Source organism: Phocoena phocoena, chromosome 4, assembly GCF_963924675.1.
Source record: "Phocoena phocoena chromosome 4, mPhoPho1.1, whole genome shotgun sequence".
NCBI classification, from domain to species: Eukaryota; Metazoa; Chordata; class Mammalia; order Artiodactyla; family Phocoenidae; genus Phocoena; species Phocoena phocoena.
This window is the reverse complement of record NC_089222.1, coordinates 21,121,253-21,242,862: the sequence shown is the minus strand read 5'-3', so window position 1 is coordinate 21,242,862 and position 121,610 is coordinate 21,121,253. Positions and strand designations below refer to the sequence as shown.

Genomic DNA, 121,610 nt, shown 5'->3' with positions numbered 1-121,610 from the left:
TCTCAGTTCCCTGGCCAGGGATCAAACCTGTGTCCCCCACACTGGAAGGTGGATTCTTAACCACAGGACCACCAGGGAAGTTCCTCTTATTTCTTAAGTTACGGTCTTTTGGGTCCCAGCCCAGAATGTGGGAGTTTTGCTAGAGTCCTCCAACATTGGCATTCTTGGACCCCACGTTCATCTCCCTAGCCCTGCAAGGCTGTCCAAAGTGCTGTTTAGATGCCTGACCTCCTGTTGCGGAATCAGTAAACATTCCCAGGATTGCTAGTAATCCATACGCCTGGATTACTACTCTGGTTTCTGTTTCCTCCTGCACCTTGGCATAGAAATTCATCACTGCCTCTTTTGCTTTCTGGTGCCTTCAAGAAGATATGTTTTATATTTTGACCAATTTTTCACTTGTTGGCAAGAGATTTGTCAGCATTACCTTGTCCACCTTTACTCCTTTCTCTACTAGCTCTTCATCCACTTTCATATGGCTTCTTCCTCGTTTCACTGAGACCGAGTTTATTAATTTTTTCACCAGCATCCTTGATGTTGCCAAATCAAATGGACACTTTTCAGTTCTCATGCTTCTCATCTTCTCAGCAGCAATTTGACATAGTTAACTATTCCTGTTTTGTAATACTTTGTACACCTTAAGATTTTCCACTGTCTGAAAACATTCCTCAGTCTGTTTTTCTAACACTTTCTCTTCTATACAATCCGTTTTTCCTTTGTACATTTCTTACAAAAATTTTTTAACAAATGCATAAATGTGATCATAAATGCTTTCTTTTTAAAAATTGAAATCTTGTTTTTTTTTCTTGAATTTTGTTTGGTTATCCCCACCCCACTGTCAGCCTCATTCTCTATCCCCGTTAGGTAGCTCATGCCACCTGTTTCTAACCTTTCATATTTCTCTCCATGCTTGTATAATCGTATACAGAAAAAGATATATACACACACACATTATACAAGGTGTCTATTTTTCTTTTTTTTTTTTACACAATTGGACTATATTATGCCCACTTTTCTGCAACTTGCTTTTATTTTGGTTTACTGTATTTTTTTTTTTTTTTTTTTTTGCGGTACGTGGGCCTCTCACCGCTGTGGCCTCTCCCGTTGCGGAGCACAGGCTCCGGATGCGCAGGCCCAGCGGCCATGGATCACGGGCCCAGCTGCTCTGCGGCATGCGGGATCTTCCCAGACCGGGCACGAACCCGCGTCCCCTGCATCGGCAGGCGGACTCTCAACCACTGCACCACCAGGGAAGCCCTACTGTAAGTATTTTTATTCAAAAATACTTTAAGGAAATCTCTCCAGTTCATTCTTCTAAATGGCTGAATTGTAGTTAATGGTGTATAATAATTTATTCAATCATTTCTCTGTAGGTAAGCATTCACAATTTCCAGTTTTCTCCCCCCACTATGCACAATGCTGCAGTAAACATCCTTGTAAAAATATCCTTATACTGAAGGCTTTGTTTTTATGGGATAGATTCCCAAAGAGAAGGGTGTGTGAGAGGTGTGTGTGTGTGTGAGTTGTGTTTTTAAAAACTTTATAAGTACGCTTTAAAATCTTTACTGAAATTTAAGCATTCATACAGAACATAACATACAGACAGAAAGGTAAAAATCATATTGGTATATAGCTTCATTAATTTTCACAAAGTGAATACATCTTTGTAAACGGCATTCACATCGAAAATAGAAAATTACCTCTATCCCAGAAATTTCTCTCGTGCTCCTAGTTACTAACTACCCCCTAAAGTGAGCATTATGTGGACTTCTAAGACTATATATTAGTTTCTGCCTGTTTTTGAGCTTTATATAAATGGAACTTTCAATTTAATAAATTGCTTTCCTAAGAACTTACTTATTTTCATCACCAAAGTGTGAAGGGGTACCCTTTCTTCCATATCTCAGTCAGTAATATGTCATTGCTCTTTTAAATATTTTTTGCTGTTTTCATTGTTAAAATAATACCCCCAGCTATAAATTAATTTGAGCATTTAAAAGATATATTTGTTGGCTATTTGGATTTCCTTTTCTGTAAATAGGCTATTAACATCCTTTATCCATTTTACAATTAGCCTGACTTTTCTTATCAATTTTTAAAAGCTCTTTATATATATGTTGGACTTTGTCATCTACATTATAAGTGTCTTCCCCATATCTGTTGTTTGTTTATTGACTTTGCTTATGGTATCTCTTACCATACAACTTTTAAACTTCTAGATAATCAGATAGGTTGTTGTTTGATAGCTTCAGGATTTTCTTACTTAATGAAGATCTCCCTTGCCTAAATGCTGTAGCCCTTCAGGGTTTAACCGTCCCTTCTTTTTTTCTCTTTCTACAACCTTCCTAGGTGATGTTATTCATTTCCATTGCATGAAACCTCTTGTATATGTTAATGATGCTCACAGGTAGATCTCCATCCCAGACCTCTCCTCTGAGCTGCAGTAATACAAATCTCACTGCCCGCCATCTGTGAGGGGCGTGTTAGGTCCTGGGGGATACAGCACTATGCTGTCCCTGCCCTCAGAGCTTGTTAGAGGATATATTGTGTGAAATGGAAGGGATGACTGGGATACTTACTGATCTACTGCACATTTTGTACTGCTTCGAGGGAAAGACTACAGTCAAAGGACTACATATCTATTAGAAAATGAAGACAACAGAAAAATAAGTAAAAGAAATGAAAAGGTAATTCTTGGAAAAGGAAGCCTGAATGGCCAATAAACATGTAAGACACTCAACTAGTAATCAGAGAAAATTCAAAAGATACACCATTTTATTTATTTATTTAGGCCACATCCCACAGATTTCAGGATCTTAGTTCCCTGACCGGGGATTGAACCCGCACCCTCGGCAGTGAAAGCGTGGAGTCCTAACCACTGAACCACCAGGGAATTCCCATGACATACCATTTTAAAAAAAACGATTGGATTGGCAAAACTCTGAAATCCTGACTGTATCAAGCTTTGAAGATTCGAGGTAAAGAATTCTGCTCGTCAGGGCTTCCCTGGTGGCACAGTGGTTGAAAGTCTGCCTGCCGATGCAGGGGACGTGGGTTCGTGCCCCGGTCCGGGAAGATCCCACATGCCACGGAGCGGCTGGGCTCGTGAGCCATGGCCGCTGAGCCTGCACGTCCGGCAACGGGAGAGGCTACAGCAGTGAGAGGCCCACGTACCACAAAAAAAAAAAAAAAAGCTGCTGGCCAAAGTTTATAATGGTACAACCACCTTTGAGAGCAATTTGGCAAATCTTTAATATGATTTGCACTACTCTTTCATTCAGCGATTCTACTTCTTAGCATACCTAAAGCAGTGCTTCTCAATCCTTGATGTACATACAAATCACCATGGGATCTTATTAAAACCCAGATTCTCATTCGGTAGGCTGGAAAGATCTGAGATTCTTAATTCCTAACAAACTCCTAGGTGATGTCATTGCTGCTGGTCCAGGGACACACTTTAAACAGCAAAGCCCTAGAGAAACTGGAGCATATTCTCAAGGGACACACAGAGACACAAAGATGTTCATTAGAGCTTTGATGGTATAATGATCATCTGAAAACTACTGAGGCGAGTGGATGGCTAAATTCATATGGTTGAATGCAAGAGTTAAAAGGAACTGGAGTTACATGTACCAACCTAGATCAATCTCAAAATCAATATTGAATGGAAAAACAAGTTGCAGGAAGGATTCATAGAATATAACATTTAAAATTTTAAGTAATACTGTATTTTTTTAGGGATATATACCTACACAGTTAATACAGACTTGCATGGGAATGGTAAACATCAAGTTCACGATAGTGATTACTTTGGCAAGGGAGGGGTATGGGAATAGCAAGGGTATATGGCTCTTCAGTTGTATTTTAATGCCTTACTTATTAAACTGGATGATAGGTAAACCCAGTTAAATAATACAAGTGTTTGTTTTATTATTTTCTATTTTTTCTACATTTAAAATATCTCATTAAGCAAAACAACAAAACAAATAGCCTTATTTTTTAGGTTGGAGAAACAGAGGCTCAAGAACTTAACCTTTGGTGCCGAACTTCAAACCCAGGCTGTACACCTTCCTCGTGACCCTGCTGGGTTTTTTGTTTGTTTGTTTGGCTGCACCGCAAGGCTTGTGGGATCTTAATTCCCTGACCAGGGATTGAACCTGGGCCCTTGGCAGTGAAAGCGCTGAGTCTTAACCACTGGACTGCCAGGGAATTCCCCCAAGCTGCTTTAAATTAACAAAAGAAAAAACATGGGTTCACCAAGTCAAAGGCAAACTACATTCTCAAGGTTTGGTCTCCAAAAGACTGAATCAAACTGTATCCCCATGTGTTTGCTGAGGAACATAATAACACACTGCAAAGTACAGCTCTGACTGCTGATAGCTAGAGTTCAAAACAAAGTGCCTAAAAATAATTGCTTTGCTTTTGGACATGGCACAAAACATTTTTTGTACCAGATAAAATATGGCCATTAAAAGTCGCCCTTTAGGGGCTTCCCTGGTGGTGCAGCGGTTAAGAATCCGCCTGCCAATGCAGGAGACATGGGTTCGAGCCCTGGTCCGGGAAGATCCCACATGCCGCGGAGCAACTAAGCCCGTGCGCCACAACTACTGAGCCTGTGCTCTAGAGCCCACGAGCCACAACTGAGCCTGTATGCCGCAACTGCTGAAGACCGCACGCCTAGAGCCCATGCTCCACAATGAGAAGCCACTGCGATGAGAAGCCCGCGCACTGCAACGAAGACCCAACACAGCCATTAAATAAATAAATAAATAAATAAATAACGTCCTTTATTCAAGGGAAATGAAAACGACCACACCCAAACACTTGAAAGCAAACCCCCAAATGAGTTTAAGCCTCAGAAGAGTCCCTCTTAGTTCATTCATGTCCTAATCTTCCAGTGGCAGTGAAGGAAGGCTGGGGGGTGGCATGGGGAGAGCAGGGGGATGATTTCTATACATGTGGTATGCTAACCTTCCAGTCGTAAGACTTCAACTAAATGTCAGAGTAGGTAACTCACAGGCTAATTTTAATATGCTCTGCTACCACACATGTTGCCTGCCAGGGCCCTGCTTGTCTGAGCCACGTTCCCTCGCTGCTGTCCTGCCCCTCAGTTCCTCGTGCCTCATGTTAGAGCGTGGCTGTGCCTCTGTTCTGCCCCAAATCTTAGAAATACGTGAGCGGCAGGAAGAAGGTAGTACAGCACGTGGGTTTTAGCGTCAGAAAAACCTGGGTCTAAATCCTGCCTGTTCCAGTACAGAACAGCTCACTAAGCTTGAGACGATGTCTCCAGGCCAGTGCTGTCCAGTCAGACTTGGTATGATGGTGGAAATGCTCTGTATCTGCACTGTCCAGTGTGGTGGCTGCTAGCTCGTGTGACTGCTGAGGACCCGACATGTGGCTGGTGTGGTAGAGGAATTTTTAATTGTTTCATTTTAGTTAATTTAACTTAAATAGCTACATGACTAATGGCTACCCTAGTGGACAGAGCAAGTCTAGAAAATGGAGAATTCTCCCTCTTATGGAGGATCCCCATGTGATAATGGACATGAAATATCCCGATAAAAGGCTCTACTATTAAACCATGTCCTGCTCTAAAAGACCTTCAGAAACGAGTACTGACACAATCTGGACCACTTCCCATACTGAGGCGGCATCTCTGTGAATCTGCCTGGGTGGGTGTGCTTCAGTCACAAAGCGCTAACACTGGTGCTAGCTACCTCCACACAGGTGTGCAACTCTTTCTAAACACTGCCTGGCAATGCAACTAATGCTGTCTGGTGTAAAGAAGTTTGCTTCTTCCTTTTTTTTTTGTCCTGATCATGCTGATTAAACAACTGGATTTTCAGAAACCTATTTTTTTTTTCAGAAACCTATTTTTAATTAAGTTCTTACGTGACACTCTTTGACATCTCCTTAACATTGTTTCCAGATAGAAAATGTTTCAGTTAAACTAATAATATCATTGTATACCAACTGCTTTAAACTAGACAATCTATCTACACAGGTTAAAAATATACAAAGACATCCATTTTAAGAAACAAATCAAGCAGCACCAATTTCATTTTATAGCATTTATTATAGTAAAAGTTGCTCTTGTAAAACACTAGTGATTTTTGGTCCGTATCTTATTTTCCATTTGATGTTAAAACATTTTACATTATTTACAAAATAAATTGCAATATTTATGATACATTTTTTTTTCTTGACCTTTGGAACATTACAGTTTCAGGTAACTAAAAAATAAAAACATGGCGACTAGATGTACTGAAAAGTACATACTGAACGTATTTAATAACCACAGTAATTTAAAAGTCCTGATCTTTACTTCTTAAGATTCATTAACATGAAGTCATTCAGGAATCTCTGGGATTTCTCTATTATCCACAATGAGAGTATGAATAATCCCTTCTTTCCGCTTCCCACTACTGACAGCCTTTATGTAACAGTCATGGTTCCCAATACTGAAGTGAGTTTCAGTCCCGTCATCTACAAACTCACCCTGGGCAAACAAAAGAAGGAGGAATTAGTGTTCCGGAAACATTTATCTTTGTCTAGAGCATTAACATCACCCAAAAAGGGAGGTATAATGAAGTACATATTAGTTCAATGTTAAACTTTGCAAGATTAAAGTTAGAAGCTTGTATTTAGATGCTTTTACGTCTCTTTTATGAAGGTTTCTTATTTGTACCCCCTACAATCTTTAAGAATCTTAAGTTTCAGAGAAAAAAAAAAGTGTACCTAATGGCTATGTGTCTATAACATATACTATGTAGACAATGTAGACCATTTTCAAAAGTAAAAATAATAAACCTGATAGCAAACATTTATTAGTGATTTATTCTATACAAAGAATGGTTTACATGCATTATTTTATCGCATCCTCACAATAACCTGATTGGAGTACGATTACTATCCACATTTGATATGTGAGGAAACTGAGGCACAGAGGGGTTAAATTACCTGGTGAAGGCCCCAGTCAGTAAGGGATGGAGTGTTCTTAACCACTCTGAACATCTGATTCCCCAGTGTATAAGGTGGCTTACAATAAATACATAAAAAATAACATAAAACCAAACACTACTGAGTCTAGACTTGCTCTGTCCAGTACAGTAGCCACTGGCCACATGTGGCAACTGAGCATGTAATGAGGTGGGTCTAAAATGAGATACTCTGTTAAGGGTAAAATATACACTGGATTTGGAAGACTTAGTATGAAACAAAGAATGTAAAATGACTCAGTAGAAACTTTTTATATTTATTACATGTTAAATGATAATATTTTTGATATACTGATTTAAGTCAAATTTTTATTAAGATGAACTTCACTGTAAAAATTCTGAAATCTGGCTACTAGAAAAGTTATATATGAAGCTCATATCTGTGGCTCATATTTCTTTTTTTTTTTTTTTTTTAAAGTTAAGACTTTATTTATTTTTGGCTGTGTTGGGTCTTCGTTGCTTCGTGTGGGCTTTCTCTAGTTGTGAGCAGTGGCTACCCTTCGTTGCAGTGCGCGGGCTTCTCATTGCCGTGGCTTCTCATTGTGGAGCATGGGCTCTAGGAGCACGGGCTTCAGTAGTTGTGGCTCGCAGGCTCTAAGAGCGCAGGCTCGGTAGTTGTGGCACACGGGTTTAGTTGCTCCGTGGCATGTGGGATCTTCCCAGACCAGGGCTCAAACCCGTGTCTCCCGCATTGGCAGGCGGATTCTCAACCACTGCGCCACCAGGGAAGCCCCTGTGGCTCATATTTCTATTGAAGAGCACTGATCTAGAGTAAAAAGACAGGGGCCAAGTGGTACGGAGAAGGAAGGAAGAACAGGAGGCTTAGAGGATAAAAGTGAATTATGCAAGGAAGCACCATCAGACTCACAACTTGGCTATGAGCTTCCTGGCAGCCAAAGCAGACAGAGCAAGGCCCCGTAGCTAACATTATCTAACCAAAGAAAGCACAGGAGGCATCAGAGAGGGAAGCTTTTTCTTCGCTCTGGGAAGAATCTGGCCAACACGGAGGTGTACTGACCACAAGGACTGGGGGTGCTGGCCCTGGAGTCTAGTGTGTTCTTTTTACCCCTTTTCACATTGAGCTTTGAAAAAATCCCTCAGGTCATACTTCTGTAAAAATCAATTTAGAGGGCAGAGGAAGGGTTGAATAATACAATCCTTGTCAGTAGCTTCTTGGTAATTTGACAGATACATGGTCTTGGTCACGATGCTTTGAGATGAAAAGGAAATGGAGAAAATAAGCTGTAACTCACAGGCAGCAAGAGCTGGTGTGCATAGTGCTGGGGAAGACTGCCCAGCAAACTAGGTCGTAGTTACAATGAGGAGGCAACTGGGGGAGACAGAGCTATTGTCCAAACACTTGTGCTTTCCTGTCAATTACTGAGGAACAAAGACATTGTGGATGGACATTATTTTCAACTCCCTACTTATTTACAACCACATTCTTAAGTCTCTCCTTACATTTGCACTGGAGAATTCCTGGAGGGTGGAAGGAATGTGATCCCAAACTGCAGACTCTCCATCTAGGGAATTCCAGGGTAGGAAAGAGAGAATAGGAAGGACTAGTAGATGTGGCATCGGGCACACAGTAGGCATGGAAACTTAAGCTGGTCCAAAAGGAGACATAAAATACTGAAGAGCTCTCCAAGCCTCTCTGCATAAAAGTCTCGATGGGTAGGTTTAACCCAGAGGGTGGATCAAACTCTGGAGGATCAATTTTGAGTGAGCCCTGGTTACATTTCCCTTCAAGAATTAAAACTAGGATTAATAAAGAGAAAAGCATTAATCGTTGTAACCTTTGATTTCTGGCTTGGGCACTTCCTTAGAAGCAGATTGGCTATAAGACCCAGCTAGTCTGCTGAATACATTCATCCCAGACCTTCCCTCCAAGCACATCTCCTCACCTTCCCAGACCTTACAACAGAGAAGGGAGATAACAGCAGCAACCACAACTTGCAACTAGCTAAACTGTGCCAGGGGAAGAGAGCTTCTCACGATCTCTAGCCCTGGTGTTCACGTCTGAAGCCATGAAAGGGGACACCAGGGCTGGTATACCACCTGCTTGCCAGCTGACCCCAGAACACATGGGAATTTCCACCCAAAGATTTCAGCTCCTGCTTCCACACTCCCAGCTGTCCAGGACCACCTCCTCTGCTTCACTTCCTCCCCTGCTGTACATACCACTATTATTTCCTTCCCACTTGAGATGCACTCCTATATTCATCCCACCACAGCCCTAACAGTGCAAGCAGCAAAAGCCCAACACACTGGGGTTTGGATGGGGACTTCATTGTGCTCGGCTTCAATGGGTGGGGTAGCCTCTTAGCACTGCTACTCTACAAATTCCACTTGTCTTCTGGGGTTCGTGACAGTGCCCTTTCCTACCTGCCTTCGTGTCACCTGACATTGTGTGCATCGTTTCTTTTTCACAGTCTTTGCTTTTAGAAAAGTACTATCTGCTTTTTGAGTGTATGGTGTAAAGCCTTCCTATTCAGAGTGTGACCTGTGGACCAGCAGCTCTGGCAACAACTGAGGACGTGTTAGAATATGCACTTTAACAAGATCCCAACTGATTCTATGCATGCAAGTTTGAGAAGCAGTGGTATAAAGCAACTCTTTAACCTGGATAAACACAGGAGGACTCAACCTTTGGGGAGGACTTTTCTTTCTTTCTTTTTTTTTTTTACAAACCCTTTTGTCGAGGACTTTCAATAAGTTTGCAGCAAGGGAGCTGCTCTGCTAGGTACGAAACCCAGACCCGAAAGGAGATCATCTTTGAATGGTTTAGCACCAGGGTCCTCATGAAACGGGCGTGATGGGCGAGGGGGCGCCACCTTTCTAGCCGCGCGCCCGTGTCCCAGGACGAAGGACTCTCCGCACCGGACCCCGGTCCCGACGTGCAGCAGGTTAGAGGCTGGTCCAGGAGAGGAAAGGTAGGGTATGAGCTTGGTGCCACACATAAGTTGTTACCAAACTCTCACTGCCCCAGGCACTGCCCAGGAAAGTTCTTCAGATTTTGGAGTCAGTATTACTTCATCTCTTTTTTGTTTTTAACCAAGAGGACCTTCATTACTTATAAAATCTCCAGTTAGGAAACACAGCAACATTTCAATGGTCACTCACACACATGGTGAGAGTAATCAAAAGGTCAACTTACTGCTGTCTCCATTTTTTTACCATTGCACCATACATCCATAGTGTCTTTTTCTGTAAAAGTAACAGATGAAAAAAAAATTATAATCTGTGATTTAAAGTTAACACTTTATGATTTTAAGGAGAGTCTGTTACACTGGATTTTGAAAACTCCATTAATTCCATTCATGGCTTTGAAATTCTTCCAAATTTGAAGAAACTGTGTTTATCTTTTGTTCGCAGACGAAATAAAAATGAAAGCAATCTTTTAAGAAAAAATCATGATCCCAATACAAATTAATGAAGACTTGTTAAAGAAAATCTTTAAAGGAGGATGCAGACAAATGAATGCGAAGAGGGACCTTTCCACACAGAGTATCTTTTTTTTCATATCATCTGAAATGTTTTAATAAAATTTTAAGGTCTGGTTGTGAATCAAAGAAGGGTTTACACACTCCCAGGATTACAATATATACAAATATATTGTAATATATTACAATATATTTAGGATACCAATATATTTTAGCAAATTAAAGAGTGCTTTTGGCCTTTAAAAAACATACGTACTTTAAGTAATGCAATATTTGACCTTATCCCTTTTTTATTTTTTGGATTATAGCAAGTATTGCTTTTCTTTTTTTTTATTGGAGTATAGTTGATTTACAATGTTGTGTTAGTTTCAGGTGTACAGCACAGTGATTCATTTACACACACACACACTTTTTCAGATTCTTTTCCCTTATAGGTTATTACAGAATATCGAGTAGAGTTCCCTGTGCTATTCAGTAGGACCTTGTCATTTATCTATTTCATATATAGTAGTGTGTATTTGCTAATCCCAGACTCCTAATTTATCCCTCCTAGAATGTCCTTTAACATCAGTGACTAGATGATTCCTCCTGCCTCTCACTAACCCGACTGGATGATGGCACAAAGAGACTGCCAAAAAAGGCTACCTTGCTGTTCATACAGGATAGATAGCAATTTAGCCTTAAATTTCATACTGGATAGCACAATAATCTCTATTCATTTTGTTATGGTTTCACTTTGAGGAAAATTACTGGATCATAAGAAAAAAATATAGGCATAGTACTTGACAGACTGTTCAGATCACAGTGCTGACATGATAGAGCAAAATGCTGCCACGATACACTTGGGCATTAGCTAAGCGGCCGCAGCTCACTCCAGGGAGGTGTGTACATGTGTGCGCGTGTCACAAACGCATATGCATTTTGGGGAAGGATCCCTAGAGCCACTTGTGAATGTCAATGTCCCAGGGAGTGGCAGGTGGGAGGACTGCACTCATTAAGCAGCCAGAAGACGAGCTTTGGGTGTTATAACGAAGACTAGAGAGAAGCGGGACCTGTGTGTGCATACGGAGCCCAGGGGTCAAAACCTGCCTGGGCCCCAATGTTCACTGCAGCACTATTTACAATTGCCAGGTCATGGAAGCAATGGATAAAGAAGATGTGGTGCATATATACAATGGAATATTACTCAGCCATAAAAAGGAATGAAATTGGGTCATTTGAAGAGACATGGATGAACTGTCATACAGAGTGAAGTAAGTCAGAAAGAGAAAAACAAGTATCGTATTTTAATGCATATATGTGGAATCTAGAAAAATGGTACAGATGAACTGGTTTGCAAGACAGAAATAGAGACACAGATGTAGAGAACAAACTTATGGCCATCAAGGGGAGAAAGGAGGGGTGGTGGTGGGATGAATTGGGAGATTGGGATTGACACATATACACTAATATGTATAAAATAGATAACTAATAAGAACCTGCTGTATAAAAAATTAATTAAATTTAAAAATTCAATTCAAAAAAAAAATTACATGCTTTCTTCTGGTAATTGTTTGCATTTAAATTTCAAATCATTAAAAAGTACTATTCACGGGCTTCCCTGGTGGCGCAGTGGTTGAGAATCTGACTCCTAATGCAGGGGACATGGGTTCGAGCCCTGGTCTGGGAGGATCCCACATGCTGCAGAGCAACTAGGCCCATGAGCCACAACTACTGAGCCTGCGCATCTGGAGCCTGTGCTCTGCAACAAGAGAGGCCGCGATAGTGAGAGGCCCGCACACCGCCATGAAGAGTGGCCCCCGCTTGCCACAACTAGAGAACGCTCTCGCACAGAAACGAAGACCCAACACAGCAAAAACAATAAATTAATAAACTCCTACCCCCAACATCTTCTTAAAAAGAAAAAAAAGGTACTATTCATATTTAAAAAAAAAAAAAAAAAACCAAACCCGCCTGGGTGTCAAGGCTGGATGCCTTGACACTGACAAGCCGTCTACTCCAGGAACACGGTCTCTTCTCCCTGCACCTCGAGATGTGAGCCTCACTTAGAGAGTGGAGAAAGGACTTTGAACTGGGCTAGAAGGAAAGAGAAGAGCAGAGGGGCCCAGGAGGTATGGGAGGGGAAGCCCAATGGCAGCCTGAGTGGGGAGCATCTACGGCCACAGTTGTGGGGAAAACCAGCTCAGCCACCTGGATCAGAGCACAGGGTGCTCAAATAAACCATGACGGTGGTGACAATCGGAATTTTATTTAGTGGGCCAACTGAATGTGTACATGTACTCAGATTTTCTATAATAGCTGTTATTAACATGCCTCTGAAGAACATTGCTAATCCAGAAGCCATAAAAGAAAAGGGGTAAGTAAATCTGACTACATGAAAGTAAAAAAGATTTCTGCATGATTAAAAAAACACATGCATACGTATAAGCAAAGTCATATAATAAATGACAGACTGGGAAAAATACTTGAAGCTCACAATACAAAGAGCTAATTTTAGTAATAGAAGGACTCCTAGCAATCAAGGAGAGAAAGACCAACAACCCAAGAGAAAACAGGTCAAAGGACACGTACAGGCATTATCAGAAAAGAAACACAAAAGGACCTTAAACACATGAAAAGAGGCTCAACCTCACCCAATTCTGAAAGAGGCAAATAAAAAACATGCTGAAATACCATTTTTCACCTAAAAGTGAAGTAGCTGGTGAGCCACTACATTTCTAAACACAACACTGTAAAATTCTGGAATATAAAGATGAGCCCCCAAAAGCTTCCAGAAAGAAAAAACTAATGAGATTCAGACTGGCATAGAACTTCTCATTCAAAACAATGGAGAATAGAAGACAATGGAACAAGGCTTTCAAAATTTCTCAGGGGAAAAAAAAAACATTTTAAAGCTAGAACTCTGTACTCCACAAAAGTATCAACTTCGTATAAGGTTCATATAATATTTAGCTCCTAGACACCCTTTATTAGGAAATCACTTAAGGATATTTTCCAGTAAACAAAGGTAAAACTGGCAGCTGTGGGATTCAATAACTGATGGAACTAAAGCCAGGGTTCCATGAAAGCAAGCCCAGGACAGCCACTGGGCAGCAGGCCTGGGAAGCAACTATCTAGTTTTGAACAGGAAGTCAACAGACGCCCAAGAATACTGTCATTAAGCATGAGAAGTTTTCAAAGCAATAGATAATAGGAGTAAAAAATGCAAACAGACATTAGGAACATGAGCAAAGAAGATATATTTCCCTTTCCAACAAGAAAAGAGAAAAGCCACCAGAAGAGCCCAGAAAAACAAATGACTTAAAAAAAAAAAAAAAAAAAACAAGGTCCAATTGTGAAGTAAACAAAAAATGAGGTATAATTTTGAGAAACTGGTAGATTATAGAACAGAAAACTCACTTGACCTTGACACTGAAAACAACTTCCTTTGAGTGGCACAGGGGGTGTGACAATAATATAGAGAAAGAATGTAACCATGGCCCACTCCAAAAATATTTACAAAATCACAATAATATAAATGTTATTTATTGATTTTTAATTTTAGAATCAACCTATAGAAAAAACACAGGAGAACACAGTTATGGCTACAGAACAGAATAAAAATATTAACTACTCTGATGATGTCAAAGAAAAGGTAGAGAAGACAGAAGTTGAAGGTGGTAAAGGTGGGAGAGGAGCAGCGGGGGAAGTATATGTTCACAGCCTCATCTTACTCAACAGGGGATGAAGTAAATTTGAAAGCTGATGATGAAGATGGTGGTAGTGGTAGCAGAGGCATGAGTTTTTTACAGTCTCCAAATTTCCCCTGCTAAAACAGACAGGGCAACAGAACAGAACCAAAGACCCGATGGACAGTATCTACACCACAAACTCTACAGTACCAATAGGTGGGGGAACCACCGGCAACTCCAAGACCGTAGCTGTAGTATCAGCAACCATGCAGAAGGAAGCAGAGGGAAGCAGCAGAGCCTCTGGTGGACCTAAGAATCCCCAGACAGCAGTCCCGGTTCTAACTGGAGCATTCGGAGTGGGGATGTGTGAAGAGCAGCTGAACTATAAGGGGTTTTACATCCTGACAGTGGATGGGGTGTGGGAGCAGCGGGAGGGGTCTGAAAGGGCTACAGCAGTCTGGGCCCCAGGAACCCTCAAACCAAGCCGCCGAAGCTCCCTTCCAGTACAAACCCCACACAGAGGTGGGAAGACAATCCAAACTGAGCACCCAGGGAAATGAGAGTAAAAGAGAAAATCTAGAAAAAACAGGGTAAGGAAACAGCAGCCATCTCAGAAAATGTGCCCCAATGATTAACATCATCCAAAAATGACAGAAAAGGGAACTCAAGAACCTGAAGTTTAAAAAGCTACACAAAACCACACTCCCTTCTATAAATTCAGAAAAACTAAGATCATATAAGAATTATCAAAGAGAGGTACTGAGCTCTAGATCCACACAAAATTCTAAGAAAAAAGAACAGACTGCCATCATTATAGATAATAGAAGTATCAGAAAGACATGCTTACATGAAAGGTAAAGCTGTAAAATACTATTTCAAAACGAGCTGAAAGAAATTAAGAAAATCATACAAGATATGAAAGTGACTAAACAATGATTAGAGAAACTGAGAAATGAAGTATAGAACTCAGTAAAAATTAGAAATAAAAATAATTTCATAAATGAGGACTCAACTAAAAGGAACACAAAACAAACATAATAAATAATTCCTTAATAGAAACAGAAAATGAAGAGGAGGAAAATTTTTTAAATCAAAAGAAATAAAGATGACAGTACAAGTCACAGGCTGGAAGAAAATAACTGTAAAACGTATCCGATAAAGAACGTGTATCTAAATATCTTTGTTACATTTTTAGAATTATTGACTGACAAGAAGTATTTAAATGGCAACCTAGACATAGTCTTTTAAATATAACTGAAGCCAAAATGGTTGAAAAAATTAATCTGCTTTTTTCTCATGATACGTAAATCTCATAAGGCACTAAAGTTATGGTTCCAACTTTTTTTAACTCGTTATCTAAAATATACTAAGAACTCTTAAAACTCAACAGTAGGAAAACAAACCACATCAATATTTCTTTTTTTAAACCCAAGTTTATAATCCTTGAATCCATCACTATAAAATCTGGCTCTCATGGGCAAAAGCTCTATAGAAACAGCTCCCCAAAGAAGATACACAGATGGCAAATAAGCATATGAAAAGATGCTCAACACCACATATTATTAGGGACTTGCAAGTTAAAAGTGAGATATCACTACACACTTATTAGAATGACCAAAATCCAAAACACTGGCAACACTGCTGGCAAAGATGTGTAGTAACAGGAACTCTCACTCATTGCTGGGAGGAACACAAAATGGTACAGCCATTTTGGAAGACAATTCGGTGGTTTCCTATCCTCTTCAAGAAAAATTGACCCAATTTCTTTAATAAATAAACCATACACGAGTTTTTGGTTTCCTTTTTTTCCAACTATGTGCATTTATTACCTGATAAACATTTTTCATTCTTAAAAAAAAATTTTAAGGTATTTTCTAGCATTCAACTAGACTATACACTTTTTTTTTTTAAATAAATTTATTTATTTTTGGCTGTGTTGGGTCTTCGTTGCTGCATGTGGGCTTTCTCTAGCTGCGGCGAGCAGGGGCTACTCTTTGTTGCAGTGCACGGGCTTCTCATTGTGGTGGCTTCTCTTGTTGAGGGGCACGGGCTCTAAGTGCAAGGGCTTCAGTAGTTGTGGCACGTGGGCTCAGTAGTTGTGGCTCGCGGGCTCTAGAGCACAGGCTCAGTAGTTGTGGCACGTGGGCTTAGTTGCTCCGTGGCATGTGGGATCTTCCCAGACCAGGGCTCAAACCCGTGTCCCCTGCCTTGGCAGGCGGATTCTTAACCACTGCACCACCAGGGAAGCCCTGGACTATATACTCTTAAAAGACACAGACAAAGTCTCTTCATTTATGGATCCTCAAGGCCTGGTACACAAACTGCCCTTTAAGAGGTTCTCAATATTACCTAATAAATGAATCAATGAATTAATGAGATGATCTACATAGTCTTAACTTAGTGATATGAGAAGCAGGAAATACTAAGAGTAACCAGAAGAGTGAAAAGGTAGTAAATATTTGTCTTGCAAGTTTTGTAGGCCCAAAAGAAACTGAGAACACAGATGGCAATCTGTAATAGCAGAACTTAGCTCAAAGAGCAATGGCTTACTTTTTATTTTTTAATCTACTTTATCTGGACTGATGATTTTGATCTGTTGCAGTCCTAAACCTATTGCTATCTAGAGAAAAATTCCCTTTTTACTGATGAATCTTTAATTTCCAACTGCCTTTAGACGTAGTTTTAAAGAGAAATATCAAATAATAACAAATGTCTATATCAATATTTCTTTTCTTAAACCCAAGTTTATAATCCTCGAATCCATCACTATAAAATCTGGCTCTCATATTTTCCATCTAAATCAGTCGATTTAATGAATACTTCATTTCCACAGGACACGTGAGAAATATAACTGCACTTAACATTCTCTCCTATTCAAAGCTCCCATAAAAGGTCTGGACAGTTAGAGGAACTAATTAAATGGCCACCATAAAAAGCCAACAAATTCTGCAGAAACGGCTCTCACTTACCCAGCACAACTCTAAAGTCCTCACCATCCAAATGTAATACCCAAGTATTGGTGGTTTTTGATCTGTTCTCCATATACTTCTTGAGACTTTTCCCATTAATTTCCAGAGTATATTCATAAGCGAAACCACTGACAGCATCTATATTTATGGTTGCTTTCATCTTTGAAGCTCCAACACAGAAGGTTTCTTTGCCCACTAATTTGAACATCCATTCTTTTCTTATCTCTTCCTAAGTAATAAAATATAAAAGTTGAAAACACATAAATGGAAGAAAATTTAATATTTTCACGATACAAAGGTTTTAGAAAATAAAGTCATTTTAAGTTTAAATATTAGATGTTATAGTCTATGAATTGCACAACTATTATTAGTTTACTTTGTATGGCAAAATGATACAGGCCAATATATAAAGATAACCACTGTAAGAGAAAAGCCTTGCATTCACATATGAAGAATCTACATTAGCAAAATCAAGCTTCCCTGTACACCATATTTTACGAAGTAACAGTTTTTCCTACCTTCCCATCTACATATACCACTCGTTTGCCTGATGTGGTCCCATGTTCGAATTCAATCTTATGGACTCCATCACTTAAAGCAACATCCCAAACAGCTACGAGATCTGTCATTTTTTCCAGGCTGTAAGGAGGGCTAAGGGAATAAAATTAAGCAATTATAATAGGCCAAAACAGTAACAGAATAACCAATTAATCCTTCCAAGGTGAAAATATCAGATTTCAAAAAGCCCTGAAATTATAAAATATTAAAGTGATATTAGCTAAGAAAGCCTACTTACAGTACATGTAACTATCTTCTCCCTCTTATGCATTCTTCTTTTAAGATGAAATTACTATATATGGGTATATAGTCAGATAATTCCAAAGTCACCTTAATATAATAGGATTAAGAATCAGTCAGTTTATCCACGACAGTATTCTAAGCTAGGCCACAGAATAATGCTTGGAAAGGTCAGTAAAAAGTTTCTACTTCTCCCTCCCGTCACTTAAAAAGCACAGTATTTAATTTTGGTTTTACTTTTTCAGATCCAATCACTCTAAAGCAAGAATTCTCAAAACATTTTATACTTAAACCAATAACTAGGGATTAATTTTAACAAAAAAGGTTCTAATTTATAATACTAAGACTGAGGAAAAAAGAAGTCGTGGAAGAAATGTTCTATAATAGATATAGAAATGTTATGGAAGATAGTAATCTTGTCATTATTATAGGAAATCTTATTAAAAATATAAAGGATTCTGTTTTGTCAAGTTTCTGGCACAATTTAATATAAAATATATATTATATGTGTGTCCTATGTGAATAACCTGTTATGTATAATGAATATGTAACATATAAGTACTATTTTGATACTGATATAGATCTTTAGCTTTGAGAGAAGTAACATTTATTACAGCAATAATGATCATAGCTAACAGTTATTTAGTACTTACTGTGTGTCAATCACTGTGCTAAGAGCTTTATATATATTAACTCAAAGAATCCTCACCATGAGGTGGGTACTATCATTATCTCTATTTATAGATGAGGAAACTGAGGCTCAGAGAGGCCAAGGGCTCGTTTAAGGTCACAATGACAGTAAGTGGCAGATGGGATGTAAACTTAGGACTCTGGCTCCAGAGTCTGTCTCTTAACTACATCCTACTCTTCATTCACTCTAATCTCCTTTGTAGGGTCTAAGTCAAAGACAGTAAATGGATTTTATATCATTTTGAAGTGACTGCCAAGAATTTTGTGCTGAGATGGATTTGGAGACCTTACATCCAGGTCCTATGGGAAAGGATGCCACATTAGTGCTGGTTACCTCCATGCCAGGTGTGTACCACCCTTGCTCAAAATCACAGAAAAGCAAAACTATGTGTTCTGCAATATTACAAAATGTGTCCTTTAAAAAGTAGCCTGGATAAATACCTCTCCTGAATGATTAAAACCTTCTTGAAATTTTCATAAGCTAGTTTTATTGCAATGCAAGACATTTACCTTTCGTCATCTTCAAAGATAGGACTGTCATCTCCAGATGCCATGGTTGGCAAAACAGTCTTTAATCCAATTAGCAGCCAGGAAAGAGAAAAGGAGAATTGCAGCAAAGAAAGACTGAGAGCAACAAAGACGACATCTGCAAAGAGTTTTTCTAACCCTGCAATCCATTTCTTAAATTGCACGCAGTTTCTGATGAAACGGCGTTTACATACAATAGAATTGCAGTATCTAATTTTCAGGGAAAGAAGTTAAATCACGCAAATTAGCCAATCATATTTTTACCTGTTATGGATTTATAATTTCCTAAAACCGGAGAATAAACTCTAGTTTATGCCACTGAACTACGGAAGCCAGGGAAGCCCCCTGAACTGTATATTTTAAAATGGCAAATTTTATGTCATATATATTTTATCACAACTTAAAAAATTAATACTGTAATATATAAAAAGCCCATTGAATTATACCCTTTAAATGGGTGAAATGTATGGTATATGTGTTAAGCTTGCAAGAAGCATCCAGGGATATGCCAGTTTGCTTCCTAAGAGCAAACGTAATTTGCCCACTTACTCAAGCCCACTTAATTTACTAGTGCCAATAATGAATCCATAAAAGTTACGTAGTTTGCTCAGGTCACTAGAAGAGCCCAAGCCAAAACTAAAGTCCAGAACTCCTGTGTAATTAACTAAACAGTATCTGGGCTGTAATGCTAAAATCAGAAGCACACATAATACACACATAGGAAACCCCCCACATTTTAATATTTGGGATTAACAGTTGTACCCCTGCCAAACCTACTGCAAAATAATTTTTTTTTTTTTTTTTTTTTTATGCGTTACGCGGGCCTCTCACTGTCGTGGCCTCTCCCGTTGCGGAGGACAGGCTCCGGACGCGCAGGCTCAGCGGCCATGGCTCACGGGCCCAGCCGCTCCGCGGCATGTGGGATCTTCCCAGACCGGGGCACGAACCCGTGTCCCCTGCATCGGCAGGCGGACTCTCAACCACTGCGCCACCAGGGAAGCCCCTGCAAAATAATTTCAACTATTTTTTGCTCCCAAGATCTACTCCAGTCTAGCCTTTTCTGTATAGATGTCCAAGGGTGCTCACTCCTTGTAAAAAACGGGAGATTGACAATCGTTTTGGTCTGGAAACAGCCAGAAGCCACAAATTGTTTTTTAAAAGATATTAAGGGCTTCCCTAGTGGCGCAGTGGTTAAGAATCCGCCTGCCAATGCAGGGGACACGGGTTCGAGCCCTGGTCCGGGAAGATCCCACATGCCGCGGAGCAACTAAGCCCGTACGCCACAACTACTGAGCCTGCGCTCTAAAGCCCGTGAGCCACAACTACTGAGCCCAAGTGCTGCAACTACTGAAGCCCGTGCTCCTAGAGCCCGTGCTCTGCAACAAGAGAAACCACCGCAATGAGAAGCCTGCGCACCGCAACGAAGAGTAGCCCCCGCTCCCCGCAACTAGAGAAAGCCCGCGCGCAGCAACGAAGACCCAACGTAGCCATAAATAAATTAATTAAAAAAATTTAAAGATATTAAAGACCTTAGCATCCATAAAAGCGATCCAACAGGCAAAGAAAAGCTAAGCATTTTGGAATGAAAGCTAAAGATTCAAAACACACTGTACCTAGAATAAATCCTTCTTTTTTTTAGCACCTTATATATTTGTGGATTTTTCTAGTCTTAAAAATATTTCTTAGGGGAACTTCCCTGGTGGTCCAGTGGTTAAGGCTTTGCCTTCCAATGCAGGGGGTGCGGGATCCATCCTTGATCGGGGAGCTAAGATCCTGCATGCCTCATGGCCAAAAAACCAAAACATGAAACAGAAGCAATACTGTAACAAATTCAATAAAGACTTCAAAAATGGTCCACATCAAAAAAAATCTTTAAAAAAAATTCTTAGGATATCTCCTATGAAAGCGGAGGGTATCCTGCAACTATCAAAGCAAAGAGAATACATAGCAATAGAGTAAGCCAACAGCATAATATAAACTTAAATAAGCATCCTTTGTAAATCAGAGTAGATTTTGGGATATCATTCAAAATTTGCTCTACAACTTTTAGAGACTCTAGAAAGTTCAGTAATTCAGCGAACTTGAAAGAACTGCCCAATTTTCCATTATAAGGAACTTCAAATATTATCACACTAACATAAGGCATGGTACCATATTAATTATAATTATATTTCATATAAAGTATAAAAGACAACACAGCAAATTAGAAAGGTTAGAAATCAAGATCACAGAAAAAAACTTTTTCCCTCAACTATCAACATTCACTTATACATTCAACATTTATTTATAGAGTATCAGTTTAAGGTGTTGAAGAAGTTTTGGAAATAGTGGTGACGGTTGCACAACATCATGAATGTACTTTATGCCACTGAACTGTACATTTTAAAATGGCAAATTTTATGTCATATATATTTTACCACAACTTAAAAAATTAATACTGTAATACACAAAAAACCCGTTGAATTATACCCTTTAAATGGGGGAATTGTATGCTATATTAATTATATCTCAACAAAACTGTTTTAAAAAAAACCCAGGGCTTCCCAGGTGGCGCAGTGGTTGAGAATCTGACTGCTAATGCAGGGGACAGGGGTTCGAGCCCTGGTCTGGGAAGATCCCACATGCCGCGGAGCAACTAGGCCCGTGAGCCACAACTACTGAGCCTGCGCGTCTGGAGTCTGTGCTTCGCAACAAGAGAGGCCGCGATACTGAAGAGGTCCGCGCACCGCGATGAAGAGGGGCCCCCGCTTGCTGCAACTAGAGAAAGCCCTCGCACAGAAATGAAGACCCAACACAGCCAAAAATAAATATAAAAATTAATAAATAAATAAAAGATTACTATATATAAAAAAAAAAATCCCAGGTGCCCTGCCAGTAGTGTTTCTTGGAATATGATTACACCTATAACCAAGAGATGATCACAGCTGTCCATGTCCCCGATTTCTACCTTACTCATATGAATAATGAGAAATATCTGTCTCACACAGATCTCTAAGCTACAAATTGGACTTAATAAACACATGTCATATTCTAAATTCATCCACCATACATACATTTAATTATCACGACCATGTGACCAAACTGGAAAATGATTATTACAAAGAAAAATCCCCTGTGTTTCAACACAAAGTTTTAAGGATGTAAATAAAAAGGATGGAGAAACAAATTCCATTTATTTTCACTGATAAGGGCAATGTCACTCACTCACTTGAAACTTTACATGTCTTCAAAGGAAGCTTTCTGAGTATCTGGTGACATACCCATCAGCATAATCCTTTAAAATCCCTTCCCTAGCAACCCAGCATCCATGTATCAGAGAGTATGACTTAAATATAAAACAGTTTCCACTGTTCATCTAACCCCAGCTTGAATTTTGCTTTAACTTAGGTTTAGTCGTATTGGAGACTGTAATGGTTTATCCAAGCTAAACCTAAGTCAGTTTTAAAAATTACTAAGGTACTCACAGTTCCTTTTCAGCAAAGCTCTAGGTAAGGCCAGCTACAAGGCAGGTCAAACTTAAAGAGGTGTTGACACCGTCCGGCGGATCCCTTGTGAAGCACTGGGATCTCCAGCAAAGTCTGTCAGAAAGCTCCCTAAGCCAGGTGTTCCCAAATGCGAGGCACAAAAACGGAAATAACTTTTCCGAGGTGCATTTTTGCAACGTATACTACAAGCCTTACGAGGGATTCTCTCTAAACAAATAATCGTGCTCAAAAAACCAGACGGAACAGTGCTCAACGAATTGCTTTTTGTAATAGCTAAGAACTGAAAACTACCTGTATGTTCACCATCAGAGAGATAATCCATTATGTAAATCACAGTCCTGTCACTCAGCGAGCGTCAAGCCCCGGCCAGGCGCGGTCAACCTGGCCCCAACACAGCCTAGTGCGGCCAATGAAAAGGATGGAGAAAAACATCGAAAGCCGCGCGCAGACGCGTGGGATGTGTTAGTAAGACAAAGAAGCCGAGCTGCGGCACTTTATGATCCAGGTTCAGCAAAACTGCAGCTCGCTCATGCTTGCAGGGAAAAGGGGACTGGAAGGAAATACACTTTAATGTTAACCCGAGTGTCTCCCGGGAGAGGGGGTTCGGCTCCTGCGCTTCCTTGCTTGTGCTTTTCTGCTCCACTTTTCCGACGGCGACAAGTATGAATTTATACTCGGGGAGAGGCCGGAGCCGCGGGTCGCGGGGTCTGGCCGGGTAGGGGGGCCCCGCCGCCCACCCCGGTCCCTGCCCCGCCCCGCCCCGCCCGCGGCCCGGCCGCCGGGAGACACCAGGAGCCCCCTCCCCGCCCCCCGTGCGGGCCCGGGCCTCACCGCAGGGTCGCCAGGCCGCGGAGACACCGCCCACCGCTCGGCGCGCCCGCCGCCGCCGCCGCCGCCGCCGCCCGGAGATGGCGGCCGCTAGCGCCGCGGCGGGGTCGCCTGGGGCTGCGGTCAAGGGCTCCCGGGGCGGCCGGGCCGCCCCACCTGAAGCGCGGGGCTCACCTGGGCGCTGTGGGCCGCGGCGGGGCTCTGGGCCCAGAGGCCGGTGGGTTCCGCCGACTCGGCCACTTAGGCCGCGTGGCCTCGTCCCGTCGCCGAGAACCAGACGCAGCCTCCGCGGAAGCGAGAGCTCGGCAGGCGCGAGTCCCGAGCGCGCCGACTCTCTGTCGCGCTTCAGGTCCCCAGGGGTGCCCCGCGCAGGCCGCCTTCCTCCTCCCCGCGCGGCGACCCAACCCCGCCCGCGACGACCCAACCCCGCCCGCTGCTCCCGCCGCCGGCTTTGCGTTCTCACCCCCTCCCTAGGCTCCTCGGTAAGAGCCAGCGGATAGCCGGCGCTGGTCGGACGCCGGGGAAAACCAGGTGGGCCAAACCCTACCTGCTCTGTAGCCGCGGGGCAGGTAAATCCGATCGTGGCATTCGCTCCTTGAAACCCTGTAAGGCTGCTGGCTATTTCTTTAAACATCAGACAGCATCACTGCAGGGAAGGAGGACCGTGGGTGAGTGGGCCATCTGAGAAGAGCAGTGAGTGGTCCCTGTGGAGAGTGGGTCCCAGCAACAAAATAGAGACATGTGAAGTGATTCTCCGGGGGTCCTGGGGCTCTGAAGATTTGGAGGTACAGGGACATCTAGGCCCCATTGTGTAATTTCTTCCTGCAGCTTGATGTTAACGTTAAAAAGGATTGTTTCACCTCTGGGATTGGTAGTGAGGGTGCTGAGCAAGTATGTGAGAGAAGGGGAGTTGAGAAACAATAAAGAACAATCTATTGATTAGGTCAACCTCTCTGCAGAGTAGTAGACTGGATCTCAGAAAGCACTGATTTCTTGTTTGCCACCCTGTATTGAAAGCTCCCTGAAGACAAAGACTTTTCATATTTGTATTTTTTTCTGCACTAATGTCCTGAAAAGAGAGTTTTCAATAAATGATTGTTAAAAGAATGAATTAGGGGGCAAAGGTAAAAGGCCTCAGAGTGGTGATTTCCAGAGATGAGACAAGGCTAGCTAAAAATACCTCCCTAATTCCTTTCTCCCAATCCTTAGTTCTGAGAAACAGCTGTGAGTTGTTGGGCTAGGACCAGGAAACCCTGGTTGGGCAGCAGCTCTAAAGTATTGTTTAATGAAGAGTCATATTTTCTTGTAAAACTTTGGGAATCAGAATATCTTTTACAAGACCAATGATGTGTAATTCATCGAATGCCTGCTTTGTGCCTTGTGTATCATCGCCTGTAGTTCTCACAACAGTCCAGTGATTATACTTAAACCCATTTTGCAGAGAGACCCAAAGCCCTTCAGAAGTTGTGGAGCCAGGCCTGTGGGATTTGAAAAGTTCATATTAACAAGGCCTGTTATTAGAAAAGTATTAATTGCATGAACAGAAATATAGGTCCTGTCTTAGAGGCCTGAGGAGCCCCTCTTCCCAGGGGCCCCAGAATGTAGTGGGGGTCAGCCCACTCGTGAAGTGTACCCAAGTCTGTCCCCAGAATAGGCGAGGCAGTCTGATTTCTCCGCTGGCTTCTTCTGTGCCACTGTTTCCTCCTTGGGTATAGGTTCTGGGATACCTGGAATTAAGGAACACACCAGTTTGGGCTGTATTTTCTACCTACTTATTCGCTGGGTCCAGGACACTGGAGATAGGAATAGTCGCTTGTTATCAAACAGGATTGTCATGGAAAGAAAGAAAGTCTGAACAAAATACTGTGAAAGGTATTGAACTGAGTGTGAAACGTACTCATCTGGCTGATCCTGCTTTTGACTTTATTTCCACTCTCAGAGTGTCTTCTTGTTACCCAAGAAGTACCTAAATGTTGCTCTAACCTCTTAAGCTGCCTCTCACCAACCTGCCCATGGACGTCAGTGATTTATCTTAAGACAGCAGCTAAAAATGCTTTCATTCACAATAGTCCATGTTTTCGTCGGGCCTCCATTGGAAAAGGAAATTGTTAATGGATTGACTGATTTTCTGAACTTACTACTTAAACAGCATGAATGGACATCAAAATAAAAGGGAAGGGGCTTCCCTGGTGGCACAGTGGTTGAGAGTCCGCCTGCCGATGCAGGGGACATGGGTTCGTGCCCCGGTCCGGGAAGATCCCACATGCCGCGGGGCGGCTGGGCCCGTGAGCCATGGCCGCTGAGCCTGCGCCTCCAGAGCCTGTGCTCCGCAACAGGAGAGGCCACAACAGTGAGAGGCCCGCATACCGCAAAAAAACAAAACAAAAAAAAAAAAAGGGAAAAGTTGCATAATCTGATACCTACAGGTTTAAAACTTTCCATGCACCCTTCCAGTGTTGGTCCAGCGTGACTGTTGTCTGTGTGTTAAAGGAAGAGGCACCAGTGCTTTTCAAACGAGCCCGGGGTCCAGGACTCTGGCCTTAGAGGATTGTATGTCAGCACCAGTGCCAGGAACCACAGCCTCCTGTTGCCAGCCAGGCTGCTGCTGCTGCTTGGGTCTCTCTCCTTCAGCCCATGGAGGCTCTGGCTCTATCTACACAAAACACAGAAAGTGGAGAAGCAGCGAACCAAGGTGAGTTTGTAGAACTTCAAACCAGAAAAGTTTGACAATTTCAGGAGAAAAGAGGTTTTGGTCTGAGTCATCTGGAGAGTGGGGTTTGTAGATACACCCTTAATTAGAGCAAAGAGCCAAAGGAAGGCACTTTTTAAGTGCCTAAGGATCATTCCAAGGCACATGTTCCAATTGCTTAAGACTACAAATCTATATCTAGTTTATTTTGAGAAATTTTAAAAATATGGAAAAGTACAGAGAAAAATACCCATATTCCCACCACCCAGAATTGACCATCGTTAAATGTTGGCTCAATAAAAAAAATCCCAGTAGAAGATAAAACCCTATCTGACTTTCACCCGCAGCACCATTACTTTCTTCTCCTCCCCAAAGGCCAGCGTTCTCATGGATTTGGTGCATTTGCTTCCAAGTCCACCTTCTATAGTTATATAGAAATTATATACATGAGTACATGTTTTAGGGCATGATATAGTTCTGCCTTAAAAAAGTATTTACATGGTACCATGCATGGCAACTGGGAATTTGTGTGAGAGCGGGACGGGATTATAGGAAGCCACCCTTTGGAATTCCTATTGTTGCCAGAGCTGATCCTGGTCTCTGCTCACAACCCTTCAACCCCCCACCTTTAGCACGAGTTCACCTAAATCTTTAAGTTAAAGGGTCCAGAGATAAGAAAGGAATCTATAAACAAAAAAAAACAGATGGAACCAGCTGGGACCAAGATGGTGATGAATCTGACCTACAACAGACCCTGAGTCTCATTATATGTTGATTTAACTACCTTAGCATATTAAATGACACACCCTACCAGCCACCAAAGCTGGACATTATACAACAAAAACGATCAAAACAGGTGGTATGCCACTCCTTTGGAAAAAGCCCTGCCTCTTCCCTGGTAGACTTATGCATATGCCTCCCTATCATTAGCCTCACTCCTCCTCCCTTTGTCAGTACTGTTTTTTTTTTTTTTTTTGGCCTCTCCCGTTGCAGAGCACAGGCTCTGGACCCGCAGGCTCAGCGCCCACGGCTCTCGGGCCTAGCCGCTCCGCGGCATGTGGGATCTTCCCTGACCGGGGCACGAACCCATGTCCCCTGCATCGGCAGGCGGACTCCCAACCACTGCGCCACCAGGGAAGACCTACAGTACTCTTTAACATTAAATCCCTCTTGCCAGGTGGGTGAGAAGATGATCTGTGAACTTAGTTCCCTGCTTCTCTATTCTTTGGCCGCTGAATAAAGCCTGTGCTGTGTTCATCTCAGCTTCCGTTTCATTATTCACTCGAACCCAAACGGAAAAAGAACCCTCCCCTGACAAGGCAGAGGGCCTTGGCCGGGCTATGGCCTGAGTAGGGTCCATACAACTTAATTCAGTAACAGTATCACTATCATCATCACATTTATTCACTATTTATTGACAATCTGTTATATGGCAGGCAGCGTGTGAGGGGATATGACAACGAGAAGCACTGATGGCTTTTCCCCACCCGTGAAGTTTACATTCTAGTGGAGAAGACAGTCACAAAAATTAGCAAACGGATGCAACGAGGTAGGTTGCCTCCACGATGGCTCCCAGAGCTTCCTACTTCCTAGTATTCACATCCTTGTATAGCCCTTGTCCAAGTGTTAGCAAGGTTGGTTTGTGCAATCAGTAGCATACAGCAGAAGTGATGCTATATCACATCCAAGATCAGGTTATAAAAAAGACTTCAGCTTCTGTCTTAGGTGCTCACACATTCTCTTCATCACTTCTTCTGTGGGAAGCTGCTATGTATGTGGACACTCAGGCAGCCTGTGGAGAGGTCCACTTGACAAGGAATGAACTGAGGCCAGCCAGCAACCACATGAGTGAGCTTGGAAATGGATCCTTCTGTCCACTTGAACCTTGAGATGACTCTAGCCCCGGCCAACCCATTGAGTGCACCATCACGAAAGAGTCTGTCCAGACCATGCAGTTAGCCTACTCCTGTATTCCTGACCCACAGAAACTTCCAGGTAATAAATGTTTGGCTTAAGCTGCTATGAGTAGGGGTAATTTGTTATGCATCAATAGATAACTAATACAGAGACAGATGAAATAATTGCAAGTTGGAATAAGTGCCTACACCAATCTTACGGTAGAGCAGATGCCCATTGGGAGAAGTGGTTCTTGGAGCCTGAATGCTGGTTTCAGATCCTGGATCCTGGCTCAGCCACATACTAGCAGTGTGACCGTAGCAAGTCATTTCTCTAAACTTCTATTTTCTAATTTGATCATTTGTAAAACAAAGATAATAATAACGGTACTTACATTAAAGTTGTGAAGCGTCAACAAGTTAGAAAATGAAAGTACTTAGCCCAGAGCCTGACACATTTTAAGGGCTCAATTCATTTAACTGTTGTTATGCTGTATGGATTCTTAAGCATTTGTTATTAATATATTTGCCTGAGCTGTTTGCTTATTGTCTTTCATACTGGAAAATGGCTACTGAAGGTGAATGCTGCTGTATAAATCTGACTCAGATTTAACAATGTAATTCAACACTGTATCGAGCACCTACTATGTGCCAGGGACTAAGCTAGGTACTGGAAAAAGATTAGTGAGGTATGATCCATGTCCCCATGGATCATACCTCCCCAGGGGAGGCAGAGGAAATGTATTAGTGTAATAAAGGATTCTAAGTCTAAAAGACTTGTGAGTCGAAGAATCTGCAAGAATTCTTCACCAAATGCCATTCATATTTGCTATACTTCTTATTGTGGGGAGGCACCGGATAGTTTTATACTCAGGAGAAAATTTGAGAATCAATTTAGAAAATAGATCTGTTTTAATTGCTAATGTAGGCTATAAATTACACTGCGGGGGACTTCCCTGATGGTCCAGTGGCTAAGACTCTGCGCTTCCAATCAGGGAGCCCGGGTTTGATCCCTGGTCAGGGAACTAGATCCCACATGCCGCAACTAAGAGTTCACAAGCCGCAACTAAAATATCCCTCATGCTGCAACAAAGATCATGCACACGGCAACAAAGATCCCACGTGTTGCAACTAAGACCCGATGCAGCCATATTAATACATACATACATAAAACCTTAAAAAAATTATACTGGGAAGTCAAAACACAGAGGAAAGCAGTACGACGAAATGAAGACAGGCTTTGGATCTCAGCTTAAATGCCACTTCCTCAAGGAGGTCTCCTGTATGTAACTCTATTCTCTTCCTTCATAACAATTATTATAATTATATGCTTATTTGTATTCCATATTTCTCTTCCCAACTATACTGTAAGCTCCATGAGGGCAGGTTTACTCACCACCGTAGAAAGTATCTAGTTCAATCCGTGGTACCTAACAGGTGCTTAATAAGTTTTTGTAAATGAACGAATGTTAAATGAGTGCTGAATCCTGGTGGGTAGATGAGGTCCATAGAAGACTCTTGAGACCAGTGCAGCAGGATGCTGACCTAAAGACTGAACTTGTGTGCAGGGCCCTTTCCTTTTCTGGCAGAGAGGTGCTAGAAAAGCCTTAGGGGTTCAGAAGAAGGGATTCCTTTGGAGGACAGTGCTCTAGAGCTTCCTCCCCTCCACTTGCTACATACAAAATCCAGGAGTGATGGGAGAGAGGTTCTATTGTTAGGAATTAGAGAATAAACAGCCTTTTTTGCTTTGAAGATTGTGAAGGATACTGGTGATCATCCATCTAGTGTCCATTTTCCTCTTGATCCTTACAGAACTCCAATTTTACCCAAGTAGCCATGTTTCCTTCTTGTAATCCATGTGACTCAAGGAGCACCCACACCAGAGGGTAAACTTTTCCTTGGTAACTTGATAAACTTGATATCCTGTACTTTCCAATAACTTGTCTTGGTAACTTGTTGAACCACTGCATCAAACAAGTCCAAAGTCTGTCTTGCCCCTGGACTTCCTGTTATGTGAGATAATCAATTTCCTTATTGCTTAAGAAGACAGTTTGAATCAGATTTTTTTTTAAATCAGATTTTCTATTCTATTTGCAGGCAAATAATCCTAATTGACCAATGATGTTTGGCCTCCGAGCTATAATTAGGGCAGCTACACTCAGAAAAGTGGGTAAGTCACCATATTACCCTGGAAAAGTCAAGCAGTGAGACTCTTTGTGTTCCAAGTGTTGAAAATGAAAATCTGCCAACCAGGCTAGTGTGAATAGCTAAGTATGGAAAGGGCAGGGGGTGGCGGTGGGGTGAGGACATGTTTGCATGGGGCAGACAGACACAGAGATCAAACTCATAGTGGCTCCAGCTGCCTGGAAGAAGGCTGAGTATAGGCCTGAAAGTTGAACCCTAAAAGCTGTGACCCTGAGACCTCCTTGTGAGAGACACCATGCCCTCCGTGGGAGATCCCTGTTGGCCTTTGTGGGACCTGCTGTGCTACAGACTTGCATCCTTTGACCAATTGGAAAGTACAGGTTGCAAACAGTGACATCGTGTGGCTATAAGATGCAATGACAAAGGCCACCAGGCCTTCCCTTCAGGTGTGTCACAGCCGGATTTTCCTCTGGGAATTTTTGGATCGCTTAACCTGCTATGAGTTTTTGAAAAAGGTGGGCAGGGGCCCTATTTGTAGATTCTGAATTTATTAAAGTGATACAGAGAGGATTGAGATGATTTCCTTTTGTGGAGAAAAAAGAACACTGATCATATTTGTACACTGTGGAGCCCTCCCCCCTCCTTTTTTTTTTTTTACAGTTTTTACTTATATATCAGGATGCAAGAAAGTTAGGCTTGAAAAGACCCAAACAAAAGCCTTTCCATTTTATACTCCTTTTGAAAACTCATCTATGGTTGCCCATCGCCTCCAGTACAAAGTCCCAGCTCCTTAGCACACCTGCTAAAGGCCTTCCTTCTCTGATTCTCCGATGATTCAACATACTCCTCAGCTTCCTCAGGAAGCCCATTATATTGGCCAATGCTTTGGGAGTTAGGTTTTGGGGGAGGGCAGATATGAGCTGTACCAAAGGAGTCCAGGTTTAATTACAGAAAGATAAAAAAAAAGTAAGGTTTACTGAGCACTTGTGAACTAGGCATTATAATAACGTGCTTTGGAGTTATTATCTTAATTTGCACATGAAGTTTTCTCTAAATACTGATAGGGACAGAGTACATGGCCAAAGTAGGTGATTAAATAGTTAATTCCTCTAGGGGATTGTAAGGAAAAAGTAGGGGAGACCCCTGTAAGTTAATGATCACTCAAGAAAGCAGGCTTGCTTAGCAACAAAACCATGCAACAGAAGCATGACTTGCCCCAAAACAAAACAGTCGTGGCATGAGACACATATCCTGCCCAGTGAGGTCAGTAAATTAATGATTCCTAGGACATGCTTCTCTGCACACTAAAAACAAAAATATAAGGAAAAGGTGACATTATACTGAAACCCGAGATGATTTATCATATTTTAGTAAATGTTACTGCCTTTTTGCTCATTTCCATTGCACCATGACAGTCCCAGTTCGACCATGTGGGGACAAGAAAACTCCTCCACCTGATGTGGAGGTGGAACTGATGATGGAAGCTTGATATCTACTCAAGAATGAGGAAGAAGGTGGTCTTCTTTTTCTTTGATTATAAAACTGTAGCCCACTAAGTTCTCGGAGCGGCATTCCCTTGCCCACCAGCTTGTAAGCCTCACAAGCGTCCTACCCTAATAAAACACTTCTGATCTATCACTTTGCCTCTCAATGAATTCTTTCTGTGCTGAGACATAAAGAACAGCAGGTTCTTGAACCCCCTCTCCCTCCACGCATTTCTGCCTTTCCTATCTGTATTGCTGGGGAACTCTTCACCATTCAGAATCATTCTTCTTATGCATCTCTCTAGGTTTGTAGTTCTCTACCTTGGCTGCACATTGGAATCACCTGGGGAGCTTTACAAACTACCAATGCCTGGGTCCTACCCAGCAGATTCTGATATACTTAACTTGGGGTCTGAACATTGTTGCCAAAGCTCCCCAGGTGATTCTAATGTGCAGCCAGGGTTGAGACGCACTGGTCGAGGAAGACTTCAGGGACCTAGGTAAATCCTTTTCTTTCCCTTCTGTGCCCTAGACACCTTTCTTTGATCATGCCTATCACACTGCACCTTAATTTCAGGGTGTATACCTATCTCCCTAACTAGATTTTGAACATCTCCAGCCAGATACTTTTGCATTTTTGGAGCTCGATGTATGGCCTGACACTTCGTGGAGATTTGGAAAATGTTTAATGGGAGGGTAAAACGTCATCAACAAACACTTATTTGCGTCCTCCAAATGCCAGGCGCTGCACCGCTCAGCCAGGTCTGGAACATAGAGAACACGCTGACGTAACCCGCAGGAGCTAGCAGACACGACGTGTGTATGTGTGTGTGTGTGCGTGTGCGTGTGTGATCCAGGTAAGTGAGAGAGACAACTTGAGCCAGAGCCTATGTTCAGCTGCAATGGAAGTGCGCAGGCGCAGACGACAAAACCAGCCCGGCACACACGGGTCTAAGTCAAAGTTAGGCCCCACCCCCAGAAGCGGAGCCAACCAGAGGGCGCGGGGCAGGCCCAGCCTTCCCGGGCGGTCCGAGAAAATCGCTCCGGCGTTTAAGCCAGAGCAGAGGGAGGCTCCTCGACGCGCTCGGGCTCGATTGGCCGGCCTCCCACGGCGTGGTAACGGTCGCAGAGGCGGGGCCGGGCCGCTGAGCCGGCGGGGTTGGGCGCGCTGCTGGAGGACGGTGGCGGCTGAGTAAGGTGAGCGGCTCTCGGGGTTCACAGAAGCGGCGGCTGGAGCCCCTGCCTGAGGAGCCCCGGGAACTGACCACACCTGCGCCCTGCGAGTGGTCAGACTGACCCTTGCTGGGGTTCCCAGAGAGGAGCAATGAAAATCCCAGTGTAAAGGCCGGGGGGAGCGGGGTGACCTGAGAAACCTGGTTCAAGTCTGGCTTCCCGCCCTTTGTGATCTTTGGCTTCCCATTTAACGTCTCAGCGCCTCAGTTTCTTCATTTGTAGGACACAGCTGGTAATTCTTGCCTTATATGGTGGTTGAGAAGGTTAAATGAGGCAGTGAGTGTGAAGCGTGGAATGATTGCCGGCGCAGCCTGGATTCTGGATAGGTTGTAGTTACTCCGTTCCCAAGCGTCCACTAGGTCCGACCCGCTCCACTTTGCAGTTGTCAAGGTGTTTGAGAAGGTCGCTTGGCTAGTGAAGGCCCGTAGCAAAAGGTGGGGGCTCCGCGGACGGGTAGAGTAGATATCTCCTTCTCCGGTTTATTAGGCCCATTTCAGAATCGGAGGGGCCTCTTTATGCGGAGCCTAATTTGATTTTTTTTTTTTTTGGTGGTTCTGAAAGCACAGTCCCATCTTTATTTTATTTTATTTTTTTTAAACATCTTTATTGGGGTATAATTGCTTTACAATGGTGTGTTAGTTTCTGCTTTATAACAAAGTGAATCAGCTATACATATACATACGTTCCCATGTCTTCCCTCTTGCGTCTCCCTCCCTCCCACTCTCCCCATCCCACCCCTCCAGGCTGTCACAAAGCCCCGAGCTAATATCCCTGTGCCTTGCGGCTGCTTCCCCCCAGCTATCTACCTTACTACGTTTGTTAGTGTGTATATGTCCATGACTCTCTCTCGCCCTGTCAAAACTCACCCTTCCCCCTCCCCATATCCTCAAGTCCGTTCTCCAGTAGGTCTGCGTCTTTATTCCTGTCTTACCCCTAGGTTCTTCCTGACATTTTTTTCCCTTAAATTCCATATATATGTGTTAGCATACGGTATTTGTCTTTTTCTTTCTGACTTACTTCACTCTGTATGACAGACTCTAGGTCTATCCATCTCATTACAAATAGCTCAATTTCATTTCTTTTTAAGGCTGAGTAATATTCCATTGTGTATATGTGCCACATCTTCTTTATCCATTCATCCGATGATGGGCGCTTAGGTTGTTGCCGTCTCCGGGCTATTGTAAATAGAGCTGCAATGAACATTTTGGTACATGACTCTTTTTGAATTTTGGTTTTCTCAGGGTATATGCCCAGTAGTGGGATTGCTGGGTCATATGGTAAGCCTAATTTGATTTTATTAAGAAAATCAGTGAGGTGAAAATACTGCAAGGCTAAGAGACCCGTGACACGCAGACCAAACAGGTTTTTGTACCACTTTATTTTCTAAACGTAATAATGTTAAACACTGGGCACGCATTACCTCTGTTGGTTTCAGTCCTCTGTATGAGGTTTTGTTTTGTTGTGTTGTTTTACTTTTGGTATTGCCAAGTAGGCCCGGGCCTTCCCCGCCCCACTTTGGGGAAGAGGTGGCTGACTAGGGTTTTGCCCGCAGCTTCTGCTTGGAGGCGTGTTCTGACCCTTTATGTAACCTCGTGGGGGCAGAATGATTTGGTTGAGATGAGATCCAGTGCTAATTCCGTTTCCTTATTTGCGGTAGATTCAGTTCTTTTTAGGAAGTTAAACAGCATGTTGGCATATTTTTGGAATAGAGCTTTTGCATTTAATAGACAATAGAGACTTTGAAAGCATTGGATGTTCCATTTATTGTAGTAAAGTGAAATACGTACTTTTGAGAAAGCTAATTCCACATTTTGATGTGACTCACTTGAGAAAGAACAGCTACTGGTCATGCTTTATTTCCAGTTCCCCCCCCCCAAAGTAGTGAAAAATGATTACATTTTAATTTATGGTGCATGTTACAGGGGCTTCAGACCTATAAAGGGCAAGTTACCAAAGGACTCTTGGGAGATCTCAGTGCAAGGAGATAGAAATGTGTTTTGCTTCTATGCACTTGGCTTTCTATGCTGTGTACAAATGAACTCCAACCCTGCAACTCCTATTCTCACAGTCTTACTTTAGGTGTGTTATGACACTGATTAAAGCAAGCTGCACCTTCTGCTTTGGCTTTGGGAAGCATTGGGTCTCTTCTGACTCAGAGTTCCAGACCTATGTCCTGTTACAGCTTGTAGTGGGGTAAAGGCAGCTGCAAACTATTGGCACATTAATTTCACAGTATGGACTTCTGAAAAAGGAGGGCTTGGTCACAGGTGAAATTGTGAAAGTTGTTCTCCCTGCCTTTGCTTTTTGTGTTCAGTGGTATTGTCTGAGAGTACGCCTGCCTATGAGAATTATTCTACTGCCGCAGACCAGCCAGAGAAAGAGGATTTCACCGCCCTGGGTAAGAAGGGAAGGGGTAAGGAACTGAAGTAGCACCGACGAATGGGGTCAGAAGGACCAAGACAACTGATGGTTGCAAGGCAAATTTTATTATGCTACAGTTGCAGATTATCTAGACTAGAAAAAGGAAGGTTGCCAGATGGTGGTTTACATTATCTACAGACTGTCTCGGCTCAAGGTTAACTTCCCTGGGAGAAAACCCATAAACCCAGAATCATCAAAAATAACCTGCACGTGCAGGGGGGAGACAGCTTTGCTTGTCTCATTTTACATTCTTTCTGGTCTCTGGGCCCTGGTGATTTATCTCCCATGGAATGGAACAAGGAGGGGAACAAGTAGGCACAGTCCCTTCGAGCAGCAGCGGCATGCCTGGCATGTCTGCAGCCTGCTCTCAAGGCTGACTGCTTCCCACATTCTACCTTTGAAGCCAGAATCAGAATTGATGCTAGATGACGATAGAATTGGACTCCCAGGTAAATGTTTCAACAGAGCAGGGACAGGAAAGATAAGGGGAAAGAAGACAATGGTGAAGGCATGTGGTGGTGAGCATCGGAGTCCATTAGCTAATTCAGTTGTTCCAGCTTCTGTTTAGTGGTTACCACCAGTAAGACAGATGCCTGTTCTGGGAATAACACATGACCATTCTTACTAGGAGATGAACTTTTTAAGATTTGGGTCTCTTTATGTTTTTGAAACTTAGATGAAGATCCCGTTTCAGATATGAGAGTCACTGAGTGATCATTTCATTGAGATCAACTTGAATGACCAGGTGAAAAGTGCAAGAGGACTGTGCTATGACTGAGGTATGTCTGATGTGACAGACAACTCTCTCTGGATGTTGAGAGACTGGAAAGGATCCGCTAATTATGGAATACTATATGTATATTTTGACCTCCTCATAATCCTGTCAGATACTGTATTTTTTTTTTTGGCCACACCCCACCACAGCATGTGGGAGTCTTAGTTCCCCAACCAGGGATCGAACCCATGCCCCTGCATTGGAAGTTCAGAGTCTTAACCACTGGACTGTCCGGGAAGTCCCTCCTATCAGATTTTTTAAACTCAATTAAGGAAACTGAGGCCCAGAATGGTTAAATAACTTTTTAAGATAACACAGATAGCTGGTCACCAACTCTGATCACCACTTCTGTGTGCCAGGCACTGTTCTATTTGTCCTTTCTATATTAACTTTCCTAATCTTCACAAGAACCTATGAGCTAAGTACTTTTATTATCTTCATTTTATGATAAGGAAATTGAGGCACAGAGATTAGTACTTTCTTGGTTGCCTGGCAGAATCCATGATTCGAACCTAGGCATTCTGGCTCTACCAGCCTTCTTTTAGTTAGTATTTCCTTTCCTTTTGCTTTTATTGTTATTTAACAAAATCTTTTTATTAAAAAGTGAATTTTTATTATGAAGTCAAACAAAAGAACATACATAAAAATGTGTAGCTTAATGAATTACTGAAAGACGATACCACCTAGGTCAGGGTGAAGAACCATGCTAGCTGTGTTAAAACTTCGCTCCATCCCAATTACAACTACTTGTGTACTCCCATTAGTAGACATTCTTCTGACTTTTATAGTAATTGCTTCCTTGTGTTAAAAAAAGTTTTTTCATAAATCTGTATTCTTCAGCACTATAATGTAGTCTTGTCATTACATTTAAAAAAAATCTCTTTTAATCTGTAGGTTTTCTCCCTATTCCTTTCTTTTCTTACAATTTATCTGATGAAGAACTTGGGTCATTTGACGTGTATACCCTACAGTCTGGATTTTGCAGATTGCACACTCATGTACAGTTAATTATGTTTCTCTGCCCTGGGTAATTCCTGTATATTAGTAGCTGGATCCAAGACTGGATCAGACTCAGATTCAATCCCTTTGGTAATTCTCTAGGTGGTGCTTGCCAAGACCATAGGAGGTGTGGAATGTCGCATTGTTTCTCTTTGTGTTTTCAGCACCTGTTTGTACTTGATGCCTATATCTGTTCATTGAAGGTTGCAAAATAGTGGTATTCTATTGTGGCTTTTTTACTTATTAGTTGGAATATTAGTCCTTTATCTATCATTTGAATATGCAGCAGTACAATTCCTTTAGGAAAGGCAACATAAGTGTTTTGATTCTTTCCATTTATTTACCAGTTTTTGAGAAAGTGAATCGATTTTTTATCTTCTGAAGACAATTCTTTTTTGTATTGTTTTTGAGACAATTCTTTTTAAAAATCTAATATCAGTATGAGGTCACGAATTTAAACATTTTACGTGTTTCAGTTCATTGCAATTATTATTATCAAAGCTCATGTGGTCTCATCTTTGGCTGGGGGGAGCCTATTCAAGCCTATCCTTTTGATATGACCCTACTAGTCTTTAATAGCTTCCTTGTTGTCTGATATCTTAAATCAATTCTGTCCCAAATCTGAAATCATCATTTCTTCAAGAAACTCTGTTTTTTTAAAGAAGGAAATAGCATTTCAAGATCATAATCTGTATTCTAGGGATACTGAGTCAGTCACTGTTTGAGGGCTTTCAGTAGACAGGCAGATATAAGTATCCTAGCTCTATCTATAGACGCACACAGAACTCTTTTCATCTTGTAAAGCTGAAACGTTATACCCGTTAAACAATAACTCACCATCCCCCCAAGACCCTGGCAACCACCATTCTACTTTCTGTATAAGTGGAATCATACAGCATTTGTTTTTTTGAGATTAACTAATGTCCTTAAAGTTCATCCATGTTGTAGCATATGTAAACATTTCCTTCCTGTTTAAGGCTGAATAATATTCCATTGTATGGATACACCATATATTGCTTATCCATTCATCTTTTGATGGAACTTGGGTTGCTTCCACATTTTAGCTATTGTGAATAGTGCTGCTGTGAACATGGATGTACAAATATCTCTTCAAGACCCTGCTTTCAATTCTTTTGAATATACCCAGAAGTAGAATTGCTGAATCATAAGGGCAATTCTACATTTAGATTTTTGAAGAACCACCATGCTATTTTTCACAGCAGGTGTACCATTTGACATTCCTACCAACAGTGCACAAGGGTTTCAATTTTTCCACATGCTCACCAACATCCTCACTATCTGTTTTTTTGATAGTAGCCATCCTAATGGGAATGAGGTGGTATCTCATTGTAGTTTTGATTTGCATTTACCTAATGGGTAGTGATATTGAAATCTTTTCATGTGTTTATGGGCATTTTTATATATTCTTTAGATAAGTGCAAGTTCCTTGCCCATTTTTTAATCAGAATTTTTGTTGTTGAGTTTCAGGAATTCTCTATATATTCTGGATATTAATCCCTTATCACAAATGATTTGCAAATATTTTCTCCCATTCCATGGATTGCCTGTTTACTCTGTTGACAATATGTTTTGATGCACAAAAGTTTTAAATTTTTGTGAAGTCCAATTTGTCTGTTTTTACATTTGTTGCCTGCGCCTTTCCTGTCATATCCATGAAAGCATTGCCAAATCCAGGATTGTGAAGCTTTTACCCTATGTTTTCTTCTAAGAGTTTTATAGTTTTGGCTCTTACATTTAGATCTTTGATTCATTTTGAGTTAATTTTTTTTTTTTTTTTTTTGTGGTGCGTGTGCCTCTCACTGTTGTGGCCTCTCCCGCTGTGGAGCACAGGCTCCAGACGCGCAGGCTCAGTGGCCATGGCTCACAGGCCCAGCCGCTCCGCAGCATGTGGGATCTTCCCGGACCGGGGCACGAACCTGTGTCCCCCGCATCGGCAGGTGGACTCTCAACCACTGTGCCACCAGGGAAGCCCCATTTTGAGTTAATTTTTGTGTATGGCCTTAAGTAAGGATCCAACTTCATTCTTTTTACAGTTTTCCCAGAAGAAGAAGAGACTGACCATTCCCCTTTGGATTTTTGGCACTCTTGTTGAAAATCATTTGACAATAAATGTGGGGAACTATATCTGGGCTTTTTATTCTCCTCCATTTGTCTATATGCCAATACCACTATGTTTTGATTTTTATAGCTTTGCAGTGAGTTTTAAAATCAGGAAGTGTGACTTCTCCAGCTTCTTTCTTCTTTTTCAAGATTGTATTGGCTATTCAGGGTCCCTTGAGATTCCCTATGTATTTTAGGATGGGTTCTCTATTTCTGCAAAAAATGTCATTGGGATTTTGATGGGGATTACACTGAATCTGTAGATTGCTTTAGTTAGTACTGATGTCTTAATATTAAGTCTTATGATCCATGAACGTAGGATATATTCCCATTTATTTATGTCTGTTTAATTTCTTTGAGCAATGTTTTGTAGTTTTCATCGTACAAGGCTTTCACTTCCTTGGTTAAGTTTACTGCCGTTTTTATTCATTTTTATGCTGTTGTAAATGGAGTTGTTAATTTCCTTTTTGGGTTATTCATTGTTAGTGTGTAGAAATGTACTGATTTTTATATGTTGATTTTTGTATCCTGCTACTTTGCTGAATTCATTTATTCTAACAGTTTTCTGTGTGTGTGTGTGTGTGTGTGTGTGTATTCTTTAGGGTTTTCTGCATATAAAATCATATCATCTGCACATAGAGGTAATTTTACTTCTTCCTTTCCAATTTGGATGCCTTTTATTTCTATTTCTTGCTTAATTGCTTGGTGAGAACTTCCAATTCTACATGGAATAAAAAGGCCTTTACACAGAAAACTATAAAACACTGATGAAAGAAATGAAAGATGACACAGACAGATGGAGAAATATACTATGTTCTTGGATTGGAATAATCAATATTGTGAAAATGACTGTACTACCCAAAGCAATCTAGAGATTCAGTGCAATCCCTATCACATTACCAATGACCTTCTTCACAGAATTAGATCAAAAAATTTTACAATTTGTATGGAAACACAAAAGACCCTGAATAGCCAAAGCAATCTTGAGAAAGAAAAACAGAGCTGGAGGAATCAGGCTCTCCAACTTCAGACTATACTACAAAGCTACAGTAATCAAGACAGTATGGTAGTGGCACAAAAACAGATCTATAGATCAATGGTACAGGATAGAAAGCCCAGAGATAAACCCATGCACCTATGGTCACCTAATCTATGACAGAGGAGGCAAGAATATACAATGGAGAAAAGACAGCCTCTTCAATAATTGGTGCTGGGAAAACTGGACAGCTACATGTAAAAGAATGAAATTAGAACACCATACCTAATGCCATACACAAAAGTTTTCAAAATGGATTAAACACCTAAATAGACCAGACACTATAAAACTCTTAGAGGAAAACATAGGAAAAACACTGTGACATAAACCACAGCAAGATCTTTTTTGACCCACGTCCTAGAGTAATGAATATAAAAACAAAAATAAACAAATGTGACCTAATTAAACTTAAAAAGCTTTTACACAGCAAAGGAAACCATAAACAAGACGAAAAGACAACCCTCAGAATGGGAAAAAATATTTGCAAACGAAGCAACGGACAAAGGATTAATCTCCGAAATATACAAACAGCTCATGGAGCTCAATATCAAAAAACCAAACAACCCAATCAAAAATTGGGCAGAAGACCTAAATAGACATTTCTCCAAAGGAGACATACAGATGGCCAAGAGGCACATGAAAAGATGGTCAGCGTCACTAAATTATTAGAGAAATGCAAATCAAAACTATAATGAGGTATCACCTCACACTGGTCAGAATGGCCATCATCAAAAAATCTAAAAACAATAAATGCTGGAGAGGGTGTGGAGAAAAGGGAACCCTCTTGCACTGTTGGTGGGAATGTAAATTGATACAGCCACTATGGAGAACAGTATGGAGGTGGCTTGAAAAACTAAATATAGGACTACCATATGATCTAGCAATCCCACTACTGGGCATATAGCCTGAGAAAACCATAATTCAAAATGACACACGTACCCCAATGTTCATTGCAGCACTACTTACAATAGCCAGGACATGGAAACAACCTAAGTGTCCAATGACAGATGAATGGATATAGAAGATGTAGTACTTATGTACAATGGAATATTACTCAGCCATATAAAGGAAAAAAATTGGGTCATTTTTGGAGATGTGGGTGGACCTAGAGTGTGTCATACAGAGTGAAGTAAGTCAGAAAGAGAAAAACAAATATTGTATATTAACTCATATATGTGGAATCCAGAAAAATGGTACAAATGAACCTATTTCCAGGGCAGAAATAGAGATGTAGTTGTAGAGAATGGACATGTGGACATGGTGGGGGGAAGGGCAGGGTGGGACGAATTGGGAGATTAGGATTGACATAAATACACTACCATGTGTAAAGTAGCTAGTGGGAACCTGCTGTATAGCCCGGGGAGCTCAGCTCCATGCTCTGTGATGACCTGGATGGATGAGAATGGGGTGGAGTGGGAGGGAGGTCCAAGAGGGAGGGGATATATGTATACATATAGCTGATTCACTGTGTTGTACACCAGAAACTAACACAACATTGTAAAGCAATTATACTCCAAAAAAAAAAAAAAGTGGTGAATGTGGACATCCTTGCCTTGTTCCTCATCTTGGAAAGCTTTCAGTCTTTAACCATTGAGTATGATGTTTACTGTAGCTTTTTAATATATGGCTTTTGTTGAATTAGTTTCCTTCTATTCCTAGTTTGTTGAGTGTTTTTATCATGAAAGGGTGTTGGGTTTTGTCAAATGCTTTTTCTGCATCAGTTCAGATGATATTTTTTTTCCTTCATTCCATTAATGTAGTGTAATACGTTGATTTCTTTTCATATGTTGAACTATTCCTACATTCCAACTATAACTCCCACTTGGAAATGGTGTGTAATCTTTTAATACGCTGCTGAATTTGGTTTACTAGTTATTTTGTTGAGGATTTTTGCATTGATGCTTATAAGGAATATTAGTCTTTAGTTTTCTTTTCTTGTATTGTCTTTGTCTGGTTTTGATATTAGGGTAATGCTAACCTCCAGGAATGAGTTAGGAAGTGTTCCCTCCTCTTTAATGTTTTGGAAAAGTTTGAGATGTTTTGGTAGAATTCCTCAGTGAAGCCACCATGTCCAAGGCTTTTCTTTGTTTGGAGTTTTTTGGTTACTGATTCAATCTCCTTACTAGTTATAGGTGTACTGAGATTTTCTATTTCTTTGTGATTCAGTCTTGGTAAGTTTTGTATTTCTAGGAATTTATCCATTTCATTTTGGTTATCTAATTTGTTGGCATACCATTGTTCATAGTATTGTTTTATAGTTTAAATTTCTGTATAATTGATAGTAATGTCCCCACTTTCATTTCTGATTTTAATAATTTGAATCTTCTCTTTTTTTCTGTTCATCTAGCTAAACATTTGTCATTTTTGTTGATCTTTTCAGCTGTCTTTCATTGACTTCCTCTATTGCTTTCCTATTCTCTATTTCCTTTGTTTCTGCTCTAATTAATCTTTATTATTTTCTTTCCTTTGCTAGCTTTAGGTTTAGTTTGTTATTCTTTTTCTAGTTTCTTAAGTTGTAAAGTTAGGTTGTTAATTTGAGACGTTTCACATTTTTTAATGTAAACTTTTACAGCTATAAACTTCCCCCTTAGCACTGCTTTCACTGTGTTCCGTAAGTTTTGTGTTTTCATTTTCATTAATATCATAAGTGTTTTCTGATTTCTCTTGTGATTTCTTTTTTCATCCATTGGTTATTTACAAATGTGTTGTATTTAATTTCCATAAATTTATGAATTTTTTATTTATGTTATTGATTTCTAACTTCATCCATTTGTGGTGACTTAATTTGTGGCCTAACATATAGTCTATCCTGGAAAATGTTCCACGTGCACTTGGAAGACTGTGTATTCTGTAGTTGTTCGGTAGAGTGTTTTTGTTGTTGTTTTTTTTTTTTTTGGCCACACCACTGCAGTGGAAGCTCAGAGTCCTAACCACTGGACCACCAGGGAATTCCCCAGAGTGTTCTTTATAAATCTGTTAGATCTGGTTGGTTTACTGTGTCACATCCTGTTTCATTACTTTTCTTCCTGTTTCATTACTTTTCTTCTATCTGGTTGTTATATCTATTATTGAGAATGGGGTGTTAAAGTCTCCAACTACTATTGTAGAACTATTTCTTCCTTCAATTATGTCAATTTTTACTTCATATGTTTTGGTGATCTGTTATTAAGTGCATAAGTGTTTGTAACTGTTATATATTCTTGCTGTATTGAATCTTTTATTAATATGTAATGTCCTTCTTTGTCTCTAGTAACCTTTTTTGATTTAAAGTCTATTTTGTCTGATACTAATATAGCTACCCTTGCTTTCTCTTGGTTATTATTTTCATGGAATATCTTTTACCATCCTTTCACTTTCAATGTCTTTGTGTTGCTGGATCTAAAGTGGGTCCTGTTTTAGATACATGTAGTTGGATTTCTTAAATTCATTCTGCCAATCTGTCAGGAGTTTAACCCATTTACATTTAAAGTGATTACTCATAGGTAGGGATTATTTCTCTCATTTTGCTATTGTTAGTAATATCTTATGGCTTTTTTTTTTCTCATTTCCTGTATTACTGTCTTTTGGTGTTTAGTTGATTTTTTTGTAGTGAAATGTTTTTCTCTTCACTTTTCTCATTTCCTTTTCTATATATTTTATCACTGTTTTCTTTGCAGTTACCATGGAGATTACATTTAACATTATAAATTATAACACTCCCCCACCTCTTTTAGTTGTCGATGTTGCACAATTACATCTTTATACATGTGTGCCCCAAAACATAAATTAATAATTATTTTAAATTAATTTAGTCTCTTATTTATTTTTGATTTATTTTTATTTTTGGCTGCATTGGATCTTCGTTGCTGTGCGTGGACTTTCTCTAGTTGCGAAGAGCAGGGTCTACTCATCATTGCAGTGCGCAGGCTTCTCCTTGCGGTGGCTTCTCTTGTTGCAGAGCACAGGCTCTAGGTGGGCGGGCTTCAGTAGTTGTGGCTCACAGGCTCTAGAGTGCAGGCTCAGTATTTGTGGTGCACAAGCTTAGTTGCTCCGCGGCATGTGAAATCTTCCCAGACCAGGGCTCGAACCCATGTCCCCTGCATTGGCAGGCAGATTCTTAACCGCTGTACCACCAGGGAAGACCCTAGTCTCCTAAATTAGGTGGAAAATGAGATGTGACATTACATACCAAAGTTACAATAATATTAGCTTTTAGACTAGTGATTGTTTTTTTAAAAATTATCTGTTTCTTAACACATTATTGACTGGAGACTTATTAATGTGTCTTTTATTACCCAAATGTTATTGACTGGAGATGTATCAATATGTTTTTAGAGAGTGATACAATTAACATCACTGTGCCAAGCTGTTAGAACTTAAAATTGATCAAAGGTTCTTTATACAACTTATGATTGTCATTATCATTCACATTTTGCTCCTTTAAGTTTTTGTTCCAATCTTGTGTATATTATAAATGCAATTTTATTATGGTAAAATTTTCAAAAATGATGCATTGTGAAATTTTGAGTGAAGAAGAATTTTTCAATGAATTTATGCAGGTACTTTCTCTGATTTTCCGAGTGACGTATATACTAGTGTCTCAGAAGATGATAGTTCTTCAGAATATAGTTCTGATTTAGATGATGTGAATATTAGGCCAACAAAAAGACAAAAAACCTTAGTGATTGATTCTGATACAGAAAGTGAAAATGAAGCTCATGGTGCTGGAGAATGCTTTGCTTCTACAGAAGAGTGGATTGAAGAAAACATTTCACGAAAATTAGAAGACTTACAGATGTGTCAGGTGTAACTATTGAGTGTAATAACCCACAAAGTGTTAGTGAAATAACAGAATTAATTTTTGGTAACTACTTTTTCGAGTTGGTCACTTCTCAGACAAACTTGTATCACCAACAGAATGAAAAATCGTATAAAAAGTGTGAGAAGGCTTCAAAATGGACTGATGTAACTGATAGGGACATGAAGAAGTTTCTTGGATTAATAATTTTGGTGGGACAAATAAGAAAGTCACACTGGAAAGAATATTGGTTGGTTGATCCCTTACTTGAAACACCTATCTTTCCAAAGATTATGACGAGAAGAAGGTTTGAACAAATAATGGCATTTCTTCACTTTAATGATAACTCAGAAACTCCATTTCCTGCAGACAGAATTTCAAAAGTTAAACCTCTTTTGGATTATTTTCTACCAAAATTTCAATCGATCTATAATACCCAAACAAGAACTATCACTTGATGAGGCAATCATAAAGTGGAGAGGACGGCTCAGATTCAAAACCTGTAATCCCAGAAAACTTACAAAACATGAAATTTTGGTCAGGATGGTTAGTGAAAGTGAAATCGGATATCTGTGCAACCTTGAGATTTACACAGGTGAAGGAAAGAAACTGCAAGAAACAATATTATGGGTCCTACAACCTTATCTTGATTTATGGCATCATATTTACTAAGACAATTATTACAAGTGTGTCCACATCTGAAATATTGTTGAAAAATAAAACCAGAGTTTGTGGGACCATAGGAGAGAATCCTGTCTACCAAACGAATTAAAGGAGAAATCTAAAAATCTACAGTGGGGAGAAATGACATTCTTACAGAAGGGAGAAGTGATTCTTATATGGAAAGATAAGAAGCTAGTCCGCATGGTGACAACTATTCATGATGCCTCCATAGCATCTACAGGAAAGGAAGACAGGAGGACTGGCCATCAGATAAGTCAGCCTACTTGTGTATTAGAGTATAATGTATGAAAGGAGTTGATTGATCCATTCAATATCTGGCAAACTTCAATATCCTCTGGAAAACTTGAAAATGGTATAAGAAAGTGGGTTTCTATTTGAGTAATTTCAGTTTATTCAATGCATTTAAAATTTATTGTAGCCTTAAGGCACAAAATAAAATTACTTACAAGCAGTTTTTGTTAGCAGTAACTAGAGAATGGGTAACTGGTGAATGTAGTTCATTCATTCACCATTCTGGTGAAGGTAGTGGTAGTCCTGCACCTGGTCCTTCTTGTGGCATTTCTAAAAGAGCCCCCGCACAAAGATCCACCTTGTCAATTCTCAGGTAAAATAAAAGAACATATCCTAGAGGAAATAATACCCACAGGACTAAAAAAAAAATGCTGCCAGATAGTGTAGAGTCTGCTCTTCCAGGGGAAAGTGCAGTGAAACATGGTGTATTTGTAATAGATGTTCTGTTCCCCTGCACAGAGATGCCTACTATACTCCCTGTCACACTCTAACGAAATAATAGGATGCTTTAGTTTCAAATGAATACATTAAGTGCAAAAAAAGTTGTTGATATTTACTCAAACACGGGTGTTTCAGTATTCACTTACATAACAAATTGATGGCCACAGACGTTAGCTTCTATAAAACTCCCCTGGTCAGTAATGTGTTAAGTCATATAGAAAACAAAAAGAGGAGTTACACATCCTTGTCATAATAATAGTAGCTTTTATAATTGCCCATGTATTTACCATATTTACCATGCCATTTACTTTTACTGAGAGCTTTAGTTTTTCATATGGCTTCAATTTACTGTCTAGTGTCCTTTCATTTCAACCTGCAGGACTCCCTTTACCATTTCTTGTAGGGCAGGTCTAATGGTAACAAACTCCTTCAGCTTTTGTTTATCTGAGAATGTCTTAATTTTGTTCTCTCTTTTGAAGGACAGTTTTGCCAGATATGGGATTTTTGATTGACAGTTTCTTTCTTTCAGCACTTTGAATGTATCCTCTCACTACCTTCTGGACTCCAAAGTTTCTGTTGAGAAATATGCTGGTAATCTTATCAATGATTCCTTGTATGTGATATGTCACTTCTCCCTTGCTGCTTTCAAGATCCTCTCTTTGTGTCTTTCAAAAGTTTGATTATAGTACTTCCTGGTGTAGGTCTCTCTGAGTTTACGTTTCTTGGAGTTTGTTGAGCTTCTTGAATATATATATTTGTATCTTTCAACAAATTTGGGAAGTTTTCAGCCATCATTTCTTTAAATATTCTCTCTGCCACTCTCTCTCCCTTTTCTCCTTCTAGGACTCCCACAGTTTGTATGTTGCCCTGCTTGATGGTGTCTCACAGTCCTTTAGGCACTGTTCATTTTTTAAAAGAAATATTTATTTATTTATTTATTTGGCTGTGTTGGGTCTTAGTTGTGGCATGTGGGATCTTTTTTTTTTTATTTTTATTTAATTAATTTATTTTATTATTTTTAAATTTATTTTGGCTGTGCTGGGTCTTCGTTTCTGTGCGAGGGCTTTCTCTAGTTGTGGCAAGCGGGGGCCACTCTGCATCGTGGTGCGCGGGCCTCTCACTATCGCGGCCTCTCTTGTTGCGGAGCACAGGCTCCAGACGCGCAGTCTCAGTAGTTGTGGCTCACGGGCTTAGTTGCTCTGCTGCATGTGGGATCCTCCCAGACCAGGGCTCGAACCCGTGTCCCCTGCATTAGCAGGCAGATTTTCTGCCACTGCGCCACCAGGGAAGCCCCGGCATGTGGGATCTTTTGTTGCAGTGTGCGGGCTCTTCTTTGCAGTATGCAGGCTTGCGACATTTGGGCTTCTCTCTAGTTGTGGTGCGTGGGCACCAAAGCCCGTGGGCTCTGTAGTTGCAGCACTTTGGCTCTCTAGTTGCGGCACGCAGGCTTAGTTGCCCTGCGGCATGTGGGATCTTAGTTCCCTGACCAGTGATATATCCAGCATCCCCTGCATTGCAAGATGGGTTCTTTTTTTTTTTTTTAAATCAAAAAATTTATTTATATTTTGGCTGCATTGGGTCTTTGTTGCTGCACGCGGGCTTTCTCTAGTTCCGGCAAGTGCTGGCTACTCTTTGTTGTGGTGCACAGACTTCTCATTGTGGTGACTTCTCTTGTTGCAGAGCACAGGCTCTAGGCTTGCGGGCTACAGTTGTTGCAGCACATGGGCTCAGTAGTTGTGGTGTACAGGCTTAGTTGCTCCGTAGTATGTGGGATATTCCCAGACCAGGGATTGAACCTGTGTCCCCTGCATTAGCAGGTGGATTCTTAACCACTGTACCACCAGGGAAGTCCCTGAAAGATGGATTCTTAGCCACTGGACCATCAGGGAGGTCCCACACTGTTGACTTTTATTCAGTCTTTTTTTTCTGTTCCTTAGAGTCGATATTTTATATTGTCTTACTGTCACTTTTACTCATTCTTTCTTTTGCCTGTTCAAATTGCCTTTGAATGCCTCTAGTGAATTTTTCATTTCAGTTATTGTACTTTTCAACTCCAGAATTTTTTTGATTTCAGGTTTCCCATCTCTTTATTGATATTTCCATTTTGTTCATATATTTTTCTCTTAATTTTTCTCCACATCTTCCTTTAGTTCTTTGAATTTTTTTTTTTTTTTTTTTTGCAGTACGCGGGCCTCTCACTGTTGTGGCCTCTCCCATTGCAGAGCACAGGCTCCGGACGCGCAGGCTCAGCAGCTATGGCTCACGGGCCTAGCTGCTCCGCGGCATGTGGAATCTTCCCGGACTGGGACACGAACCCGTACCTCCTGAATCGGCAGGCGGACTCTCAACCACTGTGCCACCAGGGAAGCCCAGTTCTTTGAATATTTTTAAGATGGTTGTTTTAAAAATCTTTGTCTAGTAGTTCTGCCATCAGGTCTTTTTTTTCAGGGACAGTTTTTGTAGATTTGTTATTTTTCCTTTGAATGGGCCATACTTTCCAGATTCTCTGTATCCCTTATTTTTTGTTGAAAACTAAACATTTCAATCTAATAATTGGGTATGTCTGGAAGTAAGATTCTCTTCCTTCACCAAGGTTTTCTGGGTTTTGTTTTTGTTTGTTTTAAATTGTCATGGCTGTCTCTGTGCTGAGGATCAGCCTGAGGTATAAACTTAAGGTCTTTTTTTAGCCTACACCTTTCTCGGTCATGTGCAGTGACTTTCTAATTTCCCATATGTGCATTTACTTTTATTTTTTTTAATTATTATTTTTAAAATTTTGTCTGCATTGGGTCTTTGTTCCTGCATGTGTGGTTTCTCTAGTTGCGGCAAGTGGGGCCTACTCTTCATTGTGGTGCGCGGGCTTCTCATTTGTGATGGCTTCTGTTGTGGTGCATGGGCTCAGTAGTTGTGGCTCGTGGGCTCTAGAGTGCAGGCTCAGTAGTTGTGGTGCATGGGCTTAGTTGCTCCACGGCATGTGGGATCTCCCCAGGCCAGGGATCAAACCCGTGTCCCCTGCATTGGCAGGCGGATTCTTAACCACTGCGCCACCAGGGAAGTCCCTGCATTTGTTTTTAAATGTCCTAGTTTTTAAATGTATGGTTTCCAAAAGGGGATAAGAGAAGAATGAAGAGAAGAAAAGGACAGTGGTCCTTTAAATCCCCTGTACATCACTTTAACCAGCGTGAGAGGAGCTTATAACAATGGGAGGAAGTACAATAAGACCCTTGCTTCTTTTTCTGCTCCTCTGAGATCAGAAGCAGCAATCAGTCAGATCACAGAACCCCAGAATTTGGAGGACAAGTTCCTTTTTGCCCACCCTGACTCACACAAACTGGGTATAACCTGCTCCTGGTACATTGTGCACAGCTGCCTGCCTTAAAGCTGAGGGTGGGGAATAGGTAACTTTTACCCTGCTGAGAGGTGAAATAGACTGAAATTAACCACAAATCATCATTTAATACTTCAGTGGAATTTGCAAGCCTCAATAGACTCAGAGTTCCAAAATAGTTAACATGAGACAGATTCTGCCAGTGAAGTTTTTTTCTAGTTGGGGAGACTCATTCCTTATGCTTCCTACGCTGCCATCTTCCCAGAATCATCTCTTCCTGATCTTGAAGAAATGGATGATTTCAGATTTGGAGCAGAACTGGTTCAAGATATCAGACAACAAGGAAGCTACTAGTGGAGTCATATCAAAAGGATAGGCTTGAATAGCCTTCCCCCAGCCAAAGATGAGACCACATAAGCTTCAATAATAATAATAATAATTATAGTGAACTGAAATCCATAAAATATGTTTAAATTAATGACCTCATACTGATATTAGATTAAAAATTTTTTTTACAGTAGGTCCTTGTTGGTTATCTATTTTAAATATAGCAGTGTGGGGCTTCCCTGGTGGCGCAGTGGTTGAGAGTCCGCCTGCCAATGCAGGGGACACGGGTTCGTGCCCTGGTCTGGGAAGATCCTGCATGCCGCAGAGTGGCTAGGCCCGTGAGCCATGGCCGCTGAGCCTGCACGTCAGGAGCCTGTGCTCCGCAACGGGAGAGGCCACAACAGTGAGAGGCCCACGTACTGCAAAAAAAAGAAATATATATATATATATATATATATATATATATAGCAGTGTGTTTATGTCAGTCCCAAACTCCCAGTCTATCCCTGCTCCCCCAACCATAAGTTCATTCTCTAAGTCTGTGAGTCTCTTTCTGTTTTGCAAATAAGTTCATTTGTATCATTTTTTTTAGATTCCACATATAAGTGTTATCATATGATATTTGTCTTTCTCTGTTGGACTTAACTTCACTTAGTATGATAATCTCCAGGTCCATCCAGGTTGCTGCAAGTGGCATTATTTCATTCTTTTTAATGACTGAGTAATATTCCATTTTATATATACCACATCTTCTTTATTGATGGACATTTAGATTTTCTTCCATGTCTTGGCCATTGTAAACAGTGCTGCAATGAACACTGGGGTGTATGTATCTTTTCGAACTGTGTTTTTCTGCAGATATATGCCCAGGAGTGGAAATTCTGGATCATATGATAGCTTTATATTTTAGTTTTTTAAGGAACCTCCATACTGTTCTCCACAGTGGCTGTATCAATTTACATTCCCAACAACAGTGTAGGAGGGTTCCCTTTTCTCCACACCCTCTCCAGCATTTATTGTTTGTAGATTTTTTGATGATGGCCATTCTGACTGGTGTGAGGCGATATCTCGTAGTTTTGATTTGCATTTCTCTAATAGTTAGCAATGGTGGACATCTTTTCAGGTACCTCTTGCCCATCTGTATGTCTTCTTTTTGTAAAAAAAAAATTATCTATCTTTGGCTTCGTTGGGTCTTCGTTGCTGCATGTGGGCTTTCTCTAGTTGCAGCAAGCTGGGGCTAGTCTTTGTTGCTGTGTGCGGACTTCTCATTGCAGTGGCCTCTCTTGTTGCAGAAGCACGGGCTCCAGGTATGCAGGCTTCAGTAGCTGTGGCATGTTGGCTTAGCATTTGTGACGCGCAGGCTCAGTAGTGGTGGCACACGGGCTTAGTTGCTCCGTGGCATGTGGGATCTTCCCAGACCGGGCTTGAACCCGTGTCCCGTGCGTTGGCAGGCGGACTCTCAACCACTGCATCATCAGGGAGGTCCCTGTATGTCTTCTTTGGAGAAATGTCTGTTTAGGTCTTCTGCCTATTTTTTCACTGGGTTGTTTGTTTTTTGGATGTTGAGCCGCATGAGCTGTTTGTAAATTTTTGAGACTAATTCCTTGTCGGTCGCATTGTTTGTGAATATTTTCTCCCATTCTGTGGGTTGTCTTTTCATTTTGTCTGTGGCTTCCTTTGCTGTGCAAAAGGTTTTGAGTTTAATTAGGTCCCATTTGTTTATTTTTATTTCCATTACTCTAGGAGATGGATCAAAAAAGATATTGCTGTAATTTATGTCAGAGTGTTATGCCTATGTTTTCCTCTAAGAATTTTATGGTATCTGGTCTTACATTTAGGTCTATAATCCATTTTCATATTATTATTAATAATAATAATTGCAGTGAACTGAAATGTATAAAGTATGTTTAAATTCACAACCTCATACTAATATTAGATTTTTAAAACAGGATTATCTTCAGAAGATAAGGAACCAATTCATTTTCTTGAAAATCGGTAAATCAATGGAAGCACTATTAATGTGGGACCTTCTTGACATATAAGAACGACCCAGAGGAGAGGAAGCTAGGTTTCAGAGGTGGTTTGCATCTGGTTCACCCTTATTCTGAGAGTTATAGCCCATCTAGGTAACAATTTTAAATGGGGGAGTGACTTTGATTTTAGCATTCATTTTCACAGATTTTTCTTTGGATTTGGCAAATGCCTTCAGGGAGAAAGTGAATTTTAATCTTCTTGATTTTTTTCCCTTGATAATTCGTCATTATCTTATTAGTTCTTTAATGCTTTTAAGAAGAAGACATTTCTTTAACATAGTTTATTCAGCTTTTTTCATTGTCTTTGGAGGCAGAGTTTTCTGCTGTACTATTACCAAAAAGTAGGCTACTCACCTCATGGAATTTAGTCTTATGTAGACGTGTTCATATAAAACAAATTACACAGATAACTAAGCTGTGTAATTTGTAGAAAAAGTCTAAGATAATATACAGTGGTATGATTAGGTAAGATCTGTTTCATTCAGCATACTAATATATGGCAATGACACCAATTATCTATAAGTTTCTATGTTTCAGGTTCTACGTACTTACTATATGTTGTCTGACTTAATTCAACCTATGAGATATAGGTATTACTGTGTTTTCTCTTTTACAGATGAAGGAATCAAGGCTCAAAGATGTTGAGTTTGTCCATGTCACACAGTTTAATAAATGGTTAAGCTGCTAGTCACTCAGGCCACCTGACTCTGAACCTCTAAACCTTTATACTTTACTCTTTGTAGTGCTAGAAGAGCATATAAAAAGAGGACCTGATCTAGTCATGGGATCAGGGGAGATTTTCCTGAAGAAGGAAATATGAGTCGAGAGCTGGAGGTCAAGTATGAGTTAACTAAGTGAAGAGGATAAGAGTGCCTAGGCCTAGAACCTGGAGGGAGATGACACTTTGAAGATCTGAAAGAAGTCTGGTGTGGCTGTTAGAGAGATTGTTAGACTATGTGGCTCCACACTCTTGGGGGATTCTCTTACATTGATATTTACTCCCCTTATGTCTGCTACAGACATATTCTTCCCACTTTAAAACTGGCAGACTCCTGATGGTGATGCAGTAGGAAGAACACAGCATCACCTCTGAAGTATTCTTGCCAAAAAATACTGAACCTGAATTTAGATGTAACTAGTTTACAAGAAATACAGGGGATGAAGAAATATGTTAAATGATAAGAATACGATAAGCCAAATCTGAAATGTGAGTAACTCTATAAGACAAATGGCCTATTTCTTCAATAAATAAATGTCAGGTTAAAAAAAAAGAGGGTGGGGGAGATGAGTGAGATTGTTACAGATTAAAAGAAATTTAGGAATGCTATATGCATTCCTTGAATAAAAACCCCAAAAGACATTTTTAAGACATTTGGGGGAGAATTGAACATGGGCTAGATATTAAGTGATAGTAAGGAATTATTACTATAATTGGGTGTGACAGTGGTATTGAAGTTATGTTTAAAAAGGGTCTGTATTTATTAGAGATGAATACTGAAATATAAGTGGGTAAGGAAGAAATGAAACAAGTATGGAAGAATGTTGGTTATCATTGAACCTGAATTAATGGATACTTGGGTTCATTGTACTCTTTCTCTACTTTTATGTATTTTTGAAAATTTCTCTAATGAAAAGTTTAAAAACTAGCTGAAAGGCGATAGCCGTTGAAGTTGGCTGATATTTTTGAGAAGTATCTTTATTTAAAATAAAGGTGGGAGGGGTGAACATAGTGGGTGACTTAGTTGTTGGAGACCAGAATTTAAAGGGGAGAGAGTACTCTCTGATGTCAAGCAGCAAAAATGGCAGAATTTGAGAATTTGTAACATGTTACTAGGTTTAGCTGAAAATGAATTATTGGTGGCTAGTAAATTGTTTAGTTGGATTTCACTACCTGAAGCAGATATAAAAGGACAGAATGGTGCTTTGCAAGAAATACTGAACTAGCAGCGGGGAGACCTACTTCTAAGGAATCTTGGGAAGATCATTTTACCTCTCTGGGTCTCAGATGGTTTTAGCATCTGATATACTGGTACAGTTCTCCCAGCACACTCTCTTGCCAGCTTTGGGCAGCTGTAGATTTTGGATTAAACAATTTCCGAGGTCTCTCAAGCTCTGAGATTCCATGATGCTAATGAATGTGTGTGTGTGATTGTGCCTCTGCAAAGGAACAGTTAGATATCAAAAAATCCAAGGAAATGTTTTCCTACAGAGTGGCACAGTCTTAGACAACAAGAGCAAGTGATGGGAGGGTAAACGGAATATAAACCTTTGTGTGTGCCATACAGAATCCTTTGTTGCTAGCTTCTTAGCTACTTAATAAATAAAGACCACCTAAGAATGGGGCACGTCATTTACCCTTCGAATTAGTCCAGTGAATTGTTAGACTGGCCTGTAACTTTGGGTCAGACACAGTTCTTTTAGTTTTTTGGGGAAGCAGCTTCCAAAAAACATCAATTTATTTATTAGCATCACTTGCTTTTCATATTATCTAGTTAAAACAAATAGTTTTCTTTGTGTGTATGTATGTAAAACCCCATAATGCTTTATTTCTGGAGGAGAACATTATAAAATTCTTGAAATCAATTTTCTTAGAGGTCATAAAAGTTTTGACACAGGAATACTTAAATTGCCTAAGAGTAGTAGGTTCTTTTAGATGTAATTTCCTTTAACAACTGCTGCACTTTTTTCTTAATTTAGGCAACTCACACATTTTTATTGCCAACCTCTACTTCCTTTGACTCTACAAAGAAAATTGTATCTACAGCAGCCCCTAAAGCCCAGGAGTCCAGCAAATCATCAGACGGACTCATGACTGAAAAACAGGTAAACCTAAAATATTTGAAACCAGTGTTTGTCAAACTATATGTCAAAGAATACCACATCTACAAATGTGAAAAATCTTACTTTCAAAGGCTGCTTTAGTAAAATCATTTTGGGAAATGATGAGTTAAAGACTATTAAGTGATAGCATTATTCTAAGACTTCACAATACAGTAAGTCCCCTACATACGAACCTTCAAGTTGCGAACTTTCAAAGATGCGAACGTGCATCTGGTGCCAGCAAGGAACCAGAACCTGTGCCATCCACGTCAGGTGTGAGTGACATTGCAGCTCGCCCTCTGTCTCCTGCTGCTGAGGATTGTTCAGCTCTACCATCTCCCACCTCCTCCCCCTCCTCCAGTCAGTAACTCTTCCTGCCCGTTTACTTGATACCAGCCCCTGGGTGCCAGCTGTTGTACTGTACTAGTGTACTTTTCAAGGTACTGTACTGTAGGATTAAACATGTTTATTTTTTGTGTTTGTTTGTTTTTTATGTATTTGTGTGAAAAGTATTAGAAACCCATTACAGTACAGTGCTGTATAGCCGATTGTGTTAGTTGGGTACCTAGGCTAACTTTGTTGGACTTAAGAACAAATTGGATTTATGAACATGATCTCGGAACAGAACTCATTTGTATGTAGGGGACTTACTGTACTATCAGTCTCCAAAAAGAGGCTTTAGTATACAGTATTTCCTACTTATTTAACACTGATCTGATGAATATTTCATTAGACTGGTGTTCTGCAGCACATACTTTGGAAAATACCATTCTCAACTATTTTCAGAATTTGCAAACAGTTATGTTTTTCTTTCTCTTGAAAGAGCTATCAAAGAACGATATGTGTAATTGGGTCATTCAGAATGTGTGACATTGTTATTTATAGAGCATTTTGTTTTTATGAGTCATAGTAGGCATCTACTTATATACCCACACAGAGCTTTTGGCTTATCAGCATAATTTTAGTTCTGTGTCATTAATCTTTGTGACCAGAAGACATAAATAAGGGAGAAGGTTGTGGGAGGGAGGAGGATTATAGAAAGGATAAAGAAAGGGAAGAAAGTCAGCAGTCAAAAGGAAAGATTTGTTTGGCACTGTGAGTCATAGTGCTATCAGAGAGTCATCATAATAATTCGTTTTTTGTCTTGATAGATTTTTTTAAAATTGAAGTATAGTTGATTTACAGTACTGTATTAGTTTCAGGTGTACAACACAGTGAATCAGTATTTTTACAAATTTTACTCCATTAAAAAATATTATAAGGGCTTCCCTGGTGGCACAGTGGTTGGGAGTCTGCCTGCCGATGCAGGGGACACGGGTTTGTGCCCCGGTCTGGGAAGATCCCACATGCCGCAGAGCGGCTGGGCCCGTGAGCCATGGCCGCTGAGCCTGCGCGTCCGGAGCCTGTGCTCTGCAACGGGAGAGGCCACAACAGTGAGAGGCCCGTGTACCGCAAAAAAAAAAAAAAAAAAAATGTGTGTGTGTGTGTGTGTATATATATATATATATATATATAAAATAAGATAATGGTTATAATTCTCTAGCTATATGGTGTATCCTTGTTGCTTATCTGTCTTGGTAGATATTTTAATGTCTGAGGGGCATTTGGATGTGGAGAATACTTTTAAAAATTGTCTAGGTGGGTGGGAGGGGAGAAGTTGTCTAAATTATTAATCTTGAAGTTATTATGATATTTACATACTCTACACTAATGAAAATGTATAAAATATATTTTTTCAAGCATTTAAATAGATTGAAAATTCACTCAAATTATGTTTTCACAAATAAATAAGATACTTAAGGTATTTTTAAAAAGAACACAAAGTACCTCACACAGTGATTTCAAAATTGATCATTGTACTTAAATTACGAGCCTGTTATAAAACTGTTAAGATCATGGATTTAAATGTATCATTTAAAAAAATTTCCATTTCTGTTCTTATCTGTATTTTATGTTCTTATTTTTCTTCCCATTGTTAGGTTTTTATTTATTTTAGTTTTTATTCTTTTTTAATCTAGAGAGTGAGAGTTACCCTCTCAGGTTTATGGTGTAAATACATATTTAGAATCAGCAATACAAAACTTGAGTGTCTTTCTGAATGATTCTACTAGAATCAGTTACCTGGATGGGCAGACTCCTTTTCATAGTTAGTTCCTTGTATGATGGACAAGTTCTATCTAAATTACTGGCTCTGTCAAGTCAGATATGTTTTGATTTTGTTGTGACCCTGGTCAGGATTAAAGTGACACTTGTTTCTTAGTGACTCAACCTTCCTTTACTCTTAAATTAATATAACCTAATTTGCAGCTTTTTATTTTGATTGGGGCCTGGTCTGGTTCAGTTAAATAAAAAACCTAAGGGCGGGACTTCCCTGGTGGTCCAGTGGTTAAGACTTGGCCTTCCAATGCAGGGGGTGTGGGTTTGATCCCTGGTTGGGGAGCTAAGAACCCACATGCCTCGCAGCCAAAAAACCAAAACATAAAACAGAAACAATATTGTAACAAATTCAATAAAGACTTTAAAAAAACAAAAAACCTAAATTCTGTTTGTTTCACTGAAATTACAAGGTTTTTTATTTTTATTTAATTTATCCATGAAGGCCTATATATGAGTATTCTGGAATTATATAATGTAATTATCTGTGCTTCTTTGCATCCTTTTTAGTCTCTTAGTTTTGTTAGAAACAAATTTGTTTTAATTTTAATCATTATATGTGTATAAAAATTCCTATTAAAGCTTTTGGAGAAAAAGTCTGTTATTTTGGAAACAAAGGAAATTATATACAAGGGTATTTCTTCACCTTATATCTTGAAGTTGATCCTTTTCTCCCTCGTAATTGTAGCGGGAAGAAGCAGAATGGGAAAGCATAAACGTGCTGTTGCTGATGCATGGCTTAAAACCTTTATCTCTAGTCAAAAGAACAGATACGAAAGGTAATCAGGTCCTATTCTTGCTTCTTAAGATAAAAATGTTCTTTTTCTGTTAAAAAATTTTTGATGTTAAATTTTTTTCCTTATCTTTATTTTTACTATGTGTATTACATTTCAAAAAATGTAGATCTCATCATTTTTGACAAACAGTCATCACAAAGGATGAGGGAGAATTTAAAAACTTTGATGGAAGAAACATCACGTCAACAGAACATGATCCGGGAGCTCATAGAAACTAATAAGCAGCTTAAGTAAGAAAATGGAAAAAAAAGATCTCTTTTCAATTGTTTGTGTACAAGTGGTATGCATTCTAAAAATAACTCCCTTGAAAAAAATCTTGAAATTTAATTTTCCATTGTGATTAAATATTAAATTAAAAATGTTTTTAGTAGGTAAATCTTTTGGTAATAGCTTAGCTTAGATATGTAATGGTATCCTATATTTCTTCAGTTGGTTTGTGTTACAGGATAGAAATTTTAAGAATGCAAAGAAATTTTAGAAACTCATTGTGTTGTTAGATGGATATGTTTGTTGATATGTTTTATTTTTATTACTAAGGGAGGAATTGTGTATGTGTTATTAGAAATGAACTTCAGCTACAACACAGCCGAGCAGCAGATCAGGAACAACGAGCTAATGACTTGGAACAAATTATGGAGAGTGTGAAATCCAAAATTGGTGAAATGGAGGATGAATCCCTAAATAGGGTTTGCCAGCAACAGAATAAAATAAAAGAACTTCAAAAGGAGCATAAAGCTTTACAGGTACTGAGCTAAACATTTTCTTACATGATGGTATTAAGACAGCTTGTCAGGGTTACAGGTGACTTCGTGTTGCTTAATTCAGTGGTCCTTATCTTACTTGACCTATCGTTGTTGCCTTGAAATACTTTATTTGCTTCGTTTCCAGAACATCCTCTCTTCTGGTTTTCCTCAACCCCACTGGTTATTTTTCAGCTCCTTTGCTGATTCTTCTCATCTTCCTAACCTCTTAGTGTTGGATTCCCCAGACCTTTCTCTTGCCTATAAATTCTAACTCCCTTGGTGATGCTCAGTCTAATTCACAGCACTTTTAAATCCATAGCGCACACCTCTTCCCTTAATTTCAGACTCACATCCTGCACCCTACTTGATATCTCTACTGGATGTCTAATAGACATCTAGAACTTTTTTACATGTCTAAAACTGAGTTCCTGAATTTCCTTCCCAAACTTTCTTCTTTTAGTCTCCATTCTGGTCCAAGTCAACTTCATTTCCTTCCTGCTTCTCTCTTGGTTTCCCTACTCCCACCCTTGCCTTTTTCAATGTGCTCTCAACATAGTAGCTCAAAACACTCCAATGACTTTCCTTTTTGTTTTTTAAGAGGAAAATCCAAAACTCTTACCATGGCCTTACATGATCTGGCCCCGTGTTACCTTCTGACTTCATCTACTATACCTCTTGCATATTCTGCTCCAGCCACGATGACATTCTTGCTTTTCTTTGAAATTTTCCTTGACCATTCTCACCTCAGGGATTTTGTACATTTTGTTCTTCTTTTTCCCTCTGCCATGCATGCTTTTTTAGAGATAGCTGCATGGTTTGTTTTCTGTCTCCTTACTCAAGTGTCACATCACAATCTCTCAGGGATTCCTTTTTTGACTACTTTGCTTACAGTTGGCAGTCCTGTCCCCCACATATCATATTGCCTTCCGTGCTTTGTTTTATCCATAGTTCTTAGCACCATCTAACATGCTAATATACTATATACACTTTGTTTTGTTTATATATCTCTGTGTTAGAATGTAAGCTCCATGAGGGCAAATATTTTTGTCTATTTTGGTTAGGGCTAAGGAAGTGTCTGCTTTATTAGTTGTAGATGCTCAATAAATACTTGAATTATTGAGTTAAATTTACATAATGTTTATATGGAATATACTTTGTGATTTTAAGTTGTTTTATTACTTTTTATTGAAATAACAATATTATAACATTGAATACTTAATTTCCTAAAATTCTCCTAAAAAACCTCTTATTTCAAACCTCTGGTGTTTATTATGATTAAATGAAATAAATTTTTTGTAGTGATAACCAGTATTTAGTTTTATGAGACATTACAGATACTTAGAAACATTATATCATTATAAATCCTTTTTGTCGGCACAACACTATTGCACACAGAGAGTTCAGGCTGCCTAAAAGGGACCACTACTCCTCAAGGCAGCGTCTGGATGTTCCCTCAATTTATACTGGCAGCATTGGAAGGATCTGATGAGTTAATATAAATTTCAGGAGCCAGAGAGAATCAGCCAGAGATACTAAGAAGTTCTGGTATGAGGCCTCAGACAGTTGGTGTTCTGCCCTCATTTAGGCTGCCAGCTTGGGGTGGACAGTGCTCTACCTGCTGGTATTGATCATCGTTCTGGAGAAGGCACTGTCATTCTTTGATGGCCAACTCTGTTTCTGTTATTCATCAGTCAACAAAATCTTTTACTGTTAGAACTTTACTTTTTTTTTTTTTAATTTATTTAATTTATTTATTTTTGGCTGTGTTGGGTCTTTGTTGCTGGGTGCGGGCTTTCTCTAGTTGCGGCGAACGGGGGCTACTCTCCATTGCGGTGCACGGGCTTCTCATGGCGGTGGCTTCTCCTGTTGCGGAGCATGGGCTCTAGGCACGCGGGCTTCAGTAGTTGTGGCACGTGGGCTCAGTAGTTGTGGCTCACGGGCTCTAGAGTGCAGGCTCAGTAGTTGTGGCGCATGGGCTTAGTTGTTCCGCGGCATGTGGGATCTTCCTGGACCAGGGCTTGAACCCGTGTCCCCTGCATTGGCAGGCAGATTCTTAACCACTGCTCCACCAAGGAAGCCCAGAACTTTACAGTTTTAGGTTTGCTTTGTTAGGTTGCTTTCCTCATCAACGGTACATTCAAACTCTCTCTACAGGGAGGGGGATTTTGGAAATATTTCTGTATCCATTTGATTTTGACCTTGCTCTCAGATATAGGACCATGTGGAAACCTGAAGCTCTTTAACTCATCAACTTACTGATGTGAGAAAGCAGCCATCAGGTGGTACTGAGAGGGGGAGATGAGGGCAGGGGAGAGCAGTGTTTTTTTTTAAGGACAATGCCTATTTTTTTTTCAGAGAGGTTGATCTATAAAAAATCACAAAGTCAAATTATTAAAATACAAGACTTATAAATGTACCAGGGTTTTAGGCAGTTGAAAGAATAGATGCTTGAGGATTCATTGGTAAGAAGTGACTTGGAGTGGCATGTATTTTCTGTCAAGTAGTTCATCTGTTTTAAATGAATTATGGGCCATTAACTTTTTGTTTCAGGTCCCAGAGATTTGTTATGTAGCTTATAAATTGGTACAGAGGAGGTCTCATGTTCCAGTCTGCCGTGGGGGACAGACAGAATTAGGATTGGGGTATGAAAACCTGGTGTTGGGGTAGGGTGTCTATGCTATTTTGCTCAACTGAAATTAGTTGCTTGCTTGTTTGTTTTTTAAGTACCTAAAGGGTAATTTTTTTTTTTTTTTTTTTGTGGTACGCGGGCCTCTCACCACTGTGGCCTCTCCCATCGCGGAGCGCAAGCTCTAGACGTACAGGCTCAGTGGCCATGGCTTATGGGCCCAGCCGCTCCGCGGCATGTGGGATCTTCCCGGACCGGGGCACGAACCTGTGTCCCCTGCATCGGCAGGCGGACTCTCAACCACTGAGCCATCAGGGAAGCCTCTAAAGGGTACTTTTTTATAGAATGTAACAGAAATTGGCAAACCCAAGGAACTGCTACCCCTCAATGTTGCCTGATTGTCCAGTTCTATTACAGACTAGTCATATATTCTGTACTGTACTAGTTAATCTGTGCTTTCTTGGGGAAGCTGGAAGTGCTCCTGGAGAAAAATTATTTCACAGTTTGAGGCACATTTTTCTTTTTTTGGCATATGCTTGTTTCCAATTTTAGAATGGTTTAGTGATGCATATTTTGCAGTTGAGAGAAAGGAAACATTGATTTTGTGTGTATGTGGCAAAGAGATCTAGGAAATTAACAGATGTTTGACAATAATATTTTGAAAGATTGCTCTTGAGAGATTGCTGTTGAGAGATTGCTGGGGAAACACAGAAACTAAAAGACAACATTGTATTTGCAGTTTCTTTGTTCTTCAGTACAGTTTCCCTTTTTCTGTACTTAGCTTCTGTGGATAAAGTTTGATAAACTTTTGGGTCCTCTAAAGATCTAAGCAGATAATTTCAGTTTTAAGTCAACGTGAACAGTATCAGATAGTTCTCCCTCTTCTTTCTTCATAGAGAGTATATGGATCAGGAAACTGATTTTTACTATTCTTTTAGTGGTTACCTCAAAGATTAAAATATGCACTCTTGACTTCTCAAAATGTAATTTTACTTTGTATTTTTTACCTTATTCCATGACATTGTAACAATCATAAAACAATTTTTGACATTCTCCAACTTATATTATTGTTGTATATTTCAATTCCATATTTATTTTTATTTTCTCTCCATACATGTATTTACTGCTGACAGTTGAAATAGCACAAAATACTTCCTTCCTGTTATTATTTAAACTTTTAAAAAGCAGGAAAAAAATTTAGCTCTATATTCTGTGCCCTAATTATTATGTATTATCCAAACTATCTGGTGTAAAGCCACCAAGCTCTTTTTTACACTTCTCCACAAGTTCTTTAGCTTCAATTTTTTTTTTTTTTACTTTGTGTTGGATTCCTCTATTGGCTTTAGCTTTCTAAAATACACAGGGAGCTATGAAATTGAGTGTTTTTTAGGGCCAAATGAAAAAATAGATCTAATGTATATTAAAGTCAGCAAGACATTCCTAATACATGATTGCCTTATAAGTAACTGATATCTAGGTAGGGAGAAAAGAGATATAGGAAGGATGGCATGGGCTGTTAAAATTGTTACTGCGCCCTCTCCAGATTCTTGGACAGTAATACCATAGAAATGAATATTGCTCCCTCAAGATTCTTAGGCAAGCAAAGCTTTTTATTGAAAGGATAGCTTGAGTGCAAGGGAGAAGGTGGAAAAGAGTGCCAACTCCTTGAGGACTTTCAGGGAAAGGGTTTTAAAGGCTGGGTGAGGGAGGGGGCCGCACAGTGCCTGATCCGCTTGTGCTCAATTCTTGCACTGGTTGGCATCAAGGTGAAGTTTCAAGTATCATCAACCTTCTAGTTTCAACCAGTCTGGTGTCTACATGCTTGCAGTCAGCAGTTTTCCTCTGGCGGGGGTCTGCTTCCTGCAAAAATAACTTAGGAATGTGTGTCAGGCCTTTATCTGTATCTGTCAGGGAACTGGGAGTTCAGTGACTCTGCTGTGTGGCAGATTTATAGTCCCACTTTTGTCTTTTGGAAACTATGTACATAACATCAGTGGAACAGAGATAATCTTTTATTCCTGTGGGTCTTTTGGTATTATCTCAGAGGCCCAAGCCTTTAGGCAATTTGGGTTTTTTTGTTTTGTTTTGTGTTTTTTTCGTTTTGTTATTTATTTATTTATTAGCTGCGTTGGGTCTTTGTGGCTGTGCCTGGGCTTTCTCTAGTTGTGGCGAGCAGGGGCTACTCTTCGTTGCGGTGCATGGCTTCTCATTGCAGTGGCTTCTCTTGTTGTGGAGCACGGGCTCTAGGCACATGGGCTTCAGTTGTTGCAGCACACAGGCTCAGTAGTTGCAGCACACAGACCCCCTCAATTGAGATGATCATGTTTTTTTTCCTTTTATTCTGTTAATGTAGTCTATTACATTGGTTCAACGTATGAAAAACCCTTTCTTGCATTCCAGGAATAAATCCCGTTTGGTCATGGTGTATCATCCTTTTAATATGCTGCTGAGTTTGGTTTGCTAGTATTTTGTTGAGTTTTTGCATCATTGTTTAAGGGATATTGGTTTGTGGTTCTCTTTTTTGTGTGTTGTCTGGTTTTGGTATTAGGGTAACACTAACCTCATAGAATGTCTTAGGAGAGATACAGTTGATTCATGTATCTTGCTTTTACACCCTGCAACCTTGAAAAATTCAATCATTCTAGTTTCATGGCTAATTTATAGAGATGGAATTGGGACCCAAGTCACTTGGCTGTAGAGCTCCTGCCTGGCTTCCAAGGTGGGGCTGAGGCAGAGGATAAGTTCTGGGTATAGCTGGTAGTTACTGACAGATGGTATGGTACCAGGAGCTGAGTCTCCTTTTTCCCCTGAGGGTCTATTAAGTCTGTGCAAACTTGACCCTATCGGCAGGTGAACGTGTGCTTAGATATGGCATTGTCTTCTGAAAGTGGTGTGTCTTAGTATTGTGCAGGCCAGATGGGGATAGGGTTTCTCACTGAGCTTTATAAAAAGTGTATTAATAATAACAATGATGGTACTGTTGATTATGAGCTTTCTAAGGACACTGAGGGATGGAAACTATCGAATAAAGGAAAACCAGGCTGGTGATATTTCACTGAAGGCAAGAGTGTATTCAAGATTTACATTCCCTTGTATAAATCTTGGGGTACATATTATTTCTGAACAAATTCCTGGTTTCTCTGAGTTTGCAGTCTACCACATTACATGAATGCCTAAGGTGATTAAACCATCTGAAATCCTGAATTATCGTTGATCACTTAAGAATATTAATTTTAATTCTTGGTTCTTTTTGACATCCTTAATATTGGTCTCTTTCTGGTTATTATTTTCATCTAAACATATAAAATTATATCAGTTTTATGGAGATTGAGTTCTTTTACTTACTATGAAACCTTGAATGCGTGCAATTATAAGCTATATTTTCCCCATTTTACACTGATTTTACTTGTTATAGTTTTTGCATTTCTGACATATCAGTGTTCCTGGAGCTTGCACCCATTTAAAGACAGGCTCAGTACTGAAGTTCCAGAATGAAGCAGCCTGATAGAAATTGTGAGGATAGCTTTGTGTACAATATTGTTAGGACAGCATGTCCTTGATGTATATATCATAATTATATATTTTGAAAAATTTCTTACAGGCAAAATGTGAGCACTATAAGAAAAAACGAATGGAGCAACAAGAGACTATTGCTTCTTTGCAGAAGGACGTCTGTAGATTAACAAAGGAGGACGAAGAGCGCATCATCACTCAAAACAGAGTGTTCTCGTATCTCTGCAAGAGAGTTCCTCATACCATCTTGGATAGACAGTAATGTTTGCTACGTAAATTGATATGTAGCTAGAGTCATCACTTTTTTAAAAACAGATTTCATCTTGGGTGTGGTTATATCTCTTTTAAACTGGTGAAGTATTCCTCTCCCTCTTCTCTGCTGTTTGTTCGTTTGTTTTAAATGTCATTAACTTTTTGAAGAAAATGGTCAGTTGTCCTGGAGAAGTACATGCTAGATTTGTCTGTTTGCTTCCGTACTATGTCATTTAATTTATTCTTCTATCTCCTATGTTCCCTCTAAACTGGAAGTTAGAGCTAAATTCAGATGCAAGTATTTTTGGCGAAATACTTCATAGGTGGTAATTTATGCTTCTAATTATAACATATCAGGAGGCACATAATGTCTAGTTGACCTACTCTCAGGAATGATGAGATTGTTCAGGGGTTTAAATAATAACAATCTGATCCTTCCACTATAAAATTTCTCATCATCCTTTCATCTAATGGTTTCCCCCATTGATGATCTTATTTTCAATTCTGCTATCCCTTTTTTTCCTATTTCTTTTTTTCCCAGAAGTCTTCCATTAAAAAAAAGAACCTTTCCTTTTGAATAGGGGCTATTTGGTTGCCCTATGGTTTGTTACAGGGAAGTGCAATGCTCAGTTCTTTCATTTTAATTCTAATTTTTTAGAGTAAGCAGTGGTTGCCCTAATGATCTCCAATGATAAGCAATAAGATTTTTTGTTTGTGCCTATCTCTCTTTTTTCAAAGGTTGTTATTAACTCGTGGGCTTTCAATGATCAAATTACCTTGTCTTTGGCCGGTGGGATCTTTATCATGTTGGTATTATATCCCTTAGACCCAACTCCATTAATCTTTGTTAGATTTCTTACTTTTAGGCAGAAGATACATCCTGTACATTGTTTTGCCCTAGGAACTCTTTTGAGGAATGGAGTTAGGTATTTGTTAAAACTAACACTAAACATTTAAAATTAGCTCATTTAAAATGAATTAATTAGACATTTCTCAAAAGAGCTCTGGTTCCTTTTAGTCAGGAATAGATTTTAGAGACCACAGTTTGAGTGTTTAGGTTGCTTATCTTACGTTGTCATTGATTTTAGGGCTTTTTAGTGGCAAGTACCAGGAACTATATATATTTCTGAGAAAAATTTCTAACTGAAGTTAACACTACTGGGTTTTTATTTAAACTCTGATTTTACATTTGTAATGGTTTTCTTTTACACTGAAAATCCTTATTCCTAAGAATAATATCATAATTATTTATTTGCTTTATCCTATAATATAGAAAAAGTTTCAAAATAATAATACCAGTATTGCTACTAACAATAAGCCAACTGAATGAAATTTAAATTTCTTTGCAATTATCTTCGACATTAATAATATATTCCACTATGGGTACAGTCAAAATATAGTGTTCTAAAATATCTTGAAATATTTCTTTTCTGTGTGTTTGTGGCACCAAATTAATATACAGTTAAGTTTACTTGTTTCAGTTTGTTTTAGTTTTTAGGGCTGGCTTTTAAAATTTATTTACTTTTGAATATGTAAGACGTTTATACAGTTATAAAGTCAAAACTGTAATTATTTATATTTGGAGAGGTTTTGTTTTCATTCCCATCCCCTTAACCTATTCCTTACTTCTCCCTATAGATAATTTTTTTAGTGTTATTTTTAGCAAATACAAACAGTATGGATATTATATTTCTTTGTATAAAAGATAGCATCTTGTTCTTTTCACTTAATAGTATAAACTAGTTACATTTTAACTAGTGTTATGTGTTTACATAGTAGGATTGGGGATTTCTACTAACTAGGTATGTCTGTTTTATACTATAAAAATAAATGAAGTCACATATAAGTTAAAAACAAGTTGAAACTATAGATTGTTTCAATAATTATTTGAGAGATAATGCACACATATACATGTACACAAATATATATATACAATTTTTATCCTTTTGAAGGACGAACTAGGATAAAAATATAAATAATAAATAATTTAAATAACAAAATGTAGTTGGAGCTAGGTGTGAATAAATAGAAAAACAAAGAAAGGAAAATAGGAGTAAGGAAGAACAAAAAGAAGGAGAGAGGTAATTACAGTGGGAGAATAAGGTAAGAAGAGAGATAGAGGAAGAGGAATGAAAACAAAAACAAAATAACAGGCACTTTGAATGAGTGAGAGGGCAAGAAAAAGGGAGAGAAGCATTGAGAAAACTTACCAAGTACCAGATGAAGCCAAGCTAATTCAGGTGTGAATTTGTCTGATGGCCTAGAGATTCTCCGCTTTATTTGGTTTTTAATAAAACAAATTTTCAGTTTGAGCGCAAAACTTAAAAATTGTGAATTAACCCTTATATAAAAATGCATCAGTTGTAGCCACTACAGCTATTGTCAAAAGTTACAAAGGCATTGGGACAAAACAGTATAGGACATACACAGATGAGTAAAGCGATGTTTGCTGCATTTATGGACCTGATAGCTTGTTGGGTAGATAGACACATACTCAGGTAAGTAAAATAAAAGGCACATTGGTATGTGCTGTAATGGTAAGGCAGACAGGATACTAACTGGGCGTGGCATAAGGAGAGCTTAGTTTCCACTGAGAAAGATGGGGATGACCAGAAAGACTTCATGAAGGAGGTAACTTGTAAACTAGATTATTAGGAACTGTAGAATTTTTTTTAAAACACAATAAAAGAGTTTAATAAGGTGTCCAGTTTACAAAATAAATCTATAAAAATCAATAGCTTTTGTTTTACACCAATAATAACCTGGCAGAAAATGTAATGGGAGGAAAATTCCATACACAGTCATAACAGTAAATATGCAATACCCAGGAACAATTCTCCTGAGGTGTGTTGAAGTTCTAGACGAATGCTTTAAGATTTATTTGCAGACGGGAAGACATATCATGTTCCTTAAAGGGAGCAGTTGATGGTAATTTGAATTTTGTGCGTTGTAATTCTCATTACATTTGTATTAATTTGTTCTGGCATCTGTATTCCCCATGATGCTGTAAGCTCAATGAAGCCAAAGACTCCATGTCATTCCCTGCTGTGTTCTAGTGCATGTCCAAGAGGAACTGTAGAGTTTTAATAGACGTTAATGAGGAAAAGGGTATTCTAGTTAGAGAAATATGGTGTCTGGGAAACAAAACGTATTTGGGAGTGGCAAGTAGTCCAGGTAGTCCGAGAGGTCTGGAGTGTAGGGTGCACAAGGTGATGGTATCTTAGGAGACAGTACGGAAGGAAAGGTGTGCTGAAACTTTGAGGGGCTTCAACTCCAGGCTGAAGAGTTCAGGTTCTACATTCTGTGTAGCAGGATTGAAAAAGCCCAGGATTTATGAGCAAAGGAGATAGACAAAATTAGTGATCGGTTTTAATAGTCTAGTTGGTAGATAATAGAGGTCTATAAAGAAAAAAGAAAGGAGAGAGATACTGCAGAGATGGACAGGAATTGTCTAGACTGACTGACTGTAGATGTTGAAAGAAGGAGAACAGTCAGAGATAGCCAGATTTCAAGCTACGTTTGGGGAATGGGGAAGGAGGATAATGGGTTCATTTACGAACATTAGGCACTTTACGTCAGCCACAGAGAGATATCAGGCCTACAGTTAGAAAGGCTGAACTCCGGAGAACTTTAAAATTTAGAGAGAGAAAGAAGAGACAGAAGAGGAGTTACGTTTGGGTGTCAGGCTAACCAAGGAACAAGAGTGTTTGAAGAAGGAGAGGGTGGTAAGAAGTGTTACATGCCACCTCATTGGTTTGTGTTTGCCTTCCCACTGTCTTATTTACTCAGAATTCCTGGTAAGTCCTCTTTAAAAGTTTATTGAAGGTAGAGGTAACAGTCATTCAGGATGAATGAAGTTTGCTATGAAGGAAAAAGATAGAAATGGAATGGTAGCATGGGGGAAGGAAGGGGTGAGAGGGCTTGTGAAGTATATAAAGGAAATTAAAGCATATTTGCAGGATAATATGAAAGCTGGTACGTGTTGGGATGGGGAAAGTTGAAGAGAAAGGATAATCTGGAAAGTTATGATATTAAAAGCATAGTTGGTTGAATTAGCTCTGAAAAAAAGGAGATGGGTAAGTTTCCCAAGGTAGGAGTGAAATACTATACATTCTTGCTTTAAAAAGAATAATATGTGAAAGTATAGTGTTATTTTATTTTTCTTTGAGGATTTTTTGAATTACAAAAGCAATATGTGCTTTTAGAAATTCAAACAATATAAAAGTATGTAAAGTAAAATGTTATAGACCTGCTTACCCCTCCTAATTTCCACATCCCAGAGATACCACTTTTAACAGTTTTGGTGTTTGTCCTTCCTAGTGTTTCACAGCAATAGTGCTGTTGGCTTTTGGGTGGGACCATTCTTCATTGTGTAGGGCATGATGAGCATTCATCATGTTCATTGATGAACTTTTAAGCATCGTCGCCCCCTCCCCAACTATTCAGTGTGACAACCAACACTGTCCCCTAGCTGTGGTATTATCCCTCAGCTAAGAACCCATAGAGTTCGTTTTCAATACATATACAGATTCATTTATAACTATTTTCCTAAAAAAATAGAGTAATATTATACATTTTGCTATGCAACATTTTTTAACCTTATCAATTCTCATTAGGATGTACAAATTTACATTGTCTCTTCTCATGCCTCATCATTTTCTATAATATGGATGTGCCATTATTTATTTAACTTTTCCCTTGTTGACAAATATTTAGATTGTATCTGAGTTTTCACTCATAAATAATGGTGCATCAAGCAACTTCGTTCATCTTGAGTTACAGCCTTAGGCACACATTTATGTGGGAGTGATTGCTAGAGGTAGAACTGTTTGGACAATATGCATTTAATATGTTGAGATTTAATGTCTGTGGTTATTTAAAAATATATACATTAAAATTAAAATATATGGCATAGTGTGATACTTGCTTCTGGCAAAAATCACTTAAATTTTTTATAAATTTGCAGATAACATGTATGTTTATCACTATAATTTGAAATTGTATAGAGAGAATAGTAAATGTTCCAGTACCACATTTTGAAAATAATCCAACTCATCTGTTTTCTAGGTTGCTTTGCCTAATTGATTACTATGAATCTAAAATTAGAAAATTTCATAAACAAAGGTACGACTAGTCCTGTATTACAATTTTTAAAGTTATTATCTAGTCATGAATTACAACAAAAGTTTCTATGGGCTTTTGAAACAAATATGCTTTGGAAATCTACCTGATATATGTGTAATTTACCTAATATGTTTAACTACAAATTTCCTTTTTTATAAAGATCTTCAAGACTGTACTTTACCACTTATGTTAAAGTATATTGTTGCATTTATATTAAAATATGTATATTTAATAATCACCAAAGTATCGGTCACAGAAGAAATAGTATTTTTCTTCTGTTGAAGTATTATAATTTGTTCTACTGATGTCATCTAACCACTAGATAGTTACTAAGTATATCCACAAAGTGTGTAGGGTTGGATTAGCTGCCTGCCAAAGTACAGCCTAATTAGTATGCAGATTTATATGAGATAAAGATAAAATGTCATAGTGAAAAATCAAGTATATAGAGTAAAGCACAGTTGTCACCTCTGATTAAAGAAATAAGGGTAAAGTTTAAAAATAATGGTCTTTGACTAACCAAAAATAGCTGAAAGATATCTAAGGCCAAATAATCTAAAGTGCTTTAATATAGTTATTAAAACAGTGGCTATTCTGTTTCATTGTTTATAAATGGAACAGTTCTTTTAACAAATATTTGAGTACCTACTTTCTGCCAAGTTCTGTTTTTGTTACTGAACAGATAAAATAGATAAACTAGAATAAAGCAGATAAGTTCTCTGTTTTCATTAAGCGTATCTGCTTTCATTAAGCATACATTGTCTAGTATTCTTGCCCCAAGAGTACTGACTCCAGAAACTCAGTAGGACTGATGACAGAGCTGTGCTGGTTGCTGATTCCTTCTAGCACCTTGGGGACTCTTAAAAAAGAGCGGGATGGAGGGAAGAAGGGAAGAAAGAAGTGAAAAAGAAAGGAAGGGAAGATGAGAAGAGAACAACTAATGATAGAGCAACTCCTTGCTTTGTTCTAGTCAGAAAGTAGTACTATACCAATTAACTTCAGGGACCTTCTGATTTTCAAAACTGTGTCTTTTAGATGGTAGGCATGGTGTTAGATAGATTCTAGAGATAGGACAATTGTTTGTTTATCTTGGCTGCATCAGCTCTTCCTTGCAGCATACGGGATTTTTTTTTTTTTTTTTTTTTTTTGCAGCACACAGGCTCTTCGTTGAGGCATGTGGGCTTCTCTTTAGTTGTGGCGTGCTGGGTTTTTTTCTCTCTTTATTTGTATCGCGTGGGCTTCAGAGTACGTGGGCTCTCTAGTTGAGGCACGCAGACTTAGCTGCCCTGCGGCATGTGGGATCTTAGTTCCTGCACTAGGGATCAAACCTGCGTCCCCTGCATTGGAAGGCTGATTGGATTCTTTACCACTGGACCACCAGGGAAGTCCCTAGGACAACGTTTTGAACACAATTCTTAGCTTCCAGGAATTTGCAATCTAGTAAGGGAAATTAAATGTAAACACATTAATAGTTAAAAATAATATGAGACTTAAAAGACACTAAGGCATAATGTCACAGTAGAGTAATTACTAAAAACTGTACAGACAGTAAGTAATACAGGAGTCGATAACAGGAACAAATTTGTTTTAGATGGAGTAACCAGGGAAGCCATTACAAAGCAGATGGGGGTTGTGCTTGAAGTTGAAGAATAAGTAAAATTTGGGAAAGCAGAAAGGCAAAAAAACCCCACTGCTTGTATGCTTTGAGCAAAAGTTCATAGATGTAAGAGAGTAGACTTTTTTACAGTACTATAAGCCAGTTTGGCTGGGCTTCATACAGGACCAAGAGTGAGCTATAAATGAACAAAAAGACGTCATTTGCCTTGGAAAGAAGGAAGGCGCTTTTTCCTTTGATACAGAAAAGCTGGTGATGAGGTTGTAGGTATGTGTATTAGGTGGGGTTCTAGAGAGAAACAGAACCAATAGAATGTACATTTATATGCAGAGAGATATTTATTTTAAAGGAGTTGGTTCCTGCGATTGTGAAGCTGGCAAGTCTGAAATCTGTGAGGCTGGCATGCAGGCCGGAGACCCAGGGAAGAGTTGATGTTGCAGTGTTGAGGGTGAAGGCAACCTGAAGGCAGAATACCTCCCTTCTTGAAGATTTCAGTCTCTGCTCTTAAGGTTTTTAACTAATTGCACAAGGCCCACCCACATTATGAAGGGTAATCTGCTTTATTCAAAGTCTCTTGATTTAAATATCACATCTAAAGAATACCTTATGGCCATATCTAAACTGGTGTTTGACCAAGTAGCAGGGCACCATAGCCTAGCCTAAAATGAACAATCATAGTATGTAAGAGTAAAGAGAAGGCAAATGAATAATTTCATTTGAGAGGTTGTAAACAGTTAAGCTTGCAGAATCAGGAAAATAATGAAAATGAGTAAAGCAGGTTAGGTGGGAACTGTGGCAAATTGGAGAGCTGTGTACCATCAGTCTCAAGGGGGCAGTTAAACTGTATACTCTGTGAGGAATGTGAGCCCACTGTAGCTAAATCTGCTTTTTTGAGAAGTTAGAATGTTAGGTTTATAAATGAAATCAGGCTTTTAATGTTTGCAACTAAAACTCAGTGCTCTACAACATATTATACAGTCCAGGCTGAATATTATTTGAAACCTTTGCTCTATATCTTTAATAAATTGTAATCTGGATTCAGGACTTGGTTGACTTTTTTTCTGTAAAGGCCCAGACTGTATGTTTTTAGGCATTTTAGTCTGTATAGTCTCTCACCACTGCTCAACTCTGCTGTTGTAGCATGAAATGAGCCATAGACAATAAGTAAATGAATTGGCATGGCTGTGTTCCATAAAACATTAATTTAAAAAAGCCTGCTAGATGTAGCCCACAGGCAACAGTTTGCTGACCACCAATCTAGATGATGAAGAGAGAACATTTGGGATTTGTAGTAAGAACAGAGAAGATTTAGTATAGCCATCATTGAAATGTCTTGTGTAGAATGTGGTGTGAGAGGTTGCCTCTGAAGTTGTGCAAACTGGCATTCTCTGACTAAAAATAATAAAAGGATTGAGGCCATTGGTGGGGGGTGGTGTTGAATCTGGTTGTCATGAATTTGTAGTGAAAATCTGGGATTGAGGAATGAGGACCTTGGAGGAAAGGAATTACTTTTTTGCTTAGCAATCCTATCATCATTGGTCTAGCTTAAGTGAAATATAATACTTTGGCCGGTGCAGACTACGCTCAGGTCAGATACTTGGACTGAATGTCTCATTAAGGGAGAAGGATATAGGAAGAAAATAGGGGCTGCATTATACATAATGTTCTCACAGGTGGAAAATTAGAAGTCACTTATACTTTGCAGTGATGAAGGGTCTGCCCTGAGGAGAGTTTTTCATAGTTCATTGACTGAACAAAGTTTATCAGTCTCTTTCCTAAGAGTAAATACTAACTTGATAGATTGTAGGAACTTCAAGGTGGATTTTGAGATCTGCAAATAGGATATTAGTATCACCTGAAGAAGCAGGAGTACTCTAAAAGGAGGGTGTAGAATTAACTGACAAGTATTATATTACTATAAAAAGAAGGCGAAAGAGAAGGGAAAATGAAGGAAGATGGGCTGTGATTTGGAGGCCTAAGTGGGATAAACAGGAAGCACAGGAGGAGGACGCATACACCTGTAGAGCTAGGGGAGCAAGACCAAAGGAGGAAGACAGATGGGACATGGGCCTCTTACAGAGGTAGAAGCCCTCTGTTTAACACTCACTTTTTTTTTTTTTCGGTACGTGGGCCTCTCACTGTTGTGGCCTCTCCCGTTGTGGAGCACAGGCTCAGCGGCCATGGCTCACGGGCCTAGCCTCTCTGCGGCATGTGGGATCTTCACAGACCGGGGCATGAACCCGTGTCCCCTGCATCGGCAGGCGGACTCTCAACCACTGCGACACCAGGGAAGCCCAAACACCCACTTTTTAAGGGCAGTGTTGTCCAAAGTTTTTCTCATCATGAAACACAGAAAGTGATGTTTGTGTACCACACTGGGGTCTGTCCAGTTGTCCTGAGGGCTGAGAGAGATGAATATCTTGGCACCTTTGTAATACCTTTGCACAGCACACCTATGGCACACCATCTGGACCCTCATTTTAGGGCGCAGGCTTGAGAAGGCCTCCAGAGAGCTCATGAAAGGCAGTTTCTGAATACTATGGACTGGTATTCCTTTCTGCCTCCATACATGAGAAAACTCAGGGAAAGCAAAGGAAGCTGCAATCAAGGCAGCAGATATTTGAATACAAGTGTTAAGCAGTTGGAAATCTTAGAAAACTGCAAACATGGTGTAACCTCTGAAACAGGAAAAGTAAATTTTAAAACGATAGGCTCTCGAAGCTATGTTGTTACTTTACCTACTTTTTAAAAAAATATTTATTGAATTTATTTTTGGCTGCATTGGGTCTTCGTTGCTGCACACGGGCATTCTCTAGTTGTAGCGAGCAGAGGCTTCTCTTCGTTGCAGTGTGCGGACTTCTCATTGTGGTGGCTTCTCTTGTTGCGGAGCACAGGCTCTAGGCGTGTGGGCTTCAGTAGTTGTGGCTTGCGGGCTCTAGAGCGCAGGCTCAATAGATGTGGCTCACGGGCTTAGCTGCTCCGCAGCATGTGGGATCTTCCCGGACCAGGGCTCAAACCCGTGTCTCCTGCATTGGCAGGTGGATTCTTAACCACTGCACCACCAGGGAAGCCCCTACCTACTTTCTTTACCCAGAAATATATATCACTGTAGATTACTATATCACTACATGGTAATATAGATTAATATATCACTGTAGATTACATGGAATATATTGCTGGCTTTTTCTATTAGTATTTCCCTGGCTTGGTAGATAGATTAAGGAGCCAAGGAAAGTAACGTAGGAATAAAACCTACAGGCCTCAGATTGAATTTCTTCTGAGATGTCAGAGACATTTGGAAAGTTACCCCAAGGAAAATAGTTCTATAATGAATTAGTAAAGTGAAGTCCCCTTGTCTAATTCCATCCTTCTTTTTAGATAGAAATTTTTAAATTGGTCTTGGGAAATGGAGGCAGGTGGATTTGAGATTAACCTCTGACTGAACATGGTTTGGATTAGGGAAGAAAATAAAACACAGGATTTCCCTAGTTTTGCTCTTTCTCCCCACCCCTAAGGAGCACGATCGTCGACACTGGGTCCCTCCTGAGGCTTCTGGAGGCCATTGGAGAAAGAATGGAAGGAATTTGGCTGTGGGGATCCCATGTCCAAATGAGAGTTTGTGGATGCTTAGAATTATGTTTTTACTCCAAGAAAACCACAAAATCTGTCTGCTAAATAAAGGACTACAGGAAAAGAAAGTGAGGATTCTTTACTGAAACTCATTTCCCTTTAGGTCTGCATACATTTAAAATTGGTCTCCTCTACTATATTCATATATCAGGTTTCTCTTGAGAACAAGTATAGCCATAGTGGCAGGTATTTTAGAGTATATATAGGGAATGATGTGAGTGCATAGGCTTTGGAACCAGAGAGATTTCAATTTGAATCTCACTACTACTACTAACTATTTGCGTGACTTTGAGCAAGTTAAATAACTACTCAAACTCCTCACCTGTTAAATGTGAAATCGTTTGTATAAAACATCTATTTTAGTACTTGTTATATAGAGGCTACTCAGTCATCCTTATTTTAGTCATCTTTCCTAAAATGGTCATTTGTTCAAGGCTAGCATGTGTTTTAGAAGAAGGTCTGAGGGATATATTAGTACAGCTGTCTCGAATAGAAGTGTAATGCAAGCCACATATATAATTTCGCATTTTCATGTAGCCAAGTTGAAAAGTAAAAAGAAACCAATGAAATACATTTTAATATATTTTATTTAATATCCAGGTTAACAGTACAGTTAGTCTTTGTAACCCTTCCATGGCTCAACCAATAAGCATTGGCAAAAAACACAAGATTGTTAAAGTCATTTTGTTTCAGTGGTTCTGCAAACTGGTATAGCATTTACACAGGCGCTGTATAATTTTAACAACTATATTCATGACACTGTCATAGTCTGCTTCAGAAAACTGAGCACATTTCTAATATGTATTATACAGTATAACAAAGCAATGAGAAACATCAGTCTTTTGAACATTCCAGTAAATCTGGATTTTTGATGTTACAAAGCTAGAGCACCTTCCATTGTGGAAAAAAATGATTTTTTCATATCTAGCTGAAATTCTTCTTTGATAGATATGTAAAATTCAAAGACACACTGTAAGTGTGATATTTTTATTTTAAGACCTCAAATTGTCAACATTTCTTGGTAAATCTGGAAGTCCTCTGAGACAGAACATTCCCAAAGTGTTAATTGAGATATGATTCATCTAAAGATAAAGAAACGTATTTGCAATTTTTAAAATTAAATCAATTCGTCTTTGATGTTATAAGAAAGGTCTTGTATTCTCCAGGCAGTTGTTCATGGGCTTAATTGAAGATCTTTCACTTTTTTATAAAAATAACTTTTGTTTTCTCATAATTTTCCAACAAAATTTCCATAACAAATAATTTATTTCATGTAAGGACAGTTTCTGTTTTTGTGCAACACTTCAAAATGTTTTATAGGTGGCCAAAATTATAACCTCAGATTTTGCTAAAAAATTATTTTAAAAGTTTTTGTTGTATGGTTAATTTTGGTTTCGGTGACTTTAATTCTTTTTTGACTGTTGAAAGGAAACTTCTTAATATGTTCATTATGTATTTGCTGAAAATGCGTCCTATCGTCATCTACTTTATTATCCTAAAAGATTTTTTATATAACAACTTTTTAAAATAAACAGCCTTATTGAGATATAATTCACATGCCATAAAATTCACCATTTTAAAGCATACAATTCAATGATTTTAGGATATTCACAAAGTGTGTCATCATCTCCACAATCAATTTTAGAACATGTTCATCACCCCATTGAGAAACCCTGTTGGCAGTCACTCCCCGCCCTGAGCCCCTACTCTGCTGCAACACAACATCACAAAATATACAATTCCATTTACATGGAATGTCCAGAATATGCAAGTCCATAAAGACAGAAAGTAGATGAGTGGTTGCCTAGGAATTGGATTGTAGTAGAGTAGGGACTCAGGGCAGAGAGGAGATATGGGGAGTGATTGATAATGGGTATGGTATTTCTCAGTGGGGTGATGAACATGTTCTAAAATTGATTGTCGAGATGGTGACACAACTTTGTGAATATCCTAAAGGGATATCTCATTGTGGTTTTGATTTGTGTTCCCCTAAGGACTAATGATGAGTGTCTTTTTATAGGCTTATTGTCCATTTGCATATCTGTTTTGGAGAAATGCCTACTCACATCCTTTGCCCATTTTTAAATTGACTTTTTTGTCTTTTATTGTTGAATTGTAAGAGTTCTTTATAGCAAATTATAGTAGCATTCATTAGGAAATTTGTGGCATACGTTCTTTCAGTCTCTTTTCTTTACTGTTCCAATTATTGTACTGTCTCAGATGTTATCATCTCCACTTGATTCTATTAAAAATCTGTCCATAATTATTTTTTAAACTAAAAAAGTTTAGTTCTTATAATTAAAATAATAACTATATTAATTATCAATTATGATTTATATAGGCATCACCATAAATATAGTATCATAACAAACACCTTACAATGTTATATTGGTATATAGGAAAAAAAACATTCTAACTGAATCAGTCCTTTGATACTGACTAGACTGGTGGTGTGTTTGTATATAGTACTACAAACTACCCACGCACCCATTGCACAACTAGGCCACAACATTAATACCTTAACATGATGCATGGTAGTGGTATGTAGTCCTAAACAATAAAGTCGTGTTTAACAGAAGAATATTTTACATTGCTTCAGTTTTTAAATTTTAATTAAAATAAAATAGAATTGGGCTTCCCTGGTGGCGCAGTGGTTGAGAATCTGCCTGCCAATTCAGGGGACATGGGTTCGAGCCCTGGTCTGGGAAGATCCCACATGCCGCGGAGCGACTGGGCCCGTGAGCCACAACTACTGAGCCTGTGCGTCTGGAGTCTGTGCTCCGCAACAAGAGAGGCCGCGACAGTGAGAGGCCCGTGCACCACGATGAAAAGTGGCCCCCGCTCACTGCAACTAGAGAAAGCCCTCACACAGAAACGAAGACCCAACACAGCCAAAAATAAATAAATTTAAAAAAGAAAAAAATGAAATAGAATTAAAAGTCTAGCTCTTCAGTTGCATTAGCTATATTTCAAGTGCTCATTGCCCGTGTGTACCTAGTGTTTACCATATCGGACAGCCCTGTGTTAGTGTATCAGGATTTTTAAAAACGTTAGTACTGATTTTCTAGTACTTTATAGCTCACAGAATGCTTTGATATCTTTTTAACTTTTAACACCAATTCTGTGGGGTAGGTGTGACAGAAATTATCTCTGTTTTATAGATGAGAAAACAAATTTTGAGAGACTGACCTACCCAAATAACACAACTGGTTAATGGTGATGTCAAGACTTGAATCAGGGACACTAAGTCTGTGGCCTTGTCCACTTATACTCTGCATTTAAAAAAAAAAAATTTATTTATTTATTTTTGGCTGCATTGGGTCTTTGTTGCTGGGTCTTAGTTGCTGCACGCGGGCTTTCTCTAGTTGTGGCAAGCAGGGGCTAGTCTTCATTGCGGTGCGTGGGCTTCTCATTGCGGTGGCCTCTCTTGTTGTAGAGCTTGGGCTCTAGGTGCACAGGCTTCAGTAGTTGTGGCACGCAGCCTCAGTAGTTGTGGCTCGTGGGCTCAGTAGTTTTGGCTTGTGGGCTCTAGAGCGCAGGCTCAATAGTTGTGGCACACAGGCTTAGTTGCTCCGCAGCATGTGGGATCTTCCCAGGTCAGAGCTCAAACCCGTGTCCCCTGCATTGGCAGGCAGATTCTCAACCACTGTGCCACCAGGGAAGTCCCTGCATTTTTTGATATAGATATTTTTGTGACCTAAAAGTACTAGAAGGAAAAAACAATATGCTTTGTTTGTTTATTCACTCAAGAAGTGTTTTTTCACCACCTCTTATGCCCCATATTCTTCTGGGCAGTGAGATACAATGGTGAACAAGACAAAGTTCTGGTCTTCATGGATCTTACCTTCCAATTAAGGCATTAGTGAACAAATATATACTATAGCACTAGGTAGTAAGTAGTATGTTCTAATACCATTTTCTGTGAGAATAAGTAGGAAATTTAGCTTAAATTTTAGTTCATGTTTAGGTTATCAAACCCTTATTGTATTGATTTGATTTTTTGTTAGCTAGATTTTTTTTCTTTGAAGATAAATTTTTCATAAATACACTGCACGTATCTTTTCATAGGCAATATGAAGAAGATGAAAGTCAGTCAGAAGAAGACTACAGAAGTCTGAGTGCTTCACCTACTTATAAAGGCCTTCTAATGGTATGGGGGCTATATGACTGATAAATACTTCTTTTATAAAGCAAAATGATAATCTAAATAATCTCCCAGGAAAGTTAACTATATTTTTATGAAATGTGTTGCAGTCATTACAGAATCAACTCAAGGAATCGAAATCTAAGATAGATGCACTTTTAAGTGAAAAGCTGAATCTCCAAAAAGATTTGGAAACCAGGTGAGAGAAACTTGTCATTTTTATTTAACTTCCATTTAAGCATAAACTGGAATTTTGAATATTAAATAAATCATTCTGTCCCCTTTACTCTAAAACTAATGTTGGGGACCTCATACTCATACTTATTTTAGTCATTTGTCTCTCATATCATGGAAAGAGCAAAAATACATACATAGGCAAGGGAAGTGAGAAAATAGGAAGAAGATAAAACTGGATAGGAACTCAGAATATATTCAGTCTTATGCCAGCAGGTTTCCCTTTCCCAAATAACTTTTTTTTTTATTTTAATTGTTTTTTCCAAATTACTTTAGAATGTCTTATTACCTCATCATATGCCTGTGTTGTGGGAAGGGGGGGGAATTAAAAAGTTTAAATGGCATACAACAGAAAGGTTTATTTATGTACATCATACAACCACAAAAGGATGGCACTCTACCTGTTAACAGAGAGTGATAAGGAATGCACACTGCTGAGACTTCTTTATTCAACAAATATTTGTTGAATACCTATTGTAAGTTAGACATGGCCTTAAGTTCTGGGATAATATATAATAAGCAAAACAAATACCTTGTTCTTGTAAATCTTATACTTTAATGGAGAGGAGACTGATACCTACAGTAAAAACCATTTCTATAAAGCTTAAAAGCCTGCCACATAATAATGTGTAAATTTATGGTTATATAAATATGAGGTAAAAATTTATAAAACATGCATGGGAAGAATGAAGAATGAATTTCAGATAGTGGTTACCTGTGGTATGGGAAGGAGAGCAATGACAGTAATCAGGGTCACACATGGAGTTTTAAGTACATATATAATGTTTTAGTTAAAATATTTGAAACAAATTACTGTTCAATTTTGATAAAGCTTGAGGGGTGGACACAGTACTATTTGTCTTACTATTCTCTATTCTTGTCCGTACATTTGAGATAATTCACTATAAAAACAAGTAATAGATTAATAACAATAAAAATGGGTAGAAAGTTTTGAACAAGGAATACACAGAAGAAGAAACCCAATGGCCAATAAATACCTCATTAGCAGTCATGAAATTTTTTTTAATTAACTAATTAATTTATTTTGGTTGTGTTGGGTCTTAGTTGCTGCATGTGGACTTAAGTAGTTGTGGCACGCGGGCTCAATAGTTGTGGCTTGCGGGCTCTAGAGCACAGACTCAGTAGTTGTGGTGCACGGGCTTAGTTGCTCCGTGGCATGTGGGATCTTCCTGGACCAGGGCTGGAACCCGTGTCCCCTGCAGTGGCAGGTGGATTCTTAACCATTGTGCCACCAGGGAAGCCCAGCAATCATGAAATATTTTAAGAATTTTTAAGCATACTTGTGACAAGTAACAGGGTATACACTATTGTTTATTATTAAATATCTTTACGGTATAGTTTTATTAAATAAAAATAAGTGCGTTCAACATGATTTATCTTCTACAGGCCCACACAGCATGAATTAAGACTTTATCAACAACAGGTGAAGAAGCTGGAGAAAGCCCTTAAGAAAAGCATCAAGTAATTATATTTTACCAAAGTTTAAAATTTATTAAGATTTTGTATCTTATTATTTATTTTTATTACCTGTCAGCTTACCCCATAGTGACCGTGGCTCAAAATTACCAGGCTGATGGGGGGAAATGACATTAAAAATGGATATTTCTGGTTCTACAGTTTTAAAGGTTTCTACTGTATTGGATTTGGCTGTATATGCATCTTAAATAAGAACAAGGAAAAGGTAATTGTCTGATATAATAAAAGGCAAAGATTTTAATTAGAAAGTTGTCTTTGAAAATCATGGAGGAATTGCAAGAGAATCATTGAAATTAGAGGTGACAAGGCCCAAATTTTTGTTGGTGGTAGTTATGACATGAATAATATATAGCCTCATCGTATTTTAAAACTAAAGGTTGGGGTTCCCTGGTGGCGCAGTGGTTGAGCATCCGCCTGCCGATGCAGGGGACATGGGTTCGTGCCCCGGTGTGGGAAGATCCCACATGCCGCGGAGCGGCTAGGCCCGTGAGCCATGGCCGCTGAGCCTGTGCGTCTGGAGCCTGTGCTCCGCAACGGGAGAGGCCACAACAGTGAGAGGCCTGCGACCGCAAAAAAAAAACCTAAAGGTCCCAGAATGAATGCAGTGTGTCATTCATATCCACCACCTCTCTTTTATGACTTTGAAAAGCATGTACTCAGGAGTTTCAAAAAGTTGGTCTTCAAACAGTGATAGTATTTTCTGAAGATTAGCTATGTGTACTCTTTGATTCAAGGGAATGGGACTTGAAGTAGTGCAGTGAGCACTGAGATGAAATATTTTAAAAATGACATGAGTTAAAATATGCATTAGGTGTATTAAATCAGTTGTATTAGCATATGTTGATTCAATTTTCAGTGACAGCTGTTTCCTCCTTATGGCAGCACATGCCACAGTGAAAGGGAAGTATAGTATTCTGGCCATCCAGGAATTACATATTGAGTTAAATTAAGGAAGGAAAACTAAAAAAGAAAAGAGAAGTGAAAGGTTTGGAAAGGTTGCCTTCATTCATTCAATTAATATTTTTTCCCTTCCTACTATTGCTTGATATTTTAGGTACCTGTAGTACCTCTTCCTATCTGCTTGGCATTCTGCATACTGAAATTACAGTGGTAAATCAAATAGAAAAGGTTCTTGCTCTCATGAAGGTTATGTGAAGGGGGAAGGGCAATGAAAAAATAAATGACAATTTAGATATAGTATAAGTACTAAAGGTGAAATAGTGTGAGAGTTGCTATTGTATGAGTTTGGACAAGAAGTGGTAGTGACATGGTCGAAGGTGGCAGTAGTGGAGATAGAACTGATAGGACTTGGTGATGGATTGGGGATATAGGCAGCTGACGGGGGGGAGAAAAATCAAGAGTCAACTTAAAAAATCAAAAACTAATCAAGACTAAGTTTTAGTCCTGAATAACTAGGTAGTTGTTGGGGCATTAACTGAGATAGGAAAATTGGTCAAGGAGCAGCTGGGAAAAGAAGGATGTAAGGGAGATAAAAAGTCAGAGAAGGTGTAAGGGAGGAAAACTTCTCAGCCTTCTTAGGGTCTCTGGCTGGGCCTGAAAATTAAACTGACAAAGACAGATTAACATGAGAAAAGTATGTAAATTTATTTAATGTAAGTTTTACCTGACCTGAGAAGAAATGAAGACTTGAAGAAATTGTTAAGCTTGAGCATTTACTAGGTTTGAAGAAGAGTGGAAAGTTGTGGGAAAATGTGATAGTACAAAAGGGTATGAGCTAAGGGTAATAAGCTGGGGGAAATTCAGATTCCTCGTCTTCAGAGATAAAGATGCTCTTTTCCTCTGGGTACAGGGAGGGCACCTGTTGCATGAGGGTCTTATGGTCTGCTTCAGGGGAGAAGGGGGAGGTCAGAGTCCTTCCTGCTCCTGCCATTTCTCAAATTCCTTTAGCTTAAAACATTTCTTATGTCAAAGTGGCATATTTTGGGTTTTCTGTTTGTTTTTGTTTTTGGCCACACCATGCGGATTGTGGGCTCTTAGTTCCCCAACCAGGGATTGAACCTGGGCCACGGCAGTGAAGCCTGGAATCCTAAGCACTAGGCCATCCCTCAAAGTGGCATATTTTGGAGTGGCATATCCTGATCCCCTTCAAAGGAATCTTAGGACTTCAATGTAAATGTATCAGTGAAGATACTCACACACATAAAGGCATGCACATATATTCATAGAGATATCTAGTTGTTTCCTCATTATTCACAGATTGCATATTTGTGAATTTGCCTATCTGCTAAAATTCGTTTCTAATCCCCAAATCAGTAGTGGTGGCACCTGCACAGCCATTCATGGATGTGCCCAGTATACACATTTTCAGCTGCTGAGCGACGTGATGCTCTGCCCTTTTGTTTCAGCTTTCATAATGTAAATAGTCATTCTTTTTGCTGTCAGTGCCACTTTTATTTTTTCATTTTTTGCTTTTTGTTGGTGATTTCTCCAAGATGGTCCCAAGCATGGTACTGAAGTGCTGTGTAGTGTTCTACACACAAGAAGGCTGTGATGTACCTTGCAGAGAATATACATGTGTTAGAGAAACTTCATTTAGGCATGAGTTATAGTGCTGTTAGCCATGAGTCCAATGTTAATGAAACAACAATATTTAAAAAGATGTCTTTATAAACATTAACACACATAAAACGAGGTTATATATATTGATCAGTTGAGGAAAATGTGACCAGAGGCATGCAGGAACCTGATCCTGTATTTCCCCTAGCAGCAGTGGTTCAGTCTTCACTAATTCAGTGTACATGGTGACTTTATAGAGTATAACTACCATGAATAATGAGATTTGATTGTGTATATGTTTTTTGTTATTCATTTGGGAACTGGTTTTTAGAGTGACTTCACTATTAGACTTTAAAATTGTGATTCAGAACCAATCCCTGCTATGTATTCCTGTTGAATTTTGAAGAAATGATTTGCATTTTGAATAAAGGATTTGTGTTTTTTTTTAGAAATTTACATTTGGAATTTTAAAAAATCTATCATTAATTTGTTTTTAAGTTTGGAACTTTTGTAGTATCTAGATGTGAAACAGAGAATTAGGAATGTTAGATAACTTGCCCATATTGCACAGGAGGTGGTATGTGGAAGAACTTGGAAAGAAATCAGGTCCATACCCAAGCATTTGGACTCTCAAGCTCACACTCTTAACCACCACACTGATAATTAAAACCAAACAGAACACCAATGAAAAAAACTTTTTCAATGTAAAAAATGTTCAAATTTTTATTTTCTGCTGGGGCAGAGGTAGAATATTTTTTTCAAAGAACTACTGTGATGTTAGGGAAATAATCAAAAATAAAAATCTCCAAGGGGATGCGCTGGTCCCCAGCATGGTGGCCGCTTGGCCCTCCGGGCTGGTTGCTTCCAAGACTGCTGCTGCTCGGCTCCTGGCTGTCCTGTGGGCTGTGTCAGTAACCACAGGACCTTGGGGAGCTGCCGCCGGCGGCAGCAAGGAGTCACTTAAGTGTGAGGACCTCAAAGTGGGACAGTATATTTGTAAAGATCCAAAAATAAATGATGCTACACAAGAACCAGTTAACTGTACAAACTACAACGCTCATGTTCCATGTTTTCCAGCACCCAGCATAACTTGTAAGGATTTTGGTGGCAATGAAACACATTTTACTGGAAACGAAATTGGTTTTCTCAAGTCCATATATTGCCAAAATGTGTTTGTTAAAGTTTTACACTGTAGGATTTTGTGGAATTGGGAACCTAATTGATTTCATTCTTATTTCAATGCAGATTGTTGGACCTTCAGATGAAAATAGTTACATTATAGATTATTATGGAACCAGACTTACGAGACTGAGTATTACCAATGAGACATTTAGAAAAATGCAGTTATATCCATGAATATTGTTTAAAAGAAACAGATTTGGGCCTCCTTGATTTTAATAGAGAGCTCTCTGTGTGTAGATTTCCAGATTTTCCTTTTTCCGTCTTCACATACCACATTATGGATTCTGTTTAATTTTTTGTTGTTGCTGATGTTTTTGTTTTGTTGTGTCAGTTAAAAACATATTATTCTGCGATTTATTTAATAGAACTTTGAGATTTATATGATAATACAGTCTTTCTTAGGCTACTGTCTCTATGAGATAGATAGCTTATTACTCTGCTATTAATGTATTTTCCAAAGGCAAGTTGCCACTTGTCCTTTTCGCTTCTGAAAAATGAAAGTATGACTTACTCAAAAAATTAAAAAAAAAAATCTCCTGTCAACCCAGTGAATCCTCTCCACATATGTAGGAAAAAAAAGAAACAGTTTTATATAACAGTTGGAATAAATATCCAGCCAGACTGCAGTGTGCATTAGAGGCAACCTGCTAAAGAGATTTCAAAGACCGAAAGAAATCTCACCCTTTAATATAGCCAGGCAGATATGCAGTCCATTACATACATGGAATTGTCTTTAGCCAAAGGAAAAATGAAACGTATCTTCATGACAAGGAGGAAGTTACAATTTAGAGCCAGGAGCATAGGCTAAGCTCCAACAGGGAAAAGGAGACAAGGTACCCTCTTTCCTGATGTCCACCTTTGAAGAGATGGTTCTAAGGTTCCCAAGAAAGACAGTGCTAGGATATAAAATTGGCAGGAGGCTTAACGTAAATTTTAACAAGATCTACATACTTCTTAGGATTTATAACTACAGGTTTTCCAAAAGAAATGCTACAAGAAAAGGAGAGGAAAGTCTCTCCCCCCACCCTTATTTTTAGAAATTTATTTATTTATTTATTTATTTATGGCTGCATTGGGTCTTCGTTGCTGTGCACAGGCCTTTTCTAGTTGCGGCGAGCGGGAGCTACTCTTTGTTGCGGTGCGCGGGCTTCTCATTGCACTGGCTTCTCTTGTTGCAGAGCACAGGTTCTAGGCTAGGCGCGTGGGCTTCAGGAGTTGTGGCATGCGGGCTCTAGAGCGCAGGCTCAGTAGTTGTGGCGTACAGGCTTAGTTGCTCCGCAGCATGTGGGATCTTTCCGGACCAGGGCTTGAACCTGTGTCCCCTGTATTGGCGGGCGGATTCTTAACCATGGCGCCACCAGGGACGTCCCTCTTTCCCTTTTATAACTAGAGAAAATTAATATTTTTCTTTAGTCTGTAGTTACCTTTCAACTAACCAGTCTTCAAATATCAAATTAATTTAACATGGGAAAGCTTCGTGTTTGAGTTAATATTACAAACAAGTTGGTTATAAAATTCTGTTGCTGGGAAGTGATCAAATAGGTCTGCCAGTGCAAGATAACCAAAGGTACTACACTAATTCCATTTAATTTTTCAGTAGTATTTATATTTTGCTAGAAGAAAATAAAATCAGAATTTCATCACCCTAGTGTTGAGCTGACAGGAGTTGAGGTGGTCAGTTAGGACAATGAGCCAAACTGAAATTAACAATCAAGGCTTTACTGACTTACTGCAGTAATATAGGAAAGAGGCCCAAACAGGACTGGCTCCTCGGTGTTCCGTTTTTCCCCATAGAATGGCACCAGGTAAGGGTCAATCAATGACATGCTGCACAGATGACTCCTGTTTTTTCATGGGCCTAGGGGAAGGGCAGGAAGTGGAAAAATACTGAGTCAGAGTGGAAAAAGTGTTTTAGTTAAGGCTCCCCCATCTATCCCCCAAAGAGAACTCCAGAAGAGGAGTCACCATGAGATTATGGAAAGGCTTCAACAGACACAGTTAAAAGCTATAAAGTGTCTGCACATAGAAACTTATCAACATAGTTTTTAAGTTGGGAGTACAGTTTTCTGGATTTCCAGACTCCACAAAGAAACATAGCTGTTGCTGCTAGCTATGTGGAATGGGTGTCTGCTAAATATGTAAAGAATTCCTTAGCCATTTTAGGAGACTTTTATGGCCTTCAGGCTCTGCTCACTACTCTGGAGACTATAAAACAACCCTGGAATATTTCTGAGTACAGCATATTCTGTTCAAACATGAGTTTCTAAAACACCGATTAAGTCATATGCAATTGGAAAATAAGGGAATGATTAATAGTATAACATAGAAGTTGCATTGTTTACATGCACTTTTTTCCTAGGTACAAGGAGTTAGCAGTATAGTATAGACTTCAGGAAGGGGAAAGCTTTGCTAGTACATAGGCACCTGCCCTTTCAGATCTATCTTAAGAAAATTTAAAATGAGAAACTGCACCCAGGGCTCCCTCCCTGATCCTCAGCATTAGACAGGCTATAGGCTGGAGGCAGGTTGAGCTTCTTTCCTCACCTATTGTAACCTCAGCTTCTTTGGCCAGGAGCAGGTTGCACTTCTTTCCTCACCTATTATAACGTCGACTTCTTTGGCCAGGAGCTCCACTTCCATCTTCATAGTTTTGGCATCCTCAAGCCAACGTTTCTGCTCTGTTGGCTGTGCATTTGTAATATCGCCTGAGGCAACCTCCAGACATACTTGAGCTGTCTAACTTATCTCCTGAGGCACCAGTTATTGTTTTTGTTAGCTGTCTAGTTATAAAGCTGCATCAGTTTTAAATAGTCTGGTTGCTAACACTTACTTTTCTCCTGAACCCTGTTATTTTCACGTGTGGTTTTGCAGAATACAAAAGTTTTCAGGAGTATTATGCTGTGGCCGATATTTACTGTGAGACTAGGTGAACCAAAGGTCAATTCCCCATGAATCCCTAGCTTTTACTAATCCTTACCTTCTGTAAATTTAGAAAAACAGTGGGATTAAATAAATACATGTGGGTGCTTAGAAGAGTTTCTGCATAGAGAAGTTTCTCAATAAATACTAATTATCATCATCACCAGGCTCCCAATATATGTTAGTTATTATCGTTATTACATTGAGGGTATCTCTTTATTCACCTAATTAATTGAATCACATTTCATTTCCCAGAGTGACTGTAAGCTAGTACATGCAATGATATATATATTCAGGTTAATATACTGACAGTTAAAATATTATATATCCATAGTATAATATTTATTAATCATACTTGCAAACAGTTCATTGATAAATTAAACTTTTCCACCTGAATGAAAGGTTAACTAACATTTAAATTCAGATATGTCAGTTGACTTGTAGTCCCACTATAGAGCTGTTGGCTTTTCTGTGTCACTTTTGTATTCTAGACAGTATGCTCCTGGCACTGCCTTTAGGCAAAACTGTCAAATATGTGAATATGGTAAATAGATGGGAAGTCAAGTGGAAAATAGATTGTGAGGTCTCTGTGTCTATTAGAGGAAGGAAGTTGACTTTTTATCTAGAGCTAATTCTGTTTATTTTGTTTCTGGCATATGCTCACCAGAGAGCAGAGAAAAGCAATTGAGTGAAGATCAAGGGGAATGCATGTGAGTGAAGGAGATAATTGTAAGGTGGTAATAAGAGATGAGGTAAGAAAGGAGTCCAGAGGAATATTGGGTTAGGACTACCAGCATGGAGAAGTTCAAACCTAACCCAAGGAGATTGGATTTAGTTCTAAAAGTAGTGGGAAGCCACTGTTTTTTAGTAGGCAAATGACACGATAGAATGTCGCTATTCTATTTTACAAACAGCAAGTAAAGCTTACTAACGAGTCATGGAATCAGTTTTAATGTGTCAGAGTTCCACAGGAAACTGATAGGCATACTGGTTAATTTGAAGTGGGTTTAATAAGAGACTTTTTTCTAAGGCATGGTGGGTGGGGGAGAAATATTTACTACAGCCTTGACTTCAGAGATATTTGGAGAAGGGCTACTAGGTGGATACACTCGTGTTTTTAGGTTTCTGAACAAAGAGACTTTCCCCCAGAGTTCTGGTAGCCACCTGGGACAATGGTCTCTTGGGTTTTCATGCCCTCTTGACAGGCAGGTATCACTGTTGTCTTCTCTTCGGCACAAGAGGACTATGACGAAGGAAGGACCAAACTGCCTAGCTCTTGCTGCTGCAGTGCCCAAACTGTTTTCCCTACCCGTTGTTTGTTGATTCCCTTACCTACAGCATCAAGCTTGGAGTACCTCGGAAGTTGCTTTCATCCTTTACTGTAGTTCTTTCCTATTCTATTTTTTATAAGTGCTGGGGACTGGTTAGAACTTTCTTCATCAGTCTGATCCCTTTAGTTTTCAGGGATTCCTTCTATATTGTGTCTGTTAAGAGGGTCTCCTTGTTTTCCAGTGACAACATGGCTTAAAATTTAAAAAAAATTTATGTATGCATATATGCATGTATGTGCATGCACATAAACACGCATATATATGGAAAATGACAAAGCTTTTGGGAGGGTAGCTGGATCATTGGCTTATTTTTGTCATCTTAATCCAGTGTCTAGTAAAGCATTTTGTATTATCTTGGGTTTTTTCCCCTTTAGATTACAGGATCTTATCAGTCCAAAAAAAGCTGAGGACAAAGAGGGAAAAGATGAGCCCAGCAAAGATAACCAGCAGCAGACCCTAATTGACCAGAGATACTTTCAGGTATTGAACAGTTGACAGAAAGACTGGTGTTTTCAGTGAACCTTGATTACAATCACAGTATAACAAATTATCAATTGGTAAGGAATACTTGTATCCTTTATTTGTGTTGCTTAGCCTGTCTTGTCTTGCCATGACATGCTACTTGGCTAAAAGTTGGTAACTTGACTGAGAATTTGTCTTACCCTTGAAAAGAGACTTTGGCCTGTTCAAAGTAGGGTAGTGAAAAGCTGGTAAGATTTTAACAGATTTTATAATCCTTTTCTCTACCTGCTTAAGCCATTTCCCTTTTTATTGTTTTTGTTTTTGCTGTTGTTGATATTATTACATAAGTAAATCTATTTCTTAAGGTCCTTGTATGCTTTTTTAAATTTAGATATTTAGTCCATCTGAAATTTAATTTTCTATGTGGTATGATATAAAGATCTAACTTTACTTGATTTATAGACCATTTATTATTGAATAAATGAGCAAGTAGGCCTGGTAGTTTACTGACTGAACTGGGCCTGCACTCATATTTTATTGGGCCCATACAGGTTTTTTTAAACTTTGAATTAATTACTAATTTTTTTTAATTAAGGGATTTTTATTTAAGTGCTTATTTCTAGTTTCTCTTAAAAAGCCAAAGAATCTGGCAGCAAATTCTTGCATAGTCGTTATCAGCACAGAATTAGACCTTTCCCCTGTCACATATGGGCATGTGCTCTTCAGTTAGCTACAGTCCCACCCCGTCCTTGCTTCACTCATTTATGCTCTTACCTGGCTTCTATAGGCATTTGAGTTTGCAGCTTCTAGTTGACCATTCTTTCTCTACTTTACTGAATTGAAACATATATCATATACCATATGCCCTTAGATGCATAGGTTTGTTTCTAGACTCTCTAGTCTCTTCCATTTCTATACTAATTTCTGTAGCTTTATAGTAGGTTTTGATACCTTTTAAGGTAAGTGTCTTGTTATTGTTCTTTTAAATTTTTTCCTTGGATGTAGTTTTAGCACATTTATTTTCCTGTATGAATAATTTGTCAAATTCAAAAATAGATCCCATTGAGATGAGCTGAAATTGAGTTAACGTTTTAGATTAATATTTGGAAAAATAATACATTTACAGTTTTTTAAAAAACTTTATTTATTTATTTGGCTGCGCCAGGTCTTAGTTGCGGCATGTGGGATCTTTAGTTGCGGCATGCGGGATCTTTAGTTGCGGCATGTGGAATCTTTATCGCGGCATGAGAACTCTTAGTTGCGGCATGTGGGATCTAGTTCCCTGAACAGGGATCGAACCTGGGCCCCCTGCATTGGGAGCATGGAGTTTTAGCCACTGGACCACCAGGGAAGCCACCACATTTACAGTTTTGAATCATCTCACTCGGAAATATGTCTCTAATTTTCTTTGGGTCTTCCTTTCTAGCTTTCAATAAAGTTTTATATATTTTTAAATTTAGCTTTTGCATATATTTTGTTCTGTTTATTTCCTAGGTTATCTAGTTATCTTATAACTTTTATTGCTATTATGAATGGGATCCTTTTTCCATTACAGTTTCTAATTGGTTGTTGCTGGTTCATTGTACATCTCTGTGTTGACTTTATGTTCAGGCACCTTTGTGAAAACTGTTTTGTTTTAGATAACTCTCTTGTATCCACTATATAACTAAATTTCCTTTTGTTTCTTAGATTTACTGTGAGAGGGTTTGTTCTTTTATCAGGGAAATTAAACCATTCATAGACACTGAGACCAACTTATATATCTGCTTTTATTCCTGATACCTTACCTTCTGTTTTCTGTTTACATGGTTTCTTGTTCCATTCTTTTCTTTCCTGACATTTGCTAGGTGGAGATTCCTTTGCTCTTTTTTTGTCTTCAAGTAGGTAGGACAATCATCATCTTAATTATTTTCTATTCTTTTAATGATTACCCTTAAAAACGTTTTTTTTTTTTTACCCATACCAAGAGTTTGTCAGTACCTGCAAACTCTTTCTGAATAAGATGAGGCCTGTATTGTGACCTTTCTTTCATAAATTCTAGTCTCTCTGGGAATTTTTAATTTTGCCTTTTATTCATTGTTAATACATCTTTTGCTGTCAATCATCAGAGTGTGGCTAAGTTATAAAGAAGAATATATACCTCTAGGAAATCTTGGGGCTTTGCTCTATTGAAAGTGCTCGACTGGGTGATTTTGGGGCACCACTATCCAGAAGTGCTGGTGTCCAGATGCATTTTCCTTTGCAATGAAGAGTCGTGCACTTCAAAGCCCTCCAAGATGGATTAGTAATCCTGCTTTGCAGGAAAGGAAAGCTCTCCATTCTCAACCACTGGCCACCCCTCTCCGGAGGCCCTGCTATCGCCCAGGTGCTCCAAGCCGGAAGGGCACTTTTTGGGAATGACCATGCTCCGTGGAGGGACAGAGCCAACCCCCAGCTTCTCTACACAGAGCCCCCTCCACTAAAGCTCCAGAAATCAAATACCGTAATTGCCAGAAGAAGCATTAAAAAAAAAAGTCCAGCCACTAACCTCACATGCAAATGGAATAATCACTCTGGATTCCTCGTTGTGAGCTAGTCTCCATACCCTGAATTACCTATGAATTCCACCTTTTTTTTCCTTTGAATTTGCATCTCTTCAAGACACAAGATTATAACAAAATTCACACTAAATTGGATTTTAAATGATCTTCCTTTTATTTATCCTTCGTCTTTCTTATGTGGATGTGCAAGTGAGAAGACTGAGACTGGATATTCCCAACATGCTCACTCCCTTAATCTGTCCGTCTAGAGGTTTGGCTTCTACAAACCAAGGCAAGACTCCAGCATCCATGACCTTCCCTGAATTCCAAAGGGCAGATTAGAACAGTTGCTAATCAAGGGAGGAGTAGCCAACAAACCACCTGAGGCAGGATTGAAGGGGCCAGAGAAGATCATCAAGGTTAGGAGACCTGAGATGAGATTAAAGGAGTGCAGGCCCGGCTCACACCCTAATCTTGTCAGAGACCCCACCTTTGAACCACTGTTATAAACCCCCTGATCAAATCCTCCCAGATCAATTGCAGTGTGGAACATAGTGCTCCAGTAGATGGCCTGCCAAGCTGAGGTGATGGGCACAGCCGTTTCACACTAGGAACTCTCATCTGAAGAGCAGGGTGCAATTCAAGTGAAACTAGACAAACACAAAGGAAAAGAAAAAGAGATACACAGGTGTTCCACCAGATGTGGCTCTGCCCACCTGAAGGACAAGATCCAGCCCCACCCACCAGAGCACAGGCACCAGTTCCCTCCACCAGGAAGCCTACACAAGTGACTGAACCAGCCTTACCCACTGGGGGCAGACACCAAAAATAACGGGAACTGTATGAACCTGCGGCCTGCGAAAAGGAGACCCCAAACACAGTAAGTTAAAATGAGAAGACAGAGAAATACGCAGCAGATGAAGGAGCAAGGTAAAAACCCACCAGACCAAACAAATGAGGAGGAAACAGGCAGTCTACCTGACAAAGAATTCAGAATAATAATAGTAAAGATGGTTCAAAATCTCGGAAATAGAATGGAGAAAATACAAGAAACGTTTAACAAGGACCTAGAAGAACTAAAGAGCAAATGAACAATGATGAACAACACAATAAATGAAATTAAGAATTCTCTAGAAGGAATCAATAGCAGAATAACTGAGGCAGAAGAACGGATAACTGACCTGGAAGATAAAATAGTGGAACTAACTGCCACAGAGCAGAATAAAGAAAAAAGAATGAAAAGAATTGAAGACAGTCTCAGAGACCTCTGGGACAACATTAAACGCACCAACATTTGACTTATAGGGGCCCCAGAAGAAGAAGAGAAAAAGAAAGGGTCTGAGAAAATATTTGAAGAATGTAAAATCGATAGCTAGTTGGAAGCAGCTGCATAGCATGGGGAGATCATCTTGGTGCTATGTGACCACCTAGATAGGGAGGGTTCCAGGGAGATGCAAGATGGAGGGATGTGGGGATATATGTATACCTATAGCTGATTCACTTTGTTATACAGCAGAAACTAACACAACATTGTAAAGCAATTATACTCCAATAAAGATATTTAAAAAACAAAAAAGAAAAAATATTTGAAGAGATTATAATCGAAAACTTCCCTAATGTGGGAAAGGGAATAGTCAGTCAAGTACAGGAAGGGCAGAGAGTCCCATACAGGATAAATCCAAGGAGAAACACGCCAAGACACATATTAATCAAACTATCAAAAATTAAATATAAAGAAAAAATATTAAAAGCAGCAAGGGATAAAAACCAAATAACATACAAGGGAATCTCCATAAGGTTAACAGCTGACCTTCCAGCAGGAACTCTGCAAGCCAGAAGGCAGTGGCAGGACATATTTAAAGTGATGAAAGGGAAAAACCTACAACCAAAATTACTCTACCCAGCAAGGATCTCATTCAGATTCAAAGGAGAAGTTAAAACCTTTACAGAGAAACAAAAGTTAAGAGAATTCAGCACCACCAAACCAGCTTTACAACAAATGCTAAAGGAATTTCTCTAGGCAGAAAACACAAGAGAAGGAAAAGACCTACAAAAACAAACCCAAAACAATTAAGAAAATGGTAATAGGAACATACATATTGATAATTACTTTAAATGTAAATGGATTAAATGTTCCAACCAAAAGACACAGACTGGCTGAATGGATGCAAAAACAAGACCCGTATATATGATGTCTACAAGAAACCCACTTCAGACCTAGGGACACATACAGACTGAAAGTGAGGGGAGGGAAAAAGATACTCCATGCAAATGGAAATTAAAAAATAGCTGGAGTAGCAATACTCAGACAAAATAGACTTTCAAATAAAGATTATTACAAGAGACAAAGACACTACATAATGATCAAGGGATCAATCCAAGAAGAAGATATAACAATTGTAAATATTTATGCACCCAACATAGGAGCATCTCAATACATAAGCCAAGTGCTAACAGCCATAAAAGGGGACATCAACAGTAACACATTCATAATGGGGGACTTTAACACCTCACTTACACCAATGGACAGATCATCCAGACAGAAAATTAATACAGAAACATAAGCTTTAAATGACACAATAGACCAGATGGACTTAATTGATACTTATAGGACATTCCATCCAAAAACAACAGAATACACTTTCTTTTCAAGTACTCATAGAACATTCTCCAGGATAGATCACATCTTGAGTCACAAATCAAGCCTTGGTAAATTTAAGAATATTGAAATAGTATCAAGTATCTATTCTGACCACAACGCTATGAGACTAGATATCAATTACAGGAAAAAAAAAACTAAAAAATAGTTTAAACACAGGCTAAACAGTACACTACTAAGTAACCAAGAGATCACTGAATAAATCAAAGAGGAAATAAAAAAATACATAGAAACAGGGCTTCCCTAGTGGCGCAGTAGTTGAGAGTCCACCAGCCGATGCAGGGGACATGGGTTCGTGCCCCGGTCTGGGAAGATCCCACATGCCGCGGAGCGGCTGGGGCTGTGAGCCATGGCCACTGAGCCTGTGCGTCCGGAGCCTGTGCTCCGCAACGGGAGAGGCCACAACAGTGAGAGGCCCGCATACCGCAACAACAACAACAAAAATAAACATAGAAACAAATGACAATGAAAACGCTATGACCCAAAACCTGTGGGATGCAGCAAAAGCAGTTCTAAGAGGGAAGTTTATAGCAATACAGTCCTACCTCAAGAAACAAGAAAAATCTCAAACAACCTAAGCTTACACTGAAAGCAATTAAAGAAAGAAGAACAAAAAAACCCCAGAGTTAGCAGAAGGAAAGAAATCATGAAGTTCAGATCAGAAAACAATGAAAAAGAAATGAAGGAAACAATAGCAAAATCAGTAAAATTAACAGCTGGTTCTTTGAGAAGGTAAACAAAATTGATAAACCATTAGCCAGACTCATCAAGAAAAAAAGAGAGAAGACTCAAATCAACAGAATTTGAAATGAATAAGGAAAAGTAACAACTGACATTACAGAAATAAAAGAAGCATGAGTAATTACTACAAGCAACTCGATGCCAATAAAATGGAAAACCTGGAAGAAATGGACAAATTCTTAGAAAAGTACAACCTTCCAAGACTGAACCAGGGAAAAGTAGAAAATATAACCAGACCAATCACAAGCACTGAAATTGAAACTGTGATTTAAAATCTTCCAACAAACAAGTCCAGGACCAGATGGCTTCACAGGCGAATTCTATCAGACGTTTAGAGAAGAGCTAACACCTATCCTCCTCAAACTCTTCCTAAATATAGCAGAGGGAGGAACACTTCCAAGCTCATTCTACGAGGCCACAATCACCCTGATACCAAAACCAGACAAAGTTGTCACAAAAAAAGAAAACTACAGGCCGATATCACTGATGAACATAGATGCAAAAATCCACAACAGAATACTAGCAAACAGAATCCAAGAACACATTAAAAGGATCGTACAGGGCTTCCCTGGTGGCGCAGTGGTTGAGAGTCCGCCTGCCGATGCAGGGGTCACAGGTTCGTGCCCTGGTCCGGGAAGATCCCACATGCCGCGGAGCGTCTGGGCCCGTGAGCCATGGCTGCTGAGCCTGCGCGTCCGGAGCCTGTGCTCCGCAACGGGAGAGGCCACAGCAGTGAGAGGCCCACATACCGCAAAAAAAAAAAAAAAAAAAAAAAAGGATTATACACCATGATCAAGTGTGGTTTATCCCAGGAATGCAAGGATTCTTCAGTATATGCAAATCAATCAATGTGATACACCATATTAACAAATTGAAGGATAAAAACCATATGATAATCTCAATAGATGCGGAAAAAGCTTTTGACAAAATTCAGTACCCATTTATGATAAAAACTCTCCAGAAAGTGGGCATAGAGGGAACCTACCTCAACATAATACAGGCCATATATGACAAACCCACAGCCAACGTTCTCAGTGGTGAGAAACTGAAACCATTTCCTCTAAGATCAGGAACAAGACAAGGTTGCCCACTCTCACCACTATTATTCAACATAGTTTTGGCAGTTTTAACTATGGCAGTCAGAGAAGAAAAAGAAATAAAAGGAATTGAAATTGGAAAAGAAGCAAAACTGTCACTTTACAGATGACATACTATACATAGAGAATCCTAAAGATGCTACCAGAAAACTACTAGAGCTATCAATGAATTTGGTAAAGTAGCAGGATACAAAATTAATGCACAGAAATCTGTTGCATGCCTATAAACTAACGACAAAAAATCTGAAGGAGAAAATGAGGAAACACTCCCATTTACCACTGCAACAAAAAGAATAAAATACCTAGGAATAAACCTACCTAAGGAGACAAAAGGCCTGTATGCAGAAAACTATAAGACACTGATGAAAGAAACTAAAGATACAAACAGATGGAGAGATATACTATGTTCTTGGATTGGAAGAATCAATATTGTGAAAATGACTATATTACCCAAAGCAGTCTGCAGATTCAGTGCAATCCCTATCAAACTACCAATGGCATTTTTCACAGAACTAGAAGAAAAAATTTTAGTTTGTGTGGAAACACAAAAGACCCCAAGTAGCCAAAGCAATCTTTTTCTTCTTCTTTATAAATTTATTTATTTATGGCAGCGTTGAGTCTTCATTGCTGGGTGCGGGCTTTCTCTAGTTGTGGTGAGCGAGGGCTACTCTTTTTTGTGGTGCGTGGGCTTTTCATTGCAGTGGCTTCTCTTGTTGCGGAGCACAGGCTCTATGTGCACGGGCTTCAGAAGTTGTGCAGTGTGGCTTCGGTAGTTGTGGCACATGGGCTCAGTAATTGTGGTTCGTGGGTGCTAGAGTGCAGGCTCAGTAGTTTTGGAGCACGGGCTTAGTTGCTCTGCAGCATGTGGGATCTTCCCACACCGGGGCTCGAACCCATGCCCCCTGCATTGGGAGGCCGATTCTTAACCACTGTGTCACCAGGGAAGTCCCCCAAAGCAATCATGAGAAAGAAAAACAGAGCTGGAGGAATCAGGCTCCCTGACTTTAGACTATACTACAGAGTGACAGTAATCAAGACAGTATGGTACTGGCACAAAAACAGACATATAGATCAATGGAACAGGATAGAAAGCCCAGAGATAAACCTATGCACATATGGTCAGCTTATGTTTGATAAAGGAGGCAAGAATATACAATGGAGAAAAGACAGCCTCTTCAATAAGTGGTGCTGAGAAAACTGGACAGCTACGTGTAAAAGAATGAAATTAGAACACTTCCTAACACCGTACACAAAAATAAACTCAAAATGGTTTAAACACCTAAATGTAAGGCCAGACACTATCAAACTCTTAGAGGGAAACATTGGCCGAACAGTCTATGAGATAAATCACAGCAAGATCCTTTTTGACCCACCTCCTAGAGAAATGTAAATAAAAACAAAAATAAACAAATGGGACCTAATGAAACTTAAAAACTTTGGCTCAGCAAAGGAAACCATAAACAAGACCAAAAGACAACCCTCAGAATGGGAGAAAATATTTGTAAATGAAGCAACTGACAAAGGATTAATCTCCAAAATATACAAGCAGCTCATGCAGCTCAGTATCAAAACAACAGCCCAGTCCAAATGTGGGCGGAAGACCTCAATAGACATTTCTGCAGAGAAGATACACAGATTGCCAACAAACAAATGAAAGGATGCTCAACATCACTAATCATTAGAGAAAGGCAAATCAAAACCACAATGACCTATCACCTCACACCAGTCAGAATGGCCATCATCAAAAAGCCTACAAACAATAAATGCTGGAGATGGTGTGGAGAAAAGGGAACCCTCTTGCACTGTTGGTGGGAATGTAAACTGATACAGCCACTATGGAGAACAGTATGGAGGTTCCTCAAAATAAAAATAGAACTACCATATGACCCAGCAATTCTACTACTGGGCATATTCCCTGAGAAAACCATAATTCAAAAAGACATGTGGGCTTCCCTGGTGGTGCAGTGGTTGAGAGTCCACCTGCCAATGCAGGGGACACGGGTTCGTGCCCCGGTCCGGGAAGATCCCACATGCCGTGGAGCGGCTGGGCCCTTGAGCCATGGCCGCTGAGCCTGCACATCTGGAGCCTGTGCTCCGCAACGGGAGAGGCCACAACAGTGAGAGGCCCGTGTACTGCAAAAAAAAAAAAAAAAAAAAAAATGTATCACAATATTCATTGAAGCACTGTTTACGGTTGCCGGGACGTGTAAGCAACCTATGTGTCCATCGACAGATGAATGGATAAGGAAGATGTGGCACATATATACAATGGAATATTATTCAGCCATAAAAAGAAACGAAATTGAGTTATTTGTAGTGATGTGGATGGACCTAGAGTCTGTCTGTTATACAGAGTGAAGTAAGTCAGAAAGAGAAAAATAAATACCGTATGCTAACATATATATATGAAATCTAAAAAAGAATGGTTCTCATGAACCTAGGGGCAGGACAGGAATAAAGATGGAGATGTAGAGAATGGACTTGAGGACATGGGGAGGGGGAAGGGGAAGCTGGGACTAAGTGAGAGAGTAGCATTGACATATATACACTACCAAATGTAAAATAGATAGCTACTGGAAAGCAGCTGCATAGCACAGGGAGATCAGCTCGGTGCTTTGTGTCCACCTAGAGGGGTGAGATTGGGAGAGTGGGAGGGAGATGCAAGAGGGAGGAGATATGGGGATATATTTATATGTAAAGCTGATTCACTGTGTTGTGCAGCAGAAACTAACACAACATTGTAAAGCAATTATACTCCAATAACGGTGTTAAAAAAATAAAAAAAGATTAAAAAGAAAAAATCCTCCGGGATTAGGACACATAGGTTTTCGAGGCAGAAGTCCAGTATGACCCCATTGCCTGGCAAAGTAATAAAGCTATCCTTTAATACTTCAGCACTGCCCCCCCCAAAAAATAAAAGAGGAATATACTCGGTTGTCAATAATAATTCCGTGGAGGGGAATTAATTAATTTTTCCATTAAAGGGATGTGTTTAGGGTCTTTTTTTTTGGTTGTGTTGGGTCTTTGTTGCTGTGTGCAGGCTTTCTCTAGTTGTGACTAGCGGGGGCTACTCTTCGTTGCAGTGCACAGGCTTCTCATTGCGGTGGCTTCTCTTGTTGCAGAGCATGGGCTCTAGGTGCATGGGCTTCAGTAAATGTAGAGCGTGGGCTCAGTAGTTGTGGCGCATGGGCTTAGTTGCTCTGCGGCATGTGGGATCTTCCCGGACCAGGGCTCAAACCTGTGTCCCCTGCATTGGCAGGTGGCTTCTTAACAACTGCGCCACCAGGGAAGCCCTGGAATGTGTTTAAATAGAAGTGAAACGTTGAATACACTCTGTTGAACTAACTAAATAAATAATAAAAAAGCTCCAAAATAAACATCTCAAATCATATTACCAGGAGACCTGTGAATTGTAACTTGAAGTATGAGTAGGGACAAAAATTCAGTATGAAAATGGTATGTTGTCTTTATACTTTATAATTCCCTGATATTAGGGAATTACTCGTTTTTTATTTATTTTTATTTTTATTTATCAAATCGCCTGGGCTTGATGGTGGAAACAAAGGAAATGGCTTTACTCTTCTCTCTGTTTATTTTTGAAGTATTTTTTAAATTTATTTTTGGCTGCGTTGGGTCTTCGTTGTTACACGTGGGCTTTCTCTAGTTGTGGCGAGTGGGGGCTACTCTTCATTGCGGTGTGCAGGCTTCTCATTGTGGTGCCTTCTCTTTGTTGCAGAGCACAGGCTCTAAGCATGCGGGTTTCAGTAGTTGTGACACGCGGGCTCAGTAGTTGTGGCTCATGGGCTCTAGGGCGCCGGCTCAGTAGTTGTAGCGTACGGGCTTAGTTGCTCCACAGCATGTGGGATCTTCCCGGACCGGGGATGGAACCATGTGTCCCCTGCATCGGCATGCAGATTCTCAACCACTGCACCACCAGGGAAGCCCCAACTCTTTTCTCTTTAAAGTGGTTGTTTTGAGTCTCCCTTTCCCGTTCTTGAATAATATATAAAGTAGAACTCAAAGCTTTTGGCAAGGGGGCTATAGTCACATATTATACATATCAGTATATTTAAACTTCAGTCCAAGCATTGATGATGTTAGGGAATTATTGGGTTTTTATTTTATTTTTATTATTTTTTCTTGAAGTGTAGTTGATTATAATGCGTTAAGTTTCTGTTGTACCGCAAAGTTATTCAGTTACGTATATATCCATATATATTCTTTTTTATTATAAGTTATTACAAGATATTGAATATAGTACCGTACCCTGTACTATACGGTACAGCCTTGTTGTTTATCTATTTTATATGTAGTAATTTGTATCTGGTAATCTGAAACTCCTTGTTTATCCCTCCCCCAACTTTCCCCTTTGATAACTGTAAGTTTGTTTTGTATGTTTGTGAGTCTGTTTCTGTTTTGTAAACACATTTATTTATATCATATTTTAGCTTCCACATATAAGTGATATCATATGATATTTGTCTTTTCTGTCTGACTTACTTCACTTAGTATGATAATCTCTAGGTCCATCCATGTTGCTGCGAATGGTATTATTTCATTCTTTTTTTATGGCTGAGTAGTATTCCATTGTGTATATATATGTACCATGTCTTCTTTATCCATTCACCTGTCGATGGACATTTAGGTTGTTTCCATGTCTTGGCTGTTGTAAATAGTGCTGCTGTGAACATTGGGGTGCCTGTGTCTTTTTGAATTATAGTTTTCTCAGGATATATGCCCAAGAGTGGGATTGCTGGATCATGTGGTAACTCTATTTTTAGTTTTCTGTGGAACCTTCATACTGTTTTCCACAGTAGCTGCACCACCTTACATTCCCACCAACAGTGTAGGAAGGTTCCCTTTCCTCCATACCCTCTCCAACATTTGTTATTTGTAGATTTTAATGATGGCCATTCTGACCAGCATGAGGTGGTACCTTATTGTAGTTCTTTTTTTTAAACATCTTTATTGGAGTATAATTGCTTTACAATGGTGTGTTAGTTTCTGCTTTATAACAAAAAAATATGGAACGCTTCACGAATTTGCTTGTCATCCTTGCACAGGGTCCATGCTAATCTTCTCTGTGCCGTTCCAGTTTTAGTATATGTGCTGCCGAAGCGAGCACTCATTGTAGTTTTGATTTGCATTTCTCTAACAGTTAGCAGTATTGAGCATCTTTTCATGTGCCTATTGGCCATCTGTATGTCTTCTTTGGAAAAATGTCTATTTAGGTCTTCTGCCCATTTTTTGATTGGGTTGTTTGCTTTTTTGTTATTCAGTTGTACGAGCTGTTTGTATATTTTGGAAATTAAGCCCTTGTCGGTCACATTATTGGCAAATATTTTCCCTCAGTACATAGGTTGTACATTTTGCTTATGGTTTCTTTTGCTGTGCAAAATCTTATAAGTTGATTAGGTCCCATTTGTTAATTTTTGCTTTTATTTTTCTATTGCCTTGGGAGACTGGCCTAATAAAACATTGCTACAATTTATGTCAGAGAATGTTTTGCCTATGTTCTCTTCTAGGAGTCTTATGGTGTCCTGTCTTACATTTAAGTCTTTAAGCCACTTTGAGTTTATTTTTTGATTCTGGTGTGATGGAGTGTTCTAACTTCATTGATTTACATGCAGCTGTCCAGCTTTCCCAGCACCACTTGCTGAAGAGACTTTTTTTCCTCCATTGTGTATTTTGCCTTCTTTGTCAAATACTGACTGTAGGTGTGTGTGTGGGGAAATTATTGTTAATTTTCTTATTTATAATAATGGCATTATGACTTTGTAGAAGGATATGCCTACTTTTAAGAGATGCATGCTTAAGTATGTATGAGAGTGAAGTGTTATCATGTCTGCAGTTTCTTCAAATGGTTCAGCTCAAAATATAGATAGAGTGAGCAAATATGGCAAAATGTTAACAATTATTGAATCTAGGTAGTGATTATATGGGTGTTTGTGATGGTTCATTTTATGTATCAACTTGACTGGGCTACAGGGTGCCCAGATATTTGGTCAAACATTATTCTGGGTTTTTCTGAGAATGTTTCTGAATGATATGAGAAAATCTTTTTTCTCCATACCTGTCAATAAGGACCACCACTAGTGGTTTGCTTAAACTGGCAAAGCCAATAATATACCTTCACTGTCATGCCTTAGGGGTATATCAGCTCTCCAGCCCTGTATCATAATTTAGTTGACAAGGATCTTGTTCACCTTTCCCTTCTATAAGATATCACACTGGCCAATTACATTGATGATGTTATGCTGATTGGACCTACTGAGCAAGAAGTAGCAACTTATTGGTAAGACATTTGCATGTTAAAGGATGGGAAAGAAATGTAACAAAAATTCAGGGGCCTTCTACTTCAGTGAAACTTCTAGGGCTCAAGTGGTGTGGGCATGTCAAGATCTCCCTTTAAGGTAAAGGATAAGTTATTGCTCTGGCACCTCTTACAACCAAAAACCTGGCACAGCACCTAGTAGGCCTCTTTGGATTTTGGAGGTAACATATTCCTCATGTGATGTGTTACTCCAACCCATTTACTGAGTGATCTGAAAAGGCACTAGTTTTGAGTGGGGCCCAGAACAAGAGAAGGCTCTGCATCGGTCCAGGCTGCCATGCAAGCTGCTCTGCCTTTCAGGCCACAGGATCCAGCAGATCTGATGGGGCTTAGACTGTCATGGCAGGTAGGGATGCTGCTTGGAGCCTTTGGTGGCCGCTGTAGGTGAATCATAAGTCAGCTCTTAGGATTTTGGAGAAAAATCCTGTCATCCTCTGCAAATAACTACTTTCCTTTTAAGTAATAACTCTTGGCCTGCTGCGGGGCCTGAGTAGAAGGCTTAACGGTGGGCCACAAAGTTACCATGTGATCTGAATTACCCGTCATGAGCTGGGTGTCATCTGACCCACCAAGCCATAAAATTGGGTGAGCACAGCAGCACTCTGTCATCAAATGAAGGTGGTACATGTGAAATTGGGCCTGAGCGGGCCCTGAAGGCACAATAAATTACATGAAGCAGTGGCCAAATGCCTGCGGTTTCCCACTCTTGCTGCACTACCTTCTCTCCCCCAGCCTGCACCTGTGGCCTCATGGGGAGTTCCCTATGATCAATTGACATAAGAAGGGGGGACTTAGGCCTGATTTACAGGTGGCTCTGCATAATCTGTAGGGACCACATTAAAGTAGACAACTGCAACACTACAGCTTCTGTCTGGGACATCCCTGAAGGAAAGTAGTGAAGGGAAATCCTCCCACTGGGCAGAACTTTGAGCAGTGTACTACCACTCCACAAGGAAGGAAAGGAAGAGAATGTCTCGAATACAGGCCATCCCTTAGGGCATCTCTTAGTATTGCCATGCCTTGTGATAAAGGTCAATGGAAAACTCCAACAACCTGGTCTAGGCAGAACTACTAATGGCCCAGACCCTTCAGGAATGAAGATTTGGATTACCCCAGCAAGTGAAGGACCAGGACCAGCTGAGGTGCTTGCTGAAGGCAAACATAATAAAAAAAAAAAGGTAATGGAAGAAAGTAGTGATAAATACCAGCTGTGACCATATGATGACTTATAGAAATGAGGATTATAATTATCATGTGTATTTCCTCCTTATTTGGTTATGAATATGTTCACATGGGTGTATGTATATATTTGTAAATACATATATATATTGCAAATATCTTTGTTCTTTTCCTGCTCTTATTCTCTTATCATATAATGACTATGTCAGCATATTTGAGTATTGTTATTTTTATATCATAGTTTTTAAGTTACAGCATATCAAGGAGAAGAGTAATCCTCACTTTAGGACTTTACCTCCTCTTCTGGCAAAGGGGTTAGTACATTTTTGGTTGTACACAGCACAGTTGTATCATATTAGGTGATCCATGATCTTGTTATTGTCTTTATTTGGAGATTAAGTATAGTTTAAGGCAAAGTGTATGGGTGCCAAGTTGACAAGGGGTAGACTTGTGATGGTTAATTTTATGTGTCAGCTTGACTAGGCCAGAGGGTGCCCAGATAATTTGGTCAAGCCTTGTTCTGGGTGTGTCTGTGAGGGTGTTTCTGGAGGAGAGTAACATTTGAAATGGTCGACTGGGTAAAGCAGAGTGCCCTCCTCGTGGTGGCTGGGTCTCATCAAGTCACCTGAAGGCCTGAGTAGACCAAAAAGGCTGAGGAAGAAGGAACTTTCTGCCTGCCTGACTGCCTTTGAGCTGGGACATCAATTTTTTTTCCAGCTTTCAAATGTTGAACTGAAACATTGGCTCTTCCTTGGTCTCAAGCTTGTGGGAATTCAGACTAGAACTATGCCATTGGCTAACTGCAGCATTGTTGCATTGCTGACTGCAGATCTCAGCAATTGCTGACTGCAGATCTCAGGACTTGTCAGCTCCTATAATTGTGTGAGCCAATTCCTTATAATAAATAAATACACAGACATTTGCACACACACATACACATCCTATTGGTTCTGTTTCTGGTGAACACTGACTATATAATATAGTATTTATTGTTTATATTCTTTTTATTTTCTGTATGTTTCAAAATTTCCTTGTTGAAAAATTGGGAGAAAATGTCATTCAAATCTCAGTCAAAATTTCAGTCTCTCATCCAGTTCAAGGCTTCTACCTTATGCTTACTTTATCTCATGTCTGACCTGTGCTTCTCCAAATAAGCAGTGTGGCAAGTGGGTGTGATCTGTTTCTTTATTCTCATTGCTCCCCTTCGCTCCTAGTCCTCTGCTATATCTAGCTTCTTCCAGGTTGTCAGTGAGGGTGAATGTTGAGTGAGAACACAAAGCAAAAGGGTAGAATCTTTCTTGACTGGTGCTGGTATAATCTAGCACTGGTGCCCTTTGTGTGGCTAATGACCAAATACTGCCTGTTTTTCTCTATCACGGAATGTGTGTGTATGTGTGTGTGTGTGTGTGTGTGTGTGTGTGTGTGTGTATGTGCAGTTATTTCCTCCCTACCAACTAGGGACCTTGGCAATGTACCATTCATTCTGTGGGCAATGCATTTTCCAGCTGATCTCTTATGAATTCCTCTCTTCCTCTTGTTCAAGTGACACTCCCTTAGGGTCCTCCAGCTATAGGTAGCTTTTTTTTTTTTTTCCATGAAAGCAAAGCTTGACTGTCTTCCAAAGTGTCCACTTGGTCACAGGGTATATTCTTACCATACCAGAAGAAGTAAAAGGGCAGACTTGTTGCTGCCTCCTCTCCTTGCTCTATTCTATCTTTGACTTTATATACGTATCAGTTTATTTTTGCTGTGTAACAAACCTTTCTAAAACTTAGTGACTTAAAATAACACCCCTTTAATATTACGGTGCTCGGACAGCTGGGCAGTTCTGTTGATTGCAGCTGGGCTCCCTCATGCATCTGCAATCTGGTACAAGTCAGCTAAGTGGCTCTGGAGTTGTATTAGAGTGATTGGGTTGACTGGGTTATGTGTCTTTCATCATTCACCATCTAGCCTGGGCTGGTCCATGTGGCAGCAGAGCTCAACAGGAGAGAGCAGAAATAATCAAGGCCCCTTGAGTCTTGGGCTTCAAGCTGGCACACCATAACTTCCTTTTCTGTATGCCAAAGCAAGGCCCAAGATTACCCCAGATTCAAGGAGCAGGAAATACTCTACCTCTTGATGGGAGAACCTGCAGTGTCATACTGCCAAGGGGAGAGGATGTAAGGAAGAGTAATAATTGCAGTAATTTTTGCTAACAATCTACTACGAGGTATGGATACATACTGCTAGACATGTATGTAATCCCCCTTGGTTCACTGCCACCCTCATGGAAGGGAATTCTGCTATGACCTTCTGGCACTCAGCTAATATCAGCTCCCTGATTTCTTTTAGGAATTCTGCTGCCCTCCTTAATCTTTGGTGTGAGGCAGAGGGAGAAGAAAGACTATGTTCCTGTGCTCATTAATAATTTAATGAAGGCGAATTAATTATTTTTTTCCATTAAAATGGAATTCAAAGTAGGGTTTAAATATAATAGAAGCAAAACTTTGAAAGGCATGTTCTAAACCAAACAACAGCAACAACAAAACTGCTTGTTAATAAGCATCAGAAATCAAATTCTCAGGAGACCTGTAGCTTTCTATGGGAAGAAAAGAAAAATAACACAGCATTTTTCACTCACTTGTTCTGTACAGTCCTTTGAAAGACACTTGTTTTGGTGAATCCTGTCCAATGAATCTCTAACTCGGTAATGATGTTACATTGATATGTAAAGCACTCCTTTAACATATATCACTTTGATAGGACTGTGATAAACATTTCAACTAAAAACACTGTCTTTTTTAAAGGTATTAAGGAGCATCAATTCAATTATTCACAGTCCAAGAGCTCCAGTAATAATTTATAAACAGAGCAAAGGAGGAGCCCAACATTTTAATAAAGATCTTGTTCAAGATTGTGGATTTGAGCATCTTGTTCCTATAATAGAAATGTGGGCAGATCAGCTGGCTTCCTTAAAGGTAAGGGGTTGAATATTCTTTACAGGCTTTGAAAATCTGTAGGAGTCCATGGGCTTTATATACTTCTATTCTCAAGCAAAGTTTTATATTTGGTGTGCTTTTACCATAGACTTTTTCTTTATAATTGCACCTTACGTTGGTTAATGAAAGTATCATTATGCTCTGACTTCCTGACTTTTTTTCAAATTCTGGTGGCACTTATTGTTTAATACATTTATTTGGCACTGAATTGTGTTGCCTTGAATTGCTAAAATAGATAACTGCCTTCTTACCAAATGAAAGATTAAAGATATTAATATGTGAGGTCTGGGTATTAATTGGAGAGTGTTAAATAAGTGGAGGACTAAAATAAGAAGTTGAGAAAAGTAAGAATTTCCTGTATTTCTTTCTGTATTCTAGAGTTGCACTGTCTAATACAATAACCACTAAGCCACAAGTAGCTTTTGATCTCTTGAAATGTGACTAGTCCCAACTGAGATGTGCTGCAAGTATAAAAATACACACTGGATTTAGAAGACTTATGGAGAAAAATAGTTAAAATATTGATTATCTGTTAAATGATAATATTTTGGATATATTGGGTTAAATATATTATTAAAATTGTCACCTCCTTCTTTTTACTTTTTTAAATGTGGCTACTAGACAATATTACTGTGACACACATTACATTCCTTCTGGATGGCATTGTTCTAAAGGGCCAAGCACTGTGCCGTGCACATAGTAGATGTTCAGTAAATATTTGTTTATAGATTGACCAGTCTTAGACTTCTAAAATTCCAGGAGCCTGGCCTCTTGTGCACAGTTTTAAATAGATTAGGACAACATATCTAGGCCAGGAAAACTAAGTAGGCTGTCATCAAAATCAAGTCGAATTACTTCAGGCGTCCTTTCGAATTAAAAACTTTCCTGGAGATACATACTATAACATGGATGAATCTTGAAAATATCCTAAGTGAAAAAAGCCTGTCACAAAAGGCCGCTTATTATATGATTCCATTTTTTTTTAATGAAATGCTCAGAATAGGCAAATCCATAGAAACAGAAAGTAGATTAGTAGTTACCCAAGGGCTGAGAGCAGGAGAGAATGGGGAATGACTGTAAATGGATACAGGGTTTCTTTTTGGAGTCATGAAAATGTTCTAGAGTTGGATAGTGGTGATGATTGCACATCTCTGTAAATAAGTCGAAACTACTGAATTGCACATTTAAAGAGGATGAATTTTATGGTATGTGAATTACTTTAAACATCCAGATTCCAGATAATCAACATATATATATGTAAGGCCTGGAGAAAACTAATTTAACAGACTTTTTCTAAACTAATAATGGTATTTTTTTTAAAAATAATGATGATGGTTAATATATATATTAAACCTGCTTGGATAATTATATTTTATTAGCATTATTATGAAAACTTAAAAAATCAGTAATAGCATATTGTTTCTTTCGTAAAGGATTTGTATAAGTCCTTGAAAATACTATCTGCAGAACTGGTGCCTTGGCATAATTTAAAGAAGCAGGATGAAAATGAAGGTGTCAAAGTTGAAGATCTGTTGTTTATAGTAGATACCATGTTAGAAGAAGTGGAAAATAAGGAAAAGGTAATACTACCTAATACTTACATAAATGTTCACATTTTAATGTACTCTTTATCTTAGAAACTAATATGGATATAGATATTCTACTAGAACTTTATTTCTCTTTTGAAAGTTTTTATTAAAGATTTGGAATAATTTTAAGATGTAAACTATCTTTTTCTTCCTCTCTTTTGGGCAGGACAGCAATATGCCAGACTTTCAAATTTTGCGAGCTATTGTTTCTCACTTCCAAAAATTATTTGATGTGCCTTCTTTAACTGGAGTCTATCCCCGAATGAATGAAGTTTATACTAGGCTTGGAGAAGTGAACAATGCTGTGAGAAACCTCCAGGAACTCTTAGAACTAGGTGATGACCCTTTGTTTTTTGGCCCCCCATTTAAGAATTATTTTTAATAAATCAACAAAAAGTAGTTAAAAAATCAAGGCTAACTGAAGCATAAAGTGTTTGATTTAATGATTTTGAAAACTCTCTTTTAAAATATCCTATCCTTTTATTTCTCTTTTGCAGATAGTTCATCTTCATTGTGTGTGCTGGTGAGCACAGTTGGAAAATTGTGTAGGCTGGTTAATGAAGATGTGAATATACAGGTTATGCAGGTATTGGGACCTGAAGACCTCCAAAGGTATTTATTTTGAAAAGGTTGCAAAGTACCATCCAGAATGTTTGGAGTGGTAAAATTAAAGACTTCCAAAACTTCATAAGTTATTTACCTTTCCTGTTTGGAATAGCATTTTTTAAAATAACTTGACAATCTAAAATAATCTCACACCTTAGGGATGGAGAGAATGTCAAGTATTTTCAAGATAAAAGTAGACTCTAGGGCCTATAGGTTTACATAGGGTGGGTCAGGACTCCAGCATTATTGCTATAAGCTTGTTTCCAAATTATATATGGAGAAATTCATACTTTATTAGCAACTTTATGTGAATTCAGAATGTATAAGTCCAATTTTTAGTACATTACCATCAATCACTGATCACTAAATAATCACTAAGAGTATGTGTATTATTTGATAAGAAGATGTTAAGGATTTTTTTAAAAAGCTAGGCATCTCTGACATAAAACCTAATGTTTTTTTAAAATATCAAAATGTTATAGCTATACTCTTCTTCCCTCCTTCCCCAGATTTTATACTTCAACATATGTTCTGCAAGTTTTCCAAGAACCCTTACCTGACCCTTGAGTTTTCTGATACTTAATGCTTTTAAAAGGAATGTATGTCTCACTATTGGTCTTTTTCTCCTTCCCACAGTTTTACTGATTACTGATACTTATTCTTAATGTTTAATAGAATACAGGATATAAAAGCCAATTCTTTTTAGAAAACGTTATAAAAGCATGGTCTCTTAAGAATCCTCAAGCTAAATAGAAAATTCCTATATTAGGAATGTTATATAGATTTAACTTTAGAACAGATGATTACACTGATAATAGATTTTTTTTTTAGAAAAGTGTTACTAGATGAACGAAGAGCTGAAAAAGAATGGATTGCAGTAAATGATCATTAAACTTATATTTAAATTAGCAGGACAATTTCTTTCCATTTTGAAATGTTCTATGTCTAGTGAGATGCAAGTTGGAAATTCAGTGTAAACTGCATTTTTTTTTAAAGCATTATCAACAAATTGGAAGAACATGAGGAATTCTTCCCAGCATTTCAGGCATTTACTAATGATCTACTTGAAATCTTAGGTAAGATCTTTGTTGTTGGTGGTTAAATTTTGAGTCTCAAGATGTCAGTGGGTTTGAGGAAACGGTGCTCCTTAGTCACTGTATTAGTGTTTTTACCCAGAGTTGTAGAAAGTGTCTGGAAACCACTAACAGTTCTGGAAACAAACTTCTAACTTGCAGTTAAAGTTGGTTGGGATTAGTCTGCAGAACAGAGAAACATATATCCTTTAAGGAGCTGGGGGCTGCCTTTGTTTTAGGACCTTAAAATGAGAAATGACATTACTCTGGCTAGGCCCAGTGTAACCTTGACTCTGTCATTGGCTAATGAGAAATGTCCTCAGAATTTATGATCTTGGAAGGTGTCTTTTTTTTGCTTCTTCCTCCTTCTCCTTCTTTTTCTTCTCTCTCTTTTTTTTTAAAGATAGTTCCTACTTACTGTGTTTTTTAGATATACAAATTAAATTTCCTTCTAAGGTGATGAGAAGTAATATAAAGTAAACATCTGTGGAAAGGAGATAAATTTATAAATCTGTTGAAGGGAAAAGTTACATTTTACACTCTTGGTCAGATTGAGGGATTCGTCAGTAGTAATATCTCTTAAAGGGAAAAAAAATGTAATTAGCTTAGGAATCATAGGCAAAATAGAAACCCAGTTCTCTTTAAGTGTGATTATATGTGGCTATAAAAATAATTTATCTTACTGTTAAGAACACTGTTTAGGGAATTCCCTGGCGGTCCAGTGGTCATTAGGACTCTGGGCTTTCACTGCCGAGGGTGCAAGTTCAATCCCTGGCAGGGGAACGAAAATCCCACAAGCTGCGCAGTGTGGCCAAAAAAACCCCCACTTTTTAAAAAGGTTAAAGTGATTTATTTATTAATGAATTCTTTTTTTTTCCATATAGCTTATTTGAAATTGAAAGTGTTTTTTTGTTTTTGTTTTTTTTTGTTGTTGTTTGGGAAAATGTAATTTGAAAGTTTAACTTGAGATGTGGAATTGTATAAATGTGTTGCCTTGTATCTCAAAGAGCCTTGTTTCCTGCAATAATATGATTTTACTTGCTTTGGCGTAGCAATTAAACAATGAGTTTCTTGTCATTAATAAACATTTTAATAGGTGTGCTAGCAACACTTATTTCAGAATCCTTCTATAGAAACTTCCCCTCAGATAGGATACTCAGCATGGTTCATGTAGGATCATTTGCTTCAATTCAACAGGTGTGATTTTAGAATGCGGGTCAGGGAATAACTTGACCTTTGTACCTTACCACAATGTAAGATGTGAACCAAATTCTCTGCTGTAGATTTGCTCATATTTTTTTCCTTTCCTATATTTTGATAAGTGGATTCAGATAAGGATTCTGACTGAAGTCAGGAGCTTAAACAGCTTGGGTCATGTGTTTTGGCTAAAGGAAGAACAATCAAAATCCAGCTAAACATGGAGGGAGAGAGAGATGGGAATCCAAGGAATCATGTTTTATGTAAAGGAAGTGAGTTTATGAACAGTGAACTAGCAGAATAATCTAGAAAAAAGTGGTGAGAATTTAGAGAACCTGCCACTGGGGCTTACCTTAAGTAGGGCTGGAGTCTACATAATCAGAGAAAGGACCTTCCTTAGTGGCTAGGAGCTTCCAGATGGTGAATTCTAACTTAGGCTGGTTGGAAGAAGATAGTCTTAGGAAGAGAAGTCAAATTCGGAAGGAATCTGGCAGAGAAGAACCTGAACTATCTTGTAGGCTGGACCAGGCTAAGCTCTATAATACACTGCATCTGAGATTTTACTCTGAGACACCTCACACCTTTTGTTAGGTAGATAGGCTTCATCCTAAGAGGTAGACCTAAGAGCCATCCTACTAATGAGAAATCTTTATCATAGATTTAGGACAGGACTGTGTTCCAAGAGAAGAAATCCCTAAGTCCTTAGATGGGGGCCCATGAGAGAGAGTGCCTCTACTGGGGATTTCACCATGTAGGCTCACCCATGTAGTTAAAGAGGCAGTAACATAATATCATAAATGTTGATGGTAGGATCTGTTAATAAGAGCACACTGCTAATGAGATTAATATCAGAGTCAGAGGGTGCTTTTGTAGGTGTGTGGTAGCTTTTACCCTTTTTTTTGCCCTGTGAAGCATCTGTGTCTGAATCAGTGATACACTCATCACCACTATTGGAGAAAAGTTTCATGTGCATGAAAGCACTAGTGATGTTGCCTTTGTGTCTGAAGTTTGCCTCTGAATAGAGATTCTCATTTCATCTGAGCCTAACAGTGGATAAAGCTATTCTTTTATTATTGTTGTTTTTCTATTACAGAAATTGATGACTTGGATGCCATTGTACCTGCAGTAAGGAAATTAAAAATACTTTCATCCTGAAAACAAATCATTTTTACTGTGTAAATTGCATTCTTAACATTCTAAATATTTTGTAGGATTGATCTTAGACAAGGGTTATAAAATGTATATACTCTCAGAATTCACCCCCTTCTTTCTGTTGGGTCCTTCTCCATCCATATAATTTTTATTAACTTTGAGATTCTTTTATAGAAAACATTGCTAAGTTTAATTACTAAATTAACTTTAGATCCTTTAATCATTTCTTAAGCAATTCTTGAGTGCTTAAAATGTAAGATTGTTTTAAAGTACAGTGTGTAAGAGAGAAACTCAGGGAGAGAGTGCAAGTAATAGAAACGTTGCATTTAAGTTCAGAGTTTTTTGGCCTGGGAACAAGGAATGCCAGTGGCTCTCTTTAGTCCAGCCAGCAGGAAGCTGTTGCTTTCCTGGCAAGGAAATGGCACATTCTATTAAGATATCCCTCATGACACTTGCCCTTTCAGAGCAGAAGGAACAAAAGGAAGAAGGAAAAAAGTTTTTATCGTGTTAGGGTAGGAAATGAATTATGAGGTAAAATAGATGAGTGGATGTGAGTCTCTCATAAAGTATCCTTTTTGCTATCTTGATGTGATGTACTTTTTATAAGGGCATGAAATCTTAAATAAAATATTTGTAATGAATTTCCAAACGTAAATGTTCTCAGTGACTTACTTGTATTCCTCACCAATAATGAGTCGTATTCTCTTACTAGGCTGAGCCTTCCTTGGGCACCCTTCCTGGTTCACCTTTGCTGCGTTTTACATAAGAGTAGCTTTCTTGATGCTTTCTACTTACCCTCTGTTCTCCATATTCATTCTGATTTTCTTAAAGGACAGATGTTTGGCTTCACATCCGTGAGTACGGGCCACTTTTGGTTACTGCTCCCTCACCCCCTACCCCCACTTTTTTTTTTTTTTTTTTTTTTTTTTTTTGCGGTACGCGGGCCTCTCACTGTTGCGGCCTCTCCCATTGCGGAGCATGGGCTCTGGACGGGCAGGCTCAGTGGCCATGGCTCACGGGCCCAGCTGCTCCGCGGCATGTGGGATCTTCCCGGACCGGGGCACGAACCCGTGTCCCCTGCATCGGCAGGCGAACTCTCAACCACTGCGCCACCAGGGAAGCCCCCCACTTTTATAAGTAACGGGCCTGGGAGACTTCTCAGTTATTCTTGTTCATTGCCATGTAGAATATTGGAAAGAATTTCCAAGAAGCAGCATAGTGGAATGCAGAGAGTAAATGTCAAGTATAGTTAATAGTTAATAGAAGTATAGTTAATTTACAATGTTTTGTTAGTTTCTGGTGTACAGCAAAATGATTCAGTTATAGATATATATATGTGTGTGTGTATATATATATATACACATATACACACACACATTCTTTTTCATATTCTTTTCCATTATGGTTTATTATATGACATTGAATATAGTTCCTTGTGCTATACAGTAAGACCTTGTTGTTTATCTATTTTATATATAGTAGTTTGTATCTGCTAATCTCAAACTCTTAACTTATCCCTCCCCTACCCCCTTTCCCCTCTGGTAACTGTAAGTTTGTTTTCTATGTCTATGAGTCTGTTCTTTAATAAGTTCATTTGTGTCATATTTTAGATTCCACATATAAGTGATGTCATATTTATCTTTGTCTGACTTACTTCACTTAATATGATAATCTCTAAGTCTATCCATGTTGCTGCAAATGTCATTATTTCATTCTTTTTATGGCTGAGTAGTATTCCATTGTGTGTGTGTGTGTGTGTGTGTGTGTATGTAACATCTTCTTTACCCATTCATCTGTCAGTGGACGCTTAGGTTGCTTCCATGTCTTGGCTATTGTAGATAGTGCTGCTGTGAACATTGGGGTGCATGTATCTTTTAGAATTATCATTTTCTCTGTATATATGCCTAGGAGTGGGATTGCTGGATCGTATGGCAAAATTTTAGTTTTTTAAGGAATCTCCATACTGTTCTCCATAGTGGCTGCACCAATTTACATTCCCACCAACGGTGTAGGAGGGTTCCCTTTTCTCCACACCCTCTCCAGCATGTTATTTGTAGACTTTTTTTTTGTGGTACACGGGCCTCTCACTGATGTGGCCTCTCCCGTTATGGAGCACAGGCTCCGGACGCGTAGGCTCAGTGGCCATGGCTCACGGGCCCAGCCGCTCCACGGCATGCAGGATCTTCCTGGACTGGGACATGAACCCGCGTCCCCTGCATCGGCAGGTGGACTCTCAGCCACTGGGCCACCAGGGAAGCCCTGTAGACTTTTTAATGGTGGCCATTCTGACTGGTGTGAGGTGGTACCTCATTATAGTTTTGATTTGCATGGAAGAAATATAATTTTAAAATTATGTTCATCTAAATTTTGTCAGCTAGTTTAAGAGCCTGTGGTTAACTCTTAGTTTAAAACAGAGGTTTTCAAACTCTTCCTCAGAGGCCTAGGAGTTTTTTTGGAGGGCCACTGAGAAGGGACAGTGCTGCTAGTAGGAAGAACATTAGGCCCTCTCTATCAGGTCTACTTTTATCCAGTTTTAATTATTTAAAATATAAGTACTGCAACCATTGTTTAGCTCTTGATTATTTACAGTTTTATTTATGTATAGTTGACATACATGTATAGTTGCTCCGCGGCATGTGGGATCCTCCCAGACCAGGGCTCAAACCCGTGTCCCCTGCATTGGCAGGATGATTCTTAACCACTGTGCCACCAGGGAAGTCCTATTTCACTAATCTTTTTTGTGTGTTATAAATATAACACATATGCTAAGTATGATAAAAACCATAAACGTCAAGTATAATGAATGATTATAAAGTGAACACCCATGCAACAATCAAGAAACAGAACATTCACCAGCACTCCAAAAGGCCTCCCCCACATACCATATGTGTCTTCCCCCATTAGCCTGACTTATGTTAATCACTTACTTGTTTTTTTAAATAGTTTTGCCAGTTTTGTGTGTACGCCTAAACCAAGATAGTTCAGTTTTGCCTATTTTTGAACTTTATAAAAATGGAATCATATTGTATATGTTCTTTTTAATTCTTTTGTTCAACATTGTTTGTACTGTTCATCTATGTTGTTGTGTGTAGGTCTAGGCCATTTGTTTTCATTGGTGTCTAGTATTCCTCTATGAATGTTCCATAATCCATTTGTCTGTTCTACTAGAGATTGGCATTTAGGTTGTTTCTAGTTCTTGGCTGTTGTGAGCTACTGCTGTGAACATTCTTTTTTTTTTTTTTTTGCGGTATGCAGGCCTCTCACTGTTGTGGTCTCTCCCATTGCGGAGCACAGGCTCCGGACGCGCAGGCTCAGCGGCCATGGCTCACGGGCCCAGCTGCTCCGCGGCATGTGGGATCCTCCCGGACCAGGGAACGAACCCGCGTCCCCTGCATCGGCAGGCGGACTCTCAACCACTGAGCCACCAGGGAAGCCCCTGTGAACATTCTTGTATGTGCATCCTCGTTCGCTTGTGTGCAGGTTTTCTAGAAGCAATATCCAAGAAATAAAATTGCTGGGTCCTAGAGTAAAACACATCTAACCATGTGAATGGAGCCTCTGGGGTTGTATAGTGTGCAACTTTGATGGAGAATGTATATTTCAACTTTAGAAGAAAATGCCAAACTTTTTTCCAAAGTGGTTGTACCAATTTATACTCCCACCATTAATGTATGAGAGTTCCCATTTTTCCATATCTGGACCAATTTTGGGTAAGTCAGATTTTTTATTTTTGCCAGTATAGTGTGTAGAGCTCTTAGTGTGGTTTTATTGTTTATTTTCCTGATTACTAATGAAGTTAAACATCTTTTCCTTTGTTTATTGGCCATTTGTATTTATTTTTTGAAGTGCTTGTATGTATCTTTGGTTCACTTTTCTATTGGACAGTCGGTCTTTTCCTACTGACTTGTAAGAGTTATTTATATATTCTGGACATGAGCCATTTGACAGTTATATGTGTTGCAAATGTCTTCTTCCATTCTATGTCCTCTTTCCATTTTCCTCTAGTTTCTTTTTATGAACTGACAAACTTAATTTTAATATAGAGAGTATAGTTAAAGATGTAGAGATTTATAGTTAGTGCTCTAAGTGTCTTATGAAACCTTTCTCTAGTCACAAGTGTAAAGTTATTCTCTTATATTATCTTATAGCTGTACACTTTTGCCTTTCACACTTAGTCTAATATACCTGCAGTTGTTTGATTTTTTAAATGTGGTATAAGTAAAGGACCATTTTTACATTTTCCATCATAGATACCCAGTTATCTCAGCACCATTTATTGAAAAATCGATTTCCACTCTGCTCATAGTGCTACCTCTGTCATGAATTGAATATCTGTGTGTGAATGGGTCTGTTACTGGACTCTCTTTTCTATTCTTTTGGTCCAGTTGTTGCTCCCTGCACTAGTACCCCACTGTTTTCATTATTTTAACTTTAAAATAAACTTTGGTATCCAGTTGATGGCCTCCCACCCTTTATGTTTCCATGTGTGTTGAATCAGATTATCAAGTTACACACACACACGCACACACACTACATATTGAGGTTTTTTTTCATTAAAGATAGGATCAGTGAGGAAAATCAGCATCTGTAATGTTGGGTCTTCAAACTCCAAATACAACATAGCTCTCCATCTGGTTAGATTCCCTTTAACATTTCTAATAAAGTTTCATAATTTTCCTGTAGGGATTATTGTTGGATGTATTCATAGTATTTGATCTTTTATACATTTATAAATTATCTTTTTAAAATTTCATTTTCCAACTATTTCAGGAACAGAGAACTACAGTTGATTTTTAAATATTAACTTTGCAGTTAGCAGTCTTGCTAGAAACTCTCTGATTAACTCTAGCAGTATATCTTTAGATTATTTTGGATTTTTATGCTCATGATCATATCATCTGTATATAACAACAGTTTTGGTCAGATATACCTGTTTTTTCTTGCCCAACTACATATGCCACAATACAGGGCTGAGTAGAAGTGGTGATAGCAAGCAGCCCTTTCTTATTCCAGATTTCAAAAGGAAAGCATTTAATGTTTCACCATTAAATATGATGTTTGCTACCATTACTATAAACAAATCTAAACTACCCTTGAGTATATCTTTTTCATCCTTTTATTTTCAACACTTCTGTGTGTTTGAAGTGAACCTCTTGTAAATAGCATATAGCTGTACTTTTTATTTTCATGGAATTTGACCCCCTTGCAGGTTTTAATAGTGGGTTTATTGTGATTACAAATATATTTAGAAGTCTTTTGCCTATCTTCTTTTGTATTTTCTATTATATTTTTCTATGCTACTTTTTTCTTTCCTATTTTTTTGGGGGGGTATTGAATTTCTCTTTATTTTTTTTTCTTCTTCACTACTGATTTGGAAGTTTTATATTTCAGCTCTGTTGATTTTTCTATTGTTACTCTATTTTATTGGTTATCTTAAAATTTTTAATATACACTTAGTCAAGGTCAGGAGATAGAAACTACATTGCACAGGTAGCCTAACAGGAAAAATTTAAAACAAGAACGGCTAACTAGTAATGGTAGTTACCTACTAAAAGGGGAGAAAAGGAGACTCTAAGGGGTATGCAGTAGCAACTTCAGAAATCAGACACTACCCCCAGGGATACAGGAGAGTGAACAAGGAAGGAACTTAGAAACTTAAAAATTGCCTTCCCACTAGGCTGAGATTTAAACCTTTGAGTAGAGGTCTGGCTGCTATAGGAACAGGCAACCAACTTGTGGCAAAGAAACTTGCCAGAGGGTGCTGGATGGTGCTGAACCATGAAGGCTGTATTTACGTTTGCAAAGCCCAAGGGCGTGAGCCAAAGAGTAAAGTGTGGCGGTGCTTTGGTAACTGAGGAAGGCCCTCACACAGCCAGGAAAAAAGCACCTCAGTAGAAGAAAGAAAGGCCCCTTCTTCCCACTCTGGCCTTGCAGTATCTCTCCAGTGCCCTCATTTGGGAAGCCTAACCTCAAGCCCCCTGGCAAAGGAGAGGAGGCTGTGGTGTCTCTAGTATCAAAGCAGGGCAAAGATGGGTTGATTTGGAGCTGAAAGGTAATAAACTAGTAACTGCCACATAACTTATAATTAATTTTTAAAATAGAAAACTATCTTTAATTTCTTAAATAAGGACTTTAACATTCCTCTGAACCAGCTTCATGTCCTTCTTAGATGTCAGTACTAGCATTTCAGTGCCACTGGCTTTTTAAACCCAGTTTTTGCAAACATTTTTGGTTGCTTGCTTACTTTATATTTCTTAAACAATCAAGACTTACGTAGGTTTACCAACACATTTTACAGATTTCTTTGCTCTCCTTTGTTTCCCACATGCCACTTCTGCCTTAATGTTACATTTTCCTTCTTGCTGAAATACATCTAGTGGCCATTTTTCAGTTGGTATTCCCATGTGCTTCATATTTTTAGAATTTTTTGTTTTTATAATTTTTGCCTGTGAGCTTCCCTTTAGTGGGAATTATCTGCTACAGTGGTCCAACATGTGCCCTAGGTGGGCATGACAACCCTAAGGGCTAGTTTTGTGGTTGCCTCTGTCAGGGCTTCACATGGTTGCAGGTTCTAAACCAATTTTCACATTAGTTTCCAGGTGTGGAGGTTTCCACACCAAGTCAACTGTGTGTAACTTCAGACCCCGTGGTCCTGTAGGAGAGAGTAGGTGATTGTTTCCACCCAGTGCTGACAGCCAACTGCTTGTCCTCATTGGCAGCAAAGGCATTTTCTGATGACAGAACTTTTCAGGCTCCTGTGCCTTACATAGTAGCTTTGCCTTCTCTCTGGTGTGTGCTAAAATTCTGGTTCTCTGTGTGTGTGTGCTAAAATTCTGGTCCCCCTTCAACTCCTATACCCTGCTGTAGATTTTCTCTTTGGATCATCACCAGAACTTTACCTGTGTTACTTTTTTTTTTTTTTTTTTTGTGGTACGCGGGCCTCTCACTGTTGTGGCCTCTCCCGTTGCGGAGCACAGTCTCAGGACGTGCAGGCCCAGCGGCCATGGCTCACGGGCCCAGCCGCTCCGCGGCATGTAGGATCTTCCCAGACCGGGGCACGAACCTGCGTCCCCTGCATCGGCAGGCGGACCCCCAACCACTGCACCACCAGGGAAGCCCTACCTGTGTTACTTTTTAATCAACCATGTTTAAAATAAATGTTGTTCATGGTTTAACAAGGTTTTCTATGTGTTTGGAAGAGGACAGATAGGTTTTCACTTGTCTGCTTTGTCTGCCATCTTGCTCAGTAGTTGTTTTAGGGTTGCTGATATTCAGGACGTGATATATGATACATTCCCTTCTACTCCTGTGGCACTTTATCATTTTCAAGCAACTCGTCTGTTTAGTGAACATTACAATGCCACTGTGAGGTAGATAGGACAGGCATCACTTGTCCCATTTCATTATGAGAATTTGTCACTCAAAACAGCAGAAACAGATTTTATTACACGTTGGCCATGTACTTAGCATAGCCTTGGATGATGGGGGCGAAAATCAATTCAAGTAGCTTCTAGGTCAATTGGAGAGTAAACAGAAACATTAAATACCAATCACAGTACAGGTAGTTGATTAGCATATGACCTTAGTAGATATTTAATAAACATTTTTAAAAATTAAATGTTACATGGCAGGGATTTGCTAAAATGAAAAATGTACAATGTTGATAGTAGATGCCCTAGATCAGGGGTCCCCAACCCCCGGGCCATGGACTGATACTGGTCCGTGGCGTGTGAGAAACCGGGCTGCACAGCAGGAGGTAAGCGGCAGGTGAGCGAGCGAAGCTTCATCTGTATTTACAGCTGCTCCTCATCGCTCGCATTACCGCCTGAGCTCCGCCTCCTGTCAGATCAGCGGCAGCATTAGATTCTCACAGGAGCGCGAACCCTACTATGAACTGCGCATGCGAGGGATGTGGGTTGCGTGCTCCTTATGAGAATCTAATGCCTGATGATCTGCGTGGAGCTGAGGCGGTGATGCTAGTGCTGGGGAGCGGCTGCAAATACAGACTATCATTAGAGAGAGGTCTGACTGCACAGAGACCATAATAAATCAGTTGCTTGCAGACTCATATCAAAACCCTATCAGTTGGGTATAAAATGGTAATTCACTATTGTTTAGATGTACATTTCTCTGATTACTTAGTGCAGTCAAGGCATCTTTTCATGTGTAGCCTGCATTCAGATTTCTCTTCTGTGAACTGCCTGTTGTGAAAAATATCTTCAGAGTGACCCTTAGCTTCTTCTACAACGTGAGGAAATTATAATGAGGAGGGTATAAAAATGTTAAGGACTGCTGCTAACCAATGACTGAGTTTTTAAATACTTGGCCAGGATAAGAGTAGTCTCTCTTATTTTTGTAAAGCTATGATGCATTCTCCACCCCATTGCAATCTGATTTGTGCTTCTGCTAACTATTTCTTTTTAAAGTGGAGCATTAAATGTAAACCAGCCCTTTCTATTTTGGTCAAGGTCTAAAAACATCCATTTAGAAATATGAATACAATAAACCTGACATTTGCAACAACAACAACAAAAAACCCTATCAGTGAGTGGCAAGTGAAAACAAGCTCAGGGCCCCGCTGATTCTGCATTATGGTGAGTTGTATAATATTTCATTATATATCACAGTGTAAGAATAATAGAAATAAAGTGCAGAATAAATGTAATGTGCTTGAATCATCCCCAAACCATTCCCTTCCCCGTCCCAGTCTGTGGAGAAATTATCTTCTACGAAACCGGTCCCTGGTGCCTAAAAAGTTGGGGACCGCTGCCCTAGGTGGGGGGGAGAGGCCCTGTCAGTGTGGGATGGCTATATGGAGGAGGTGGGTTTGACAT

The 121,610-nt window shown here is 39.3% G+C and overlaps 2 protein-coding genes, 1 non-coding gene and 1 pseudogene across 5 annotated transcripts; 2 read left to right on the top strand and 2 right to left on the bottom strand.

Moving 5' to 3' along the window:
• Nucleotides 1–6,055: 6,055 nt before the first annotated feature.
• On the bottom strand, nucleotides 6,056–23,470 carry FAIM (Fas apoptotic inhibitory molecule). Of its 2 annotated transcripts, none has more exons than XM_065876394.1 (5): nucleotides 23,414–23,470; nucleotides 17,600–17,732; nucleotides 17,082–17,310; nucleotides 10,156–10,205; nucleotides 6,056–6,499 (listed from the first exon to the last, which is right to left on the bottom strand). In XM_065876394.1, exons 2-5 carry the CDS (start codon nucleotides 17,708–17,710, stop codon nucleotides 6,350–6,352), a joined length of 540 nt encoding a protein of 179 aa, XP_065732466.1. In that variant the 5' UTR covers nucleotides 17,711–17,732; nucleotides 23,414–23,470; the 3' UTR covers nucleotides 6,056–6,349. The 2 variants fall into 2 exon arrangements, with proteins under 2 accessions (XP_065732466.1, XP_065732465.1); XM_065876393.1 differs by lacking the exon at nucleotides 23,414–23,470 and adding an exon at nucleotides 19,080–19,132.
• A 9,222-nt stretch (nucleotides 23,471–32,692) lies between these two features.
• On the top strand, nucleotides 32,693–113,413 carry CEP70 (centrosomal protein 70). 2 transcript variants are annotated; one of them, XM_065876056.1, is made up of 15 exons: nucleotides 32,693–32,820; nucleotides 35,954–36,056; nucleotides 54,787–54,912; nucleotides 57,752–57,842; nucleotides 57,967–58,090; nucleotides 58,423–58,603; nucleotides 64,831–65,000; nucleotides 70,062–70,118; nucleotides 89,562–89,667; nucleotides 106,968–107,138; nucleotides 108,593–108,739; nucleotides 108,915–109,083; nucleotides 109,246–109,360; nucleotides 110,351–110,430; nucleotides 112,718–113,413. In XM_065876056.1, the coding sequence occupies exons 2-15, from the start codon at nucleotides 36,048–36,050 to the stop codon at nucleotides 112,777–112,779; spliced, it is 1,608 nt and encodes a 535-aa protein (XP_065732128.1). In that variant the 5' UTR covers nucleotides 32,693–32,820; nucleotides 35,954–36,047; the 3' UTR covers nucleotides 112,780–113,413. The 2 variants fall into 2 exon arrangements, with proteins under 2 accessions (XP_065732128.1, XP_065732129.1); XM_065876057.1 differs by lacking the exons at nucleotides 32,693–32,820; nucleotides 35,954–36,056; nucleotides 110,351–110,430; nucleotides 112,718–113,413 and adding exons at nucleotides 79,432–79,513; nucleotides 79,618–79,706; nucleotides 81,149–81,223 and having other exon boundaries at nucleotides 54,850–54,912; nucleotides 109,246–109,373.
• On the top strand, nucleotides 84,586–85,111 carry LOC136122918 (TM2 domain-containing protein 1 pseudogene; annotated as a pseudogene).
• LOC136123006 (U6 spliceosomal RNA) lies at nucleotides 101,684–101,790 on the bottom strand. The gene has a single exon (XR_010655888.1). It is a non-coding gene; the product is annotated as a U6 spliceosomal RNA (small nuclear RNA).
• Nucleotides 113,414–121,610: the final 8,197 nt, after the last annotated feature.

What these genes read in the sequence shown, in the direction of transcription:
- FAIM (XM_065876393.1), bottom strand. Translation starts at nt 19,123, where the DNA reads ATGGCATCTGGAGATGACAGTCCTATCTTTGAAGATGACGAAAG. An exon ending in TGGTATATGTAGATGGGAAG is followed by an intron (nt 17,311 to 17,599) that starts GTAGGAAAAACT and finishes TTTATTACTTAG; the next exon opens with GAAGAGATAAGAAAAGAATG. An exon ending in GTAAAAAAATGGAGACAGCA is followed by an intron (nt 6,500 to 10,155) that starts GTAAGTTGACCT and finishes TTGTTTGCCCAG; the next exon opens with GGTGAGTTTGTAGATGACGG.
- CEP70 (XM_065876056.1), top strand. An exon ending in CATACCATCTTGGATAGACA is followed by an intron (nt 65,001 to 70,061) that starts GTAATGTTTGCT and finishes TCTGTTTTCTAG; the next exon opens with GTTGCTTTGCCTAATTGATT. An exon ending in CCAGGAACTCTTAGAACTAG is followed by an intron (nt 109,084 to 109,245) that starts GTGATGACCCTT and finishes TCTCTTTTGCAG; the next exon opens with ATAGTTCATCTTCATTGTGT.